This window comes from Colius striatus, chromosome 10 (assembly GCF_028858725.1).
Source record: "Colius striatus isolate bColStr4 chromosome 10, bColStr4.1.hap1, whole genome shotgun sequence".
NCBI lineage: Eukaryota > Metazoa > Chordata > Aves > Coliiformes > Coliidae > Colius > Colius striatus.
The window spans coordinates 17,362,217-17,488,316 of NC_084768.1; the positions used below are offsets into that span (position 1 = coordinate 17,362,217).

The following is a 126,100-nucleotide window of genomic DNA, read 5'->3' on the forward strand; positions in this document are numbered from 1 at the left end:
CTGTCACTGAGCTTGTGTGGCTCCTGTAAGAAAACAGGTGTCTGACCTGTGGTGTTACCTACAGGAGGTGACTTCCGCCTGTCACTCCCTTTGGGGATTACAGCACCTTTTACTCCCCTCCAAAGAACTGACTCCTTCTCCTCTAGTGCCCCCAGACCACTGCTGCTGTCCCCACTGCAGGGCTGGCTGCAGCACCTTCTGCTGCAGGGAAGGCTGCAGAACTCCCAGAGCCACCCTGACACCCCCATGGGCTTTCCTTTGTTTGTATCCCTCGGAGGTGCAATACCAGCCAGCACTTCCTCCAAAACCAGAGGTTGCTTCCCAGACCAAACATGAGGTTTCTGGTGCTTATGTAACCAAGTTCCCTGTGGTAGCTGACAGGTTCCTGCCTCTTCATCATCCCTCAGGGAGCCAGGGATGCCTTTACCCCCCAACTAAGCGGCCAGAGGACACCTGTCCCTTTGTTCTGCCTCGTGTTGAAGGGTGTGAATCAGTACCTGTGATGTGAACATGTGAGGGTGTTGCTTGGAGCAAGCTGGGGAGGGAGCAGGAGAGAAGGAAGCCTCCTTTGTCCATGGGAAGGCTCACAGCGAGGCTCACTCCTCCACATCCCTGAACAGCCCGGTGCTGCCGGGACCTGCAGTCACCCACCGGCTACAAGGAGAGTAAGCAGGTGGGTCCATCAGGGTCTCCTCCTCCTCTGGGCAGCTGAGCACGAGCCTCTGCAGATGGAGCATCTGGTGAGGGGGCAAGCAGTGGGGTCCTCCTGGAGCTGATGGAAGCCACGTCCTGCGACACTTTCTCTGGAGAACAAGAACAAAACTGGTGGGGGAAACAAAAACAAGCTGCTTCCCACCTTCTTTTTTCCCTTTCTAAGTTCGTTTGCCCGAGCTGCCCGAGGCCCTGCTCACATGCCGTGCGGGTGCTCTCGCTCTCCTCTGCAGCGCTGCACTAATCACCAGATCACCCGGGTTGCTTTATTTAGAGAATACTTTATTAGTTTCTGTAATCAAACCCATGTAAATAAGACCGTACATATTTCATACAGTGCCTTACCCCTGTACAAATGGAAAAAAAAATCAAGTTTAACATTTCTAGACCAATATGGCTGTTAATTTCTGTACAATGCCAACTCACACTACAAGTGGGATACTTTTATGGTTTGTTTTTTGTTGTTTTCCAAAGTTGACATCACAGCTAAAGTTTCCAAAAATTCAAATTATATATATATTTATATAAAAAGATAACCAATAGCGATCCACTAGGCATCAATAGCAGCAACAGCCTGTCCAGCTTCTGCAGTCATTTGAACAAAATTATACACATTAGACTTTCAACTCACTCTTCCTTCCAAAAAAAGGTAAAAAAAACCAACACTCCCAGAAAAAAACAGCAAATTCTGCTACTGATGTGGTACCTGGTGCTTTTTATTAGCTTTTGTTTTCTTTTTTTTTTTTCTTTCAATCATTGTCTGGAAAAAAAAAAAATCTCTAGAATAACATTATTAAAAACAGCTCCAGTATAGCACAGTCACTACTACATATCATAAGCAGGTACAGGATATCTTACATTCACAGAAGTATCATACAGTACTGTCCTACAGCTAGAATACTAGAGGATACAAGTAAAAAGGCATTTATTTGACTTAATTCTACTTTCCAGCACACTGTGGGCAAGAAGGTGGTGCGACGCAGCTCTGAGATTATAAAGAATGCTCCTGTTTGTAAAACTCTCTGTAACCTGGTAAGGTTTTCTTTTATTCTCGTGGCACAGCTGTTAAGTGCTCGCTGCTGGATACAGATAGAAGCTGGCAACCGTTTAAAGATCACTCACATCATATAAAGACAGCTGTAAAGAGGTGAACAGAACAAATCTGACTATTGATGCAACAAACCTTTGAACTCCAGAGGTGAACGACTCAGGGAGGGGGGAAGGGGGAGCAGGTGTAGAGAGCGCAGGAGGCCAAGGAGCATTTTCATATGGTGATTTAAATACAGGATATTGTCATCCAAGAAGCAGCAGCCAGCAAAGCACTGCCCTCAGAGGGAAATGTAACATCTTCAGAGTTACTCTGTCACATTTGGTGTCACACGGAGGCTGCGGTTCTGCCAGCCGTGTGAATCCCTCTGGTTATCACAAGATGCTTCTGAAGCTGCTAAAAAACTGAACACACATTACTTGGCCCAGCACCATCTTTGTAGTTGTGTGTTCTCATACTTGTGGGTTTATAAAAAGATCAATAGCAGCCAAATATCAGAGCCTGAAGAAGAGTATTTCATCTTGTCAGCTAGGAACATGCCTCCCTGACCACCTTCTGCCCCTGCCATTGCTATTTCTCAATGATTTCACTTTGGGAAGCATACAGGTGTGCAAGCCAAAACACGCGCACACACCAAAAGCAGCCTTCATGCTGTTAAGAGAAGATACAAGCCCAAAGAGCCCAGCAGCTCAGCTGGATGCACAGCAGTTTGCACCCCGAGCTGCTGACAGCTTCTGTGACCCTTTACGCTGTTCAGAGCCCCGCAGGGAGAGGAGACTCATCTCACCCTTTGGGCTGCAAATTCATGCTGCTGTCGTCTCACTCGCCCTCCCCCACCTCCAGGGAACACAGCCTCTAAGATTTAGTTTCTTCGGTTTTGATTGCCTGAGGTTTGATTGGTCCAGTTCTAACGGGTTTCGTTGCGGCAGCAGGCGCCGGGGAAGGCTTCTCCTCGGGTTTGTCCTGGCACACTCCTGCAGAGTCAGCAATGGCCTCACTGGGTTTGCCCCCGTTCTCCTCCACCTTCTGCGCTTTGCCTCCCACGGGTTTGCTCTGCTGCTGCTGCTGCTCAGAAAAGAATCTCTGGGTGGACTGAAGTACCTCTGCTCTCTGCTTTGCCTTAAGAAAGGGAGATAATATGTTTAACTGAAGAGAGGGCATTAGAATGAGAGTGACTTCACAACAGTATGCCCTAAATGAAAGAGGAAGGGCTGACTGCAGTGGGCAGACTTTCCTAGAATGGCACGGTCCATCCAAGTTGCTTCCCAGGTGTCACCACATCTGGGCACTCATCTCATTAGTAGCATAATGTCACATGCAGGCTCCCCTCGCTCTCCCTAATCCTCAACCCAGGAAAGAGGATCAAGGACAGCAGTTTGAAGCATTATCTAATATCTTGTTATGGGCGCTTTAAAAGGATAAAAACCATCTACAGTAGGCTCAAACTGGAGCTTCCCTCAGTACAAATCAGACATGCCCAGGAGGCACATGAGTGCCTGGGTGCTGCCCCAGCACTGACACTACCCTCAGCACCGAGGGTCATGCCAGTCATCACTTCTCCTGCCCCATGGTCTGGACTTGAGTGCAGGGGCTGTATCTAGGCTGAGCATCCAAATTTTTCCACCCCATGGTGTTCCGGACACAGACTTCAGCATCTGCAGTGGGGATGCAGATGAAAGAGCTTCACTGCTGCGCTCTATGGAAGCTGCAGCCTTACTTGCTTCCCATTCCAGGAAGCACAAAACTACTGCCTGGCTTCCTTCAAAGCTCTCTCTGAACCCTACCCGTGGCCTGACTCGCACCCGTGAAATCCAGCCCTCGTGATGCCACGTTTCAGTGGCAGTTTCAGGCTGTCAGCAAAGCTTCAGCCCAAGCAGCCGACCTTCCTGCCCAGACTTGGGCACAGCAGGAGGTGCAGTCAGAGTTCAATCTTGCAGAAGTTGCATAGTTAAGCCCAAAGCAGTCTAATGTCTTCTTAAAAATGGCATATCTAATACAGGAACTCCGACTACAACGCAGACACTGAGCCTCCGTGCACCTCTCAAGTATTATATGCATTTCTGGAGAAAAAGGGGGGAGGGGAGAGGGTAGAAGGGAAGGGGATGAGGGATAACACACAACAGGGGGAACAAAACAGCAAAAGCCTGGAACAAGAGTTCTTGGCTTTAATACTGTGTAGTTTCTCTAAGTAATTCAACCAGCAACAGAAAACAAACCTGTGCTCTGATGTGCAGGACTGTAGCAACAGTCCTATTTTCCTGGAGCCAGATGGACATCTGAAATCTTTTGCATAGATTTCAGCCATCCCCTGAGATTAAGGCTAGAAGGCTGGATCACAAGTAACTAAGTGTGACAGAGGAACTCACATTCTTCTCAACAGTGTTTGCAGGGAGATTAGGAAAACCAGGGCTAGTACTTGCTGTGACAGGCTAGATTCAATCCGTGATACAGAGTCATGACAATGAACTAAGCATCACCTGGCAACAGTCAGCACAGTCTACAGTCAGCACAGACTGACGGCAGAAAACCAAATACCTCAAATTAAGGGGTAATCAATTCTACAACCAGACATAACCAGGAAAACCAGACTCTTCTGTGTTTACACTTCAGTACATGAGGTTACAACAAATGCAGCAGACGAAGGTGTTCCTTAGTATCACCTAATTCATACAAGCTCCTTTTTCTGCAGACAACAGGCTCAGTGTACAATGGTGTCCCTACACAGATGCCTCATACTGCAGCCCTGCCTTGGTAAGAAGAGTTTACATCAACCTGAAGGGTCCCAAAGTGCTTCAACAAGTTAGGTGACTCTCATCACCTGCTACTGAAACACAGCTATCTCTTCTGTGGCATATACCCTGTTACTGCATTCTACCTCAGAGAATTAATCACAAGCATCTGAAACCACTAAGGAAATTAATCCCCAGCATCACCAAGGAGCAAGGCTGCTGGAACAGGAGGGCTTGTACTGCTGCTCAGAGCTGGGGAGACAGATGTGAAACAACAGCTAACAGCCAGATCTCTAAAGCTTCACCACTCACTTGAAAAAACATCCAGGCTCTTAAAACCTAGTTGTCAGGTTGCCTTTGACAGTAGCAGCAGCTTCACAACTGGTGACCACAAGACCACTTGACAGGAACCTTTCTAATAAGAACAACTTTATACTAAATGATTTGTAAAATAAACCAGAGAAGGCTCAGAGAAGGTCCGTGCTCAGCTGTTAAAGGCCCAGCTACCAGCTTGGGGTCCAGAGGCATTTTATTTAAGACATGATCTGCAGATACACTCCTGCCCTACGAGCTGTCAAGACTGAACTGGTGTTAACAGCGCTGCTGTTCAAATACTAACCTTCACGTCTCGTTCAGCCTTCATCGCAGCCTGGGCCTGATTGCCTCTGGCTCCAGATACTGATCCACAGAGACCTCTGGCCACATGCGGTAAACGAGGGTGGCTCATAAGGCCTGTGGTCATCTGAGACGGCATCTGACTATGCAGTACTATTGGCAGCCTCTGAACAGGCGCTGGGAAGGTGTTAGTATATGGGGCTCTTACCAATGGAGGGAGCAGGTTAGGCTGAGAGAGGATCTAAGGGGGGGAAAAACAACAACAAAAAAGAGACATTTTGCAATTAGAAAATTGCCAACCAGACTGCATGTTGGCGTCAGCTTCAAGGGGGAAAAGTTGCTGCTCTGCTCTGAAACTGATGTCGAGAAAACAGGCTTTTATGTTGAGAGAGGCCATGCTTGAACTACAGAAAAAAACGAGCCCTGTAGTGCTGCTGTGCCTGGAAGTAGTAGCAACAACTTTAAAAGCAGCACGTAGTAAGGGAGAAGAGCCACGCAAGGCTGTGGAGGAGCCACTAGTGAAAGGCAGCCCTGGAGAGGCTGGATGGTTTCTGCTAGTGGCAATCCAAAAATACAATCTGAAGTCCTGCAATCACAAACACTCCAAATGCTAAAAGACAGACAGAAACATCCTTCATTTTTATACAGGCTCTATCTCCCTAGCAGCCTGGCTACTACTGTGCTCCCTGGATTGCCAGAGGCAAATCAACCCCTTTGCCATCAGCCCTGCTTTGTACGGGCTGTATGACCCCCAGAGATCTTTTCCAACCTCAACTGCTCTTCCAATACTCCAGAGCTGCATCTCAGACAAACCGCCGTAAATCTGATTTGTTTTAAACAGGTAAAATATGCACTGGGACCCTTCTGAGACATGAAGCTTCTCTCCTTCCCCAAACAAATGACCTGGATTTGCAGGATGAGGTGCATTACAGCTGCATGAGGAAGCCAGCAGAACAACCATCTGTCCTCCATCATTCACAACTTGTATTAAAACTCCTCAGCATGCACAGAACTCAAAATTGAGCACACCACAGAATCTGCACTGCTGGTTAGCAAGATCAGAGAGCGGTTTGGTTCTGATCTCGAAACCAGTTTTCTCACGCCATTTCATTTTAAGGATTCCAATTTTCGTCTCCCCATGACCAACCCTGAGGAAACACAGCTAAGTTAGCCTCAAAGTGACACAGAGAAACAGATTTGTTTGTAGGAAGCCACCAGTCACCTACCTGTGGAGCAAACTGTGCAGGAAAGGGCTGCGTCATTCTCACAGCGGCAGCTGCTGACTGAAACTGCTTCTGGTAGACAATGCTGTTCATTTTATTGGACTGATTGTTAGGACTTGTAGAACTGGCCCTAAAGAAAAGAGCAGCAGTTAGAATCACACTGCTCTCATTCAGAAGATGTTTCTGCCTTGTTACAACTTGACTAAAAAAATCAGCATTGCAGAGCAAAAAAGTAACATTATTTTAGAGAAGCTGGTACCAGACACTCCTTTGTATCTACCATCAGCTGAAAACAAACCAACTCAGAACTGAAGAATACAAAGAGAAACCATAATCAGAAATATTCAGGATATGGAAAGATTTCAGGGTGAAGTATGCATGAAAGATCTTTCTCAAAAATACTAGTAACAAATACAAATGTTACAAGTATGTTCCCCTTCTCATCCCTGCTATCCTACATGCAGTCCTACTCTTTACGCTGTTTGCTCCATCATGTCAAGCCCTGAGCCTGTTACAACAGGCATTAAGCACACACAGCAGAAGCTGCCATGTGCAGCTGCTTCCACTCTGTCATGTGCTTCAAAATGCACTTGAACAGTTTTCAAGAATTCACAGAAAATGCTCTCACCCTGTTTTATTTGGCTAAGAACATGACCCTCCACTAAAATTTAAGAGGTGTTGAATCACCATGAATTAAATGAAGCCTGAAAGATTATATGGAGGAAGGGTACCAAACAGCCCTCAGAGAAAAAGAGTCACCAGCCTTTTTTAGAGAACAGGGCTTGATTTACAGAGTTCTCCCGCAGAGTGCGTGGGTGATACACAATGTAAAACGAGCAGCAGGGCACCAGTGACAAAGAAGCCAGCTAAACTCAATACAAACCAACATTTTGTAAGCTTAAACAATTCTGTTTAGTTTTCACTTTGAACTCTTCAGATCTATTATGCCTCTGTTCATCTTCCCAGTATCTCTACACTTCAGAACAAAAGCTTATAAGCCCTACTTTGGTTGCTAGAGAAGACAGCTCATGTCAAATCTCTAAGACATATATGCATTGAGCATGAGCTAGATTTTACTGACTCTGTCAACCAAGCAAATGGTTACTGTTTTCACTTGCACAAAGCTTACAGATATTGCAACAATTCTTAGCTCTCCAACAGAAATGCTGTCACAACTGTGGTGCAAGCCTTCCAGTTCTTTCACTTTGAGCACCTCAATTAAGATCAACTGTCTTAATTTGAGTTTTATCCCAAAGTACATCTTTCCTGGCACTTCTGTGCTTTCCTGGTACAGCCCCAGGTCACTTTAGGTGACTTGAAGTTTTGTTTAATCAGAAAGAAAACTTTACATGTTTTACTTCAGAGCTACATGCTTGCAGCCAAGGCCAGCACATCTGATGACCTACTGGAATGCTGCTTTTAAGCTAAGATTTAAGCATTGTATTTTATATCGGTAGCTTCTCACCTCACACCTTTCAGAACTGGCTGCTCATGAGTAACTAGGTACAATTTCTAACTTGGATCTCAAGGAATTTTGAGCTTAAGAGATTTACCGGAAGGGACTGGAGGTTGGAGTAGTACTTCTACCAGTAACTGGTGGCGTCCCAGGTTTAACATCAATGCCACCTCCAAAAGCCTTCAGATCCATTTCTGATATCTGAAAAAATACAATTGCTGTGTTAATTCTAATTAAAAGGAAAAAATGGAAATTTATGAAGTAACTGTTAGCTTACCTCATCCTTTTCTCAATGAAAATAGTCACGTAAGAGGAGGTGAAAGCCAGACTGCAAAACGGCTTCTTAAGGACAATCCCAGCACCACAGTGTACAATTTTCCTGCACTATTTGGCACTTCCAACAATGGTACTGGCTTTCTAACTTATCTCCCTGCATAATGAAAGGGGATTTGGGACATTCCACATATTTAGCCCTTAAAAAAAATGTTTCAGGGTTGAAATTCCCTTTGCCATCTCAGGTAGCAGGTGAACATATTCAAATCCTGAAAAATGCTGAAGTGAAAAATGCCACAGAATAATCCAGTTCTACAAAAATCTCCAAAAGCACAGCAAAAAATGGAGCTGTCATTCACACTAAAAAAATCTCAACCACAATCTAATTGGAGCAATGAATCTTGCATGTTACTTTGCAGATATACTCCATACATGAATTAGCCTTTGGAACTATCTTTCCACACGCTGCCATGAAGCATAACAGCAACAACAAATGAGTTCAAAAGTGTGTGGATGTTTTATGCTGACTTTTGTTAGCAGGAACAGGATAGAACCCTTCAAATGAGGCTGAAAGTCACCTAATGCCACAAACCCATTGCTGCTCTTCCTCATTTCTTGTAGAAATAAGCGATTGTTTTCCAGTGTCTCTCTAGTGTGGCAAGAAACAGTTGCTGCTTGGAAGATGGGCTCATAAAAACTGCCAAGGTGAAAAGGTTTGGCCAGATCCTATGAAGCTAGAAAACTGTATGGTGCAAAAATGACCATATACTTTGTTGAGCGACTCAAACTTGATCTTTCCCTCCCTACCTTTTGAAGTCAAAGCAGGGTTTTAGATGCAAGAGTTAACATGTCTTGCCATGCTGCCTCCAGAGAAAAGCATACATCTGTGCTTGGGGATAATATTTGTACTGTAGATCTACCAATATGGTTACCTTTCCAGTTGCAGCTATCATGCTGTGTTGAGTTCCTGCTGGGATTAATCCTCTGAAAGTCTGGGTTACTTGTGCAGGCCTGCTTAGATTCTGAGCCTGTGCTTGTGGTGGCGTGTGCTGTAGTGGCGGTTGTAAAGATTGGGGTAGGGCAATTAGTGGCTGTGCTGTGGATCCAAAGTTGGGCAAAGAAATCTGTGATCCTGGCAAAGGTACTGTCACCTGGAAAATGTCAACAAGAACACCAGTAACACACAAGAGCTGTTATTTGGCTTTCTTTACTAGCTCTATGATTTTTCACCTATATTCAAAGCAGATGGCTTAATAAGTTCATACATTTACCCACAGCGCTGCCAGCAAGTAATTGACTTTATCTTTTAGCCTGCCCTTATAAGCAGTTCTAATGGCATTTGGGTCCCACGTGTCAGCATTTCTGAGCTTCCAATTCCCCTTAGTTGTGACTTGTCTTTTGTTTGGATTAAGAGGGAGTGCTGTGGGCTGAAAGCACCACAGAGTGGTAGTGCTAAATGTGAAAATACCACAGGAGTGACCTGACTGCTGCACTTCCTACTTTCACCATCGATCGACAACCTGCAAAATCATATTCTCAATGTGACGAGAAGAACAATCTGCTCTCTAGATGTGAGACTCACTGTGGTTCTGCTCTGAAGGGTTAACAGATTAAAAGTACTGAGGCAGCCAAGCTTGAATGCATTATAAACACTAACCCTTCCTTAAAACTTTATACTAGATTCTCAATAGATAGGATCCAATTTTTAAAGACTCTTCTAGCTATTAGTCTTGGTAACTTTCCATGTTTATGAACGAGTCTATTATAATAAACTAGACTACCACAAGCTTTTTTTTTAAAGACACTTAAAAAGAATTAAAAAATGTAACCAGAAGATGAAAACAAGCTAGAGAGCATCCTGTAAATATGACAGAATGCTCACACATAGCAAATACATACATCTTTCACAAAAGAACTCAAAACCCTTAACGTTTCTGCAGTTAATTTACAAACTCCTGACAAAGGTTACTGACTTAGTTTCTTCTTTGTATGTCTGATCATCTATCTGCTGACTTCTCACTTGTTTTCTACATATTTGATTCACTGACATTTGTAGCAGCTCTGAGGTTTTACCTCAGTGAGACTTGGTGCTAAGAATCAGGCTGCACCAAGCAGCTGGAGTTTGTCTCTCCACCATCACTAACTGATAATTGCTCCCACAAAGGCACCACATGCTGCAGTCCATGAGCAACATCACCGTGCCAACTAAATGTTTGCCTATCACTGGAAAATGAACTATTTAAGAGAAGGATACCAGACACAAATGATCAGCATGAGCCTGTAAGCCATCCAACTCCTCTGTAACCCAGTTTTTTTCATTAGCTCTCCTTTGCTATTGATTTTTAATTCCTGCCTTTCACGGTAATTAAAGATTTTCTCGGCTCTCACTCCACACAGAAAACCAACATCAACAACAACATGCTTTTGAAGAAAAATGCAATTTAGGAAATTTACCATGCCATAGTTTACCTGCTGGAGAGCACTGGGAGACTGTGCAGTGTTGTAGAAATTGCTCTGGCCAGGCTGTTGAACTTGACCAGAGTACAGATTTGAAGCCTGGGTGAGCGTAGCTCTGGCCTAGGAGGTGTGAAAGACATGATTACATGAAGAACACTTAGAGGAGAGCAGTTCAGAGACAGCATGGCACATCATTCTGTACTTTAACTAGCACAGTTAAGAAGCTGACAACTTGAAAGTTTCAGCTTGTGATGAAGCTCTGCAAGCAGCAGAGCAGCCCTCTATCACCTATCACAACAGAAATTAAACCTGAAACTCCAATTAGTGATAGAAGAGCCAGGAACCCTGTACTTTGGGAAATAATCTTCAGTTCACAGATTACACTAATCTATCTTTACAAAATCAAAATAACATTCTCTTCCAAGAGTCTTTAGTTTCCATACACCTTAACTATCATGTGATTATCCCTGAGGTGGGCTTATCCGAAGCTAAGCATTACTTGACCTATAACTGAATTCTCTGTATCAAACCTGTACAGAAGTTTCGCATTTTGGAGCACTTCCTACCTGGAGGATGTGTGTATCAATAAGCTGAGAGCCTCCCAGTCCTGAAGCTTGGCTAAGCTGATGTTCATACAAGATAGGAATAGGTTGTGTATTAGAAGTCTGCTGAAATGCCAGGCTTGACTGTGCCTTAGCAAGCTCCTGGTGTTGCACTGCTGGGAAGTTGTGTAAGGCTGTACCAGACAGAACGACTGGTGATGGCTGAGACAAACCACTTTGCATAAAAGCTTGCTGGGATCTGCAAGAGATTGAAGCATTATAAACATGCAGATAAAGCTCAATCAGGAGATACTACAAATTAAGAGCACAGGTTATATTCCTTAAATGGAAATAGAATCCTTAGCTCTGCTGAACAGATTTTCACCTCGGAAAGGTTAGATTGTTCTATTTACTCTGCACAGAACAAAATAATAGAGGCTGCTGAAGGTCCCAGAATAACACAACTAGGCATTGTATTCAGAGTACACTTCACTACTCAGAGATCTGTGCTAAAACAGTTTTTGCATAATTTCACATACAGAAGCCACTAGTTTTTAATTCCTGTGCTGTAAGATAGGATGGTGGGGAAGCATATGTACAGTGCCACTTAAGTCATAAAAGTGAACTGCTTTGTTCTCTTGACTTTGCATATCTCCACAGTCTAACTCTTCGTATTACTTGGCTTCAAAACAGTAACACAGAAACCACAGCCTTTAATTTTAACTAGATACTAAATTTCCCTGTTACCAGCACTGGGAGGCTGAAGTTTGCTTAAAAACAAAAGACTAAAACCAGCAAAGCAGCACAGACAGGTTGATGTAATCCACCAGAAGTATTTATCTAAACACTTCCATTAAGAGACTGCTGAAGTGCCACATTCAGGCTGAAGAATCAGAGTTTTTAAATAAATGCCCCTCTCAAAGCTTCTCAGCTCAGAGGAGAGTTTTTGATGTAAACACTTTCCATTTTATCATTTGGTCATTATGTACCAGCATAGCACTGGCCCCACTAATCTGTTAGCATAGTGGCCACCTATGTGCCTGACAGAACATCCAGGTTAACTGGTTAAGTCTGTATTGTACCTTTCCTTGACTGTAAAACATCCTTATAGCTGCACTCCGGGCACTGGAGAAACTTTTCCAGAACGTATGCAGAGGACTGTCTTCAGTGCAGCCAAAGACATTTTCATGAGCTATTTTGATGTGGGGATTTTTTTTAAGCAGTAAACTGTATATCTCAAAGCTTGTCCTCCTCTGCACCTCTTAAGACATGGGAAAGCCTTCATACTCTTACAAAAAGCACAGTCCAAAAGTCCATTAATACTGGGTTTGTGCATGATCAAATTAGCCAGAAGCACTTATTTAATCTGGACCACATGCCATTCTGATTGTGTTTCTGCAACTAGCCAACTGTTCGCAACAATTTTTGTCAACTGTGGCAGGACAAGCAATATTTAGTCCAAAGTCAGCCAAGCACAAAGTCAGGATACACATGCAGTCAGTTAAACCTTCTGTGGCTTCAGCCTTCTGTATTGCAACAAATAGGTTTTTCTACAGCATATGCAAACCCCTCTAATTAAATTTCCAAAGAAACTTTCTCAAAGTGAAACTATCAAATTTTGGCTGAATTATACCACTGTGAATCAGTCTTGACTAGAACTGATAGCAAGGAAGCTTTGCAAAGGCTAACGGGAAATTTGTTTAGCTGTCAATGCCACGAGACATACTAGTCTTCCTATTATCTTTTGCAGTCAACAGAAAACATTTGTTCCAAATCATAGTCTGCTATCCCCTATCACCTGTGGGGTTCAAAATAGTATTTAAGTGTTTCAAGACTCCTAATGTTGGTTTGATTAGCAAATAACAAGCACAAGTTACTGAATTAAAAGGGACAGACTTCTCTTTTTCTGTTTTCTTACTACAAAAGACTGATGTTTTCAGCCTGGTTTTCTGAAGACATCATACATAATTTTTGAACCCAAAATTTTGCAGCTACATCTGTGCATGCAGACTGGCCAGACAATCTGCAGAGACTTCTCAGCCAGCCAGACAGATGAAAGACATTTTGGGGAAGACAGAAAGATGAGGTAGCTATTGAGCACAGAACTTGTCTGAAGGCAAACAAGTTCTACACATTCTGCCACTCAAAACCCAAAGAAATTTGCATGTGCTACCTACCTATAAGGTTGTAAGGAGGAGTTGAACAACTCCTGGGCTTGTGAAACAGCTGGTGCTGCTCCTAAACTCAGCTGAGCTTGATGTTGTCCTTGCAGAGGTGCATAGATGGGGATGGGGATTTGCTGAACTGAAGCAGGCTGCATAAAAAAAGAAATCATTAAATATCCAAGGATAAAAGTCACATAGGAAAGTTAGTTAAACATGTCCCAAGATTTGTGTAACATAAAAGTAACCAAGAAATGTCAACTCCTAAGGCTGCATGCAGAGCTGGTATTGCGCTCATTCAGAAAATTATTCTCTACTTGAATTTTACATTTTTCCTTGCAAATAACCCAGCAGAAACTAAGTGAATCAGTTACATTTCCATACAAAATTACTGCACAAAATTTTGGATTACTAAAGTTGAATAAGCCTGCACCAAAAAGGTCACGTAAACACCTGCTGTGAATACGTACTTTTACATGAAGTATCTTTGTGAGTGAAAGCCTATTCTCTCAACTTTCATGACAAACAATTCTCAGGAACAACAGAGATCAAACATCATCTGCATGCACCTGAATGAAATGGCAAGGGCATGCATGACCTCATCTTTGCAGAGCCTTTAGTCCCACTCTCTCCTTCCCTCATTAGCTCATTAGTAGAATTTTAAAGGCAATATGGACAGGAAGGGAAAAAAAAAAAACCAAAACCAAGCCCCAAATACCTGAGAAAGGCCTGGCTGAAAGCCTTGCTGCTGAGCCAGAGAAGGTGGTGCCAACCGCGCATGTTGGGTGTTGAATAGATGACTTGTATCCATATAAAACGCTGGGATTTGAGCTGCAGTACCTCAGGAAGAGCAATACAGTTAGTACCCGATTCCAAACATCCCCCTGCTAGAAAAGTTTTCATCATGAGTTATAGATACTGTCACTGTTAGTGCTTCTCAGTGTGACAACTAGCAGAGAGACTGGGAGAAGAAACAGAACTGCAAAGCTGGGTGCCTAACCAGCTTTCAGACCTTTTCCAATTCACCCCCAGCAACCCCCAACTTTGCATATGCATCTTCAGTCCCATCCAAATCTGGGGGGACCACAGATTCTGGCCAAAAGAGGTGCTTGGGTAAAGGAATGGGAAGAACATGCCATACTGTCAAGTAATTTAGGTTAACTACATGTGGGGTTTTCTTTAAAGGAAATGCAGTGGTGCTAAACCTTTGCAGCACTTTAAGAAAGAAGCTGAGACTAAGTCATTCTTGTCTTAAGTACTCATGTACAATCCTGTGGCAGAAAAGCAGTATATCAGAACATACAAACTTATTCTCCTCAACAAGCTAACAATACAGCATCAGTTTTACACTGCCAGAAACTTGCATATTTAGAGTAAGACACAATTAGTGAATATTTGCTTACAGAATGCTCTCCATCATTCTGTCTTTACTTCAGATAAATCCAGAACTGAATTCAACTCTCCAGCTTCAGAACTACAAAAAAGTAGACATGTGACTTCTCAACCACAAACACTATTACCTGCTGCAGATTGAGACACATAGACCTGGGGACTTTGCTGTTGCTGGGCAATGAGGGATGGCATGCAGCTCAGCTGGGAAAAGTGACTGGCAGATGCTAGGCTGCTTGTCTGCAACTGCTGTGGCTTCACTTTACATATATTAGGAGGGTCTGAGGTGCTCGCAGTCTTCGTACTCAGTGAAGAGGTTGTGTATGTTCCAGCTCCTAGGAGAAGAGCAAGTGATATAAACAAGCTGAAGATATTTCGAAGCTTCATCTTTCAGTGGTGAAAGTTTTAGGACTGCTATCCAAGCACAACTACAACCAGTAAAGAACACTGAAACCTAATGCAGCTGTTTCAATCAACCTAAGATGGACAGGGAGGATAATCCTGTCAAGTTCACTACACAAAGCACTGCAACCATAATAAATCTCCCTTCAGGTACAGGAGTATGTAAAAACACTGAAGTAGACATCTTGGTTAGTTTTGCAAGAAAATACTGCAACATCTAGTGCCTCTGATAGTTGAGAGCCAGACTCCAAAGAAAGGTAATTTTCAAGCACTGAGATTTAGGCATGCCTTCTAATATTACAAGGTGGGACAATTTAGCTAGATACATATTTTATTTGCTGCTAAGAACCAAGGTGGAAATCAGCATTGCTTGTAAAGAGCAGCTGGACATTTGCTCTGTCTACTGCTAAGGGGTTTTGCTATGAGCTCTCAAAGCTTTGATTCCAAAAGCAAGAGCACAAATGAAAAGTAAGACTGCAATTAGCTGGACATCAGAAGTACCACCTACTCAAAAATCTACTTGCTTGCCTTCCTTTCTCTGAACAAAATGCAACCAAGAAGCAGCCAAGAGTAGTTTAGCTTTTATCTTAATTCCATATAAATAGCATAGGTAGAGATATGATGTCTTAATATTATTTTCAGTTGACTGAAGTAAAACAAATGAAGTATCTTTTTCATTAAAAAAATATTTGGGAAGCTGCTGTTCAGATCCAACATTTCATACTTGCATGAAACTTCTGTTAGCTTTGCACTAAACAACTCCAAAGGGAATCTGAAGTCTTGAAAAGCATAACCCAGGATCAGTACAAGAGGATGCTACAATCTTGACATCTGGTACCTGATAGTGAAGTTGTTGGTGTAACTGAGGCCACAGGAATAGGAGGCATTGATGCACTAGAGAAAGAGCTGTAAGTACCAGTGCTTGGCCCAGCGCTGCTGCTGCTGCTGCTACCGCCGCTGCCACCAGTGATGGGAGATGCTGCCGAGGTCACGGGTGAACTCTTCTCCCCCATGTTTGGGGAATTCTCCCATGCTTTGCGTGCAGACTCCATCTATTTAAAAGAAAACAAATTTCCTTATCTATTAGGAAGCTTCAACTGGTCAAATAGTCTTCCTCTTTTTAACAGTTCTTTTTAATTTAAAAGGCAATTCAGGCTTCATGCGAGCCTCTTTCATAATAGAAGTCGCCATAATCGTGCAACTCTGCTCATGCAAAAAGCATACAGCCTTAAGTTGGAGCTTGGTATGTGTTCCAACTGCACACGTGCACAGTTCATCACCTTAACATTCAATGCTCAAAAGAGAATTCGCTCACACTAATTTGGCTTAGCTTTGTCTCACATGAAGAGCAAAAGAAAAACACCCTCTAAATATTTCTGTGAAGTCCTTTACTTACAAATTGTTTGGACCACTTAAATGAAATAGCCCCTTGCTTTCTTGGTGAATCATCCACTTTGAGTGATCACCAAAAATATCTAATGCACACTTCAGCAAACAGGAGAGCAGTCAAGTTTAGACTTCCAAAGTAAGCACTGCTCAAGAAGGAATGAGCTGATACAACTTGTGCACACTCCTTGTGTGCATATTAACGCTAAAAATGCTTCATGCTCCTCTATTTCTATAATAATAATGTGTTTAAGTCTTGCTCAGCAAGGAAGAGGAAACTTAAGTATTTCATACACAATCATCTTCCAAAAGTGGAAAGAACGATTGTTTTAGTGCAGCCAATGACAACTGAATTATTGCTACCTTAGACACACAATGCCAAATCTGAACTGAGACATGAGGGAGTACTGAAAAATAAATACTAATGTTCAGACTATACTCACTAATTTAAAGGTTTAAACACAGTCCACATACTTCTCTACAACCTTCAGCTGTCCCCAGTTGAAAGAAAGATTTTTCTAGCAGAGTTGGATGTCACAGGCTGAAATTGCTCATGTGGTGGACTGCAAATTCTCAAGACCAAGTGTAAAGGGGCAAAAATATACACACAAACAAATCTGACCTCACTGTCTGGATCAGCAGAGCCCCCTAACTGGGACTTGCAGTTTCTGGAAGTCATACTTTGCCTAAATTGCATAAAACATAATAGGTTTAGAGACTGAACAGACCAAACATGACTAGGTTATTTGTCTAGACGCTTCAGAAGCGATAAAAAAAGCAAAGCAACACTGAAAGAAGTGGGTAACTGGTGATCAACAACATCCATGGGAAAAGTGGACTTCTGTATTCCTCAAGAGAATAAAGGGTGAGGAGGTGAAACCTTATTACGCAGTAGATTGTATGGAGGAAAGTCATCTATTCTCATTTTTGAGACCATCTTCCTCAGCAATCAGTTTCTCCTCTACAACACTTTCCTCCACATTAGTTCTGATTCTTGCAGAAACAACAAACTTCAAAATTAATTGTTCCTCTGCTGGAAAAGATATTTCTTAAGGTAGAGTACAGGTAAGTCTGAACATCAAAGGCTCTAGTAAGACAGGGTAATGGCCTTGTACTGCATTGGTATTAAGAGAAAGTGAATGTGTGAATAGGGAAGGTATAGACGTTTCTACTACACTCAATGAGTTTCACAACATCCTGGAGAAACATGATAGCAAAAACTAGAGCCTACATATTGCATTTTGTCTTCCATTTTCCAGTTTGCAATAATGAGTATAAAACAGTGTCCTAGACTCTCTAACAGCTTTGCTTTCAGACAGGTCCTCGACAATCTCTAGTTTCGTAAGGCAGAAAAAAGATGCAGAAGAGATTTGGTACTCTAAGCGTGCCGATGCAGCACCATCTACAGACCACATATGAAAGAGTAAGAGGCTTTACATTAAGTAAGGCTAGGAAAAGCACTGTAATTTCCCTGCTTGCTTAGTTATGGGAAAAGTAAAGCACAAGTTGGAGATCATTGTTGCTTGAGGCTTCTTTTCATCCTTGACCCACTGGTGCCTTCGCATTGCTATAATGTTCCCATAAGTATTACACAAAAACTTAAGTGAGGATGAATACCAGTGTGTATGTCCTTAACTACGTCAAACTAGTTAACTGTACTATTCAGTGTCCAGAAAAAGTTGAAACAAGTCAGATTCTAGACACAATGCCTATACAGGAATTTTAGATACAACTTTGGAACACTGAAGAGGGCCAGGCAGCTCAGCTTACGATTGCTTTGGACCTTCCTCTGCTCAGCTCCTTACCGCCAAGTCCCCAAGAGAATGTGTGTCTTAGTAAAGGTGTCTTTAGCAAATTTACTCCAAGGAAAGAAGAGACTCAACAAGCCTTCCCATACGAGCACCTTATACCCACACTCTGGCAGAATGAGGTCAAGTTGTGGGAGGAATTGTGGCTGAGCTTCCCTGATGAGTTTCCTCACAGACAGCTTTCTGTGACAGGGGATAAGGACAGAGGAGATGCATGGATTGTTTTCTTTTTTTATGGAGGTAGTGCCTGGAGATTCTGTTATTTGAAGACAAGGATGGAAACAATTTCCTTTCTGCTGCTGCAAAAGCATGCTTTAAACGAAGCAAGCAAGGATTATACTGAAGAGGATGATGAAGAGCAGCTCTGCTCTGTCTGGACCAGAAGGCCTTTTGTGAAAGTGATAGTCTCAGCGAGTGCTTCAAAACAAGCTTGTTGCCTTCCAGGGGCTGGAATAAGAAATCAGGGACAAAGCTGCCCCAAAATGCTTTTCCAATAAGATTTTGGTCAACATTCTTCAACATAGCCTCAAAACACAGATCTTTGACATAATCTGTTAGCACGCATCCAAGATCTATCATTCACTGAGAAAGCAATCAAATACTAGCATCAGAAAGCAGGAAAAGAAACTGCAGGATGAATGATACAAACCCTGCAATTTGCTTTGAAAGTGAGCAGTGTCACATTCTATGCAGCATCATGCTACAGCAACATTCCTACCTATGTTATATATAAATCAGATATCCTACTGCTAAACAGAATGCTATTTTAGAAGAACGCTTTCAGGCACCAGAAATTTGTATTATGGTAACTTATCCCATAAAAAATGCAAAAGAAAACCAGACTTCAGTTCAATTACTTGTCCCTCTCCAGCCCTTTCCCCATTTTTGCTTGTCTACTGTTTTAAAGTGATATTACTTTTTTTGGGTGGGAGGAAATAAAGTGTTAAAAGAAAAGCAAAGATTCAACAAAAGATCATGAATAACTATCATCTGTACAAAACATGAACAAGCAGTTGTCAAACCATGCCAGTGAGACCCAAGTCTCACTGGGATTGAGAAAGAAATTTCTCCAAATGTTAGTTCTGCATCCAATCCCTAGTTTCATTCATTCTTTCAAAAAAATTAGAGAAACTGAATTAAAACACCACTTTTCCCTAATAACAAAAGCAGCAACAATATTTCTACTGGTTCAGTCACCTACAATAACAAAGCAGGTCTAGGACACCAAAAAAAGAAAAGACCAAAAAATTCTGAAGATGCAGTAGCAAAGCTAGAGCCCAACTCCATGTTAGTAAGTTATATAATGCACACAGTCAAAACCCCAACAATATGGGAAAACACAATTAAAAATATTCAACAGACTTGCTCTACACTGGAGAGCAGAAAACAACAGAACGTTTGTAACACAACCAAACACTAGCTGGCCAAACTGCCTTTCCTAGAAACCAACACTCCACCTATGTTTTCATTATTTAGAACTTTAGCCATCCAACTCAAAACCACATTATCACTGCACCAAAATCCTACAGCTAAGAAATCAAGCTCAGCTTACCAAGCAACTCCTTACAGCCTTTAATACCAGACCAGGCAACTCACTTGAAGCTAAACTCTCAAAAAACCTCAGCTTCTGATGGTTGGTCATGAATGCTATGGTACAATGCTAAAATGCTAGGTTTTTTTTTTTCAGGGCAATGGGAGCCAAGATTGGTTGAGATGCCAAGTGTTAATGCAAAACGGGGTTAGAGACTTGTAATTTCAATGCATCCTTTGATAGAGTCTTGTGTTTCAGCCATCCGTTTATATGCAAAAGCAGTTCAGCAGAGGAAACAAAGGAAGGCTCTAAAAAAAAGGTTCACCAGCAAGTTCTCCATTAACTTTTTCCCCTGCATGCAAGAAAACGACCCTTAGAGGGATGTGGTACATACCTTGAGGGTGAGGTCGACGGTAGCGGGAGAAACTGGAGTTAGGCTGGAGCTCTGTTGTAGAGTCTCCCTCCTAGGGAGGGGAAGGGTGTGGGGCAGGGGCACCTGAAAGGCAGGCAACACACATCACATTCTAACTATGTCTACTACAAAAGCCCCAGAAAAGCAAAGCTCAAGCTTTATTAAGTGAGCTACAATTTCTTCAAGGCTTGAGCATCTGGCAGGGAGTTTTTGATAAAGTAAGGTGAAAATTTGGTAGGTGGGGAAAGGTCATTCAGTAGGTGCTGAGATGCTTCTCATCCTCTCTTTAAGAGGTTGAAGACTAAGGTTCTAATATGTCCATGTCTTCCGCATAAACAAATACCAATTTTCTGCTTTGGGATTTACTTTCAAGTACCATTTCAGTTTACTGACAGGCAAAATTTCTTCCCAAGCCAAGTTTCTCCCCTTTTTTTGTACCAATATAGTACATGGGGCTTCATAACCTTTAGTTCTGAGATGCACTTACTGAAAAGAGGAAGCTATAAACCTCCACAGTCACAGCATCGTGAACCAAACCAAAACAGATTTGTCATCCAATAATTGAATTCTCTTATCTTCTCTTTCAAAGGATGACAGATGTGAAACGTAAGGAAATAAAGTTGATATAATGCTACTGCTATCTTTACCTAAGAAAACACTGATGGATTTCCTAGAAGTTTTAAATAAAATGTATCAAAAATACTGCAGTGGCCAAGTCTCTTATTTCTAGTCCTTTCCTTCTCCATTCAGAGCACAGCTATCAGTCTTCCACTGGATGAGATAAGGCTAATCCAAAAGACACAGATACTGAAGCTTTGAAGCAGGTGATAGCACAAACCCTTTGTGACAAGAAGCCCTTAATTCCTGTGTTGGAAATCCAACTCCAGCACACCACAAGGGAGCATACACTAACAATTCAGTCTTCAGTAGTAACCACCAAAGGAACAAGCCACAACACCACCAGAAAATACAGAACAGTAAGTTTGACCAGTATTGCTTCAGAACTGCATTAAAGGATGCTGCAATAAGCCAGAAAGTGTTTCTTAGATAGAATTCACAAGTCATCGTCATGAAAAACTGGAATCCTGCAGTATGATTCTTCCCCCAATCAACAAGTGGCTCAACTCTGAGCTATTTCTGCTACTCAAACAACAAAAATCACAAGGTCCAAGTTCCCCGACATCCCAACACACTCAAGACAAACTTGATTTCACAATTCACAACCCAGCTGGTCCTCTCAATCCCTACTCCAAGCACATAGTCAGGATGAGTACTGCAAACATCTCAGTAGCAACTGAACAACTGAAAGTCTGCCATCTGATTTCAGAAACCATTAAGCTGCTCTCTTTACATGCAGTTGCTGTGATCTTAGGCTCTTTTAAAATTGCTTTGTTTGTAAAAGTCCTTCTTCAAACTCAACTACAGAGCTTTGCTACTGGTATCAAGTTCAAGTCCTAACTGCTGCTAAGAGCACACTCCCTCGTTAGGTCTATCTTTGATGTTTTAGAATGTCCCTAGAATATCTGCTCCACTTTCTGTGCTCTTTAGCTCATTGTGGTTGTTCAAAAGAGGAGAAAACACCTGAAGAATTCCAGAAGAGATACTAATCCTTCAGAGTAAGATTACCGAATAAAGCACAGCTAGTTAACATGAAAGAAACTCTAGTGACTTGTTTACTGAAGGCGCTATTTTGTGCTTTAAAGAAGGGTGAAAATATTTTCTTGTCTTCAAAGTCAAGATCATCACTGCAATAGACTTACGTTCGTCACCAAAGTCTCCTCCATTTTTGTACTGCTAGTAGCCACTGTGTTAGGATGAGAAGAAGGTGTAGTGTAGTCTGTTACAGACTCCTGTGAAGAAAAATAATTGCATTAAAATATCTCCCTTACCTAAATTAGTTTGAAATTTCTTGGACAGATGTCCAGCCTGTCTATGGGAGGAGAGGTCACCAAGCAACAAAAGATCCCAATTTCACACCAGTTTTTTTCTAAGGTGGCGTGTCCAGCAATCCTTATTGCTGAATTGCTACTGAGGTCAGAAGAATTCTTGGGAAAGTTACAGTTTGTCTCATGACCTCATAACATACATCTGGAGACAAGTCAAAATACAGTCTGTAAAGCAAGAATATACAGAGCAGTGTACTGCCTGAGTGCCAGATGTACTGAAATGCCGTGCCGTAACCAACTCTTATTTGCCAACCAAATGCTTTATCCATCTGCAGGCACTTTTAGTCTATTTAAGAAGTAAAGCATATTAACTGAAAACTTTCAGCAGCTAAATAATTTCTTGGGTAAACCTATGACAAGTAAAGCTCTCCAGATTAAAAAAGTACCCATAGGGATGGCTGTAATTTGCAAAATAATTTTGTTTCCTTTAAGTCTTATCTCTGCAAGCCCCAAGACTCAAGTTTCTCTAGATGATGAAGTCTACATTTCCTGACAACTGCACTGGGCAGTAATTTCAAGGTAAAAAAGGACTGAGGTTTCCAGGCTACCCAGAGGCATTCCACGACACTTATTTGCAACTGTTAAGTAGACCTTAACGCCCTCAATGAACAAGGTCCATTTTGATGGACTTAGCTGTAGCCAGTGACCATTGCAGTCACAGATATAAACTGCAGATTCAAGTTGTCTCTGATAACCCTGTCAGCTCTCTAGGGAGTGACCTACGATGAACAAAGGTGGCGTTGGTACTTCTGTGAAAACATCTTTAGCACTGCTTTTTCAGCTCTTGTCACTGGATAGCTACTGAGTATATTCTGGACATGCAAACAGGTGTTATTAGAGCATGTCTCAGACTTTCCCAGACATACACCGTGACCTCGAATTAGCCAAGATCCATGCTCTAGCAAGCACTGCAAAAAGTTTTACATGTCTGACGCCCAGAAAAGGCTCTATTATGTTTACAGCACCAAACATCCAGAAGGAACTAAAGGACAAATTAACAGCAGAACTACTGATGAGTACCTGGACTCCTCAATACATGATTTTAAAGCCACACATCACACAATGCTCGTGAATTGCATTCAACCAGTATAATGATAAGCTATTAAAAAAAAGTGCACATTCATTTTACTCCAAGCATGGTCTGCTAAAAGAGCAATTAAAGCATTAAGAGACTAACTAGCAAATAAAGGTTCTTCCTTAAAAAGATGAGTTCATTTTGGTAAAAGACTAGGCTGCTAAACACAACCATAATGGGGCAAGAGAGGCCACAATGTGCACACAGACTTATTCTTCTATTTACAAAAGAAATAGAATTATAGTCTCAATTAGTTATTTCCTTTACATGGGAAGCTGGTGAAATATGAGATACATGACGCTTCCCACAATCCAAATGACCAAACAGAAAGTCTCCCATTTACATTTGATCCCAATACGCAACCTTAATTTGCACAGAACAAGACAAACACGGGAGGCTGCTTTAATCACAATGTCCTTCGAATGAAGCAATTATCAGGCTACTTGTTTTTTTAAGATGATGCTTTATTGTATGAAAAGGAAGAAGCTTTTCATACATTACTAAAAATCCTTGAAGGCCTGAATAAAAATTTTACAGGGTCTCAGCACTAAAATTTCTTACAAAAAATCAAGATTGTTCTTAGCTTTCTCACTTTGGAACCTTCCAGGATAGAAATCCTTTTCCACTCAAACTAAAACCAAACCACTGCAGTGCCCTTGAAGTATATGTGCAATGCTGAACATAAAGATGCTTTAGCCACAAGAACACAATGCTTCAGTCATACACAATGCTTTAGCCTTAAGAACATCACTCCATACACCACAGATTTACCACCATCCTTCATTTACTGGCACACTAAGCCCAGGAATCTGTTAGATTGTAGGTTATTACCATAAGTTTTTGTAATCCAAATAGATTCCCTGTACAACTGTTTTATGGGAGATACCAAGGAGATTACTTTATAATTAACTAGTAATAGCAAGAACAAAAAGTTGTACATGCCTTTTCTGAGTTCTCTACAAGTTATTTGTACCTGAAGAAAGAGAAGACAAACTTTTCACAACTACCTACTTTGCCCAAAAAGAACATATCACAAAATCTGAAGCGAATTTATGAACAAAAGGACAAGACAGACCTCAGAGCTGGCATTGCTGTAAGACCAGAGTATGTATGGGATTAATTAGCTATTTGATTTGTCCTTGATTTACGTAAAAGAAACAAGAGGGCTTGTCAGATACTAAAAACCTATTCTCAAACACATTCCATGTCTTTTCAGACATCGTCTCTGTAACACACAGACATTATGAACTACCTGTGCAAACATTCCATCGCCATGAACACAACCAGGTATTGATTGCCTCTGTGATTTGAATGCTTCAAAATTTTAGACATGGTAAGGTGTGGAAACGTCAAGGAGTAAAGCGACTTAGGCAATTCAAGTACTCACATCTTCAGATTGCCTTCAGTCCAAAAATACTGCAAAACCCTAGAGGAACAGCTGCAGCTGTTCTAGAGCATCTAGAGCATCATAGTCTAGTGCTTATGTTCCAAATTGAAACATTTGACCAGTAAAAGTTGATTTATATCCCTACAGTTTTTGAGGCAAAACAGTCTTGTGCAATTCAGTGCACATGCTCTTCTTCAGATGTTTGTTTTGGGAGTACTTTTACAAAGCTTCTGAAGGAGGACAGCTGACTTAACCTTTACATTTAAATCACTAAACATATTAAAGAAAGCATGCCTTTCTGTAAGATGAGCAATAATCTCTGGGAAGGACATTGAAGAGTGTTAAAAGACAAATCACTTAGGTTTGCCTAAGCTTCAACAGATTAGAGATGTCATCACTTCTTCCCTCACTGAAGAGCAAAGCAAGTGCACAAAGACAGGAAGAACGCAGTTGCAATATGAATCAGTACAGGAACTCCAGGGATGGAGCAATATTTGAAACCATTGTAAAAGTCACTTTTAGAAGTAGCAAGACTGGTTTATTCCTGCAAAATTTTTATGAAGCTCATCTCCTCCAATAAATCTGCACATTTTTGGTTCAGAGAACTAAATACAAAATATGGTCATGTCTTTCCTAGGAAGCTTACTGACACCTTGGGAACTACTCATGACAAAGGAATTCAAAAGCAGCCTGGAACTGTTGACACAGCAATACTTAGGCCTATTATGAAATGCTTCTACTAGCAACCACTTGATGATGAAACTATTGAGAATTTTCATATCCAGCACAAACAGAAAGTCTTTCTTTCACTCTGGTTTTTCCTCCAGAGGACAGAAGTTTGGTGCTTTAATACTGTGGTATGTCAAAAGAGCTGTGGAAACTCACACTTGACTAAGGCCAGAAAGGCACAAAATCCAGACTTCTCTTTCAAAGATACAATTATAGTGAAGAAATGATGCTGAAGAAGGCAAGTTTATCCATTTCTGGTATCAATGTAAACCATTCACATCTACTTACAAGACTGAAACTGACAGGAAGGATGAGAACTTTCAGCACTGGATTTTCTTACATATTTGCTATTCCACTGACAAAAAAAAAAACCAACCAAAAAAACCGAGTTTGCAGCTACTGTGTCTGACACAACCATCTTTCCCTTAACATTTGCTCCATAAGAAAACTTCACTGAGATAGCATCTTCTGCTTCCATGACAAAATTGTCTTCCCCCCTCCCCTTATTCCAACTGCGGGTGACAAAGATAAATTGCGAGTGATCTGCATTCTTGAACTATTAAAGTAACTTTTGCATAGGATTGGTTTCCGTAAATGGCATCAGAAAATTTCTCCTTAAGGCTAGGAAAAGGCAGACTGAGACAATATGCAACAAACACAAGTCTAAACTAAAAAAGCTGCTTAACAAACACGCAAGTAGTTTTCCTTCAATATTAACTAGTAGTTACTCAAATTGCATGGTTTCTTTACATTTCAGAGGTGACAACCACAATTCTTGCTCTAGACAATGCTGCAGTATAGCAGCTGTTTTTCAACCAGTACTATCAGTACACCACAAGTAAGAACAATGACTCCTGACAGCAAGTGACTATCTCATTGTTGAGTAGTTACAGAGAAGTCATGGGAGTTCAACACATAAAACTCTGATGAGTCCTCAACATCCTGAAAGAGTTCTGCAAGGGGGATCTTGATAATACCCAAGCCAACAGGAGATGACATACAGACCTCTTAGGTAAAAAGAATGAGTCTTATCCAATGCTTTAGCATTATGCCTAATTTAGAGATTTCTTTTTTCACAGAACAGCACTTAACTCACAGCTCCAGGTCATCCATGCACTCAACCAATGATAAAACACACTACTTCAGTTCTCTGCTGGAAGTCAAGCACTCATCTTGCATATGTCACATAGATCCAAGTTCACAGAACCTGCATACACCAGGCTCCAGTGTCACTCACTACAGCATGACTCAGGACACAGTTTTCACATTAAAAAGGCAGCAAAAGAAGCTTAAAACTGTCCAAGCTGGTCTCTGTATACGAGTATGACAAATTTCTGGACAACTGGTTAATTCAAGCAGTAACAATATCTTTAATATCTGATATTTGGTGGGCTCTGCTGTCCAGGTAACTACCACCAGCTGGCAATCAAGTGTCAATTAGATCATTGTAATAACATTTTACATACAGTGCTCAGTAATTTATCAAGATTTTCCTTACCTTTGTGTTTGTTCCAAATTCTGGAGCAGACACAGATATCATCGTTCCTATTTCGGTGCTCATTTCGCTTGCTGCTTTGGTTTCCTTTGTGCTGACAGGTTCTGGACTTCTGACAGAGGTGGGAGACGGCTTCTCCTGTCCCTCAGGCTCTCCCTGTTGGGCATCCTTCACCTTCCTGTTCTTTAAAGAACGCTCTTTCCCAATAGGACCAGGTTTATACTCTTTGTTTTCTACTGGACTCAAGTCTGGAAGCTAAGTTAGTGTTAACTTGTCAGTTATGTCTTCCTCTCTGTGTCCTATCCCACAAGAATACTCTAACACGCTTAAAATAGTTTTGTTTAAACCTAAGAACGCTTCCCTGAGGGGTAAGCATTTTCTAACAGAGAAATCATTTGACATTAAGTTAGCAATACACACATGAAATGCACTCATCTTGAACATTTAGAATCTAAACCACTGTTTTCAAGCAATACATGTTTTATGTGACTAGAGTAAAATCTAATTAAAACCTACAGAACAAAGCCAGCTTGACTCCTCTCACAAGGAAAGCACAAAAGTATGGAAGCCACAAGATTTCACATACATACAGGTTACTTTAATTTTCAGAGAATCAGGAATTTACAGGGTCTGAGAAAACTGTAACAAGAGACTCTACCTTCATCTGAAGGTATCTTCATGTATGGATGTTAGCAACATTTTTCCCTAGGAATTAAGTAATAAGGGGATATCCAGAAGAAAAAACACCACCTATACACAAGTGTTGCCTTCTGGAGTAACTGCTGCAATTCAGTAGTTTCTTTTTGTGCAGATGAATTCAAGCAGAATGAAGGGCCTCAGGGAACCTGAATACTCTGCTGTTTAAATAGCGATAGCCTTTCTGGCTGAGACTAGTCATCCCATTTCACTACACAGCAGCACAAAAATTCCTTCAAGGCAGTCATTAAAACCTTATTCCTTTAGCTTTGACAGTGAAAGACAGAAGCTGCTGGTATTGTCTCTATAAATACAAACCAGCTGTTTTGGGAATAGATGAAGACTCTCTACAATACAATGCCTTTGGGCTTTGGGGAGGGTGGAGTTTCCCAAAGGTATGTGGTACCCTCAGGAGGCCAGTAAAGACTTGCTTTCAGAGAGAAGAAAACAGCAGAAGCATCACATGCCTGAGCACTGCAATGCAGCAAGTCAGGAACATCAACCACATCAAGCACTTCACCACAAATATTTTTTGCTCTAACAGTTTATAGAGAGGAGAATTCTTCTAGGCGCTTGAAGATCACACTTAGGTAAATTGCTTTGTTTCAAGTAGTGTCCTCTTACACTGCCCTTATTAGTTCAATGATAGTAACCTCAGATCCTGAATAGAAGATTGCATTTAGGCTTCACAGCAAACAGTATCACCATGGGGATGGTGGGTGTGTACAAACTGTTTCTTGGGGTTTTTTTGTCATCAAGACAGTTAAAGGATGACAGCCTTCTCATTCAGAAGAGAGCACAAAACCGGTAGTCTTCAGTGAATTTACTATTTGGTCACGCAGAAAAAGGGACCTTTCCACACAGATAAAGTAGACTTTCTCTCTATTTAGCTTTCAAGTTCAGTAGCTTTAAGTGATTTCATGGAAGCAGTTTCAGGCATGCTGCTAGTATACCTGAGATACAGGTCTTGAACATGCTGGGTTACTACAATTTGCCAGCAGTATTAACTGTGGCATACCATTAACTGTGGAAACCATGAACTGCAGCATACCTACCGAGTGTCTCATGCAGAAGTTCATTCTACATGTGACTAAACTTTCAGATTTCAACTTTTCAACCCCCCCCTCTTTTTTTTAAAGCCCAAATACAACCAACACAAAGAAACACCCCATCTTCTAGAAAGATAAAAGGGCTTTAATTACATCAGGACCTCTGCCAAATCTCAGACATCAAGAGGGACTGAAACAGCTGGTTCTGTAAATCATCAGCCAAGTTTATCTGCTATAATTGTCTCTTTCTGGGAATAATAAGCTGATGATGAGTGCTAGCAATACTAAGTATACATGTAAGTATACACGAAGTAGAAATAACAGGAAACAGTCCTGGTTTCATTTGAGGCAGTTAATTTTCTCCCTCATAGCTGGTACAGGGCTGTGTTTTGAATTTAGCATGGGAATCATGTTGATAATACATCGATGTTGCAGTTGTTGCTAAGCAGTGCTTATCCTAAGTCCAGGATTTTTCTGTTTCCCACTCTCTGCCAGCAAACAGGTGCACAAGAAATTGGGAGGGACTGTAGCCAGGACAGCTGACTTGAACTAGCCAAAGGGCTGCTCATACCACAGGATACCATACCCAGTATATGAACTGAGGGCAGTTGGGTGAAAGAGTCAGATCACTTCTCAGGGTAGTGAGCAACTGCATTGTGCATCACTTTTCTTGGCTTTTACATATTCCTGGGCTTTGTTATATTCCTTTTCACATCCATTATTACATATTATTTTATTTAACTATTTTATTTAAGTTTAGTTCTTAAACTCTTCTTATCTCAAGCTATTAGTTTTACTTTTTTTCCCTCACATAATTCTTTTCCTCACTCCACTGGGGCAGGGGAGTAAGTGAGCAGATGCATGGTGTCTAGTTGCTGACTGGAGTTAAACCCTGACAGTAGTCTAAATGACAGTAAGAGAAAGTATTACTCCTTATGAGCGGAAACAGGAAATACAAGATGATGATGATGAACAAACATAGTGCCTAAATCTCTGGAGGGCAATCAATACACACTTTTTTCCCAAACTGATATTGTCTGGTTACCTGTCTAGTATTCACAGATCAGTTGCAAAAAGATTAATTATCCAGACATATGTGCATTTGAATCTGAGACTTCATACCAGTAGCTCTAACATTCCTTCATTTCCTCAAAACACTAGTTTCTTGCAACTTGATATATTACTCATCTTTGTAATATGGCTAGAAAACTAAGTAGAGCACCATGCATCATTTAGAGGGGGGAAAAGGCAGGCATGGTGGCAGGTACTAAAAGCAGAGATACAGCCAGAGCATAAAGAGAACAGCTCTTAAAGCCTGAGTAAAGTAAGCTCAAGAGATAACCAAGAAGTCCCAAACCAGAAAACAAAACCAAAACTCTGTAACATATCCACAGTCTCCCAACAAAGATATCACAAATCTGTAATTCTACCCGTGCTCTAGCCTTGGCCCTTGTTCTAAACACAGCATCGGTGGACTAGGACGCTGTTCATTTATACTTGCTTCTTGAACTGAATCCCACCCCCCCCCCCCCAAAATCCCCCCTTCCTCTCTCCAAAAACCAGCTTGATTGTTTTAGGAAATACAAAAGAGGAATGCGATTGGTATAGGTCTAGTCCTAACTAACTATTCTATTCCACTATTTGCAATCTCCTTTTACTCAGCTTCAAGTTTCAAAGTTAGTACTGAAGACATGACCTTTTACCTTTTGTGCTTTGATGGGTCCAGCCCGTGGCTGTTTCTGTCTTTGCTCTTTCGGTTCTGGTAGCTTGTCAGTGGACTTCTCAGAAAGTACAGGGCCAACTTCATTGTCACTGCTACTGGAAGCTGGGGCTCCAAACTGTATGGTTTCTATACCAAGATCTACTCCACCTTCTTGCCCAGGCTTTGCCCCCTAGTTAAAAGGTAAATATTTAATGCATTTCAGAACATTTCTACATCAGTCCACTGGTACAGAAAAGAGCACAAAACACCTAATCTGGAAACCACTACAAGGGCACATTTGCCTCCTGTGAGGAAAAGCATTAGTTGTGACTGCCAACAGATTTGCAGGAGTAAACAATGTATGAATGTACACTTCCTCCGCCCCCTCATGTTCCTACTGTTTATACAAGCTCAAGAGTAAAAAAAAAAAAAAAGCAGTCAAGAAATAAGTAAACAACATCAAGATGATGAACTGGTAAAGAAGGGGGAGAGGAATAAATACCAAAGTGCCCAGATTCAGGTTCACAACCTCCTCCTGAAAGTTCAAAAACTAATTTTCAATTCAAGAGGAACAGTAAGAGATTTTAAAAGATTTCCAGATCTCCTGATGTAGTGAGTCTCTTAAGACAGTTATGTCACATTCTTACAGTTTAAAACAATGAAGTCAAGATCAAAAAAGCCCAAGGAAGTAAAATCACAGGACTTGAAACATAAAATTTATGGCTGTGCAAATTCCATGGGAAAAGTACAGCTAAAATAGCCAGAAAGCATCTACTGCTTTCTGACTTACGAGATACAAAACCCACTTAGTTCCTTGGAGACAATGTGTTTCTGTCTACGTTACTGAACTGTACACAAGCGTTCACATGCAAACTAGGCAGTATTTTACTTCAAAATGCACTGAGTAACTTTCAATACAATCTGTGAATGAAGAAGTTTTTATTAAGAGAACAGTTTTTCCACACTGCAATCACAAAAGCATCAGCCTGTATCCTGTGTTTATGTGCTATCTCCTGACTTCACGGAATTCTACACATACTAGTTGATGTATGTGCTTGCCTGAATAGTAAGTGATAATCTGTATCCAACCCCAATGAGATATAATTTGGGCAAGTTTCACATACAGCTAACTCTTCTCTTCATTCTTACCTCTGGAGATGTAGCTGAACCAAAAGATGTCAAAGGCTTGTTCCAAGCACTGACTGAAGGTGGCTGAGGTGGGCTAATGGGTCCCACTGACAATTAAGAAGAGAAAGTTAGAATTCCTCCCAATGTTGATAAATACATTCAACTAAAGTTATCATCTGACTAAGAATCATAACTTCGGTTAAGAAACTGTTAACCTATTAAGCAGCAAATTAACCTATTAAGCAGCAAACAATATGCTACCTAGTTAGCTACTTTCAAGTGGGGCAATTATTGTGTATGGAAGAAGGATCAAGCCAAACAACATGTAAATTCTTGAAGGGAGCAACGGTTGCTCATTAATAGCGAGTGAAGAACATGACAACAACATAAAATATTAACAGGACACTGTAAAAATATTTTCAGAGGTATTCATAGGCTACAATGAATCCTACATCCATAGGAACGCTGCCACCCTCTATTCCCTGTGATATCTACATTCACAGGTAGAAATCACCATTCTCTAAGTACAATGCCTGCCCTCTACCCCAAATGCAAAAGATACCACTTACATTTTTTGGAGATGTCATTTAAAACTGCTGTAGGGGGCACCTTGTTTTCCCATAATTCAGTCCCCAGACCATTGTGAGCCTGGGTGTTTTGCAGAACTTTGCCTGACACCATGTATTCTGTGCTAGCTGTCCCTCCTGCAGCCTGGTTTTGCATTGGAACAGAGGCCTGTGGCTGACCTGGAGCCTGGGTTGTACATGGAGGCTGAACCTGAGCTTGTGCTTGAGCTTGTGCCTGCTGAGCAGCTGCAGCTGCTGCCTGTTGCTGTTGCTTTTTGGCAAATCTGGGTGGGAGCTTGGAATTCTGACCTCGGCCTTTTTCGCTTGATCCTTTCTTGGTCCAAACCTGTAAGCAAAAGCCAGTTTTATTCTTACAGTATGGACACCAACTGTACACTGTGTAGCAGCAAAAAGCAAACTGATCAAACTCTGTCTTAATCTATTTTTTTAGGGGGCTATTCAACCACAGGAACAATTATTTCTCATCTAGTTCCCTCTTGGAATTGACAGATCTACAAACAATAGGATAAATCTTTAACACTATGAAAAAACGGTCTTTTCAGACTGCCAGTTCCATCTGTCTGACAGTGAGTGCCCCATCACAAAGTGGAGAATCCTAAGATAAGTGAATATTAATTTACTTTACTAATTCTGACCAATTTTAATATTAATACAACAATCTAGTTATAGTCCTAAGGTGAAAATATAGCTTCTTTGGAAGAAAGATTTTGCACACTTCATTACATTCCCAAGTACTGCAAGGAGCTTTTTTCCACTATAAATGCTGGTCTTGTACCTGCACTGTTTGTTCTTCCTTCTTTCTGCGTTCTTCATCTTGCAAGCGTTTTTGTTGCTTCTTAGACACCACTTCTGTGAAACCATCATCATTCAAGTTAGATTGGGAGTCTTCAACTACTGTCACTTCAGGGTGATCATCAATGATCACAACACCTATAGAAAAAGTAAAGGTACAGATGCTGCTGTTTTAACAGCTTCAGATGCAGCACACCAAGCCAAAGTCTGCTTTGGAGTGGAAGCTATTTCTCCACAGACATAAATGGTGGCGGCTCTGGTTTGCTGTTGAAGACAAGGAGTTAATCTTTAGGAACTGAAAAACTGGAGGTTCCTGTACCAGACTCTCCAGGAAAAAAGAATTAAAACATAATCACGAACAACAAACAGCCTTCCTGGATGCTAACTGTAAGCTTAGCAGTGATATCCACTGCCTTTGCTTATAAGGTTAAGGAAATTATTAGAATGTAGCAGAAAATGGTACTAATAACAGAGTTAAGATTAGATGATAGAAAAAATGTTTATTTATAAACAGACATAATGAGATTTGTCACCTTTTAGAGGCACATGTATTGTTAACTAGATATGAAAAAGGTCGCAACATTCAAGTACACAATTATCCCGGTCTTTAAAAAAAAATAGATCACCTCTCCTTTCCAAACATTTAGCGCTCTACCCAAAGCTAGCAGGATTACAAATTCTTGTTAGCATACTATCAATACATACTCGCATAATTATTCAGGTCAAACTGAGACAAGGCATCCACTTTTTCTTTAGGCTTCTTTGGCCCAGCCTTAGGTTCTTCTCTCTTTTTGCCACTTGCATCCTTGGTGTTCTTTTGTCCTGCAGCAGTAACTCCTCCATCTTCCTGATGTAAAGAGTTGCTGTTGGTGGGATCAATGCCAGGCACAGCTGCTGTTGGCTCTTCAAGTGGCCTAAATAGAAAAAAACCCAAAATTAATGACCAGTCACAAGGAACACTCAGGAAGGAGCCAGCAATTTATTGCAGATGCCATTAGAGCGGTGTAAGTGTCTACTGTAGGCTCCAGGCTTTTACTTTCAGCTCTTCAATGAGAAGTAGCTTAACAGCAGAAGCTGTTTTGGGGACATAGCAAATGACTTTCTGCAAAAAAGAAATCAGATCAAAGAAGGACTAATCTTAAGGTCACCTCTAGCTTGGTCTATGTATTTAGAGATAATGTTCAGTACATTTCAACTATAGTGAAGGCATCCGTGGAAAAAAAAAACAAACCCAAACCAAAGCTTACAGTATGTGAGAAAATACAAATAAGGTAAAACATACTTGCTCCATGGGTTTACTTGCCATAAAGCTCTCTAAAGCTGTAAGAGTAAGATTTGCAGCATTCTGACTGCTCTGGAACCTGAAATACCTAATTTTTGCTTCCATGTCACTTTTATGTGACTAGCCAAAGGAACTCTAGATATTTTTACATCAGAGGTTTTTAAGCTCAGACAAAATCTGAACTTAAAATACAGCACCCTACAAACACAAGAGTCCTAAAGTACAAGGCAGGAAGTCAATGAAGAAACGTCTTGTCCTGCTTCTCATTTGCCAGACTACTGTGTGCATCATGCCTATGAAACAGTGGGCAAATACTAACACTAAATAACGATCAAGTATCCACCAAAATTAGCCTAGACAAAGTTTAGTCTCAATGTGCTTTTATAAGGTGATGCAATGCAGCGATTTATGTATCAACTGCAAAAACCCTCACGTTAACACTTCCCAGCTTGCAGCCAAACCCTGAGCAGAGCCACTCAGAAATGGCACTGCAAGTCTTTTTTTTTAATTAAGCATTTTTAACTGTGCATAAAAAATACTCTGCACTTAGCAACGATTCAAGTGTCTGCATACAAACTGAAGAGGAGTACTCACTCCCAGGTCCACGTGTTTGTTTTACTCTCTTTCCTACCATTCTAAAAATCTAAAATAACTAGTTATGATTTTAAACCCTAAGAGGATGACAGGAGACCATGACCACGTGTGCTTCCTGACAGAAGTTGCTACTCACCCTCTTTTTCCACTTCTGGGTGGAGGACCACTCCGCCTTTCACTCCTAGGTCCTGAGAAATTCCTCCCTGGTTTAGCTGGCCCGTTGTTGCCACGTCGGTTCTGACGGTCTATTCCGGGCCGTTGACTAGAGAAACTTCTCTTGGCTATTTCCCTTTTTGGAGCTCCAGCATTTTCTCCTGCCTTTGCAGCCACCTGTGCTGCTACATCCGCTGTTTTCTTCTCATCCCTTTCCCGTCTCTCATTGAAGTCGCTGCTTTCTGAGGCTGTTTCCCACTCCTCGTTTGCCTGGTCTGAAGAGTTCTGGTTGGACAAGTCTGGTGTTTTACTTCCTGACACATCCACAGCAGTGTTGGAGGGTTCAGTAACTGCATTACTAACAGGGGCACTTGTTGATGAGCTGGTTACAGCCTCATTTATCTTTGATGCAGCTTCTCTTTCTTTTAGGCGCCTGAAGCGTGGTGGCTTATCTTGTCTTGGGGGCCGAGCAGGCCTTTGCCTCCGTGGCCTCTCTCTATTTGGATCGAACTTCCTCTCGAATTTTGGAGGTCTTTTATCAACTGGTATAGGACCATAATGTTCATTTCTTCTTGGAGGCTCTCCATCTTCTGGTTTAATTATCTCTGTTTGCCTAGGGTTCCACTGATTGTCTCTGTAGGCTGGTCTCCTTATTGTGGATGGACGTGGAGGACGCCCGCCAGGATCTCTGCCACCACGTCGATACATTCCCCCTCTGCCTCGTCTAGAAGGCTCTCCTTTGGGAAGAAATCCTGGTTTGGGTTTGTTCTCATCATCTCTTATGTACGTTTTCTCTAGAGACCTGTTTTCTATTCTGATACTGTTTTCAGGTTTGAAGGACAGGGGCTTTGGAGGCTTCTTGCCATCAGCTCTCTCTTCTCTCTTTGGGTGCTTGCCCTTGATTAGACTGTCTTTGTCTGAAAGCAGTGTGTCGCTTGCGCTTTCATGAACTTCGCTGTCAGAATCCGTCTCTGAACCGTGCTGTCGTCGACGTTTTGGGATTACCTCAAAGTCAGAACTCTCACTACGAGTTTCACTCTCTTCTCTTTGCCTAGCAGGCCCTGAAGGCACGTGGTCTGATCGAGGCTTAGGATCTCTGTAGTGTGGGTACTCTCTATTATGGCCTCTACTGCCTCGACCACGTCCTCCATAAGAGCCCCTGTAGCTACGACCTCTAGAATAATACTCCCCACGACCTCTGCCTCTGTACCCCTGATCGGGGAACCAGTCTCTATCCCTAGCCTCTTTCCAGTACGTCCTTGGTGGTAAACCAGGCTCTCTCTTCACTGGTCTGGTTTCTAAGCGTGGTTTCTCCACAGTCTCCTTGCTAACTACTTTCTCAGTCTGCTTTTCTTCCTTTACTGCAGTAGCTGGCTGCTGAACATGTGGCTGCTGCTGTGCTGCAGGCTGAGCAGGTGGCTGCAGCTGTACTGCAGGGGGGAGCTGTGGAGCAGCAGGCTGGGCAGCCGGGACCTGCTGCTGGACTGGAGGTGTGGGGAGCTGAACAGAAGCTTTAGCTGCAGGTTCGGTTTGACTGCTCTCCTGGCTTGCTGGTGTTGGAGCAGCATCCTGGATTATCTTCTTAACTAGAGGAGTACTGCTGGAGGTGGATGTCTCTGGCTCAGCTTGAGGCAGTGGCACTTGAGCTGCTTCCTTTTTGTCACTTTTTTCAGACTTGCTGGGTTTTTCATTAGCTGCCTTCTCCCCTTCTTTCTCCTTCCTTTGCTCACGCTCTTCTCTCTGTTCACGCTCTTCCTTCATATCTCTAAGCACAGGTTTTTTAATAGGACCTGATCTTCTTACTGGTCTATCACCACCTTCATCTCTCCTGCCATAACCTGGCCTAGGACCCCATCTTGTTTCAGACTTAGATTTGAAAGTTTTTTCAGGTTTTGGTCCTTCTAGTGTTCTATTATTGATCAAAATTTCTTTTTTTGGCTTAATCTCAAGTCTCTCAATTGTCTCCTTTGTCTCAGTAAGTCTGTTATTTAATTTTGGGATATTTGCTGCTGTCTCATTTCTCTGATCTTCTGATTTTACAGAGTGACTTGAACCATGGGAAATGCTTCTTTTTAGGGAAGAATTACTTTCCCCCACAGGCATCAATTCTTCTGGAGAGCTATGTGTAACTTTCTCATTCACCACTTCAAAATTAACTGCTGTGCTAGATGTGTCAGTTTGGAGAGGCTGTACGTCTTCCAAAGGCCTGCTTGGGAACTTTTGTACCTCCACCTCCCCTGATTCTCTGGAAAAGTCTGTCTTTGGATGAGAGTCCAACTGGTTGTGTTCTACAGGGTAAGCAGTGGCCGGGACAGCAACTCTTTCTGGCTCCAAATGTGCATCAGACCTAAGCAGAAAGCAATTAAGAATGTTAGAGCGGGGGAAAATATTTTACTCAGTTTTCTATTTCTATGAAGGATTAATGTGAGCTGTAGGAAATAACACATGTGAATTGTAGTCAATTTTACTCTATCCTGATTAAGAATCTGGTGTTAAATGTACAATTAGCTACAGAAATTCATTATTGTAAATGAGTGTACATGCAAATTTAAATGGAGTCTCCAAGTTACCCGGCTACCACACGTATCACCCACAGAGCAATACAGCAAAAAGAATTTATAGGTGAAGATACAGGGGAAGCATCTGACCTTTCATTGTGTAAAGGTCAAAAGCAACTGTCTTGGTTTATACTACTTGTATGTATCACACTGGTTTTGAAACTAATATACATTAGGCAGAACTTCTGATACTGGGAGAATGAAGAGGAGTACAACACTGTAGGAGTGTCCTACAAAACACAGATTTCAAAATATTACAGCAATCACCATTCGTCAAGTTAGGTCAAGAGTCCTAAAGAAGTGGTAAAATGTCTTTCTACAACCCTTACTACTGAGCATGTGTGTCTTTTGTTTTATACAACAGCATCAAGCACACTGTATCCCCTAATCGTAACTTCTTCGAAAGTTTTGTGTCAAGACAAGCTATATATAACTCAGTTTAAACTGTGTTTTACAATGTAAGTTACACAGTCAAGTTATGTACTGTGGATGGCTGGGAGAAGTGACATGCAGGAGTGCTAAGTCAGGCTTACCTCAAATCATCAGGCTCTTCTAACACTTTGGGAGGGGAACTAGACTGCTGAGGTTCTGCATGAGGGTACGGATCTGACCCCCACATCATGCGAGGCTCTGGCAAAGGAACAGTGTGCTCTCTTGCTGAGCGAGCTATATGTTCGAATGAATCTGAACTAGTTGCTGATCCCTCTATCTGGTCTCTTCTCATCAGTGGTTTGGGAGGCATAATTCCTGTAACAGATTTAAGTTCAACAACTGAAACCAGTTTAACTCTAGCAAATAAATCCATCTCAAGACTAGCAAAGTATGTCAAGAGGTACAGAAGAATGCCATTCTCTCTCCTCTGATCTCCTTTCCTCCAAATGTTCACTTAGTGCCAACTGGTCCCAGAATGACCAAATCTTATTCACCACTAGTACCCTTTGTACTAACAAAGGAAAAAACTGTCTGCTTCCACTATAATGGGAAGAACCAGGTCTGTACACTTGTAAACTTGTGGATGAAGTTTCTGCCATAAGGACGGAATGGCAAAAGGCCAGGAGTGTACACACGTGGTTTTTTGTACTTCATGAAGGATTCTGGGTTTTTTTTGTTTGGTTTTTTTTTTTTTTGCTAACATTTAAAAGAAGTTGTACAGGTTTTACTGTCTTTGCTTAGCCTGCCGTTTTCTTTGTTCATTCCTTGTCCATTCACTGGATCCCCATTACATTACATGCCAGATTCGTATTATTTATGCACAATAGCTTTCCTAACTGCAAGTCAGATGACCATTCTACAAACTAAGAGACTTTTCAGTGCCAAGAATCTGCAAATGCAAATTTCCTAAGACTCCAGAGGTGCTAATACATACTATAAAAATAACCACATTTCATGGGGTTTCTTAGTAAGCAGTGAAGTATTAAGTACTAGCATGTAACAAAACACAAAGGTTAAATACACATTTTTCTCAGTCCAATCCAACTCACACTAGTTTTAGTATCTGTTACAAAGCAAGACTCATGCTGACACTCTGAATACCTTCTTAACTGTCACTAACACACCTGCAAAGTGATTTTACTTTATAGTAAAAGTCATACATTGGCATGTGACCATAATTTTTCCAGTGTTAATAAAATCTATTTTGTCTCAATCATTGAAATAATGTAGTTTTCTTTTTAAAAATCCCATCCATTTGCTGTTACTATACATAGTGTGGTTAGGGAAAGATTAACAGTCTCAAAACACTGTTAAGATTTTACCTGGATGAATAGGAGGCATGTCCATTGCAGGTCTTCCTGACATCATTCGTGGGTCCATGTAAGACTGCATCATAAGCCATCGTGGATCAAAGCCCATTGAAGCTAAATGCTGAGGATGTGGCTGCATGGGCTGGTAAAGGGGTCGATGCTGGGGAGGTGGAACAGGGCCACTAGAAGGCTGTGAGGGAGCAGACTGTGGAAGGACACCTTGCTGTTGTTGCTGCCACTGCTGTTGTTTCATTTGCTCCTGTATAACAAAAAACAGTATTAAAAGATTTTGTATTATGTTGAAGAATTGTGGAGAATTCAAATACTCCCTGGAAACAACCAGCAGAGTTATCACCAGGACAGTAAGCATTTGGAAAGTCCATCACAAATATGCACCAGAATGAACTAGAAGGGAGAAAGCCAGACTGGAGAACTTAAGAGTACCTGCAGTTTTGCTGGTGTTCAGTTGAGACAGAACAATCTATGCTTCATGCATGTCATTAATGTGCAAAGTGCTCTTCAGACTACAGGACCTAAGTCCAAATTACATTCGTGAGTGTTACATTCTTTAAAGGAAAGTTGCACAAAAAGACCATCAGACCCCAGGTTCCACAGGCAACAACAGGGCAATGCTCTGCTGCCAGCAACTGATGCAAGAATGGCCAGTTTTAAAAGCACCTCTTGCCTTCTGCTCACTTACCTACTTTGTAAGCAACAAAGTGCTTTGGGCAGAGTAATTCCTGCCAATACCACACGTTATAGAAGGAAGCTGGAAATCAACAATTTAGGCTTTTTGAAAGTCACATGGGCACATTCTTATTCAGAATGAGGTGGAAGATATCATCTTTTTAATAAGCTCCCTTCTTTTAATGAACTGGTCAGTTACCTGCTGCCTCTGAAATCTTGGTGGCAATGATTTCTGGAACTGTTTAGAATAGCCTGAGGAAACAGCAGGACGAGGCTGAGATCCCGAGTCTGGCTCACTTTCATGAGACACATGTGAAACCTCTTTTTCATTCCGGCCGCTATCTTGCCGGGTAAGGACTGCTTGCTCTTCTGAAAAAAAACACAAAACAAGTGGGAGACAAGAGTCAATCTCAAAACTATGAGAATTTCACCAGAATATCAGATAAAAGATGCTGTTTTAAATGAAAACTGTCTGTCTTCTCTAACCTCAGTGTCTCAGCTTCCGAAAACAATAAAAGGCAAAAAACATTAAGAACAACACCTCAAAACAGAACAATTGCTGCTAAAACATCACTCAGTGTCTCTTGAAACTCAAATACACTGGGTAATCCACCCCTGGCATTTACATTGTAACTATTATGGCATTTTAGAAGTGCTGCATCAATGCCACTGTATTGCATATGAATAATTTTTTTTTTAATGAATGGTTTGGTTTTACAGTCACTTTCAGCCATTTAAAGGATAACACAACCGTATTAAGCATAGTCTAACAGTTCTCTTGTGGCACTCAAGCTCTACTACAAAAGATGCAAGTTTAAATACATGCTCTTTGTGTCTATTTCTCTAGACTTGGTGAAAGAACAGAATAGTTGAGAATTTACACTGCTTCTTTTTCCTGCTGACTGTCCTTCAGGAAGAAGAGAGCCTGCTTTCCTTTCTGTATTCTTCAAAGTCCAGCCCAAATCACAGAACCCAATTTTTCCTTTAACATTTTGATGAGTCGGGTCTAGCTTATAGGACAGTTAACAGCTGTAGTGTGCAAAGAAAATAAATGGTCTAGATGGACTAGGTTAATTAGGTATGCAAATTAGACTCTTAGATTACAATTATGCTCTGTGCCTTAGCTTCAAGATGGACAACTGCCACTTGCATGCAAGCATACCTTTTTCTTCCTTGTTATTCTTGGTTTCACTTTCTTGTTTTTCTACTACAGGTGTTGCCACGGGTTCTACAGGTTCAGGAACCTCATGTACTGGTTTCTCCTCTTCCTTCTCTTTTTCACTGTCCTTCTCTTCTTTCTCCATCTCCTTTTCTTTCTCTTTTTCTCTTTCTTGCTCTTTTGCCTTCTCCAGTTTTTCTTTTTCTTCTTTTTCCTTTTCTTTCTCCTTTTCCCTTTCCCTCTCTTTTTCCTTCTCCTTCTCTCTCTCTTTTTCTCTTTCCCGCTCCCTCTCCTTCTCCCTCTCCCTTTCTCTTTCCCGCTCCCTTTCTCTTTCTCTCTCTCTCTCCCTTTCCCTTTCCCTCTCTCTCTCTTTCAGAGGGTCTTCCCGGGAGGGCTTTGTTACGCAGCCAAATTTCTCATTTAACCGTTTTAGCTTTTCAGCACAAGCTGCTTTTCGTTGCTCTTCCATTCTTCTTTCCTCCTCTTCTCGCCGCTTACGGGCTCGCTCAACTGCAGCCGATATCTCTGTCTGCTGTCTTCTCCTCTGCTTCCAGATTTCATCTTCATCTGGTACTGGCTTAGGGGGAAAGGGTCCCTGCCTTCCAGGTCCTACCTGGCGATCAGGGGGAGGAGGGTGCTGAAATATTAAAATTAGTTAAATCAAGTTGAACACGTTATTAGAAAACCAGTCCGTTGAACATATTAAATTTTAACTACTTGTTGACACATATATTCAATTGGGCTCATGTCACTCTTCCACCTCATCACTAAGGCAAACTGACAGCAAATACGACAAACATCCTTCAGATTTGGTTACAGGTTGCTCTAAATTACAGAGACTTGTGACAGATCTCAAACAGAGGTTGCCCCAAAGAGCCAATGAAATTCAAGGTAGCTCAGGATAACAGAGATTTTAGTAAGGATTGATGAAAAATGGTAAGAAGCTTCTACACCTATGTTTCACTTTGGACTGTTCCCATGCCTCTGTCCTCTTTAGTTCCCAACTGATGTCAGACAACTGAAAGCCCTTGAAGTTCTCATATACTTCATACACTACTTACAAGATGGCTGCTTTACACTATTAGCAACACAGCTGTTTTAGGGTCCCATTGTCACTGATCCCAGGCACTACAATCATTTTACTTGATAAAGAAAAGGCTTATCCCTATGTGAAGCACATTTTTCCTCTTCTTAGCCTAAACCTCTCCACCACAGCATTAAAGAATTTAACTCGGGGAAATAAGGACAACTCTAATCTTTCTTACCGGTGGTAGAATAGATTTTGGGTGAAGAGCGGGACCACCTCTTTCATGTATAGAAGGCTGTGGGGGACCTCGATCCTATTGGATCAAACACAGTGATCTGGGTTAAACAAGCTCATAGCAAAAGTCAAGTTGACAAATATTACATTTACTGTTTTCTACTGCATTAAGAAAGTACATGTAGAGAACCATCTGCATGTGCTACAAACCTGCCTGCAGAGCAAGAACATTTTCACTTTCTGAATTGAGCCAAACAATTGCTTAAAAAATTCACGCATCCAAATTTCAGAGTTTGTTACTGCACTGCTTTTCTTCAGAGCCAATGTAGCATCAAACCTTGAGAGACAACGTGGTCTTTATATATACAGAATGTGCAAGTAAAATACATTCAAGACCCCCTGTCTTAACTATTACTGGTATCAAGACAAAATGTTTTGGGGAATTTTTCAGGCAAAGCCAACAGCATCTTTTCCTGGGAAAATCGACCAACCAACAAAACCCAGGCCTGAAGCAGTCATAAGCTGAGGTGACTGCCAATCTTCCTCTACAAAAAGATAAAACAAAAACCAAAATGGCTGAGCTGATGAATTTTACGTAATCAATATAAATTCTGCCTGAGATGTCAGAAGTGAGATGACATTACTGCTAAGTTCCACTGAAGAAAGTTGGTCATTAAACCACAACACTCCCTTGCACTCAGGAAAAATGTGTGGGCCACCTGAACACTATATACTCTTTGCCACTATAAAACAAGATGGACATCAGAACAACTTCACTCAGTTACAGAGGTGGACTGACAAGAGTTAAACCTTGTCAACTGAGTCGCAATAACTGACACGAGTTCTCATCCCCTCACAATTAGAACACACTGAAGACATGCTATTTTGATTTTGTGACCAGAAGCAGCTAAGTTGGCTAAGCAGGATCTGATCAGTTACTACAGCTCAGATAATGCTTGCAGTAGCTAAGGCTTTAACTCATGTTCATAACTTTTAGTTGACCTGACAGTTTGGAAAGATCCCCGAGTTGGACCTTTCCTGACAAGGCTGTTCCCAGAAGAGCTGAAGAACACACAAACCTGATCGAGCTGAGAACTTTTGCTATAAGACCCTTTAGTTGCTGCTGTGGAAACCTGGGCAGAAGACTTAGCACTCGTCTGTTCTTCTGCTTCCTTCTGGCCATCAGGACTTTGAGAATCTTTTGATGGTGTTTGTTCATCACTACAGACAAAGAAAAAAGAAAAATAGAAAGTATATTCCATACAAGTATTTGGTGATTTATCTTCTATCCTCAATATTTCTTAGCAAGGATGACTTCTACCACACTGAGGTGACTGGAGTCACCAGTTATGCTATTTAATACAGTATTAAATTACTGAAAGAAGTGTTACTGGAATGAGTGCTTGCACTGAATTCATTCAACTTTCCCAAAAGCTAAACTGGTTAAGTGGTATTCACATCCAACTGCCAACACCAAACTCACCCACTTTCCTTCTCTTTTTGACTACTTCCTTGTTCATCATCATCACTGAAGTTCAGCTGCTCAGTGTAATCCACTTCACTTTGAGCACCTATGCATAAGGAAATATTCAATTAATCTTTTACAAAGGTTCCACGTGCAAATAACAGAAATCACTAATCTGATGTTCTTACCTGCCCAGCCTTCATCAGCCTCGGCATCTAGATTATCAAATTTATCAAGTTCTTTAAGCTCACTGGCACTAAGAATGGATGGGCGCTCAATAGGCTCTGAACACCACGAAGGTGGTCCTCTTCCCCTTGGCCCTCTAAAAAAAAAAAAGAAGAAAAATAAAGGCCACTGTCACTTCTGATCCACAAAATAACTAGATAAAAGGTTAATTTGTATGATAGGTATTTGAAGTACATGGTACTGCTCTCTCAAACACAATACAAATGTGAACTATCACCCACATGTGTGACTACTGTAGTTTAAATAATTACTGCTACATCATCAGATGGTTCTTCACAGAAGATTAGATGCTATCTCCTTGCTTGCACACTTGACAAACAAGCCAAGCATCAGTTGACAGAAGGAAACTATAGGCATAGTAGTTTCCAAACAAAAATACTGCATAGATCTGGTATCCTTAACATCAATTTATCTACATTGAAGATATTTCTTTATACTTATCAAGCCTTCCCAATGTCAAAGGTTCTGTAACTTCCCCCTACTCCTATACTCAACTTCTCTGCCACTTTTCTCAACCTTTTTGTCCTCTTCCTGGTCTCAACAACAGATGATCTGTCAAAGTTTGTATTCTACTCCCTATACTATCCCCTACTTCCTCATATATGTGCACAGCCATCCTCAACTAAAGAGAAATATACAGAAAGGAGAAAAACTAATTTTATAATGCATGACAGTTCTACTTTAATTGGAATTAACCAGGAATTCACCGCTTTCATTATAAAAATGAAGTCAAAATACCGGTTGAAGATTCAAAGGTATCCCCAAATGACTCCTTCCCAATCAAGACCCCTGTAATACACAGAACTCCCTCAAGTTTTGCAGCTGAGCTGTCAAACATGAGCCACTCCATGGCACTGCTCCACACAAGACAAAACTTGTGAGACTAACCAGTGGCAATTCTAACACTGTATAACCATAATCAAGACACCCAGAGCAATTTCCCCTTTTTTTTTTTCTCCATTGAGTCCCAGAGCTCATACCCACACAACAGTAACACTCGTAAGGTTTCTTACCTGCTAAGCTCAGAATTGGGAAACCTTGTTGGACCTTGTATGGAAGGAGGATATGCCATTCTAGGATACTGATTAAACATCTACGAAAGGTTTAAAAACAGGAGTCAGTTGTCAAAATAACACCACTGCATTAAGCATAGTGAGATAAAGAAATAACAATGGAAGTATAGCAAGACTCTTTGCGCAAGATAGTTTCCTTAATATCAAAAGCCTGTGACAGAGCCACAGAGTGGAGTGACTGCAAGTGTTAATCAACCTCTGACAAGTTCAAACTCAGTGTGGCAGGAGCGGCAACAGGAAGCTACATCCTTTGAGGTTGCAATCCCACCCTTCTGGCACAACTGCTAAGTCTGCCATGGAAGCAGAAGAAAGGAGCATAAGGAAATCACAATAGTGAATAACCTCTGCTGCTTAAAAACTTCTCATGTAACCATCACTTACATAAGGTGGCATCATTGCTCTGTACTGAGATGAGATAGGTGGTTGCTGCTGGCCGTTCATCTTGGGCTGAGGGACCTGTGGTAACCGCACATCCCTCTTCTCTGTTGCCTTCTGGCTATCATTTTGTTCTGTTGGTGTAGCATTACCATCTTCTTGTCCAAGAGCCTTAGATTCTTGATCAGTCGGAGAATTGGGTGAGTTGCTCTTATTACCATCTCTCCAACTAGTAGCATCTGCATGGACAGAATCAGTAGGAGAGAAAACAAGAAAAGACTTTAATATAAAGACTTTAAATTACAGATTTACAGATAGGCATGATGAAAAACACATTCTTCCTAACCAGTTCTCAGTGACAGTGATGTGTGCAGACACATGTTCATATTTATTCCTGAAATAAGCAATGGCCACTTGAGAAAACAGAGGCTGTTTTCTAATCGTCCTCAATCCTACATCCAGCTGTGTTCTTGAAGGGTAAGTTACATTTAAAGACTCTTCCAGTTGTCCTACTCTACCTTTCAAAACATATGCAATTTAGGAAAAACACTGATAACAGCACAGGAGAGAAAACAAATTTAGCTGTTCTAAGTGGGCCACTGTTGACTCAGTGTGAAGATGCTGTCAAGGGAAAGATCATGCTTCTTAAGCAGCAAAGGCTTACCATGAAACTCTCAAAACTACATTTACCTGCAAATTATCTAAGTGAAGTCAGATATCTAGCGTGGCTTGTACCTGTCATAAGGATGGAATAGAAGTGATGAGGGCTGTACTTCTGGGTGTGAATGTCTAGCCGAAAGTAAGGAAAAGTAATGGATCTTAATGATCTATTACTTGTGCCAGGCAGTCCACTCATGTATGAGCTTCTGCCTGGGTTAAGAATTAGTCAGGACACAAAAAAAAAAAAAGAGCAAACTTAGCAGCAGTGCTCACATCCACGGGGAACAACAAAAATTCACAGATGCATATAACATAATGTTCTTTTAAGAGCACAAACCCTTTGAGTATTAAACTACACTCCCAAGTATCTATTACAGTTCTTTCACTTATCTTTGCTTGGGAACACAGCTGCTGAAGGGGCAGTACTCGCCAAGTTTGCTTAGCTTTCTGCTCTCAGACCTGAAAGAAGGGCTTAATATAGCACATCCAGTGCTGATCAAACCTATAACTGCCTGCAGAAGGCTGGAACAGACACGCATAGCTATTTTTGTAATTTGGTGTCGGAGATCTCTCAGATTTCTTGACAACTTATTCTTTACACCAAAATCAAGTGAGGAACTGAACAAGCACATAGCCCCTGTCTGCAGGATCTGACAAACAAATCAAAGAAAATGGGGGCCTATAAAACAGAAAAGAGTTAAGGAATTCTGTGCCTAGCACAAGCATGTGGTAGTGCCACCCACAGAGTGGGAAAGGATCCCTAGTCCATCAAACCTGATTAAAATCAAACTTTTAAGGAAAAAAGGAATCCTGCTTTCCACCAAAAACAAACACAATTACAAATGCTTCCATATTAAAAGGGTCCGGGACAGCAATACACACTTCTTGGCTGAGATATGGAAATCCAGATCTGTTATAGTTTTTTCACCACTTCTAACTCCCCACAGCTAAAACAGATCCAGCGAGTCAGAGTAACCCAGTCATGAGCCAAAGATGTCTTTCAAACTGCAGTCCTATTTCAGTGTCCTGCAGATTGAACTTCCTATTCAGGATTTTTCAGGTTATTTTCTTACGAGTATTAACCATTTGGGGACAAACCAAATTACGATTTTAGTTAATCTTAGGAGAGTTCTTTAAATACATACTTTAGCCATTGTGACTTTTAGTAGCTCTAAGAAAATCAGAATCACAGAATGGTAGGGGTTGGAAGGGACCTTTAGAGATCATCTAGTCCAACCCACCTGAAGAAGCAAGTTCACCTAGATCAGGTAGCATAGGAACACGTCCAGGCGGGTCTTGAAGACCTCCAAGGAAGGAGCCTCCACAACCCCTCTTGACAGCCTGTGCCAGGGCTCCCTCACCCTCATAGTAAAATAATTTCTTCTTATGTTTAAGTGGAACTTTTTGTGTTCCAGCTTCATCCCAACACCCCTTGTCCTGTTGCTAGCTACAACAGAAAAAAGGGATGTCCCAACCTCCTGACACCCACCCTTCAGATAATTGTAAATGTTAATAAGATCTCCCCTCATCCTTCTCTTCTCCAGACTAAACAGTCCCAGTTCCTGCAGTCTTTCCTTGTGTGAAAGATGTTCCAGTTCCCCGATCATCTTGCTGGCCCTGCACTGGACTCTCTCCAGCAGTTCTCTGTCCCTCTTGAGCTGAAGGGCCCAGAACTGGACACAGGACTCCAGATGAGGCAAGGGCAGAGTAGAGGGGGAGCAGAACCTCCCTTGACCTGCTGGCCACATTCTTCTTGATGTCAGTATTGTGCAACATACAAGTGTTCCTTGAAGCACAGACTAGGTTTGGAAAATAGAAAATAAACTGCAGGATAGGACTGAATACCCCGTTTTCCACACATTGGAAATACAGTGAAGCAGAAGAAAATTCCAAAATTTGTTTTGTACTGGGTACAAGTAATCTGATAATAAACAAGGTCCACACAAATCCATACAATTTCACCAAAAAGCGCAGTATATACTTACTTTGTGGTCGCAAGTTTGGTCCTGATCCATGGAGCTCTTCAGGACCATCTTTCTCTTTGCCTGATTTTTCCTGATCCCCAGCTGCCGGCAGACTGGGAAACTCTTGCTGGAAATAACTATTTACTTGAATAGCTGGACCTACACAGCAAGATATCCACAAAGTCACAACAGTTCAGGAAGTGATAAGGATGAGTGATCATCCTTCAAAAGTCACATTAATTTACTGGCAACATAATTCACACAAACAGTGAAATCTTTGTAAAGCATCCACATCTGCCATTGAAGTTGTGAAATTTACTAAACCAACCATTACAAGCATCAGAGAGCAATAATGGACAGTGGAAGATGATTTAACATAAGGAGTACCTAGTCTGCTCTGTTAACATCTTTTTTCTCCTCTCCTTCCAGACAAATATTTCCTTCCTTTTACTGTACAACTATAGTCACCTCAAGAACAGGTAACTATGTTATTACAAAAGCCCTTCAGTTTAATTACTGTTCTAGTACCAATTCTTCAGGGCTTCAAAAGGCCAGTTTTTACACTATCAATTTCTTCCCCTCATAAAGGATTTGACCTCTTAGGTCAATAGCATTTTGGTACCAAATCACTGATCATCTTACTGAAAGATTATTTCTGTTCCAACAACCTGAATAATGTCTTTTTCCTATACCTGTGTTTACTACTGGCTACTGTAAGAAACATTACATCAGGCCATACAGACTATAGGGCAAACTCACAAAATGAAATCTAAACATACACAGTTTTTTTAAATCTAGAAAAAGCTAGAAGCTGGAAAAGCTTCTTTTCTCTCTGATCTGTGAAAGAATCCTTCATAACAATAAAAGAGAAGGATCCTGATATGTTTTTTTTCAAGATTCAGAGTCAAGTACAGGATAAACTCTTTATTCTTTCTTTCTTTGTAAAGAAAACCATGACAATAAGTGTGATTATTTATCCCTATGCCTACAAATTACCTTCAAATATTTCAATCTTAATTCCAACTTCAAGTGTAACAGGTTGACTTCCTTTTTATTAGTGGACATTGAACTCTTGACGTTCCCCAACAGCTACATTCAATGTCTTGCTTCACAGGCTTGAAAAACAGAGTCACGCTAACTAGATGGCCTGCCAGGCAAGGGAGCCTCTTCAGAGGTCCTGTGGCACACAATATTCCTGAGTTTTATGAATCTTGAAAAATGTTGTCTGCTCAAATTGTCAGTTACAGCAACAATGTTTTAATTGTAAAGTAACAACACCCTCAGCAATCAGCTTGACAGTGCTTAAGCTATCATGCTGAAATAGCCAGGCTGTCAGACAACAGTTCAGAAAAGTTAAAGGAATTCAAAGATATTATGGTAGCAACTAACCTCAACTTTTAGCCAATGTCTAAGCTGAAAAAACAATCCATGCTGCTATTACATTTTAGAAGTCTTTCTTTTCTACATGGCCACCAACCACATCAGAGAATGACTTTGTCTTGCCTCACTCAACTGTAGTCTTAGAAGAGCAAGAGGCAGCTGGCTGAAATACTGCAGGAACATTTATAAGCCATCCAGAAAAACTACCAAGTTCCACTAGCCAACTGCAGATCAGGAAAATATGAGCACAACAGGTGTATCTCCAGTTTCAAAATGAGGAGCACAGCAAGCAGCTGATGCCATTCACATTCTATATTTCTTCTTGAAACAGCAAACCCACTACTGCATTAATTGAATTAAATGAGGGTGCCATCTGGGCTTGGCACACAAGCTGCCACAGTAGCTACAAAATAATTAGCTAAATGCATTTTGAAGCCACTGAGCCGAATCACTATTTCCAGTGTCACAGAGATGATATTACCAGCTTCTGTAGAAAGGCTGGTATGCAGATCAGTTTGCATCAATGTTAATTCCTTTTTTCATTCTACAAAATTTGTGCAGAAACTTAAAGGGGTTCCTATATTTGACAACAAAGGAAACACTGAACATGAAAGGAGAGCAAGAAGCAGAGAATCTGGAGCTGTTATTTTTAATGCTTACTGAAAAAATGCAAAATTATTAGATATGAGACATTAGCAAACTCCACATAATGTTTTGTTACCTCCACACATCTCAGATTTTACTACTCTAAAACCTCTATCCAGAAGAAAGCTCACTTCAGCTTCAAAGCCAAAACTATTTTATAGCCATACAAAGCTTGCAAGTCTCAAATTTAAGGAATAAAACATGCTGTAGATTATTTTTTGTAAGACAGATAACCTCTCACTCTACAAGAAATATTAAAAATCTGCTAGAGATGTCACTCTTATCTTACAAGTGTAATGAAAACACTCAAGCTAAGAGACATGCCGCTAATGGAAATAGCTCTCCATACTTTCATACAATTATGTTAAAAACACCCAAAACACACCTTTAATGCTTTTCACCAAAAACCCTACCTCAACACTACCATTCTAAAAATAAAATAACTAGGTCTGGCTATTGCTGTAGCTGACATTGAAACATAAACAAGACTAAATGTATTTTTCAGGAAATGATCCAAAAATCACGATCCGAATGACCACTAACCACTTACAGTTCTACTTCCCATACTGAAATCATATGCATTATAATTACTGACTGAGAGCTTCCCTCCTAACCACAGTCACGTTCAACATCTGATAATGTCAACAGCATTTCCCTGTCAATTCAAAAGAAGCCAGCCCTTTACAAGGCAGTCAGATCTGCTAATTCAAGCTGGAGCCTACCTGAGTGACAGGGGCCTGGCTCATCTTCCAGTAAAGAAAGTTGCTTACACAATAATCATAGCCTCAACTGGTCTGGTCAAGACTCAAGTAGTTACTGAACCTGTGGGTCTCTGAGCAGCAGCATTCATTGATAGACCAGTAAAATCACCTCTACCTTGAACATCACTTACCATCTTGTCCACCTGGTTTGGTGTTGGCCCAAGATTTGACAACAGGAGCTGCTTCTGGAGGAGCAGGAACAGCAGGTTTTGGCTGTGCCTGCGGCACGTCTGGCTGTCTGGAATGAGAGGAAAAGCACTTGTGAGTGAGTGCAGATCATCAGGATTACTACCGCAAAACAAATGAATGATGAGGTAGCTATGCAGCTCGAGAATCTCTTAACTATTTTGCTGCAGAAAAAGCATTTTCTTTTATAAAAGGAGCTGTTATAGTAACAGATAAAATTGGATTCAATTAGCTAATTCTTTCAAGAGTAGATTTCCTAAAGTGTAGAGGAATAAATGAAAATGATTAAGAGATGTAGTCAGGCATGATTAGTTACTACTTTTGAAGTAGCATATTCGACAATCAACAAAAAGGCTACAACCATGGGAGGGAATAGTGTTCTCTCATCTCAGAAGCTAGTGGAGAAAAGAATTTAAAGACCACCATGAACTGAGAGAAAGAAGGTAAATACATGTCAGAAATTATGAAGTAAAAGGAAGCGATACGGAAAGATGAAGATATTAAAAATTTATGGGTACCGTGAACTAAAGCCTAGAAGTCTACTAAGTCTCAATTTCCCTGTCCTAGCAATGTAGAGGCAGACATAAGCACTCATTTTATCCAATGCAAAAAACAGGGATGTTCTAGAACATCTTTCTAGTCCACAGATTCAGTGGTGCTGTTTAATTTCTTTCAAGAACAGCTATTTCTGAAATCTGCATATTCTGATAACTTAAGATTCCAAAGCATTACCATCTACAAGTCAAGACCTCTAGCTCATTAGTAGCAACTGTTGATTAAACAGGAATTACAGGGCAAATTCCATAGTCTAGAATCACTTTATTGTAGCAATAAAGAGGTAACTAGTGCATTATCATACCAGTTAACTAGCAATAAACATTTGGAAATACTTTAAATGGATCTAAAGTAGTCCTACATTTCTGGAGACTGGTACAGAGAGGTCAGTTTCATTTGGATTCTGTGGCAATCAGGACAAAGCACTACCTGATAGTCTCGGAAATGATGCAGAAGTAAACATCACACAGAAAAAAACCTTCTGTTTCCACTTAGCTGTTTTTTCTTACAGCTGCACATTTTCTAAACAGACTGGGAAAGCTGGAACTTACACAGCTGAACTTTGTCACACAAAAGTGAAATAAAGAACAAGCTCCTTCAAAGTTTATTTCTTGCAGTTCTACTCTTTGAAAGCTGAGTCCATTTGCAATTTGAGTTATCTAAACACTGTACCTATAGATGTATCATTTAAAAAAGCAAAGAACTCAGTTTGGTTACAGCCAAGCCAATACATAACAGGCTGTACTATCAAGGAAAAAAAAGAGACTGAGGAGATATCCGTAAGAAACGGTGACAACTTGGGAAAATAGTAGAAGAAAAACTCATTATCACAGCAGCAACCAACTCATGGAAACTCCAAAATGATACAACAGAAAAAGAATTAAACTAAAGCAAGCTGATACCAAGATGCTGTCTTTATCCACAACATTTGCAAGAGCAATACCAAAACACTTTACATGTAAACTGCAGCATTTATAAGTATGTTGAAATATTGGAGAAATATGGAGCAGTAGTTACAAGAATCATCTTAATTCAGGAGAATTTACTTGTGACCTCAGCATACTTGCTCCTGGGAACTAGTCTCTCGTCCAACTAGTTTTATTTGTATGAGGCCTTTGAGGCTTTTATCAGGATAATGCACATGAAAACAAAAATGCAAACATCTTCCAGTTGCAGATAAGAGATAGCTATTAATCTCTTTCTAAACACAACATCAGCTACCGGAATATACACAGCAGACTATGGAAAGGCAGACAAAGTTGAAGATAAAAGTTTTAGACAAGCTACTGGCCCAACACAGATTTACCTAGACAAGGTCTAAGTGACCCTTAAGTACAGAAAGATGCTGTTAAAGTCCCATACTGGGACTGGACAGAAATTTGTAAATCTGTAGGTTTGTATGTTTAAAATACAAAACTAAATACAACGCACATTTCTGAAGTCTAACAGCTTTTCAGACAGATGTCAAAAATGCAAATGCAGGAAAGTATAGAGAGAGACAAGGGGACAGCAAGAAGAAAACCTTTAATCATCTTTTGCTTTCACAAGTGTTAGAAACATAGTATCAATATCCCTATCTTCGAGTGTGTTTCAGAACATTATGTCAAAGAATAAACATATAAAACCTTCTTCTAGTCTTCTACCTTTGTAGTGAGAATCACGTCCTATCTTAAGTTTACAAGGAAAAACATTGCTTCAAAATACTTCCTAATCAGATTGCTGAAAAGTTTAAGCATCTATTTTCTTATCTGATCTCAACTACAAATGTGAAAGAAATTTAGCAGATGAAACTGTGCTGAGCAAGGGAAACAGTACTATATACAGTATAGAGCAGTGCTTCTCCATCACTTTTGTCTTGTTTATATCATGCATGGGGGAGTGTGAAACAATAGTGTCAACTTTAACATAAAACATCTAAGTCCATGGAATGTACAACATACTAAACAAATAAAGTGCAAATTAAACAAGGTTTTTGCATACTCTCAGGAATCCTAAAGTTATTAATTTAGTTGCTGTGTACCTAAAGGTCTAGACCTTCAAGAGAATTCTAAGATTAAATTGATCTTGGAAAAACGTGCTACAGTACTTCCTTTAAGCAGTCATCAAAACTTACACAAAGGTAGCCATTTCAGGTGGCTAAAGGAAACACTCCCTCCTCACATGGAATTTATAAGCACACTGCTTTTAAGAGTATATGTGTGTGGATTTTTTTTTGTGGTTTCAATTAAAATCAGATTTTCAAATTACAAAAACTAACAGCAGTGCTACTTCCTCTCTGGTAGCTATCGAGGACAGCCAAGTCTAGTCAATTTCTTCCTAAGTCTTGCCTGGCCTAGTTTTTTTAAAACTTGAGGGAAATGGCACAGCAAAACAAACCTCATTTCACTAGTCACTTACTTTTCTTCTTCATGCTGTTCTTGTTTTGAAGCCCATCCTGTGCCATCTTTAGGCACAATGTTCACATTAGGGTCATTGCCTTTGTTTTCTGCTTTGAGACTAGGGAGGTTAGCTGGGGGAGGCATCCTCCTTGAAACAGCAACTTTTCCAAGGCTTTGTAATCCATGGCGTGCAGCAACTGTGTGCCAAAATGAAGTGCAAGTTAACAATGCTGTTTAGCAGATAGTGTTCAAGCACAGCTACATAAATCAAGAAGAATCTTCTTCAAGAAACTCACAAAACATAAGAATGTTAAACTTCTTTATAATTTAGTTTAAAAATTGAGGACTACAAATAACTGGTTTGGTGGAACTTGTGTACTTTTTGAATAGTGTGTCAGTATGGTTAACCTATTACTGAGACTGTAAAGGATATACAGCCCCACCTTTATACGCAATGCTCAGTGACAGAAAATTAGATAGAAAGTTAACCTTTATTGGTTATTAAGCATCCTTTTGAGGTTTAATGTACCTTGACGGGAATACCCATCTGGCTCCGGTCCATTTCTTTTATGCCACCAGTTTCAGTTGGCAAATGCTACTCTTGCAAAAACATTCCTACAAATGGCATTTACTCTAGACCACAAGTATTGAAAAAGCAGTATGAAGCTAATGCAACATTGGATCTGCCACCCAACCAACTAAGGTCAACAAGTGCAAGTTACTACCCTAGGCATGTTGTATCATTACAAGCATCTTAGTTTCAACTTCCAAAAACAATATTGCAGTAAACTTTAACAAAGTTTAAATGTACTTCCCCTCTTTCACTTTTCACACTTTAGGCAAGTATATAAACTCAAATTAAGGATTTGAGTGCCACTCCCCCTCCCAGTTCTCAATCCAATCAAGCATGAAAAAGCAGGTCCACAGTGGTCTTACTTGAAACTTCAGTATAAGTTTCACCCAGTGTTTGTCTGCAAAACAGACAAAACATCTGAACTGAAAGTGAGCATTGCTTTTTTGTTAATGAAACATCACCAGTACAGCAACTATTTTCTGAATCTGAATCTGCTGATAACAAATGGAGACTACAGCTGTAATATTTACCTACATTCTGCTTTCTACTAGACTCCAAATGCCATCTCCCTGAACCGATACCCCAGTTTACAGCTAACCCGAAACTGATAGAGACTTCTGTCCACAATTCTTCCACTTAACTGCTGTACCAAGCAGTTAAAAAAAACCCTTGCTGGGATTAACTGCTCATATACTTTGCACTCTTAATTAGTACTACAATAATGATGCAAAACTAAAGTCAGTTCACCTACCTGTGGTTTTTTGAGTTTCCAGTGACTTTCCCTTGTAAGTGTTAAACAGACTGAGTGTTGCATACTTCGTTTTTCCATCCTTTGCTTTTGTACTCTGGCCTGACTTTTCCGACATTTCGATGGAAAATCATCGAGTCTGGTACCTCCCGCTCACCCCTCAAAATTCGCCTGAAAATGAAAACACCACAAAAGTAAAGTAATTTGGATATACCCAAGACAGAGCTCACAGGACAAAAGCATACAGCATAATGAACACTATTAGCGCTGTTTCATTTCAGCATGCAATCAGTCCCAGAAATCTGTAGCCTTATATAACACTGTGTAATCTAAAATTATTTCCATCTCAACAATTTAATATCACACCATCAGGAGGGTCAGCATTTAATTACTATCAAATCCTGCAGAAGTGGTAAATATTGGTCTCACACACACACAAAAAAATCATGCAAAGCTTCCACCAGCAGCTAGTTCCTACCAGGAAAGCTCAATAACTTCACCCACTCCTGAAGCCAAGTGCTGAGATACTATTAACTGGAATACAGTACTTATGGAATTTCTCTTCCCAATTAAAATAATAATGAACTCGGCAGCTATAAAAATGAAATAATACTGAGTCAGAAGTTTTCTTTATAAAAACTACAGTATGTTCAGACATGGAGGATGAAGCATTCCTTAAACCAAGACCTGCACTATCCTTCTTGCAGCAGTAAATTACATGACTGTTAGGGCAGACCATCCCTCTCCTCCCTCCTTCCCCCAGAACAGGAGGTCTTGAGAAAAATAACCCAGTAATTATCACTGACATTTCACTAGAAATTCTTTGAAAGAACTTTAGTTGCTGCTTATCATCACACAACATCTTCCTTAAGAGAACATTATTATATGGTCCATTTACCTTAACATCATCCGAAAATCCCCACTACTCCATTCAATATTTAAAAAATATGTTTCTATGTAAGCTGTACATCCTCCTGCGACCTTTCAGTGATCAACAAATCCCAGATCAAACTCAAGAGCCTCAGAAGACCTTCAGAAGGAACTTGATTGACGTGCAAGACACTCATGTATTAAAGAGTCTGCATGGACAAGTAGTCCAAACAGTAATGCACACACTTGGTCACGACAGACATTAACCAATGTCAAAAGATCAGGGAAGTTTTCATTTATACAAGAACAATAACATTCCCCTAATCCTCTGCCTTCTACCTGAATTTACAACCCACAACTGACAAGACTAAGAAATGAAGATGGCAAATAACCTTGGAATAGTCCAGCCTCAGTAGGAGTTGGGCCAGATACAATACCATTACAAACCATACAGACTGTTGCAAAGGGCACAGTCTTCAGCTTCACACAGGATTTCACACATGGCTGAGAAGTATATTCTCTCCTCTCTCAAGGAAAATACATCCCCTAGCATCTTTTTTTTGCCAAAGTAGTCAGCCTTTGGACATTTCAAATGCACATGTGACACAAACAGCCATGCCTTGCATAATTCAAAACATGGAATACAGGATGGAAGGAGGCTGAACTCAGCTCACCAACTGGACCACGTAACCATAAGAGATTTCAGATATGGCCATTAGGTCATTCATTATCTGTCCAAAAAACTACATATTGAGGTTCCAATTTCACTGGAAGCCACAGCTCACTATTCAAACATCATTATAGGCACAGGGGAGAAAAAAGTCTGCCTAATACAGGAATTTAGAGTCAAGTGGATTTCAAGCAACAATTCACTGTTCACAGCAGCCCAAATACTTATTTGCAATTCAAAAACATGTCAAGCTTTGCCCATTATTATTCATAGCAACACAACTGCTTTCAGCTAGTCTAGAAACCTGGATCCAGGCAGACTAGTTTATCAAGCAGGAGTCTAAATCGGGCACTAGGCCCTGCATTAGCCTCCTCTTCAATGAGGAAACTCAGTTTATCACAAGGTCTTCAGTAAAATGTCTATGAATGCTCTTCAATTCTCCTGTTGCTCTCTGCTCCCAGACTTGTATTTACGATAAAGAGTCCACCACATTCATCCTGGATCACCAATCAGAGGAGTAAGTATTGGGCTGATAATTACCAGGAATGCATAGGTGGCAACCAAGCTTTCAGGTGTGCATATAACCCTATCAAGTAACACACTGTAATTACTTAATTCTTAGCTACACTTGCACAGCACTTTCAAGTGAGAACACATACACAGTTTTAATTCTCAGCCCAAGATTCATCCCAGCCCCAGATTTTGTAAACATGTAGTTTCACAAAGGTGAATAATCTAGAACTTGAGAAAAAAGAACAACAAAAAAGGATAACTTGGGTAATTTATTGCCTCCCCAATTCAGAGAAGGCGTGAAACCATAACAGATGCAGGCAGTGCAGAAGGCAGTTTAAGGATAGTTTAAGATAATGTTGAGTTTCTGTCATACTTTCCAAAGTCTGTACCTCTGGTAGATATCAAATATAGAGGATATTAATCATAACTCTTCTTTGCAGAATAAGACAGAATTCATACTTGGACTGATCTTAATGATAACAATTGTTTTTTCTAGAACATTTGGTAGCTTAAAGAACAGAAGACAGTGATCCAGTTCCTCAATAATGCTTTTTAATGTATAATTTTTTAATGTCAAATTTACAAAACTTGGCTTGCTCACTACAGCTGAGCTTTATGCCTTTAAAAAAGTTAAAATTCATACTGTTCAACAAGTTTTTTATAAAGTTACACTACAAAGAAAAAGAAACAGAACACTTTAAACTGAACAATACTGCACATTCCTCAGTAATCTGAATTGCAGAAAATAAATCAAGCACCACAGTGCAGGTTTAAGTAAGACCAGTCAGCAATTGTATTTAACTCAGTTTAGACCTGATACTGGTTATCAAAGAAGATATACTTGCTAAATTAAGACTTTAGACCAGGTACTCAAGCCAGGGATGACACATGCTCCTGCTGAAGAGCCCATCTGGCCCTCTACAAAGAAACCTGCCAGGTCCCACATTAAATAAGCACCCAATGCCATCTGACAGTTATAAAAGAGATAATTGCGTGGTTTCAAGCCATATGAAATAAAATGTTGAGCTGTATCCAGTTCCAAGACCTTTGCCTTTTCACTCAAACTTCTACTTGTAGATGCTACATTCTTACACAGAAATATTGAAATCAATCCCTCCAAAGTACTGTGTGAAGGTATTTTATCATGGGACATACTTCATTTGTGTATACAATAGGTTGGCAAGTACTATACTCACCAAGTGATTCCCAATTTGCCCTGATATTTTTATCATTTGTTGTTACCAGTAAGGTAGCTTTTAGTCTCAATTCTATTAGACAAATCCTTAAAAGCCAAGTGCTGCTGTTCACTAGGTTTACTCACTGTCACATGAGTAAGAACATGAGACAGCTATATACCTCTGAACAGTAGCAACATATAAAAAAATGTCAGAATTACTTAGTAGAATGAAATAACCACCATGACAGTGAACAGAAGGACAGGCAACAGTACAAGTATTTAACAGCAGTTGGCAGAGTTCAATGCACTACTAAGAAATTTAAGCAAGTCGGTGGTTCATTTTGAATGACTACAGTTGCTATTATGCATAATTACAGAAGACATAATGCTCCCAGAATTCTGGAGCAAAGTTTACCTTTCAGCTGCTCTCTAGTGTTATATAATAAGTTAACTGACCTTCACTGTGGCCTTAAGAGTTCAAGGTTAAATTTATCACTGTAATTTCTGTACCAGACTATTTTTCCAGACTGCAGCTGGTTTGGTCATTTAGATCCTGCAATCAACTCAGAAGCATGTGTACAGAAATTTGCCACAAATTCTAGATATCCCAGTCTCTGTTGAGGAATATTTACTTCCATCCTCTTAGATACTTATAGTTGGTAGATGAGCAAACATAATGCAGTACTTAGACCGTAGAATCATATTTTTAGCACCATAATAAAACCCCAAACAAATCCACCTATTTGCATACAGACTTTTTCCACTATCTTGGCTCCTCTATTTCAGGATTCCCCAAGATTACATGCTTAGAACACAGTGATACTAGTTAATATGTCTGCAAACTTTGCACCGTGCTTCATTAGGATTAACTACAGACTAGAAAAAATCTTGTCTCCTCTTTGGAAAAAAGTTCTTATGTGATTAAATAAGGAAGAAATTATTACATTTTTTGAGGTTACTTGTGAGGGCTGGAACAGTAAGAAGTTCTAGACTCAATGATCTTAAAGGTCTTGTCCAGTCAAAATGATTCTAAGTTTATCTAACAACTTAACTTCACAATTCTTGACTGATTTTGTTCCTTCACTCCCATCATGTCCATTTCAGTACTTAGTAGTTTTATTATACAGATGAAAAAACATTTACATACACACAAGAAAGGAAAAAAATTCCTTGTAATCTATGACAGCTTGTTGCCCCAGTGAAAAACTACAGAAAGGCATGGAAAAGAGAAGAGAGGTTTATAAATGTTCAGGTAGCAACGTAGGTGCTTTACCTACAGTTTTTGGCAGAGACAGACCAACTCTTGCTACTGTCATCGGAAATAACTGTATTCTCTATATTACAGTCTTCCCATCAATGTCCTCACCTCTGGGAGAAAGATTATTCCCTGTGTTTTTCAGATGTCCCATCCAAGCTGATCTAAGTCAAGATGACTACTTGAAAAATTCTCAGGCTGTATTTTAAAAGCTCTAGACAAAAGAGGTTATTTAGCCCACAAGCACACAATCGGTTATCACAGGTAACCTGTATATTAGCTACCCAGGATTTCTGAAGTCTTAAAACTATTAAGTAAATACTAGAGTAATTCCCACATTCCCTATTCAACACAGCTAAGATACCTGATCCCTGACATCTTCACTCCAAGGGATATATTGACTAAATTTGAAGAAGGATGAGCTGCAATGACGCAAGACACAGCATTCCAGACTCAAATCTGCTACAATCTTCAACTCTCAATGCCTCAAATGTCCATCTGAGAACTGGGAAACATCATACAAAATACTAAATGAGAATTTATTCCAGATTGAGACACACTAGCATCTCTCTCAAAACAGAAAATAAGAAACAAATCCAGAAAGACTTTTCATATTCTATTTTAAGCACACGACAGAAAACGATTAAGGAGCAAAAATACATCATCTACAGATTCGTCATTTGTATCCAGCCGTAACTCCACTTAGAATAGCTTTGTTTCTGGCACAATGAAGAATGTGGTTCTGGTAAGTTTTGGAATTAAATAGATTTGAAAAAAAATTAAGCTTTTTTGCCCCATGCTTGACTGATGTTAAAAGTCAAACATTCTCAAATTCAGTGTTATTAATTTCAAAAGTGAATTCTCCATCACTTCACAAGCCTTGTGCTCAAAACTTGATAAATAACATGCATTAAAACAATCAGATAGAAAGGTTCAACTGTAAGTCTGGCATCTTTAGATTCCAGAACTTCACTGAAGAGGTCTCCTAATCATAAAACCTAACCATAATCTCCAGCTAGATACTAAATTCTCACAAAAACCCCACCCCAAACCTATCTGATCTTCAGAAGAGACTAATTTACACTATTTACAGAAAAACAAAGCAAATTTAAAACAATGAAACATGGGATATGGGATTCAATGTACTCAGAATCCCCAAAAGCCTTCTTCATGCTTTATTGGTAAACCATTATCAAAGAACCCTGTTATTTAAATATTCAAAAATGTATTGCAATCATTGAATACATGGCTATATACAGAGAAGGCTGCACAAAATTAACAAATATATTAGAAATATATTAACATATTATATTAACAAATATATTAGAAATAAATATATTGACTTTACTTGTCTGATATGGATCTGTTTATAACCATTACACAATAACTAACACTCTCGTTTATGACATCTAATTTACAACTTTCTAGTGTCCAAAGAGTCATTCTGAGACTGAGGTTTTCAGGTCTGATTTTTATTTTAAAAACTCCATATTTTAGACATTTATCCCACCATTAAGAATTCTTAATAGCTTCAGCACTAGACAAGCTAATACGACATGAAAACAAGTTTCAAAAACCTCCAGCAATACTAAACAGCAAAAACCTCTGTCAAATCAAACTAGCTAATAAAAAAAGGTCATGATTTACCTCTACCCCCAAGAGCAATTTGAAGCAGCGTTCATTGTCAAGTACATTCTTGCTAGGAAGGCTGAAAATGGCAGGAAATATTTTGGGGGCTTTTGAACTTGTTTCATGTACATCAGTCATGGCTCTACAACCTACAAGAATAGAAGCTTTCCAGATCTTCAAAGAGTTCTGGGTAGATCTCACTGCAACTCATTCTTGAAAAAGACCTACACTAAATTTTATTTCCTTAAAAGTCAGGCTAATTCACATTTCCCTTCCCATTTTTCTTCTCCATCTCTAGGATTTTGGGCTCTCATGATCTCAGCAGAACTTGAAAGAGTGTATGCAATGCAAAGTTTGCACTGATTCTATAAATTCTGTGAAGGTAGGTGGTTGAGTATGAGAAGAAAAATCTTTTAATCACCATCTCTTCTGCACCTATCACCTCACAAAAAAACACTGTAGTACAAGCTGATCCCTGAGGCACTAGACAATCTGTAGAGGAGCATTGTTATCGCCACTAAACAAAAAATTAAAATGAGTTTTGCTCCTTGACACCAAAGGTCTTTGTCATGAAACAAAGCTGTAGCAAAGCAGGTTTTGGTAGTTCCATCATTCCTCAAATCCCTCAACTTTAAAGCCTAAGAAGTCTTTCCAAAACACTACTAGATATGTCAGGTGAAGAAGATGACAGAAGGATGACAGAAGAAAGCCATTTTAGAACATCTCACAGACGCATCTTATAAAAATACAGTCTGTGGATGCCAGAAATGAGCATCTACAAACATGTCTGCATCAGTTCTAAGAGACATCTAATGATGGTCTAAATAGAGCTACTAAGCTAAGCAAAGAAAAAGAACCAAGATTTGCCACCCACAGAAGCTCTACATAGAAACTAACTTTACCACAAAGCATATGTTAATTTAAACCAGCAATCTCTAAAGCAAGCAAATGTTTTGCTGCCTTAGAAAGACTGGAAGGCAAGTTTGTTGAATTGTCTTCTGTGTGAAATTCTAGTCACCTAGCATGTCCTACTAGCCACCTATATAGTGGGAGTCTCTCAAATCTAACATGGCACTAATGGCAGCAAATAACACTTTTTAAAGAATCTATTTTTAAGATACATCCCACAGCAGAAAAATATTAGCATGGATTAAAATAATCTACTCATTTTTTTCCAGTGCATTTTTGAGAACAAAAGAAAAATGAGTTAAGAGCAGGTGGCTGGAGTAAAAAGTCTCAGATAAAGGGATAAAAAACATGTAAACTTCCAATTTGTCTCTATCTACAGATTTTAAGGTATATATAAGTATATGTGTATTAATATTCTACTTAATATGCACAGAAATCATATTCCCATGGAACAGACATGCAAAAGAAGCTTGATCCTTAGAATCAGTCACAACCAGCATGTCTTTTGAAAGTCCCCATATAAAAAGAGATGAAAAAGCCACAGATAGGATAAACTCAGACTGACAATAAAACTGTTAAAATGCGTCATGTAGCTTCTTTCTCTTAGCGAAGACTGTTTCTTATACCTGTGTTGTTTATGAAATCCTCTCCTCCTGAAGTGACCTCAGGGAACAGATAGGTTATGGTCCCCTTACGGCACAGGCAGAATGATGCCAGTACAGCTAGTTAAAAGCTCTGGGATAAGAAAGGACAAAAGAGATTAATTCACTGCTTCCCATTGGAAGCAGGTGTTCAGCCATCTCCAGGAAGCAGGGCTCCATCAAGCCTAATGGTTACTTGAGAAGACAAAGGTCGTAACTCCAAACTTTCCTCTCCTTCCCCCAGTTTCATATACTGAGCATGGTATCATATGGTCTGAAATATCCCTTTGCTCAGATGGGGTCACTGTCCTGTCTTGTGTCCCCTCTCAAGTTCCTGTGTACCCTCAGCCTACTCACTGGTGGAGTGGTGTGAAAGGCAGAAAAGGCTTTGACTCTGTGTAAGCCTTCCTCAGCAATAATGAAAACATCCCTGTTATCCACTCTCTCCAGCACCAATCCAAAACACAGACCCATACTAGTTACTGTACAGAAAAGTAACCCTATGCCAGTCAAAACCAGCACAGAAGATAATGTAAAGAGGCATTCAAGCATAAACACAGCTATTCTTATGATCAAAAAGCTGAAATTACTAAGCATCTCCCCCAAAATTTTATTCAGTAATCAATTACTGTATACACAGAAGATACCTCTGTCTACTTGAACTTTATCATTACGCTTCTCCTGACTGTAGACACTTCCACATTAGAGACATAAATCCAGTTTTACAGAGGAGATTCAAATCTAAAACATACAAAGTGCTATCAAAGAAACATCTAAAATAAATACTACGAGTGGCTGCAGAAGGTACATTACAAATCAAAGAACACAAAGCCACATTTGAAATGTACAAAGGCAGCAGGTTTTAAAGGTTGATAGGTACAAAGAGATGACCAAACAGTGACTACCGAACTTTATTTTAAAATTGCTTTGTTGTTCATTGTAATGAGGCAGCCACATACAAAATAAAACAAATTTTCTTGAAATTTGAAGGTTCTGTCCAAAGCCCTGCACGGAATTCCTTTGGCTGTGATACCATCCAATGCAGTTCTTTACACCATCATCACACCAAGTAGAGTGAAAACAGTAAAGAAACAGTTCAAATGAGAAAAAAAAACCCAAAAACTGCTTTTCCAAGAAAAAGAGCTGGAAGAACAAAGCACCAGCACCAGCTCTCTCATGGAAAGAGGTTGATCAACTGATATTAAGTTTCAGTTTAAATTTCAGACTAAAACCACAATGCTTTCAATCTATTCAGGCATCTATTCACTGCTAGTCAATGGGAATTAAGTTCCTACAGGGTACGTTTTGAGGTGAAGTTCCCACTCTGTAACTCAATTAGCAGAGTGGCTAGTTACCTTTTATGGGTAGTTTTACTGTTACCCTTCAGAAGCTCATCCAGACCAGCAAGTTACTTAACTTTTACTTTGGAAATACTGATAGACAGACTCCTTGGGGCTTCCCAGGCATCAAACACAATTTGTTAAGCAGGCAGCACATCACCACAGAAAATGAGACCTAAGAAACCAACAGATGCTGCCAAGCAACATGCAGTGAAGGAGGACTGGAGTGCATACACCCACTAACCAGCAGCAGAGGAACAGGTGACTGAAAGGGAGCTCAGGATCAGCACCAACCAATAGCCAGCTCTTCCTCCCAGCAGGGAAAACATTTATTCCGGCTTTCACTCCTATGGCTTTACATTAAGGTTTTCACTTTCTAGCCAGTTTTCTGGTAAACGTACACCCTCTGCACCTCCATGTTCCACCCTCACACCTGAAATACAGTTAAGTGAATTCAAGAGTAGCTTCACTGCTTATACAAGTTCTCTAAAAATATATTCTACTTAAAATATCTACAGTTCTGCACTGAAAATGCAACACAAGGCACACAAGTCTCCTGACCGAAATCTCCCATCCTTACTCAAGTACCTTCAAGAAGAAAAATATGCAGTGTCCAGATTTAGACTTAAGTCTCTAATCTTCTGTGTAGTCAAAAAAAAAAAAGATGACTGGCTTGAAAGACTGAAACAGAAGTAACTTTTATTCTGCATCTGAGTTAAAAAAATTTATGTTGCTAATTTTTTCAAACTTCTTTGCAACATCAGGGACAGTTCTTTAGGTTAATGAACGGATGAAATTTGCATACAAACAAATAATAAAAGCGAATGGACTTAAAGGTTGAAGTTGTATACTACAGCTGCAAGCACCACAGACACCATAACATCACATGAATTGGAAATCCTGTATATGCCACTAGACAAAATGCATGTTGGGCTTGTCACTCACCTCTACTCGAACAGACCAGTATGTATAAACACACCAACCTCAACACCGACCTAGCACATCTTGCTTCTTTCTTTAGTCATGGTTTGGAAGACTGCATTTGTCCCAGATAGCTTCCCATTGATGACTGAAGTAAATGTAAATGAATGAAGTAAATGCTTCACAATTCTCCGTATACCTGCTGGCAAACTCAGATATGATGAGCGACAGGCTAGTCGAATGACTATGCAAGTCTTTTCTGAGCAATTCCCAGTTTAGGTTGAGGCACAGCAAAGCAGAATGCAAACCAAATCTTGTTACTCACTTATACATGAATAAAAAACTTCCAGAGTCTGAAACGACTGCAATTTACATTATACGAAAACAGAGTTACTAGAGTGAAATTTCACCAGTGGGGTACAGTAACCACATAAAATGTACTACAGCTTTCACTGATACCATAAGCATCTGGCTCGTTTACTCCTTTGCTCTACATAAACTAAACTAGTGGAAAGAAACTTAATACCACCACAGCTCAAGAAAAAATAGCAAAGATTAATAACTACTAATAGCTGTACTGTACTAAAAGTATTCCTTCAAGTACATTTAAACAGCTTCTTCGCTAGAAAGGCTTTTTCAAGAGATTCCAGTAAAGAGACTGACAGTGCATGCCACACCTAAGTCAGAACTAGCACACCATAAAGCTAATGCACTAACACCACACAGCTATTCTTGCCGTGTTCCAATAATCCTCAAACATAAATTAGAATAATTTAGATGTTTTGCAAGTTTACTGAATAAATTTCAACTAAATATGCATTCTATTCTGAAAATACAAGACACAACTTCTTTGCAGCTCACTTTTAAGGCAGACTATTTGATTTCTTCTTAGCCTGGCAATTTCTTTAGAACTCTTATTTTTTTGTCACTAAGCATTAGAACAAATTTTCTTTTTTTCAAGAGAGACTTTTTCCCATTTCATGCAGTTGGGTAAGAAACTTTTAAAAATTATAAATTTTTAGTAGTGGCAGGAGTTTTGAAAAAAGTCAGGACCAGGAAAAAAAAAAGAGAGAACAGTTTATATACAATTAAAGATAGCATCATAACGACATGCATTCTCATTACTTCCAGGAACAGAATAATGTGAGTGCTTTCACCCAATTAGCTTTTCAAATTGTACAAGCCAAATGAGATTTTTATTTTCAAGATTTGCAAAAGGATTTATAAAGAAATTTCTATTACTTAGAAGAATAAGGAAGCTTCAAAGCTTTAAAAAGTGAATCGTCGCCTATTTGAGAAAGATAAGAGAATAAATTAAAGCAAATTCTGGCAGAAACAAGCCACACACATGCTATCAAAGTACTGTATTTAACTATAGGTTGGTAGGCTGGGCTTTTCTCTGTACACAGAAAATGCAACCTGTCTTACTTAGTTCTTTTTTTAACAAAAAATGTTACAACTATTCACTAGGCTTCTTACAAACTAATTGAGGTCAGTTTATCCTGACCACAGTCACTCTCTGTAAAGGCATCTGTTAATATTTAAGATCACAAACAGTCCCTTAAAAGAAATTACCAATGCATTTAGCATTCTATCACAAATATCACTCTGTTTCTTGCTCAACTGCATCCCACCATCCAGCAGAAGCCTAGAAAGGCTGAAATACTAGTATATCCATTGTCTCCACTCGCATAGAAAGCGACATGGGGAGTCTTCTCCTTAGTGGCGTCCTGAGTAGCGGTTCCTCTGTCAGTCTGAGACGAGCAGAGTGAAAGGAAAGACGACAGTGGGGCTGCAAAAGAAGCTACATGACTGATGACATACAGAATTTCCCACATCCATACAAATGAGTGATGAAAATATTCCTATGGTCAGCACTTCTCTGCACTTGCTACATTTGGATTTAACAGCAAGGAAAGAATAATCAGAACTGGTGACATGATGATGGTGGGTTTGAGGATCCATTTGCAAAAAAAAAAAAAGGAAACAGGACTGATTGTACTCTGTAGCAAAAAAAACCACGAGAGCAAGAGGCCTTCACTGATTACTGGATTTTCTCTTATTTCTAAACATACATAATACCAGCAAGCTGTGCTTCTCTTCCAGCTGCACTCCAGCAGATCTGACTTCACCTGCTAGGCAGTGCTCAGGATCTGTTCTTCTGCAGGCAGGTGTCTGCGATATCCTACCAGAAGCAATAATCTGGCTGAACAAGTTGAAGCTGATCACAGAATAGTTTGAGTTGGAAGGACCTTAAAGATCCCTTAGTTACAAACCTCTTGTCACCAGCAAGGACACCTTCTACCAGATCAGGTTGCTCAAAGCCCCATCCAACCTGGACTTGATGAAAGATAATCAATAGGCAAAAATCAGTCAGAAGTTGCAGCCGTTTAGAATTTCTCATCTTTCCACTGTTTCAGTTTTCCCTTTTGTTTTAATACTCTCAATATAAAAGCCCTTGCACTTTATTATCAACTCTAAAAGATCGTAATTTCAACTGGTGACCTATTTCCAACCCTCCTCACCTACCCCATGTTGAACTGGACAATGGAAAAGGGCAGGACAGAGTAAGAGACAAATGTAAAGCCACTCCTTGCTGTGAATAACTGGAAGAACCTTTTTCAAGACTTCACATTTCCTGCTCCTTTACCATGATTTCCATGCCCCACTGTTATAATGAATATTTCTTGACAGAGGAAGCGATGCTTTCAGCGGTCTTCCACAACTCACTTTGAGCAGTAGATTCTGCACCACATCATACTCTTCTACACCTTTAAAATATTCCCAACCTCAGCAGTAAGTTTTTATACAAAACTTGTTTTTTCCAAAGCTCATATTCATAGATCAGTCCTTAAGGAATACAGTTAGATCTAAGGTTTTTGACTTTTTAAAATCAGATGTTGCTTTGAAATACTGCTCAGACAAGCTCTTCCACTCATGAGCTCTTTCAGAAAATTCTGTTAGAGCACAAGGAACACTCTAGGGCTACATCCTTGAAGATTTCCTCTTTAGAATAGACGTGCCAAAATGAATTCCGTCTTCTCTAGCTATTTTTTCCAAAATTGCTTCTTATTCACCTTCAAGTCACTTTCACTATTCAAAGGTCCAGTATGAATACAAAAGTACATTCATCAACAGTAGGAATCTACAGAATAAAAAATTTAATAGAGTTCTGTACCATCTTAGCACGATGAAAAAAAACCCAATGTTCAAAACAGTTACTCTAATCAATTACATAATGATGTAAGCTACTCGACACCACCTTTGAAATGTCTCACCCTGCTCAATACCCATATTCTGCATCACCTGTAGTTCCTATCATACACCTCATTCACATACACCAAAAATAATCATTTCTCGTCTGTGTTAAGAGATGTTACAACATATTTGGTTTTAAAGCTTTTAACATTCCCTCACTGTGACAATGAGAGCCAAAGTTGCCAAATCACCACCTAACACCGCTGACAGCATCAGTTAAAAAAAAAAATTTAAAAAAAATCTTTACTCCAGTGCATATGAAGATGGTAGAATTTGTACCTTGATCTGGTCCAGCTTGGAGAGAGCTCACAGCCGCTGACAAATTGTGTTATGGTGTCTTTTACCTGCTGCCTGTTATCCTCCAGATCCCTGGTTACCTGTTTTTTTTTTCCCTTGTGACGCACTAGTTTCTTGGAACAGACACCACCTCGCTCTTCACTGAAAGGATGCTCACCATGCAAGGGTTGCAGCTGTGAAAACCACATTGACAACAGTTCTGGACAACACTGGTTAATTACACTAAGGGTCAACTTCATCCCTCTGCATTCAATGGTGCTTTGTCACAAAAAAAAAAAAAAAAAAAAAAAAAAAGATGAGGAATTAAATTGGAAAAACCTAATCAGCATATCCAGCTTTACGTATCTGCCTTTCAGCATTACAGAACTCATTTTCCATGGAAGTTAACTTGCATCTGCCATTTAGCTACAGATGAAGTTTAACATCTTAAAATTGATCTGTTTATTCTGTTTTGAAAAAAACAAATCACCAACCCACATGTCCCTTGATACTCTGCTTTCAAGATGCACTAGGTAAGTATTTTGATAATGTATCGAGCCTTAATTATTTATTGAGAAACTCTGCATCATCCAAAGTTAAGTGCACACTATGAAGCTCTATCCATGCCAAAAGCTTGATTTTTGGCATGAAAAACATCTCCTAAGTAAGGTGACTTCAGTAAATTAACGAAGTAGCTATGTCACATGCTAAAGGCAAGTTCTCCTTACTTAGAATGCATCTTCCTACAGACTATTTACACACTTTGGCAAAAGGAAATGTTCGTGTTCCCCCTCACTAGAACACTTCGGCTATGCACCTACACGTACACCTAGCTACACTTACACTTGCATGTGAAGCACAAACTATCCTGAACACTATTATAAAACAAGCCCTACAAATATAATATTGGCTTGGGCTTATTTTGCAAAATGAAAGCATGAATTCATTGATCCAAGGACAGTGAGGTCCTCAGCAAAATACATGGTTACTTTAAAACAGAATAAATACATGAATTCCTAACACATATCAAGTCTTAAATTAGGAGAAAACCATTGCTTTCTCAAACAAAATTAAGACGTTCCTGCACTTCCACCTTAGCTGAAGATTCAAATCAGTTAAATAACATTTCTTTTGCCAACAATAACTTAAACTATTACTCCTGCAAATAAAATATAAGTTTACAGTCATAATTTTAAAGTGCAAGTTTAAATTTGCAAACATGAAACCCTAGTAATATTAAGGTCACATGATTACAAAATAGTGATTTTTAAATGAGTTGTAGGTGTTTACATGCTTTAATGAGCAGAGCCCGGAAAAGTTTGCTTTTCTAAGAAGGGAAAGTTTGATTTATAAGCTTTGGCAAGCAGAGCAACAAAAAATTGGCAACCTATCCATTGCTGGTTTTACCATGAAAAAACATTTGGTACCTCTGAGCATGATGAATTACATCTTATATCCTAACTAACTGAAAATTACATCTTATATCCCAACTAACTGAAAATTGAGTGAAATTGCCATTCCACTTTGGAATCAGCTGTACACTGATTTAGGGAGATATTTAACAGACTCTCCTCTCAGTAACCCATCACCCACAGTTCTTCAGGCACTACTATCGCATTTGATGTACCTGAATATAAACTGCAGTAATTCCTGTCTCTGATGCTGTAAGCCCCTGAAAGTGTAGCTCACATCATTTTCAAATTCACTATCAGTTAAAATTTATCACCATCATACTTTGGATTGAAGATGTATAATGCGGATTCTGCACTATGATTTTACTGTTAATCAAACCAGTGTCAGGTACGTAAAACCACGAACAATGTGAACAATACAGAGCTTCTCCCTTTAATACTTGTTTGCAATCTATAACAGACTCGTTTGTTACCATTTAGTTAGAATGTTACGTAATGGTTGAGGTATTTGTAATAAAAACAGTCTATTTCTGCTAGCCTCTTCTTCGTAGACATAAAAGCTGTCTTCATCTGATTTTTATTAGGACTTCATCTTCCTTTGCTCTTTATGCATTTTTAAGACTTCTGTGCACTCTGTTTTCATTTCACCCAACACAGACAGAACATTATTTCCTCCCTCCTCCTCACACAAATCTCAGCTTTTATTTTTACGCCTGCTTTCATCCATGAGAAGTTTCTATGTGGTTTTGTGAAACCCATACCTGAAAAAAAAATGAAGGCATGAAGCTGAGCAAAGAAAAAAATTTCCTACAGAAGATGAACAACTGGTTCTACCAGTAAAGCACCACCGGCAGTCATTACTAGCCTAACATCCATCCCCAACTAGTGAAAAGGTGGTGTATTTTCAGGGCAGAGTTTCCTCCCCCAAAAACTCTCCATTACTGTACATAGCCTATGAAGATATCTCACTCTTCCTGCAATAGAAGGAAGAGGAATGTTTTTCTTTGCTCACGTCTCCCATACACTACACAAGAGTTTATTCCTCTGCAAAAACACACTATGGAAGGATTTCAGCTTTCCACAAGAACTACCTTTTTCTTCTTATCTCCACATCTAAGCCTCTTATCCATGCCACCCTTATATGGTATTTAGACTACATTTTCTACTCTCTCTCCACTTTCAAGTCACTCCCGTTAGTTAGCCTGGAAAATATTCTGGAATAAAAGGCTTGCATTTTCAGTAACTTGGGACACTTGGCCAGAGACAACCCCCTATAACATACCCACTGCTTTGAGTGACTTTTTCTCTTTATTGACATACAGCATTCATTCAAACAGAAAAAAAACGTACACGACAGCTCCCTTTGGAATTGCATCATCTTCTCCTTGCTCTTGTGGCCTGATTCACTTTCCCTGGTAGACTTTAGGATGTGTGGAAACAGGGCCAACGGAAGAATGCAGACCATAAAACTGTACCATCAAACAAGGACTCCAGCAACCAAGTTAGAACTGCAGACTGATACAAGTATTTTGCTCTACAAACAGATAAAGTTCCTGTTATGAAGTCTAAATGAAAGTAAAGAAACCAATTGCTCCTAAACTGTAAAGAGACAGAATATTTCTATTAGCAAGACTCACTGAAGTGACTGTGTATTGACTCATATCTATTTTACATGCTATTATTCACCAAAGCAATAAACTTCATACAGGAAGCATACATACACTAAGGCAGAGTTCCAGGTGACAGACACACACACAAGCACTGGTCTGTGAGAGAACCAAGTTCTCACTCCAAACAGCCACCTTCACCAAAGCAGTCATGCTCATCATCCACTGAACACAATCTGAGGGACAAATTCCCCAAATTAAAAACCTGGAGATTCCTTAGCCCTAAAGAAACTACCATAGCTGAACTAAAACACTGCAAATTCAGGTTGAAGAAAAATTCTCTAGACTATGTAATCCGAAGAAAACTGACAGACATTCAGTGCCTGGTAGTTGGTATTAAGTCGTAATCCTTTTGTTTCTCACTGATGGACAAATGAGATCATGTCCTGCTTCCTCCCACCTCCAAAAGCAGTTTCTTGCCTGAGCAGAGCCCTTAAGACTAGGCAATGGGTAGGCCTGATGCCTCGCTGCAGAAGAAACAAAGCCATTAGAAATTAGAGCCCTGCTTCTTCCGTTAGAAATAACATTGATTTCTATGAATGTACCCATCTGACACCAGTAATCAAAGAGCAACAAGGAAATAGAGTCCTTCCTCAATGATACAGAGTTCAAGACCTTTCATAAAGGAACAAGCTCATAGAACACAGGTGAGAAACCAAACAGGGAAAGAAACAGAAAAAGCAAAATATTCTGTTGAAAACTTAGCACAGCACCGCACTCTCATGCATTCTCCCCTTCCCTACGGGCTCCCCTTTCCTAGGCTCTTTAAAGCCTAGACACTATCTAGGCAATCTTTAGGCCCAAGATTTTCAATCCCTGCATCCATTGGTGATGGCTCCCATTACATGCACTGCATTATGCCCACTGCAGACCAGCTGCCTAAATTTTAGCCATATCACCTAACCATGCCCTCACCATCCTTTGAGAACTACTGCTGAGAACACCTCCGAATCTGCCTATTCCAGCAAATCTTGCCCCTAGGAGCAGAAACAACACCTTCCTGAACGATATTTCCTCAGTCCTACATCAAACAACACAGGAACAGCCTTTTACTGTGTATCTCAAGAACCCTGAATGAGTATTTCAGAGTCAGAAAACCAAAGTGTCGTGCCCTACATGTGCCTTCACGATCCCGTAAGAAAAGGCTCCCCTCCCACACGTCTGTGGAAGACGAACCGCACTCACAAAGTGAGAGCAAAAGCCTGAAAGAGACGGCACGTTTCTCGAGTAATCTGCTTCGAGAAGAACAGAAAGGAATATCCGGAGCCGTTTAAAAAAGAAGGAAGGGTGTGGGACGGGGGACAGGAGGGAGGGCGGGAGAAGAAAGCAGCACACCCACAAAAGGGACCCTCAGCCGCCCCCACCACAGTAGCCCCTTCCCGCCACCCCCGGGCGAGGCCCGGCGCGGTGCCCGGCGCGGGGTGCGGCCGGCCCCAGGCGGCGATGCGCTGCGGCGCGGCCCAGCAGCGCGGGGCAGCCCGGCCTGCCCGCCCGCCGCGGGCCCAGCGCCGCGCCACCTCCCTCCGCCCGACAGCGGCGGGTAGCGGGGGCTCGCTTCCCGGAGGCACCCCCTTCTCTGCCGGCCGCGGGCCCGCCACCGCCGCTAGGCCCGGCGGAAGCCGCCCCCGCCCGGGGCCATGCGGCGCAGGCCGCTCTCCCGCTCCTCCCGGCCGCCGGTTTCGCGCCGCAGATCCGCGAAGCGCTGTGGAAGGCGGGAGCGCCGCCGCCCTACCTGGCACGCAGCGCGGCGAGCCGGCGCTCCGGCCTCCCCGGAGGCTCCCGGATACGGCGAAGCCGCTGCCGCTCCCGGCGCCGCGACGCCGCTCCTCAGCCGCTTCCACACAGGAGCCAAGATGGCGGGCGGCCAAGCCGGCGCCAACGACGTCTGACCTCACCGCGCCGCGCGCGCGCGCACCCGCCAGCCGGCCCCGCCCCCGCGCCGCCGCTCACGTGATCGCTTCATGCCGCAGTCGGGCGGGCGGGCGCGCGGCCGCAGGCGCGCCCCCTGGCGGCGCGGGGTGATGGCTGCCCCGTACAACCCGTGCTGCCCGCCCCCTGCCCCGCCATGTCACCCTGTCCCGCTGTTCCCTGCAGGCCTGAGGCGGCTCGAGCAAGGGCAGGGGACAGTCCTCAGTCATCTCCCATACTCTCTCATAGCAGGGCACTCTGCCACAGTAGGGGGTACTGGGGCCACTTCCCCCCTCCCCAATAATATACCATTAATAAAACCATCAGAGAAAACCAAATGTGTGAGGTTTATTTGTGGCTCCCTGCTTCACGCCCCAAAAGTTACCAGACAAATATAAAGAACTCTATAGTTCAGCGTTTCAGAAAATCTCCAGGTGTTGAGGTTCTTGATGAACTTTAAAGGAGGAAGCTTTGGGCGAGCAGTGGGAGGAGGAAGGCTAGCTCCATGAACACCAGATTGTTCCCAAATGGCTCTTCCCAGAAGCCCTCTAGAGACCTGTCCTGGTACTGGCGCAACGCGGGCACAGACTTCAGCAGGTTTGGGGTAAAGTGTCCATACAGCCCTTTGTGGGTGTGAAACATTGGCGGAGGTCTGGGCACCAGGTCCAGGTTCCTGCTTGTGTTGGGACAGCTCCAGCCCCAGTGACAGCAGCCAGCAGTGGCACAGCTTCACATTGTCCCCAACTCACCCACATCTGGGTCTCACCAGGTTTCTTCTACAGCTGGGGACCTGTCTGGAGGCTCCATCCTGGCTGGTGGTATTTAGAAAGGAGGAAACCTGCCATGAGAGCTGCTGGCAGGACCAAGAGGCACATCCAACACCAGCCAGAGGAGCTGTCAGAGAAGTCATCCACCATCCGAGTTCTCAAGGGCTTCAGTGTCCGCTGCCACTGAGTCAAGATAGCATCTCTGGCCCCGCTCCACTTTCCCCGTCCCATCAGTCGATACTGGTAGGGGGTGCAGGGGCCGAAGAAGACAGCCAGGGCCAGACGGGGGTCTGTTAGGAGCAACCTCAACATGCTTGGCTTTACACCAGCACATGAAGCAATTTCACTGGTGTAGCTGATAAAACTCATCTTCAAGTTCTCCCTCTCAGGTGGATTCCTTTATTGGGACATAAAAGAAATAAAATCAAATAGCATCATCCCATTTCAGTTCCCAGCTCCAGAAAAAGCAAAAGCCCTGGGCTCAGGCGTTAGCTGAACCTTGGTCTCTGAAGTCGAGCTCCCTCAGCCCTAAATAAATCTAAAGGCATCAAGAGGGCCTCTGTGGGGTTGAGTCCTGCAGTCAGCTATGGCAAGTATCCTGGCTTCAGCTGGGACAGAGTTAGTTTTCTCCCTAGTAGTTGGTGCAGTGCTGTATTTTGGATTTAGTGAGAGTATAATGTTGATAACACACTGATGTTGCAGTGGTTGCTAAGTAGTGCTTACCTTAAGGATTTTTCAGTTTTCCATGCTCTGCCAGTGAGGAGGTACACAAGAAGCTGGGAAGAAGCATGGGCAGACCTGATCTCGCCAAAGTGCTACTCCATACCACAGAATGTCATTCCCAGTATAGAAACTGGAGGAGGTTGGCTGGGAGAGGCTGATCACTGCTTGGGGACACTGTGAGCATCAGTCAGAGCTTGGTGAGCAATTGCATTGTGCATTGCTTGTCTTTCTTTGGGTTTATTTCTCTCTCTTTTTTGTTGTTTTCCTCATAATCACAATTATTATTATTATTATTATTATTATATTGTATTTCAGTTATTAATATGCTTTTATCTCAACCCATGAGTTTTAATTTTTTCCTTCCTGATTCTCCTCCCTATTCCACTGGGAGGGAGGGGAGGAGAGCAAGCTGCTGTGTGTTGCTTAGTTTCCAGATGGGGTTAAACCATGACAGCAGGGAATAGGCAGAAGCTTGTTTAGTCTCTGCAACCTAGTTGAGGCCTTAAAACTGTTTCTAGCATAGTAGTGCCATCCTTAAATACCACAAATACCCATGCAATATGCTTCCCTGAGGTTCACCTGTGTGGACTGGGCCAGTTTTGAGAGGTAGAGTAGTAGATATTCACAGATATGACTGCTAAGGGGACTGGGAAAAAATAGGAGATGCAGAAAGCTTCCCATTCTGGGAAGTACCTCCAACATTTTTCTGTTTGAAGCCTTGTCTCCCTTGAAGGAGAGGAGATGTGTGCTGAATCTCCTAAGCAAACTTAGAACAGCCTTGAGTTTGCCTGTGTTGCATCTTAGACCTGTGTATTTCTGCATAACAGCATTTTGCCATCGCTGGGGCTTCTGGTGACAATCCTTGTGGCTGTGTTTTGTCTCAGATTTTCATCAGTGTCCTATGACCCAGCTCTCCCTGGCTGACATACCTAATGCAGCCTTCACCTTGCCTGGCCTGAGGATCCCAAAAGTTGCTGCAAGGCAGTATGTCCAGCATCACCTTGCCTTGAGGACACAACTTGACCTCCTGTAAAATCCCAGTGCCAACAATGCAGGACGTTAGCTCCCACATACACAACGGATGAGTTCCAGCCCTGTCTAATACTCATCTTGACCTGTCAAGAACAGCCAAAAAACTGTCTTTCATCCACCCTTATCGTCTGGCTCAAGCTGGGTTTCTGGATTGGTCTTGGCCCTGACTCTCCCCTGCCTGGATTTGGGAAGGAGAAGCCACGAGATGGCACCCTTAGTCTAGAGGAAACCAAACCTTCATCTTGACATGCTGGAAATGAAGACATGGCTTAGAGGCTTGGCAGAGGAGCTCTAGTCATAAGTTGCTCCAGAGTACCATGCCCTTGGTGTCTTGGTCTGTCATCCATAAAAGAGCCACAACAGCATTTCTCCACCTTGCCATGGGTGGTGAGGGAAGAGATGCATCCAAGAAGAGGTGAGTGTCCTAAGTGGGTCCTTCTCACCACTACCACAAGTCCCCCTTTCCCTGGAGTTATCTTGGCACATGCCCATTGCACCCCAAGTGCAGGAGCATCACACACCTTTTGACTGGTGGCTTCCTCTTCAAAACATCAGCCATCATCCTGCTGGTGGGAGGGAGCTTGTTCCAGCCTGTGAACAACAGAGAAACCAGACACCTCTAGCAGCACTGTAAGCTGAGAAGTTCCCTCTCTTCTCATGCTCCTAGCCCCTTTGCTGAGAGCACTCATGCTTAATAGTTAGAACATGTGTAGAGCAGCAGGGATATGGGGATGCAGTTGAGGGGCAAAAGCTATAGTGCTGCTAATGTCTGTGGCCACCATGGGCACTGTGGCAGACCCTGAAATATGCCCTAGACTCTGTGGACAGCAGGTTGGGTTGCCCCAAACCTCCCAGTCCACTAGATCCCACCATCCCTGCACCCCATCTCCCACCTGCAAAGATTCCTGCCACCCAGCGAGCCTGCATTTCTGTTCCCACCATCACAGAGCCTGTCAGCTGGATTAAGCCGATGATGGCCAGCGTTGGCTTTTCCAGCTGGGGAGGGAAGATGCATTTATAGAGCCAACGGTTGTCCTTGAAGAGGCTGCGAACTGACTCTTCAAGGAAGGGAAACGAGGAGATATAGCCTGTGGCAAACAGCACCACGTCGATGTTTTCAATCGTCCCGTCTTCGAAAACAGCAGAGTTTTCGGTGAACTCCTTCACTTTTGGCTTCAACACAATGGCTCCAGAGAGAAGGCAAAATGGCAGCTCTTCGTTGACAATTACCTTGAAGTTGGAGCTTGCAGGTGTAAAAGAGGACAGCAGTGTTAGCATCTGGGAGGGACTTGGATCGTCTCTTGTGGCCAGAGTTCCCCTCTAATGATTTCCCATTCCCCAAGTATCTCCTGACATTTGAAATTGAGCATTTTACACCATTAAAACCCCCTGATCAACCAACAAAATAGTCAGAAAAAACCCAACTTTTTAGTGGAAGCCAAGCCATAGTTTGTGTGGTTAAACCATGAATTGAACTTCCGAAACTTGATCCTGTTCATGATGGCTGATGGGAGAAGCCAGTCAAGAAAGCTGTTGAAGCGGGTGGTATTGACCATGTCCATGGGGAAGCCATGGTCCGAGACCCGGCTTAACACCCACGTGCTGCTCCTGGAGCTGAGGAACACCTGGGGGAGAAGGCAGGTCTCAGACAGTTTTGCCCTGAATGGCAAATCCCATCTCCTGCACCTGGGAGCCAAAAGAGTTATCCCAAGGGAAAGAGATGGCATCCAGATGAACCGAACAGTTCATGGAGGCTTCTGCAAAGATTCTCCAGGAATTGCAGAGCTTCTTCAATTGCCCTCCATTTGAAGTAGTATTTATTGAGAACCCTGATGGGCAAAGCTTCCTGCACATAGCCAGAGCCCCCAGCTTTCCTGGTCCCTGGCCAGGCTCAGGTCACTGTACCTTTGCAGCCACGTGGCTCAGCTCCACGGAGAGGTCACCACCAGTGTTGCCAATGCCGATCACAAGGACACGCTTTCCCCGGAAAGCCTCCGCGTCTTTGTATGCCTGGCTGTGGAGGTACTGGCCTTTGAAGTGAGTATTGATACCTAGGCAGAGAGCAGGGGGCATCTACTACGGCCAAATACATTAGCTTGCCCCAGCCTCATGCCAGGAGCCTCTGCAGCCCCTGACTCTCTGCCTCCAACCTCTGCTTGTAGCTGAGAAGCCCCTGAAGGTTTTCCACCCTCCTGTACCTCCTTGTCTCAGTCCTGCTCTGGAAATTCTCATACAAGAGCCTGGCTGCACCTTTACAAGGTGTTTTCCTGTTCCCAGTAATGGCCTTCACCATTCCCAAAGGGTGAGGATCCCACCTGCCCCAGCACTAGGGGCTTCATGGAGCTGGGAGGCTCACAAAGGAAAATGCAACCAAGGGACCTGAGGATGCTGGGTGAAAAAACTACAGCCTACTCCATTGCTGAGACAGGGCTTACCTGGGAAAGAAGCCAATGGTAAGTACATCTCCTGGTAATGGCCGGTGCAAACCATGACAGCGTCGAAGATGTGAGACTCTTGGATGCCATCAGTCTCAGTGACCACCTCCCACTGACCTGAGGTGGCAAAGTCTGGGCGTTTCCTCACACTGAGAGCTGTTGTCTTGCACCAAAGTCCAATAAAACAGCAGTCAGGAATTGTGCTACATTTTGGAGAGATCCTGCCTGCAAAGGACTAGGGCTGCTGAAGGCGGGCTGTGTCCCTGGGGAGCTGTATGTCACTTTGAAGTTGTTAGATCCCACTTTGCACCTTTCCCCTGGTGATGTCATTGAGGGGGAAGATGCACCAGGCAGCCCTTATTTGAGCAACTTCATTTAAAACATGGAGCCAAAAAGGCTGTATTCAGGGTGTTGGCCCATCCCACCCGGGCAGTGCCCTGGTATTTGCAGCCACCGATTGCTGTTCTCCCCATGGCATTTGTGGTCCCTGCTCACCTTGAATCGTATGTGTTGCAGGAGGCCGAAGTGCTGGGCATACATCCTAAAGTACCTCAGGACTAGGTTATGGGGTAGGTAACTGGGAAAATCCTCTGGGTAAGGGAAGTCGCTGAAGCAGGACATCTCCTTGGAGGTGTTGGTGATGACTGAGCGGTACACACTGATCCTCTCACCATCTGTAGAGTCCTGTGTGAAGCCAGCAGTGCCATTTTCAAGTGTGCAGGGAAGGACTTTCTTTCCCCAAAGCGAGAGTTTTTCCTCTTTGTATTTGGGTACAAGGAGTAAACCAGGTCAAGGAGTAAACCAGGTCAAGGAGTAAACCAGGTCAACCAGGTGATCGTGGCTTCTAATCCCTCCATTTCCTTTTCCTCCTTGGAGTCAGGTGGAGCCCTGTACCTTGAACAAGGATGGTCCTGGAGGGCATGGCCACCCTTTCCTCTTTGCTGCAGGCAAAGGACACCCAAGGGAGGGAGCAAACCCAGGGACAATCCTCCCCGCATAGTCAGAGCCCACTGACCGTGTAGCACCAGAGCCCCCCGATGTCCTCGTTCCTCTCAAAGCAGGTGGGCTCCAGCCCCTCATCCAGACAGCACTTGACAGATACCAACCCGCCGACCCCAGCCCCAATAACAGCCACGCGCCGCACCATGCTGTCCTGCAGCAGGCAACACGCCAGCGAGCGAGCAACTGAAAATAAAACAGCCTAGGAATTAGCGGAGAAACCAGTCCCTTCTGCCCATCCCCAGCAAAATACCCTGGTCTTCCCTGGCTGAAGGTATCCACAGAGGAAAATAGTCCTCGGAGAAAGTCATTACCAGCTCTTGACTGAGTGCTATGGATAGATGCTGCTCATTACCCTTCCCACCATAGCAATCCCACACCAAGAACCCAGACATTCCCCTCCAGCGAGTGAGGGAAAAGGAGGCACTTTTAAACCTCGCTGCTGTGCTAAGCTGGCTTGTTTTCACGCTTCCCTTTTTAATTTCCCATTAAAGGGCATTCTCTTGAAAACAAAAAAAGCTTGGAAAAAAGGGGGGGGGGGATGCCTGACTGAGCAGGAGCAAGGCAAAGCAATTCAAAAGACAGAAAGCACCATGGAAGAGCAGCTGGGATTACAGAATACACAAAAGGTTAGAAACCCAGGAAACTCAGGGTATAAATGAAAGGAACTCAAAGCTCAGGGTGTGTAAACTGATCTACCCAGTAAACTGATTTGTCCAGCAAAGAAACCAGGAAACAAATGAACTCACATGAACTTTGATTAGATAGCAAACACTCCAGAGTCTCAAGAAAGAGTAATTTATAACTTTTTTTTACAATCTGTTTTGTGTCAAAAAGTAACTTAGCAGAAGCAGGAACTGGAGGAAATTGCAGAAAGCCAGGGAAAAATTAGAGGTGCAAAAAAATGCCTCTGTATCCAAAAGCCCAGGCTGAGCCACTCCTTGATCTGCAAGAACAAGGCAGGACATACCAACACTCGCCCACCCTCTGTTTCCAGAGCCTCCCTTGGCTTTAGGAAGGGGTAGCAACGTGATCAGGGTGCTAGTCACTCCTCTTTTCTAGCGCTGCCTACACACAGCTCTGCTCTGGAGGATCCTCACAACACTCCCCTCTCCCCCCACCAGCAGTGAGGCAAAGCCAGTGGACAACCCCAAAACCCCAGAGAGCCATCTGCTCACTTTTAAAGCCTGCAAACCCCAGAGAGAGAGAAATGAGGAGCAAACCTTTTGGGACAGTGCTGTGCCTTCGCTGCTCAGACTTCAGCTGAACTTTGCTTCAAGTTTCTCTAGCTGCAGATTTAAAAGGAAGGCTGAGGTCCGGGCAGCTTGCCACAGCTCTTGCACCACCGACCTTTACACTCGCATTTCTCCACTCTGCTGTGCTTCAATGTGCTGGCAAAAAGTTCTCAATCTCCCTGCAGCAGTGTTGGGTGGAAATCTAGACCGTAATCCTAAGAAGGCAACTCTTGCCCTGGCAGTAGCTTGGGCTTGTCCTTACCTGTTACCCCAATGTGCTGCTTGCCCCGGGCAGGCATTTGTTTGGCATTGCCTGCATGCCAATGGATGGCATAGATTTGGGCATAGATGTGGAACATGGTGCAAAGTACAGCTTAGTTTTTGGTGATCAATGAAAGTCCTTGAAGCCCTGGGCTTATGGCTTGCCCATGGCACTTGCTAGCATTGCCCCAGCCCAGGCACAAGACTCCCTGCTTTTCCCACGTACACAGGGAGAAAACGAGGCAGCAGCATGCAGCACCCTCCTGCCACAGCTGATGGAATTCTATCGATTGAATGTCTCTCCATCCACAGAGCACAGCCCTAGGATTGTCTAGCAGTGGGGAATGCAGGGAAGGAAAGCCAGGAACACTCAGCCCTGGTCTCAGAGGTGACAAACCCCAACAGCCAGAGCTCTTTCACTGGAAAGATGCATCAATCCAACCCACAGTTAGATTTTCTCATCACACAGTTTAAGGTAGGAAGAAGGGATAGCCTGACCTACATACTCCCAGATAACCCCTTGCTGGACTAAAGACCCCAGTTCCTGGGTGGTTTGGGGCAGGGCTGGGCACCTGTGCTTCTTTCCATCTGTGCCACCCAACACCATTTTTTCTAAGCATGTCTTCTCTGCATCCTGGCCAGCATGGTCCAGGCATGCTCCTGTGTTGTGGTTTTGGCTCAGTTGGGAACAAAGAACCACGAGCAGCTGCTTACTCATTCCTCTCCCTTCTAATGTTACTGGAAAAGTAACCAAGGGCCTCATGGAACTCCCTAAGGACAAGGAGAGCTCACTTGACACTTACAGTCACAGGCAAAGACAGAACTACTCGACTTGGGGAAGAAAACAAAATTAATTTAATCTGCCACCAACCAAAAACATAACAAGCAGAAAACAGCACAAAGTAGGACTGTGATGAAGAGCACAACCAGCCCCTTTCAGACCACTGTTCCCCCAGCCTTCCCCTCTTTGTGGGCTCAGGCATCTGATCCCAATATCTTTACTTCCTCCACCACTGAGCAGCTCAGGGGGACAGGGAATAGGGGTACAGTCAGTCCCTTTCCTGTGACTCCTGCCCCTTGTCTCACCTCAGGGCAGGAGGACTCCTGGGCATTCCACAGCTCCTGCCTGTCCAGGTGCAACCGCTCCCCCTGGCACAGGGTCCCTGGCCATTGCTCCCTTTGGCATGGGGTCCTCACTAGGCTCAGTTGTTTCTCCTGGCATGGGGTCCTCCCAGAGCTGCTGGTAACTAACAGTCCCCCGTTGCCCTCCATGGGTTGCAGGGTGACCTCCTGCCCCCTCACTATGGGTTGCGAGGGAGTCTCTGGTCCTGTGCTTCTCCCTTCCTCCTTCACTGACTGGGTGGTTGCCTCCAGCTTGTCCTACTCTTCCATCTCTTCCTACCCACTGCAGATTCCTCTTCTTAAATAATGATGGCAGAGATGCCAGAGTGGCCCAGCCAGGCCAAAGCTGGGGCCAACTCAGAGACTGGGGAAGTTTTGAAAACTCCATTTTGGGGCCAGCACTGCAGCCCTCTCTCCCTGTTACCAGGCAAAAAGCAGCTGCACGTGAATCTATCACACCATACCACACAAGTGTCCTCTGCTTATGGCAGCAGGAAGGAGAGCAGCTGAGGGACAATAAATGCTGTGGGAGAAGCTGCTATTCCCAGCTAATCAGGTCTGCAAAGCTGTGCTTGGGGTGAGCTAGAACAGGGAGAGCTTTATGTTGCTGGTTAAAGTTCTACATTTGATGCAATGTGCTGAAATCCCTTTCCTCCTGTTCTGTGGCACCCTGTGGAATTGTTTGACCTGAGATAATATACCCAAGGCCAAGAAAAAAACTTAGACTATAAAATCTACAGGAAACCCAAAACCAGGGCAGCCAGGAGCAGGAGCAGCCCCACCACAGTCAGGAGAGAAGGGCAGGAGCTGGATTTGCTAGTGGGCACACGCGTTCTTGTGGGCTTTAGGGTCCGGTCCCACTGGGTGAGGATGGCCCGGCGCGCCCCCTCCCAGCGCCCAGGGCCCCCCAGACGATACTGGTAGGGGCTACAGGGGCCAAAGAAAATGGTGAAGGCCAGCTGAGGGTCTCTGCAGAACAGCCCCAGCACACTGGGCTTGGCACCAATGAAGGAGGCGAGCTCATCCATGTAGACCAGGCAATCAGTTTTGAGGACTTCATCAAAGGACAGACCAAACCTTAATGAATTGGAGAAGAAAAAGAGATGGGAGAATGGTTTGTGTCAGTGAAGGTGAGAGGAATTAGATGTCAGATCCCCTGCATCCCTGTTGTTATTGCATCTGAATGCAACTATATCCTCTTAGGAAAGGACTGTGTCTAATTGCATTGGGAACCAGGATCTGTCTGAGCCTGAATCCCGCCTGAGACATCCACGTGTAAAATGATGCTGGCTCAGGTATACACCTTTCTCATGTACTTCAGTTAGTCCTTCACATCATCACCCATAAGTTGCATCTGGACCCTCTCTCTTGATTTTGGTGGACCTTTTCTAAAAGACTTTGCTAGACCAGTGTTGTTTGGGAATTTCCATATTTGTTTTTTAAGGTAGTTTCCCATTGCTCTCTGCTGAGGAGTCACAGGCAGCATAAGAAAGGCAATACCCCTTAGTTTCCCTCATTCCACCAAGGATTGATATACATTCATTTCCACTAAGTATTGCAAAAATGCATGGTGAATTGGACAATTGCTTCCAGTTCACCACCTCTGCAGAATTCACGGCTTCATCCCCTCAGCGGACTAAAAAAATCCACGTGTTTCACCTTGTATTGTACAGCAGTAGTTCTGTGCTATCCTGTATTTCACTCTCCTATACCTTTTCTACTATAGTGATCTAGGTGAACCATGGGTTAATATCTCACCCAGTTTCCTGGGTTTCTCTCATTTGTTCATATTTCTTAACCTTTGATGTGATCTTTTGCCTGCCTATGAACCATATGCCAGTGTGCTTAGACACCTACCCGTGGTAAGTCAAGATATCCATGCAGAGAGGTCAGATAATTTCTATGTACACCTCAGGCTGGCTTCTCCCTACCGACTGAATTATTTTGCATTTATTACCATTAATTTCTCTGCCATTTTATCTCTCAATCCCTGGAGACCCTGGAACTCTTTCCCAGCTCCCAGGCAAGCTTTAGTCTCAACTACTCTAAGTTAATTTCTTCCCATCATCAACAGGAAAAATATCAGTGTCAAATCAAAGGTTACATCGGCTTAGCACAAGTGAATAAGGGATGGTTCTGCCTTGCCTCTGCTGTATGTGCAGGGAGCAGCTGCAGAGTGAGGGCTGTGTCACTGCCTCTCAAACTCCAGGGGCTTTACAATCCACCAAAATACATTTGGGATTCGCTTACCTTCTCACTTGGTTTTTCTTCTCATTTACCTCCTTCTCCATGACAGACTGAGGTGGCAGCTGACACAAGCCTATAAAAGAGGGGAGCGTCCCACAGAGTTTAACTCCAGGGGGAGTTAACTCATTTAGTGATGCAAAACGTGGGAAGCCCACGTTTTTTCCCAGGAGGACAGGAAAGCATCATTACTGGATTTAGCTCAGCAGTGGCTGCATACTGTCCCTCCACAGTGGTACAAGTTCACCTGCGTTTTTTCCTGCTCTTGCAAACTTATGCTATCAGGGCACAGACAGATGGTGCGGAGTGAGATAGGCTGTGCAACACCCCAGAGCTTCCCCTGCCTCTATAGAGAAGTCTTGAGGCAGCCCTCCACACCAGACCAGTGGGACATTATTATTATTGTAATTATTGTAATTATTTTTATTACAGAACAAAAGACAACTAAGACAACTCAGTAAATTTCTTTCCTCTTCATTACTTGTGATTCATCTTGTGGGGCAATGGGACTCTTTTTCTCTGCTGGTCACGGTGGAAAAGCCACTCTTAAAGAGCAGCAAATTCTGCCAGGATGGATCCACCAGAGTATCTTAAAGACAACTCTTATCTGTGCATCCAGGTGTGCATATCCACCTCTGTGCTCTGATATCTGAAATATTTTAGAGAGATTATACTGTCTTGAACAACCTATTTTAGACTGTAGTTTGCAGGCTCAGGTGTGGGACTGCACATCAGCTGCGTAAGGAACAAAGTGCATGCTCTTGGCTTGCAGCAGGCAGGGCAAAAAGCATCAGCTTAAAAGGCAAAAAAAAGTGATTTAAGGTAGATATGATGAACTTAGTTGGACCAAGCATGGACTCAAGTTGCTGTGCCTGAGCTGAAGTGAAATAACTTGGGGACTCTGAGCCCTAGAAATGCCCCCTTGGCCACTTTGAAGTGAGTTTCTTAGCTTTGGGGTTTCCAAGGACAGAAATTCCTCTAAATGCATAGAGGGGACAAGATGAGTCCAGTCTGAACTGTGTTTTTGTACAGAGGAGAGCTCACATTTGCTCTCTTTACCTTTGAAGACACGAGTCACCCAGCGTGCTTGCATCTCGATCACAGGCATGATGGCTCCTAATGGCTTGATCAGCCCAAGGACAGCCAGCGTGGGCCTCTCAAGGTGGGTTGGGAACACGTATTTGTAGAGGGATGCGTGCTTGTTTTCCACCTTCACAACTGCTTCTTCTAGGAATGGGAAGGAGACATTGTAGCCTGTACAGAAGACAATGATATCAATGGGCTCTTCCTCAGGGCAATTGTGGAAAACAACTGAGTTTTGCTTGAACTCCTTCACGCCCGGCTTGATGGTGATTCTCCCCGTCAGGATATAGCTTGGAAGGTCATCGTTCAGCACGGGCTCACGTACCAGGCAGCTGTGGAGAGTCAAGAGTCTCTGAGAACTAGAGACCATGAACAAGTCCCTGCTCTCACTCCAGGCCTTCCAGCTATATGACCTTCCTGGTGTCATTTGCTGTGAGCAAACAGCCCTGCCTCCACCCCTCCAAACACTGACATGTTTCACTTTGGCACCAACATCACTCTGGTCCCACAGACTGAGTGACTCATGGACACTTCTGTGCCTTCTTCCTCTGTTCACCTCTTACTCTTTGAACTGTCTCTTTTCAGAGGTGATTCATGCTTCAAGCTCTCTTTTCCCAGTGAGCTTCATAAGGAAAACTCCTCTGGTCCTTCCTGGGCTTTTCCAGCATGCTCCACCTTGCATCACTTAAGTAGGCTACACTTTATCTTCTCCCATTAGGCTACAAACTCCTGCTGGAGATCACCCCAGTCTGGATGTTGGTTACCACCTTGGTTGATATTGGTTGCTGAAGACCTGCTCCTTGTCCACAGCACAAGCCCTGTGACACCACACAGGTTGGGAATCGCCAAGAAGTACCTGTTCTCTGGTTGAAGACCATAGTTTTCATGATTGAACCACTGGTTCACACTGTGGTTAATCAGCCTCCAGGAAAGCGGCCCAGGGAGGCTGTTTCTGATCAGGCTCTTAAGACGAGTGTTGAAAACCATGTCCCATGGGTAGCCATGGTGAAACACGCGGCTCAGCAGCCAGGAGCCTCGGCTAGTGGAAATAGTTACCTGGGAGACAGTGAAGAATCATTGATTTGGGTGACGAATTTACTGCTTTTCTTTTATAAAGAAGTAACACAGATGGGCATGGCACAGATGGCTATGCAGTGAAAAAGCATCAACAGCACATTTAAGATCTCCTGATAGCTGGAGGTGGAGCTGAATTGGGAGAGTACAATTCGGTAGGTTTCGGATCAAGAAATACAGGTTTGGAAAAACTGCTTGGACATTACACAGGGTGATCCCAGCTCACTCTCCCTATGATGATGGCAAACTGAGCTGCTGCCCCTAGCATCACCCTCCCTGCACCCCTGGGGTGGCTGGGCAGCAATACCTTTGCAGCTACCCGGCTGGCCTCCACGGCGATGTCCACTCCTGAGTTGCCCATGCCAACTATGAGGACACGCTTCCCCTGAAACACATCGGGATGCTTGTACTGCCGGCTGTGAAAGTGCTTGCCTTGAAACCTCTCGATGCCTTGGGGAAGAAGAAACAAAGCTTTTAATTACTTGAGCACTTGTGGTGGGTTTTTTTTTGGGGGGGAGGGGAGAATTGTCGCAGAAACAATCCAGATAGCAAGAGCAAGGAAGTGCAATTGGTAGCTCTCCATTCCACGCACACAGGCTTGATGCTTCATCTCCAAAACAGGCCTGCATGGCAGTGAGCAAGGACACATGCTGGGTGGGACTTGGAAGACAGTTATGTGCAAAAGCTGTGCTGGTGCAGTCATTGGGATTCAGCCTTTATAAGATAGGGATGAGAAGGTTCAGCAAAGCCAGTAAACCTCTTTTCCTGTCCTACAAGCAGCTTCAGAAGTGCTTGATAAGGCAACCCTCTCTATGCTGACAACTGAGGAGATTCATCACAGCAATGAGGAATACAACCCTGCCAAAGGTGATGGACCTTTGCTGAAGAGGACCTTGTTCCATCTCGTATACTTGTGCAGACAGTCTCTCCAAGGCTAAACCATCCAGCCTTGGAAGTTTGCTCTGAAGCAAACAGTGCCTGCAAAGACAAAGCTGCTGAAGCACGAAGATGTATTGCTGTTCATGCCAGGAGGTTTGAAAAGCAGAAGCAAGGAAAGGAAGGAAGCATACTTGAGGAGCTGCTAACCCTTCTCCTCCCAAACCCTTCAGGTTAATACACCGTACCAGGAAAACAGTGCAGGGGGAGGCATGGCTCGTAGAAATTGCCACTGCACACCATAACAGCATCAAAGATGTGTGATGTCTGCTTCCCGTCCACCTCTGTGACCACGTCCCATTGTCCCGTGGTGGCAAAGTCAGGGCATTTCCTGATGCTGACAACAGTGGTCTGAAACATGGAAGCCAAGTGGAGTCACCACCAGCAACCAACACACAAGGAGACCAGGGCAGCACCGGGTCACTCATCACTCACCCCAAACTGGATGTGTTCCTGGAGGCCGAAGTGCTCAGCGTAGCGCCGGAGGTAGTCCAGGAGCCGGGCATTGGGCAGGAACACTGGGAAGTCCTCAGGGTAGGGGAAGTCAGAGAAAGCCGACATCTCCTTCGAGGTGTTGCTGATGACTGATGGATAGAGGCTTGCCCGGCCAGCCTCGACATGCTCCTGGGAAGGCACACCAGGGTGCATCAGCCCAGTGCCCCAGCGTGGGGACTGTCCCCATGCTCCCCTTCCATTGATCATGGGGAGAGTGGCTGGGAGAGGTCAGTACCCAGCAAGCTCTTGCACCCCTTCCCCACCCATTGGAGCCCAGTTCAACCTGCTCTGCAGCTGCGGCTCCTGCAGAAAGAGGGGGGAAGGCTGCTGCCAGCTCACCGTGTAGCGCCAGACGCCTCCGATGTCCTGGCTCTGCTCAAAGCACGTGGGCTCCAGCCCTTCATCCAGGCAGCACTTGGTGGCTGTCAGTCCACCGACGCCTGCACCCACCACTGCCACTCTCATCCTCACCTCAGGCTGCAAACAGTTTAACTTGGGAGAAACCCCACAGCCAGTCACCACCCTCTCAGGGAGCAGCTGCCAACATCACCTTTACAGAAAGGATTTCTCTAATAGGCCACCCCAAACCTTGCATTCCCTTTTGTCATCATTCTAGACTCTTAATTGGCAAATTGGATCAAATCTTCATTTTCTCCATTTTTAATTAATTAATTAGTTTAATAAATCAATCTACATGGATAAATCCATCCATCCACTTCTACAGTGTGCTTACCAGGCTGCTCCAAACCCCTGCAGTTGCTCTGGAAACTCCTTTTGAAAGAATGCAGTTGAGCCAAAACTCCCTGCCAATTTTTATTTACGAGCTGTGTTTAAACTACTCCTCCTTATCAGCCTGGTAAATATTTGTATTTGACCTTTGGAGATTTGCCTCTGCCTTTCTTAGAAAGGAAAACAAAATGCACACTGGGACTATTCAGTTTCTGCAATGACTTCCCAGGGAAAGAAGCTGCTGGCTTTGACACACCCACTGAGGGCAGTGGAGGGGCTGCAGGTGTAGCACACCTTGGATTTAAGCCTTGGGGCTTGGGTTGGACATTGCCAGAGCCAGGATCACCCCACAGGTGACCTGGGGGCGCTGCTGCTGCAGCCCCTGCTTTAACCCCAGCGCCAGTGGGGTTAGATTATCAGCTTGGCTGAATTATTAACCCAGTGTACCAGGAAAACACTACAGCTGAGCAGCACTGGCTTCTCTGCCCCCAAAACTGCTTCTAACTTCCACCAGAAGAAAAAAGGAAGAATCTTTGGGAGAAAAAAAGGAAGAATCTTTTGGGTTGGGCACATTTTTTTCCTACCAAACACTGAATTCCCCATGAGCAATTTTAGCTTTCAGTAGGAAGGCAAAACCAATGAATGATATCCAAGGTTGCAATGAAAAGTGGACTTCTTCCTTTTTAAAAGAAGAAAGGACTAGGATAAGCTGCTCCTTGTTGCACTGTTTTGGGTGGGGTGGTTTTTTTGCATGGTAGGAGTTAACTTACATACAAACATCTCCCAGCTACACATGCTATTTAATTCCCTAACTTTTTGCAGAGAAGCTAGAAATAACATCCAGGAACCACTGCCTTAACCACCCTGGGCCTGGTGCTGCCATGCTTTCCAGCCTGTCCCTGCAACTATTTGTGGCAGTTAAGCTTAGAAGACTCAAGCTGTGGGGTTCTTGCATGGGGCAGAGAGGAATGGAAAGGATTTGCAGCTCCCTAAGGACACTTACCTCCCAGTCCTCAGCTGCCTGTGCTCCGTCTTGCTGCTACTGAGGGAAGAGCCCCTCCTGCTCTGGATTTATAGGCAAGACAAGGTGCTTTGGCAGAGGCAGAGGAGGGCTGTCGGATCCCCCCCCCGCCCCGGCACAGCCACTCCACTCCCATAGCGGCTGCACAACCTGAGTTTGCAGTGGGAGGAGCAATTGGAGACTTGTGCAGGGTGAGCCAGACAGTTCAGCTGATGAGCCCTAAAGGGGATTGAGGAAGTTGGACAGAGGCCAGAGCAGTCCAGATGTGTCCTGCATTTGTGCAAGGAGGACTTGTGTGTGCAGAGGTAGCTCCAGATGCGGGATATTTTTGCTTTCCTTGTGGCTGCCTTCCAAAAATGACCCAAAGTATCCAAGAGACAGCAGAGTTTTGGCAGGACTTTGTGCTCAAAGAACTTTCCAAAAATGAGAGCTGGTTTTGCAGTCACTCCTCATGAGTCACGGAGGCTGCATCATGCCATCAGCCACATGTACAGCTGCCAGTGGAGGCTCCTCATGCAAACTTGGGAGAGCATCAAGTGGCTACAAATATCAGTACACTACCAGGTAATAGCACATAGAAAGTGCAATTGTTAGGTGAAATACCAATGCAGAACATAGTACCCATACAGGTATCTCCCAAGGGTAAATGATCATGGAAGGAGGACAAGGGTGGCTTCGGATGGGGCTTTGCCCCCAGCTGCTCAACATATTTATGAGTAACTGGTGAGAAAGTATGAAATTTCTGCAAATTAATACAGCTGAACAGGAAGGCTGTGGGAAGGCAGATAGAGGACTGCAACTTTAGGAAAACCAGTGCTTAGAAAAAGTCACAGTGATATTTGTGTCATGGCCGTGACAGCTGATGGCTCACTGGGGTTCTGCAGTGCGAACCCATCACAGGCATCAGCTTGCCACTGCCAAAAGCAATGGGTCTAAATTTGATACTAGCTCTTTAAGCAGTTTGAATAACCAAGGAGACTGCAAGAGAGGAGTGGGGAAAAACCCATCTGAGGTCTGCAGAACAGAGGGTGGTAATTAAAGCAGCTCCATCCAGCAGACACATCTGCTTGGGGCCTGCATTCAGATCTGCAGAGGCAAGAGATGAGCCTGTAGCTGGGAGTTGAAACTAGAAGCAGAAAGAAGATGCACATTGGTAGTAAGGAAGGTAATGAGCCTTAGCAAAAAGTCTGCTGAGCTTTGAGGCAGACCCAGGCACTTGAACAGAACGTGCTTGGCTCCTGGAGGGACAGGGTCACTGCCAGGAGTGCAGCAGCCTGAGCTGCCACCCATTTGCAGCACCCACAGAGACACCAGTCCTCTCGGGCTTCCCTACCCCAGGATCTCCCACTGTTTCTGCCCAATTCCTGGCTCCTGGATCTGCCTCTGGGAGCATGTTGGGTTTGGAGCACATGCCCAATCTCGGGCTGGCTGTGCCAGCCACACTCCAGCACAGCTTGGCAAGTTGGGAGCCATGTATGTGCTTGCAGACGGTGGAGCTTGTGAAATCAAACTTTGGGTTCAGGTTTCAGACCACTGTCAGTACCATGAAGGAACATCCAGATTTTGCTCTCCCAGAACAATGGGACACAGTTATCAAGGCAAATGGGCAACAAAGCATGCAAATCTTTGACTCTTTTGGGGTTTACACAGGCTCCATCTAGCTGTTCCTCCCACTGGGCTTTTCTCCAGAGGCACAAAATCTTGCACCTACATAGATGCCTGCCAGCACTCAGCAAAAAACAGTAGGGAATCCACAAAGGCAAACATTTTTCTCTTTGTATGCTCCTGCATTTCTGAGTTTCCCAGCAGACATCCAAGTGACTTGCAGCAAGACAGACACTGTGGCAGCTTCCAGGGAGTGATGTTAGTGCTTTTGGAAGGACAGTTCAGGGAAGTTCTAAAAGAATTAGTTGTGTTTTCACATAGATGAGGTACTGGCATGGAGATGGGGCCAGATGCCTTTGTTGTGGCTGCCTACTGCAGTGGTGTGTCTGGCCATCCCTGATGCGAGTCCTGCCTGAAGGTGCAGAATGGGGTGCAGTGAGTGGTACTGCATGAATCTAGGAGAGAAACACTTCCACTCCCTCAGTGCTCTGGGGTTAAAACTCACTTTCCTGTCATCTGCCTCAGCTCTATGGCATTTCCCTCCATTAATGCCCCTGCAGTGGTCTGGATGAGGTATGCAGAACAAAGTGTTAAGGGAGATGGACAATGTGATAGCAGGGAGGCAATTGCTGTAATTATTCACACGCATACCCAGGGCACTGAAAAGCCCTTGGAAACCAGGGGAAATTCTGATTGTCTTACTCACCTCTGCTGCTGGTATGGAAGGGCATTGCATCCTGGGATAACCAGGACCCACCTCTTTCTCTCCAAGGGCAGTCTTTACAGAGCAGATAATAGATTAGAAAACACATCAATGGGTTTTCACGTGCTCTGAGGGGGGCAAATCTAGTACAAACAAGTCTGAGCACAGCCCACTTTGCTGTTTCCTAGGCTTGTGTCAGCAGGCTTTGGTATGTGTCATGGTGATGGGGGAAAGAAAAAGAACAGTGGAGTTTCTCTTTAAGCCAGTCTCTAAGCAAAGCCAGGTGCTCACCATCAAGCGGTTGTTGCTACCACGCACACTCAGGACCTGATGGGATATGGCATCTGGGCCCATCAGTGAAACGATTTTCCCCTCTTACTGACCAAAAGGCTTTAACCACCATTTCTTTCCTGCATGTGGAGGTGAGGCTGCCCCCAAAGGCAGCTGTTGTCTCCCACTGCTTCCCATGAGGCAGCAATCCATGAGATGAAGAGAGGTTACAAGCAGCTGCTGGGGAAGAAGGTATTTATCTCCCCATTTTTTAAAGCTTGGATTTTGGCCCTGAAAAAAATTGCTTATGCTTTGTCTCCAAGGTAAAAAAAAAATTCTCCTTAAAAAGAAAGAAAATAAATAGACAACTGCTCTTCCCCATGCAGCAGGGGCTGCTTTCCCATTTACTGTTCCCAGCACATAGAGGACACTGACAGGGTACTTACACACAAACACTGGCAAGATACTTATATTTCTTCACAATCAGAGCTAGGTGCATTCATAATCTTGAGCTCCTCCTGAAACCTCTCAAAAGGCATCACTGTTAAGGAGACCTAAAGGATGTGCTGGAGCAGACATGGCCTGTGGCAGCTGCCAGGGGAGGGGAATTTGCTTGCTAAGCAAGGCAGTCTCTGTGTGGAAGGGACAAGTGTTCTGCTCCAATGTACCTGGCAAAGTTTAACCTGATTTAATAATAAGTCACTGTGTTTTCCAGGCATGTAACCTGTAGGATTTGTCAAGAGAAAGCTGCTGCCCTACTGTATTAGTAGAGCCTCAAGAAGGGCAGTTTTTAACGTCTTGGGTTTGGAGGTTTTAAAATCTACATTTAAGAGCTTCCCCAGACAAAAATCTGGTCCAAAAGTCTTCACGAGAACAACTCTGATGGACACATGTGTTTTCTGTTGCTTACTATGTTTTATAGCAGGATACAAAGTGGATAAACACATACACCCCCCAAGTGCTGTAGGAGATACACCCAAATAACACGCAGCACCTAGAGACCCTCTTCAGCTCTTCTGAGCCAGACCTCAGCGTTAAGGAGTTTGTCATTTCACAGGTAACATAACTAGTGAAGAGACTGTCACCTGCCACCACCATGGCCAAGTGAAGTCATCCATCAGCCTTCAAGTGTTTTCAGAAATTCAAGCAGTTCAGCTGACCCCTTTCTGTAAAAATGGATCATACTCCCAGGCTGAGCAGTTTGAGTGCTTTCAATTCCTGCAATTCCTGCCACGTGTCTGACAGCATCTCCAGTGGAGGTGTGCCCATGGCTGATATTTCTGCCCCTTCAGTGCATGGATACAGCAGCACTACTAACTGAGGCAGAGACTTGCTCTTGTACCACCCCAGCCTCCCACCCAGGAACACTTCTGTGCATTTATTCCCCAAAACTGGGGGGTTTAAAGTGATGAAACTCCCAACACTAAGCAAGGCACTAATCTCAGGAGGTACCTGTCTGAGGAGCCTGCATAGGCACTGCAGGGTTCCATTAGCTCACCTCATCTGGGGGATCTTCTTTGACAGCTTCACCAGATCCTAGGAGACAGGATGAGAAGGGACTTCAGGAACATCTAACCCATCTTCTGCTCCAAAAGCAGCTCTAACTGACTTTTAGCACCTCATTTCCTTTACCTGTTCTAAAAACCTCTGGTGGTGGAGACTCCAGCACCTCCCACACAACCTCATACTTACTTTGGAATGACCTCAAGTTTTCTCTTATCTCCACAGCAGAGACAAGCTGTTAGCTGACATTTGGAGATAACTGAGAAGTTTTTGCAGCACCACCTCTTCATCAGTTTAAATGGGAACTTTCCAGATTACATTGATAGAGGAGCTCTGACTGGTGATGCCTTGGAATGCTAATTGGTCTGAGAAACTGCTGAGAACTCACAGATGGTCCTGGGGCCCTGGGGCTGCTCAGCACCACTGAAGATTATTCCCACTGGCTAGTGTTTCCTATTTATATTCTAGAAATAATTTCTTGTGAGGAAATTGTTCTGCAGTGGTCAGAAGATTAGATTACTTCTCTGAGAGCTTCACCCAGATGATGAGATCAGGATCGGAAGAGGCTGAACCACTGTGCCCAAGGCAGTCAGGCTGCAAATAAACAAATGGACTGGTGGCATGAGAGAGTGAGTGGCAAGAGGAGAAATAGAAGCATGGAGAGGTGCAGCAAGATGAGAGGCAGCTGGGGAAGCTTGTGAGCCAGGTGCTGCCCCTTCTGTTCCCTCTGATGGGAAGGAGAAGAGACACAATGACCTCAGGAGGTAAAAAGGAAAGAACCTGGGACCTGCAGTTTAATCCATACAACATGGATCTGGGAACAGAAGCGGTGACATGTGGAATAACACAACAATAACCATTCCTAGTGGATATCTGGATGTGAGTCAGACCTGGGTGAGGCAATCCTGAGACCAGCCACATCATATCTGCATTTTCTAAAGCAATACCAACTCTCCAGTGCTTCCTCCTGACAGCCCAGCTCTCACCCTTGCTGAGAGTCCCATGGTTTTGTTCACGTTGTAAATTAACTCCACAATACAACACCACCACCTTTTTTTATCTGCAAGGGCTAGTGTCCAGAGGTTAAATGATGGGTTGGTCAGGACTGGAGATGAGATTTCTCTCCTGTCTTGTCTTCCCAGGGATCAACTGCTCTGTCTCTTGCATTCAGAAATACCTGCATTGTAGGACAAGGCCATAGTCCTCATGGTGAAACCACCTGCTGGTTACACACATTGATCACAAAACACAACCAAATTCATGACAGAAAATGCATTTTTCCTCTTACCTAAAGAGAAAGTGTGGCCTGAAGCAGTGCTGGTCTGGAGGACACAAACCCCATCGTTTTGAGGCTCTGTGTTTCACAATAATTCTGATAATCACTGCTGTACCTGCTTTTTCCAAGATATTTGGAAAGAGAGTAGCATTGCAAAACAGTGAAACAGCTCCAGTGTACATGGAAAGGAACTACTGGGACTGACTGTCTGGCAAGGACTATCCCCTCTGCTCTGGAGAGATCCATCTTCTCCCTGGCCTTTGGAGAGAGCCTCACAGCCATGTCCAACCCCAGATTCCCCAGACTAAATGCCAAAATGGTTTTCCCTTCACATCCCTCAAGGGTCTTGGGGAAATACTGACCCTTGGACTTCTTATTATCTGCAAGGGGAAGAGACAGGAGGAGTGTCCAGAGCTTCAGGAGCCTTGAACTGCAATATTCAACACAACTTTGGTACATCCTGAAATCTCTGGGCTCTGAAACCCAGACTTTGGTGATGGTGACATGGCAGCCTATAGATATGGGGTGTGAGAAAACAGAGGAAAAGTGTGTGAAACCAGGGTTGAGCTCAGGGATTTGTTTTCTTGCTTGCCTGAGGACCACTGCCTTACAGAGTAGCGTTTGCCTGAGCTCAGATGGTTCATGAGAAACACATCCATCCTTGAAAGAATAAAAAAAAAGAGATGTGATGTTGCTTTGGTAAACAAAGTGAATAAATGCAGTAAATGTCTCGCTGCTGCTGAGACAGCAGAAATGGGAGCCACTGCTTGCCAAATGTTGCGAAAGAGCCACATTACTTTTTGGCAGATGTTTAGAGATGGCTAGAGGAGATGAGCTGGGAAAAAGTGCTCCTCTCTGACCACTCTCCTGCAAAATGTAGTGTCACACAGCAATGGGACCAATTCAGAAACACATCACTGCCCACTGCCCTCCTGTCCCCTTGGTAAAGATCCCAAGCACAGAAACCATCTCCTAAGGCCCTATTTCCCAACACCACACACAGGACTTACACAGCAGTGGTGCTGCAAAATGGCAGGGGTGTACATGGAGAAAAGATGGGATTACAAACAGTCTTTCTACAGTAAACCTGTGCTCTGCTCACCAGGTGGGATTTTGTCAGCAACTCCAACAACAGACTGTGGCAGTGATTTAGCTGGTTAGATAGTGGGCAAGCAGCAGCTACAAGCAAGCAGCAGGTCTCTTTTTCACAGCCACCTCTTCAAGACAGGGGGATTTTTCTGGAGAAGTGTGTGAGCAGTGTAGTAACTCATCTGAGCACCATGGATCTGCATCTTCTGCCTCCTGCTCTGGCTCCCAGTGACAGCCACATGATCAGGAATATTGCCAGTTCTGGGCTTTACCAAGGAGATACAAGCACAAACAGCTGTGAAACATTTTCAAAGGTCCAAGTCTCATTTTGTGAAGCATAAGGGAAGAGTAATCCAATAGTGGTGAATCATCTCCATCTTATGTCATGCTGCATTTGTGTCAACGGCCAAGCAGAGCTGCCATGGCCTGGCTGTACCCCTGTGGCATTGGATGCAGCACCAAAGCATTGGAAGGGAATGGTGCTGGCTGGCTGAGCTCATGGCTGCTCCCATGCAGGATGGTGTCTGTCCAGCTTCATAGCAAACCTCTGTTTGCTTCCAGCCAAGGACAAGCTGAAGGATTTGGGTTTAGCCCCTCCAGCAGAGTGTAGGTTGTGTCCCAGGCACCAACAGCTCTGACTTGCTGCAGATAATGGGTCAGCCATCTCCCCAGCTTCTCATCATACAGCTGCTTGGACAGTATTATTCTGCAAATACCTTTCCCATCTGGTAGCTTGGTAACCCTGCTCCTAGACATGTGCCCTTAGGAGCACTCTACAAAGAGCTTTTACCTTGGATGGACTCCAGCAGGACATATGGATGGTATATGGTAACCAACACCTACCATCAAAGCATCAAACCAGGCTGCTCTTCCTTTCCATTAGCTTCAGTAACAACAATCCTCTGGCAGCTGGTTGAGAAGTCCTGGCATTTTTTAATCCTGATGACTGTAGTATGAAAGGAAACCAAAGCAAATGCATCAATACCTGCATCCCCACATTATACCAGTGAGAAACAAGCAGAGCTCAGCACTCATTTCCTCTTCCCACCCTCACTTGCCTTAAAACAGCCAAACCAACTGTGAGCAACGGGTCAGTTCGTGGCCTCCTGCATTCTCCTCCTTGAAGTGTTGGGAGATTCCTGGAAAACAAGCATTTGCTGACCCACAAAGGGGCAGAGAGCCCAGCTGTGGTGGCATGGTGTATGGGGTCCCCTGCACTGCTTCTGTTGCCTCTCACCATCTCAGCAAGCTCTGGGCTATGGGAGGCAGGCTGGGCTGGCAAACTGGTCCTTGCCAGGTGGAACACTTGCTCCACCAAAACGAAATTAATGGTTGTGGTATTTTGGTCTGCAGAACATTGTGCAGGTTCACTTGAATCTTCACCCAGCAGCTGGCCTCAGTGTTGGCATCCCCAGGGTGTCCAGCAGTAACAATGTCATGAAACACTTGCTAAAATTCTGGCTTTTTAGAGCAAATTGGTAATGAGTTAACATATCATGGGTGATTACTGCTTCTGCACATGGAAAGTAACTGTTCAAATAGCAGAGGAAGGAGGAAGTAGGTGTAGAAAGAAATATGGGACATGTCTCTGTTCTGCAGAGCTCTGTACCTTCCTGAGAGGTGCCACTATCCCATTTGAAGAGATACTGTTGGGTTTGGTGGTTTGGCCCCAGGATGGATTTGCACACATGAGAACAGCTGCAGAAGAATTCAAAACCAGTAGCCAGGTATAACTTCTCCATGATCCTCTGGCCAGCAGTAACACCCTGGAACCTGCCTGGGGATGAGCAGTGCAGCCAGCTTGCCCTCAGCAGAGCAGACAGACTATGACCTCATGTCTGATAACGAGGAGGTCATCAGCCTGTTTTGCAGACGTCAGCCAGCCTGGCTCAGGTCCATTTATTGACCACATCTGCGAAAGGGGGACTGCCCTGTCAGCATCCCACAAACCCTCTTCATTTTTTCCCACAAATCCTCTTCATTTTTTCCCTGACATCATCTCTGCTTGCCCTCTTGGCACCCTGATGCCTCCACAGTGCATCACACAGCTCTCAGTATCAGCACTTGCTGCTTCTCCTCACTATCCTTTCTTCCACATAGCCTGGTACTTATGCTTCCAAAGGTAAAGTTTTCCTGGGCAGCACCATGAGTTCATTCCATCCTTGGCAGTTAGATGCAAAGAAAAAGTCCACAGGATCCAGCCACATCAACCTGGCAGCTTGCCTGGATCAGTCCAGCTCCTCCTCACATGTTCAGGTGAGAGAGATCTCTCTGAGGATGCTCTCACCCTGGCCCTAGCAGCCACAGTGCTGAGTTACATAGCCCCTGATGAGCTGGGCATTTTGACTGACAGACACGGTTCATCTCAGCTTTCAAATGCTCACACCATCCAGCAAAGTCCAGATGTTGTTCTGGGAGCTGGTGGGCTGGTGGTATACCAGAGAATTCCTCTAGATACTTTAATCTGATTTTTTTCCTCTTTTGGGCATCCTCCCTCATTGAGAAAAACACAGATATTTTTCTTGTTATGAAAACTATTTTTTGAAAGGGCCAATTTGGGCAAGCTCATTTTAGGCAGAGCACAAGCTCTACACCAAAAAGTAGCTCAGCAAACCAAAGACATCAATTCTAGTTTTCCACTAGAAAAACAGAGAGTAGTTAAGGAGATTTAAAGACATGTAGCAATGCACCACTACTCCAACATATTTAGAGAGGTAAAATAATCAGTATTGCTTACTGGGGTTGGTATTTACACTCTTGCATAACCCCAACTGAGAAACCTTCCAAATTTATCAGGTATGGAGATCACACCCCAATTATTGATGCCATTTTTAAAGGAATTCCTGGATTGTTTTCAGGGTAATCAGCAAGGCAGCATCACATATTGCCTACTGGGATGAAGCATCACACACACGCACACTGGTACTCCTGCATCCCTCCACAGCCTCACCATATCCCTCTGGGGTCCCCTATCAAAAAAAGGCAGCAAGGAGGAGGAGGAGGAAGAAGAGCATCCCAAGCATGGCCAGGCAGGTGAAGGCAGTGGGGTTGGCAGGGGTGATGTGCATCCATGTGACATGCAATGTTTGGTCCCATGAGGTGAAGATGGCCTTTCTGACCCCAGTCCTCTTCCCTGGACCTAGCAGCTGAAACTGACAGAAGACCAGCTCCAGGGCCAGCCATAAGTCCATCAGGAGCAGCTTCAACACGTTGAGCTTCACACCAGCGGCTGAGGCCAGCTCATCAACATAGGTGATACAATCCACCTGCAGTGTGCTACTGTTCCCCCACCTTCAGGGGTGAGAGGAAAAGTTTGGATTGCAGAAGTTTTTCCCTTTGTTTTCTTTGCTCCTCCAAAGCTGAGGAGCAGAACTGGCTGTAGGCCATGGCTCCAGGGGACACGCATCATTGCTGTTGTTAGCAGAGGAATCTGGCTCAAGCAGACGTCGCCTTTTCAAACTTCCTACAAGGCAACAGTTCCTAAAAACAAAAGAAAACATTGCTTGGGCCAGGTCCAGCTTTCACTGGTTATATTTGTATTTTTCAAGTACTGCTTCACTATAACATCAGATACACTCAGAGAAGGGGAAAGCAAGGCACTTCCCTGGACCTTATGAAACAGAAAAGTGTCACTTTGAAGAATAACTGTGGAAGTGTTCTATTCCTGCTGGGGCCTCACCCTGATTGTGTGTGAATGAGAAATGCTTTTTCAGCCTGATAGTGCTCAGGGATGGCAAACCAGCATTTGTAGACAGGAAATCTTCCCATCATGAATTTTCCACCCAAGCTTGCCTGATTCAGGCCTCCACAGTGCCTATATCCAGCCCACTTGGGGCTGAGACAATGGCAGGGCTCTTCTGCCAGCACAGGGAGACTCGTGGGCTGCATTTAGCACTTGAGCTTCTTTCACCTCTTCTCGATGTCATTGACATCATCTCACTGACCTGGGGGAACATGCACTGTCTTGAAAAGAGCAGGAAGAGCATGGGCAAAGCGAAATGATGCCCAGCAGATCCCTAGTGCAGCAGATGGGGTTTACAGGGATCATCTGAGCCTTTAGGTGCCTCTCTTCTCTGGTGTCAAGAACCAGGCTTGGGTCAAGTTTGAATGTTAGAGATGTGACAGCACTGACTCTCCTGTCCTTAAAGGTGTGTGGTGATGCCCAAGAGGTTATCCAGCCCCATCACAGGGATGATCAGCATGTCCCAGAGGTAGCCATTCTCCTAGAACCTGCTTCAGGAGCTGAGGGAAATCAGTGGGGATGGCCAGGGACGAGCCACCTCCACAATAGCTCTGTGAGACCCCAAGGCTGTAGCACATGCTAAAGCAGATGGGACCCCCTGCACCCGATGTCTCTGCTGCAGATCCCTGTACCTGGGACACCACTGTGCTGAGCTCCACAGCATCATCAGTCACAGTTGTCCAAGCACCTTCCTCCCTCTGAACTTGCACTCTTTGCCTCTGCAGCTTTATGCTGACAGCTCTAGGGAGTGCACAGCGAGGAGAGCTGATGGGACTTGCTTTAACAAAGCCAGGAGCTTTATTAGGATCACTATGCATGCAGTGGAGCCCATGGTAGCCTGGCCTCTTTCTGCCCAAAATGTCCAGCCCCACACAGCATTCTGTCCCCATCAGTGGGGCACCTGCTGTGTCTACCCTGACACTTGACCCTTAATATTGCAAAACCCAGGTAACGCATTTCCCTTCCCTGATGGCTTTGATGCCATGACAGAGCTGGGAAAAACACAGTAGATTTTTGCATTGGAAAAGCCATATCTGAAGTGGTCAAAAGATTACCAACTTCCAATAAAAGAAAAAAACCCCAAACCAGATAAGGAGCTGAAATGTTTCTGACTTTTCCCCCTCAAAGGGTGGCATTCTTTTGTTCTTTTTAATATTAATAAGGGAGAAGATCAGAAAAGTATTGCCAAAATTTCTGAAGGAATTTGCTGGAGCCTTCCCCAGAAAAGACAGAAAACATGTGGTGTGGTCCATGTTTCGAGATGAATCAAACACTTCACAGTACACAGAACAAGCTTTCTGCCCTCCTTCTCTGCCTTGGGGTTTTACTTGATGCAGCCCAAGGAGATCTGCAGTCCCTGGCAGTGCCTCACAGGATCAGGGCATCTCCTCCCCAGCACAACTCCCCCAGCTCTTTAAATATCCTGGCAGATCTTGGGGAAGAACCATTCAGTGGTGAGCATGTCCACTTGAAAGGTGCTGGAGCCTCTAAAGCTGTCTGAGCTGAGCTGTTAATTCATGATAAAATGATTTGAAATAAGATAAAGCAGAGAATGCCAGAAAAGTGATTGAACAACCAAAGTGAAAAAGAATGAAGTCACGATTTTTGTTCCAGTATCTGCCAAATTGGTTGGGCTTTCCAAGGGAACAGCTCTGGAGTCATGGTTAATCTGACTTCATACAGACAAGCTGCCAAGCAGGCTTTATGGATTTCCAGACTGGATGAGGTGTAGATCTTCTCCTGCAGGACACAACCAGGGCAAGGAGGCCTTCTCTGGCAAAACCCCTTGTCAGAAAATGACACCCAAGAGCAATGCAGAGCAAGAGAGCATGCTTGACCCTGGCATGGAGATAGGAAAGGTCAGCCCAAGGTAAAGGAAGAAAACAAAGGGCAGGAAGGATCAATCATTTACCTGCAGTGACACAGCTGGCAAACATCTGAAAGAGGAAAAGGTCATGGACCTCTTGACTCATTTCCCAGCTGCTATTTTCCTAAGGAAAAAAAAAAGCATTTTGAATTTTTTCACCTCTCTGCAATGGGAAAACAAAAGGAAGAACTCAGGTATGGGAGGGCAAAGAGAAGGAGAAAAGTTAGTGTGCTTTTCCCTACGGTAAATAAGAGCTTCAACATTTCCAGAGCCACTAGAAGTAGTTTTGTTCAACATCTGGACATTTTTAATAATATGCTACAGGAAAGCAAGAGCAAAACAGGGCTCCTAACCTCCAAAAGAGCAAGAACAGTTGGGAAAGAAGCAGTCTCACCTACAAAAACTTGGAGGTGATTTCCTGTGATGCTCAGAGTGGGTCACAGCACAGCAACAGGAATCCTAACAGTGACTGCCTGTGGTGACAGGAGCCATGAGAGGCAGTTGGCACTGTGTGATCCCAGCCCCATGCACACAGCTCATGTGATTGCAGCTCGGTTTACCCTGGCCACCATCAGGGCTGCTGCTACACATGTATTCATTAACCAAAGGCTGGTGTGGATGCCAACACAGCCACTCCCAGAACTCCTGTTGGTAGCAGTGGCAAAGCAAAGAGTGAAAAAATCTCCAATTTTGATCTTTTTGCTGCCTGCAAAGGCTCTGAGTCAGCAGGAGCCAGAGGGATGCTCAGCACATGCCTGCCCACAGGCCATGCCACTCATGCTTTGGCTGGACCAGCCTCTGCAGCACTGGATGCAACACAACACCCACAGCAAGAGTCAGATGCTTCCCCAATGAGTGTTTCAGTCAAAACAGCTGAGAAGAGGAAGATCCTGCACTGTACCAAGATAAATAAACCCCAGTGCCACACCTTGACTGCAGCAATGGGCCTGGGGCCAGCTGGGTATCACACCAGCCAGGAGCAGCAAATCACTGGGGACTCCTCTGATCTCAGGGCAACCACAGAGCCACAGCTGGGCTCCCAACTCCACTGCCAGCCAAAGATGAGCCAAATTTGCCAGAGGCACCACTGGCCTAGCTGGGGAGTGGTGGGGCTCCATGAGTCCCGTGAGGCCAGCAATCCTCCTCTCCTCCCGCATCCCTTGGGCTCCACTCAGGCCTTTGATGTGCAGCTACATTGTTCCACCATCTTTTGAAGTGTGAAATGAAAAACAGTGGGTAAAGGCGAGAGGCTCCGGGGGGCAGGCGGCAGAGCTGGGGCAGCCACAGCTGCCAGGGGACAATAAATCTGCAGCTGGAGCTATACAAAGCGAGGCAGTAAACAACAATGCTCATCTTGCATTTGCTCTGCACTGATTGCATGGGAGAACTTCCTTGGCCAGCTCTTGTTTTTCTTGAGCACTGCTAAAGACATGTTTTTCTTTTGCTGTTCCACATCCTTCTTCCCAGTGTTTTGTTTGTGAGCAAAATCCTTCCAGAAGAGGGCTGTTCCCGTGAGGTTTGGGGCTGATAGATCAGCCTCCCCTGAGGTGTCTCATGACTTGCAATAGGAAAACAAGTCTAATAGCATCTCTTTCCTCTCCTAAACCTCCTTGTCAGCCCTGGTAGTTGGTTTTGCCCATCCCTCAGGGGCTGTTCTGTGGGAACTCTGAGGGCATCACTCACCCTCAGCTTCACAGCTCACCAGTTACCTTCCCGGCTCACCAGTCACCTTCCTGGCTCACCAGTCACCTTCCCTGACAAGGACAAATCAAGCAAAAAAAAAAAATCTCACCATGTCCCCCAGGAAATATTTTTTAGGTACTGCATTTGCAACAGGATAACACATCTCCCCTTTAAATCCTCTCCCTCTCCACTACCCAGCCTTGGAGCCTGATGTCCTGCAGGTCTCCAGGGAATCCCTCTCTGGGGTTCGTCCTTAGGTAGAGCCTCTCTCCTCCCACATTTTTTATCCTGCCTATGGACTATTTTCTAGAGGCACCATTTGGATGGAAACAAGATCCTTGGAGCACTCAAACAGCTGAATGCATCAGGTGAAATCTTACAGCAAACCATGGACTCCTCATCACAACATAAGGTGCTCTGAAAGATCTGGCTCTCAGGATACCTCACAGGATCATGTCCTCTCCATGGGCAATCATGACAGCATCCAAGTGTTTACCTGGCTTCTGTTCTATTCTGAGTCTGACAAAGCCCATGAGGGAGAAGCAGAGGCCCACAAGGACATGTATGTCAAATGCATTCCCTACAACACAGGTGACACAGCTTTTGACATGCAGAGGGCTGCTGCCATGCTCTTGTCATTGCTGCATCTCACCTAGAGCCAGAGATGCTACAGCCAACCATGGGATCTGCTCTGTAACATGGAAACCATCCCAAGAGTTACTCTTTCCCCTCGAGAAAACACCTTCCTCCTGGCTGCTTCTCCTGCTCCTGCCCTACCAGTATCTTGGCAGGGCCCTCCCTAGGGAAAGGGCTGTCCTCCATCACAAACTTGCAAGCCTTACAATCCCAAGACTGGAACTGCAATGCTGCAGCTGCTTTTCTACACATCCCCACCAGAGAAGGAACAAACATGGCCTTTGTTTATAGGAAAGGGGACACCAGCAGCTCAAGTCTTATCACAAAACTTCCTTGCTCCAGAGTGCTTTGCGACCAAACCTGCCTGGAACAGGTTTTGGGGACTTAACATTCACATAATTCCTGCTAATTAACCATGCTCTCCCCCTTTTGTCCTCAGCAGAAAGATAGCCAGAAGAAGTCACCTGGCTTAACCATCCTGGAGCAGAGAGATAGTGACTACTCCCAGAACAAACCTCTATGCTTGTCCTCACCTTGTGCCTTCCAGCCCTGGTGCCACAGACAAGTTGAGCTGCAGGTTGCCATCCATGGCTGAACCACTGCATATGATGGTTTTAGGGCTGCTCATTGCCAGTTGCAAGAAACCCACTTGAAGACAATATGCCTTCTCGTCTCTGAAGGGCAGCTCCAGCCTGAAAGACATGCTCAGGGGATGGTCTGAGTGCAGCAGCCCAACTTCACAGCACCTACCCAAGCTGCAGGTGAGGGATTTTTACTGATTTCCCCTCCCTGTGCACAGATTGGTTGTACACACAGTCATTTGCAAGGGATGCCGAGGGAGAAGTCATATAAAGCCTCCTCAAAGCATTCAGCTTGCAGCAGCCCATCTGTGGGGCAGAAGGAGAGCAGAAGGGTGGAAATGGGGTTGCATCTCAGTTCCCCCCAGCCTGGGCACAGACCAAATGACAAGGTCCCTGCCTGCTGCCAGGAAGGCTATAGGGATGGTCCTCACACTGAAATCTCCTGATACAGCCATGAAAAGGCTTTGCAGCCTGCAGAGCTGCTTGGAGGGGGAACCAGAGAAAGCAGGCTCCCTTAAAACCCAACCCATGAGTCTTGGTCTCAGCCAGACAGGTACTTAGAGCTTTGTTTGCAGTTGATTTTGAACTAGAAGGAGGGGAAAAGTTCCAAACTATGGAAAACAGCTTTGGGGAGAGATGGTACTGCTGCCTCGAGGCTGGTCAAGTCCCAGCTTCGGGGTGGGGGTGAGCTGTTCAAGAGGAACATCAGCGTTCTTTGCAATGAAGAATTCTAGCCTTTATGCCTGTTGTGAAGGGGGGGGGCGGGGGGAATGGACCCTCCTACATATTAAAGACAAGCCTAAAGTTCATCTCTAGCTCCCTCTTGTGACTCCTCTACAGAGGCTGCTTTAGGCCTGGCTTGGATAAGCTTTATCAAGTGGTCTCCTACTGTCACGATGGGAATATTTGTAGTTCCCAGTCTGCAATTACCTAACACATTTAAAGCAAAAAGTGTCAAGATCTTAAATAGGTGTTAGCACTGCACACACGACCTGGTTTGTCTTGTGTCTGTGCCAGGCAGCCTGGGAGAATCTCAGAATCAGCAGGTGAGATCCTGTTGTCTTTTCCATTCAAAGTCCAGATCTATCACATAAAAACTCACCTTGCATCTCAGTTTTCATATGCACATTTGCATTTTAGCTGGCTCTGCCCCTTTTGGGACCCTAAATCACTGCTGCCCCAGGGAGAGCAGCCCAAAGGAGCTGCCCCAGCCTGAACTCTAGCTTACCTTTTATTTGCCCTGTAGGTTGCTTTCTCTAGATTGTATTTGTTTGTGTACACCATGACTCTCTGAGCTGCTTTATCTATTTATATGTTTTATAATGTCCTCATATCACATGTTCAAAAGCAATATCACACCACCTCCCTGAGCAGCCTGTGCCAGTGTCTGAAAATCTTCTCAGTGAAAGAAATGAATCCTGATCTCCTATGTAAATCTCCCCTGACACAACTGAGCCCATTTCCTCTTGTCCTATCACTTTCTACCTGGGAGAAGAGACTGACCCTCTCCCTCACGACAGCGCCTGTTCAGGTAGTTGTAGAGAGTGATAATGTCTTCCCTCAGCCTCCTCTTCCCTAGACTAAACACTCCCCCAGGACCTTCAGCTGCTTCTCTTGAGATTTGTTCTCAGAAATCCTGGAGACCTGATTAGTTTAGAAAAAAAAGCACCAAGTTCCTCAGTACTAAGCAAAAAGCTTTGACCAGCAATGGTTGGAACATAGACCTTCATGTTGTAGCAGCACTTCAATACAGCTACAATACTTTTGCCTTCTTCATGACACACTTCCAGAGTCAGAGCTGGCAGCCTTTAGGCTGGGGGGGACTCATGGCTGTCGCTTCTCCCTATGTGCCTTCCTGCAAGTAGATCTGTGCTGCAATCAATCATAAGCCCCCTGCAGCTTAGGAAGCTGGAGAAAAGCACCTTTGCATAGCAAACCATCACTGGATCTATTCACCTGTAGTTTGCTGCCCCAAGGGCATCTCTGTGCCCAGATGGGCAGTAATTCTGTTAGCTAAGCCCATCCCAAGCCCTGGATCAGTAAGGCAAGTTTCCTTCTGTACCAATGCCCTTTCCCATTGTCTTCTTGTCATTGCCCTGCAAGTTGTGCAAAGCTTGCAGAAATAACCTCAGAAGAGTTTCTGGCCTTTTTGCTGTAGGGCTGTTGCTAAACCATATTATTCTTGTTGTCATGCTAGAAAAAAAATTACCCACTTCAGTACAACCATTAACCGTAATTAGTGCTCAGTTGCACAGACAATCTGGAACAAGGGGATCTGATCTTCTGCTACCAGTCAATAAATCTCTCCAAGTGCACAGGGAGCAGACAGCAAAGTAGGCAATCACTCATTTCTGCTCCTGTAACTACTATTAAATGCCCCAGCAAACAAGCTTGCAAAGAATATTTCCCTGTTTTTTCTGCACCATCAGCTTTTGTTCACAGCTAATGTCTCTTGCCCTTGGATTTCCTGGATCACCAACCTAGGAGCATGAGAGACAGGCACTTAGGATGCCTTGATAGATGCAGGCCCAAATATTTGGTGCAGAACCCCCTCCCCAGTAACTTAGCAGGCTGCTCCTGGCCAAAACTCTGCTTACTGGGCAGGTCTAGCACCATGTCTGGGCCCTAGTTTATGCTGGGACTCACTGGACTGCTGCAGAATCTTCCTCTCCTGAGGTTCCTCCCTTCGTAGCAGACCCTTATCATCTCCAGCTTCTCAGCATGCAGACAAAAAAAAGGATATAAAAAAATCCCCTTTCAAAGCCTTTCATGATAAACCATTGCCCTGAGTGCTCAGCTTTCCCATAGAGCCTGCTGCTCCCAGCCCTGCAAGCAGCACCACGCAGGTTGGCTACACGCCACCACTATCTCCTCCTGCCAGGCAGAGAGCCCATCCTCTGCAGGGCTTTTAAGGAGCTGAGGGAGGACGTTGCCTCTAAAGTTGAGTTCATTAGCATTAAGCTATCAACTTACCTGCTAATTTTTTATGTCTGCTTCTGGACTCTAAAAGAACCTGGAGCCCTAAACAAGCAGCACAGAAGTTGCTCTTCACGGGTTGCTTTTCTCACATTGCCTCTGCGTGGGACAGTCCAGGGACAGGTAATGGGACAGTAGAGTCTGCTGGCTGCTTTCCAGGTTAGTACAGCTCTTTGCTGTGTCTGCAGGCACTCAGGCTCAGCACAGTGCTGAGAGCCCATAGCCCACCCCTAGCAAGAATCTTTAAGATGCCATCCAGCCTGGGTCTAGTCACAATGCGAGCTCACTTTCCTTGGCTTGTGAAAGCATCCTAACCTCTGGGAAACTAAAAACCCAAACTCAGTAGGAAGGGTGTCAAAAGAGGACTCTATTCAAAATTCAGTATAGACAAAGGCTTGAGAAAACACTCAGGAAGTGTCTAAGCCTGAGCTTAAATGGGGCTCCAGGAGCCCTGGCAGTGAATGGAAGTGGGTCCCAGGTGAGGCTACTTGTGGCAATTTAAGCCCATTAATGCTCTCAGGGCCTCAGCATGCAGGCTGTTGAGGTCAGTTCCTTCCTTAGGTTTGGTTATGGGGCAGGTTAAACAGCAGATGAGAAGTATTTTGACAAAATTAATCCATCTCCTGTCCCAAATGGCCCAGCTGCAGCAGGTGATGCTTATGACAGGAAGAGTCAACAACCCCAGACTGGGTTCAGTGTGGATGTGGTCCTCCCTCTGCTCTCAGCTCCAGGCTCCACAGTGCCCACAGCTGTGATGCCTCAGACTGTGGGGAGCCCGGGAACTCCATGCCATGCACAGCCTGGGCACCAAACATGACTGGGTGGAAAATTCTTGGACCATCCACCTGCCTTTCCCTTCCTTCCTTCCACTGCAGGCACTGAGCACGCAGCTCCATGGTCCTGTTAGTGGCTCCTCCAGCAGTACCTGCAACCAGAACACCACCAGCACACCACAACTCCCTGCAACACACATGGGGGGATTTGGTGGTACCCAATTTGACCAGTTTGTTCTTCAGCCTACCCCTTGCCCTGGGCTGTCCCAGGGCTGAGCCCCACGGGTGACTGGGCTGGAACTGTGGGTATCTGGATGGCACTGCCACTGCCATGATGGGGTTTTTGGTGAAGCTGCCCATGGTCCAGCACAGAGCTGCTGGCCCTGGGCTTGTGCTGAGGCAGGAGGACCATGATGAATTCCCATGCTGGCTGGGCACCTGAACCCACCACCCTATAAACTGGAAGACAACCTCACATCCCTCTGGGTGACAGCATCTCTTTGATACCACTGCCTTCATGGAAAGAGAGTGAAAGCACTAAGATTCAAGGACAATGATGCCCTTTGTAAGTAATTACTGATGCTGCAGCAGCGGTGGGGCTCTGCTTTTGCTTCTGTTGTTAGAAACAGCCTGTGCAAAACCACGCAGTCCTGGCTTGGAGCAGCCCTCCAGCTCACATGCTACCCTGCATGTAAAGATACCACCAGCTTTTACCTGCTCACCTCTCACAGCCTGGGCCTTCAGACACCAACCCACTAGCACTGGCAATGCTCCAACTTGTGTATCGTGCTGCTCTGCTGCACATCACTGGCTTCTCACTCAGAAAACTCCCTCTCTCAAGGGTCAGATCCTCATTTCTGAAAGCTGATGGTGGCTCTGGCCATTGGCTCATTGCTCCCATTTAAAATGATCAATGCAGGTTTGTAAAGACACTCATTCCAACCTCAGGTCCTTCTACAGTAGCTCCATCCTGCCCCAGGAAAAAAACACCAACTCATCAGCTCAAACTGCTTGTAGAATTCTGAGTTGGCTCTCCAGAAGAGGGTTTCTCCTCCTCTGGATTCAGGCTGTGATTTTGCCCATCACCTGGGCCTGAGGGGACAAAGGGATGGCAGTGCTCCTCCAGCCCGCACCCTCAGGGCTGCTTGGATGCGCCTCAGCTCCAAGATGTGGGGGGGGAAGAAACCTCAAAGAGAGGTTTCTGGGCTGATTAAAGTGAATTAGCTCAAATGATGCCTCTGAAGGGAAATATTTCTTATTTGGGGTTCAGGCCAACTTGGGCCCAAGCCTGGTTCTCATAAGACTGGTAAGTGCAAACAGATAGGGCCTTTCATTGGAAACAGGCAGCGCAGGAGATAATTAAAGAAGTATGCACTGGCATCTCAAAGAACTGTTTTCAATTACTGCTGTTTCAAGAGGATTAAGGGTAAATACTTTAAACAAGACCACTGCAAAAATAGATTTTGTTTGTCATTAGCTTTGAAATAATATTTGACTTAAGGGCTGAAATTTCCATCTGCCAGGTCTGCCTCTGGTGACACTTTCCCCAAGGGCCAGGCAGAGGGTGATTCATGGGAGCTGGGAGCAGAACTCCCTATGTACTGCTATATATCCATATGGGAAATGCTCTCCTTTTTTCCTGGTGAGTTTTCTCTCTGTCAGCCTGAAAGTGATGCATTGGGTGGCCTCAGATACCAGGAACACGCTGCAAGGGACTCATTTGCTTACCATACTGCTCTGGAAACACATTGCCACTGCCTTTGGTTGGGAAAGCCTTCCCATGGAAGGAGTGATGGCCCATGTGCTTTCTTTGGTCAGGCCAAAGCAAGTACCTCTGTACCTCTGACCCTTGCAATTTGCTGCTGTATCTCTGCACAGCATGAGCCCATGGGTGAGAATTCAGACTGATCTCTTCTGCCAGTGGCCACACAGGTGCCCTGGAAGATGCTGTTTTGCCATAGTTAATCCAACAGCAAAAAGATGCTGCATCCAGCCTCCCTATGTCTCTACCTCTCCTGGCTCAGGCTGTACCTTCAGAAAGGTGAAGAAACTGGAGCTAATCACAGGAGTGGAAGATAGCATCTGTAACCCTCAGCCTGGGAGCCCTTCTCTGAGCTGCAGGTGTAGAGTTTCACACAAAACTAGAAATGGAGCCAGAAAGAATAAGACAAGTTTGCTCTACTTTCCCTCCAAACCTGTGGACAGGACACATGCCTGGGGTGTATGAAACCCATGGTGACATGGGGCAAAAGTGAGTTGCGGTCACAGTGAAAGCCTTGTCAGGTTCCCAGGTAGGATGGGTCCACCTCACCCAACCACAGACATCTCCGTGCCCTCGTTTATTGAACACCTTCTGAGATAACTCTCATGGGATAGACAAGCAGGAGAAGTTGGTTGCTACCCATATGAAAGGATCCCAGGGCTCACATCTCTTTTTCAGGCAACATGAGGGTCTCCAGGCTTCATTTGTCATGTGCAAAGTGAGCACATTCATCCTCTCCCTGCAGGGCTTTTCCCAAAGGAATGGGCTGTTTCTCACAGCACCTGAGAAAAACAGGCTCCTGATCCCCTAAGGGTTTCTAAAAGCCTGTGTGAAGTCAACAGCATGGGAAGGGCCTGGCCACAGAGCAGTGAGGCAGGCTCTCCACTGACATTTGCCCAGGGAGCTTATGAGGTTCAAGCAGCAGAAACAGTGGTCCTAGCAGGATCATGAGAAACCATTTCCCTGCGCTATTTACAGCAACAAAGGACAAATGTTTTCCTTCCAGAAACACCGCAAAGAGGCTGTTTCTCATGGCTGCTGAGGAAGAGGAGTCCACCTTGGGGAATAGCATGGCTTGGGCTGTGTAAGCTTGGGGCAGCAAGGAAACACATCAAAGAGAGCCAATGACACCAAAACCCAGAGTTTGGCCACTTCCGTGTCAAAGTGCAGGGCTGTTGGCACCAGCTCAGACTCTTGGAAGCAAGAGAAGCATCAACAGGCAGCAGAGATGTCTAATGAGCACCAAAAGACATCTCCTCTCCACATGCATGGGCCAGAGGCACTTCCACATGCATGGTCCAAGGCACATATGACATGGCTATGAGAGGTGAGCTTCCTACTGTGGCCATGGAGTTACATAACCCAAGGGGTTAATCAAAATGCTGCAGGCTTCAGGCAGCATGAGAGGTTCAGAAAACCCTATCTCATCCACAGAACCTCCAAACACATCACAAGAACTAGTGGAAGATAAAAACTTGCAAACCAAACCAGACTGGGTCAAATAAGCCTTAGAGCTGTGGAGATTTCACACAGTTAGCAGAACTTTGGTGACTGTTGGGCTAAAAGCACCTGGGAGGAAACCTGCACGTTCTGAAGTGAGCTTAGACTGAAAGCAGAGCTGCAAAGACCTGCAAAAACATCACCCAGATCATTCTATAAGCCAGATAGCAGGGAGAGGAGAGCATATGTAGGAGGAAGTACATCTGCAAAGATAGGGAAAGAAAATGGATAGTTCAAGCCAAGAGCAGCATGGGCAGAAGGCTGAAGAAAAGCCTCATTTCCATGTGAAATATTCCTGCAAAATCCAAGTGCATTTTGTTATTAGTGCAATTGATTCTCCTGTAGATAATCCAGCATCTTCTAATAGAGCTTCCAATGCCATTGCCAGTGATCTCAGGTCAGCCTGGTGCAGAGCAGAGCAGCTCTGAGAAGGGCACACAGCAGGATGGCAGCCAGCACCTTCCCCTTACATCCCCTATGCTACTGGGTGCCACCCACACCATCAGTCCCTCCTGACTGCTGGTTTCAAGCACAGCAAGAAGCTCACGCTGGTGCTCTGTGGTTTCCCCTCTGCTGCCCCCTCTCAGACATGCAGAGGCATGGCCTCATCCCTGTCCCAATTTCCCCATCTCCATCCGTGTCCTCAGCTCCATCTTCAACCCATTCTCCATCTCCAAAGAGCTGTTATTTGACGTTTCTCCTTCCAGCTCTCCCATGCATCTCCAGCCAGTCCCACTGCCCTTGTCTGGCCTGTCACCATCCTTCCTGGGACGAGGCAGAGCAGAGGCTGCAGGACCAGCCTCAAGCACCAGGTCTACACACAGGCACTCCCCTAGATTCTGAATCAAATCCCAGGGATCACTCACTGGCAAAAGAAGGGAGGACCCAGCCAGGCAGGAGATGCCTTGTCCTCCCTTACCTCTGCCCACCTTCCTCTCCTCTCACACCACAGCCCTCTGGCCTCTCTGCATCACTGCCAGACTTCCATGATTGTACCATCTGTTATCTCTGCCATGGGCCCAAGTCACTCCTGGTGCTTCCCAACCATGTCTAAGACCACAAAGCACCATCCCGACTGGCTGCCCAGCTGGGTGGCCTCTCTCAAGGCTCCTATTGAGCCCTCCAGGAAATATCCCGTAGAGAACAAAATTAGATGTCAAAGAGCAGAAGGATTTCAGCTCTGGCTGAGCTCTGGCAGGTCCCCAAAGCTGGGAAGGAGAAAAGTGTTATGAAAGCACTCATCAGTAGGCGGTGAGAAATCAGACGTAGGTCACTTGAACTCCAGCCCTGAAGAAAGGGGTCAATCCCCCAGGGTAAAGCCCAGCTGGATGGGAAAAAGCCAGCAGAGTTGTTTTTTTGGAGGAGGAACATTTTGGTTTGTTAATTTGCTGACATCTCCTAAGCTGAGTTTTTTTCCTCCAGTTGAGGATACAGATCTGGACCCACATGCTCGCGCCTCCTCTCTGGAGACTACTGAGCACCTCGTGCTGGCGTGTGATGCTCAGATTTTGGGCACAGGCCATGCAGTTGGCAGCACTTTGGGTGATTTAACTAGATGAAGCACAAGAGGTACTTGCCCATAGGGTGCAAACAGGTTGAGTTTTAATGACATGGTCCAGCCCGGGGGACTGAGACTGTAGGTCTGGTCCAAGCAAGTGACATGATTCTCCTTTTAACTTGTTTTGGGGATTGTGGAATGAGTTTCTGACCAGTATTTAATAGCAGATGTCAAACTTCCACTTTGAAAAGCAATTGATTTTTGAGCATGTTGTCTTGAAGGGTCTTTGTCTCCCAAGAGAACCTTCCTTTTGAAAACCATCTCCTAAAGCAATTGCAAGATGTTTTGCTTTTACATTGCCACTTTTGAAGTGCCTTCAGAGGAGGATGTGAAGCAATGGATGAGACCCTGTGAGCAAATCATATCAGCAATCCTTGTGTTTATTTTCTCTGTGGGAAAAAAAAATCTCCTATTTAATTTTCCAGCATTTAGAATGGCTGCATGCACCAACAAAGCTCACCAGCTCAGCTACCTGTCCTGCCTATTTTGGACATGCTACTGAGCAGATTAACTGATGTGTTGACCTCCTGAGCTTTTCCAATGATGTTACAGATGGGTTTTTTTTTCAATAGAATCACAGAATCTCCAGGGCTGGAAGGACTGGAGATGAGAGAGAAGTATTTGTTGGGTTTGATGTTTTTGCATGTGTGAGTGTTGACTTTGAAATCATGGCCTTTTGGGGATGGGATAGATTGACTCCTAATAGAATACTGCTTTCTACTCCAAGGAATCCCAAGGGAGTATTTGGACTGATCCTGAACACACACAGCCCCGGAGACTCTCCAAAGAGACCATCTCCTCTCACACCCCCCAGGAGGTCACTCCATTCATTTTAGCCTGAAGAAGAGGGGGCTGAGGGAAGATATGAGCACTCTCTATATCTACCTGAAAGGAGGTTGTAGCAAGTTGGAGATCAGTCTCTTCTAAGTAATGAATGATAGGACAACAGGAAACAGCCTCAAGTCTCCCCAGGGGAGGTTTAGATTGGAGATCAGGAAGAATTTTTTCCCTGAGAGGGATGTCAGACGCTGTCCCAGGCTGCTGGTGGAGTCCCCATCACTGGGTGGAAACTTGTAGATGAGGTGCTGAGGGATGTGGACCTAGTGGTGGTCTTGGCAGTGTGAGGTGAGGGGTTGGACTCAGTGATCTTAAAGGTCTTTTCCAACTGAAATTATTCTATAGCATCCAGGTTCACACAGTGCTGATCAGCAGGCAAGTTTATTCTCCCTCTACTTCCAACTTCAGCTTATCCTGGAAAGATCAGCATCTTTGTGAGCTATTTCTTGGGTGATTTATAGCTGGGCTGGGCAGCCATGCGCAGTTCAGGGTTTACATAAACACTGGGCATGGTCCCAGCACTGGATGCTGACTCAGGCGCCTGCCCTGTGATGCTCCCACGTCACCGGTTCAAACAAGCCTTGCAGAGCATCCACACTGACATTTCACACTGTCACGTACTGTAACAGTCACTGCAGAGGCCAAATCATGGGGATTCTGGAGAGAAGGAGTTTTAAATCTTCCCCTCCCCAGCCCCTGACCTCAAGCAAACACAACGTAATTGGGTTGTTCCAGTTGACGACGGGTTTGATTCATTTTCCTACAGAGATCTCTCTCCGGCCAGTTGCACAAAGAGGCTCCGTGGTCCCAGCTCGGTTTCCAGTGCCTGCAGAGGGGCTGGCTCCTGGGACCCCCCACACTAGCCCACGAGCACCTACCAGGCACCACCAGCCTCCAGGACAACATCACAGGCAACGGAGGATCAAAAGGCTGATGAAGAATAATGGTGTCACTCGCTCTTCAGGAGGCGAAAATATTCTCTACTGCAAGAAAAAGCAAAGTGTGAGAAGAAAGGGAGACTCCCAAGGTGAGGGAGAAGGGCACTCTTACTGCAGCTGCTGAAGGAGTGGGTAAGAGGAACAAGATGCTGTAAATCCTCCCTGTTACAGAGGCTCTTGCTGCAGCTCCTGGGACAGAGTCACAGCTTCCAGCCTGGGTACTGCTGGTATGGACTATGCTCCATCTCAAGATGGGGATTCAGTTGCAGCCTGGAATGCTAAAATATGCCACAGGAGGGCTTTTAAAAATTATTATTTTCTTTACCCAAGCTGTCAAAAAGCTCCATTCTTTCTTATTTAATTTTGTGGGTTTTTGGACTTACCTGCTTCTCACAAACCTCCCTCACCCTGGGCAGCTGTAACTCCGGTCCCAGAGGCAAGTCCTCCTCTCCTCCCTCAGAAGTGGAAGCTGCAAATGCCACAGCACCATCTGGCTGCAGTAGAGAACCGGTTCTTTCTGCAGCAGTTAAGCTGACATCCCAACTCAACCTGCAGCTGAACAGACCCTCCTGTTTCTGCTCTTCCCAACTGTATGGCCATTCCTGGAAATTCAAGGCAAAGCCAAAAGCTGTAGACCTGTTTATGACTTGTATAAATGTGATAAATGACTGCTTAGAAACCATCTCCTCTGGGCTGCTCCTCACATGCTCCTTGCCTGCATTTGAATAAGCTAATGTTTGGGAATAGTTAAGTAGCTGCCTTGACTTGTTTAACTCGATAGCCACAGATATTTCACTAAGCTGGCGTGGGATTTATGTCTCAATAAGGCAATAATGTTCATTAAGCATCGTGGGTTCGGTGAGATTTATGTCTCATGGGCAATCTGAGAAGGATTTATGGGGCCAGTCAGAGGTAGGGTTACAGGAGGTGCCGTCTGAGAGACATCGAGTGGGCTGTGCCTTATTGCTCAAGGGCAATTCCTTGGAGAGACCAACTCCTGGGGCATTGTAACCCATTGACATATTGCCCTGCTAATGTTTGTCATTAACAAAAATAAACATGAGGGCTAAGAGAACTGCCTGGTGATGGAAAGCATTTTGTAAGTGCTTCTAGCTCTGTAAGGGCAAGGAAGGGTGGTGGGGAACCCACTGCAACCCAGCCTTCAGTAGAGGCCATTCCCACCTAACCCATGTGCTCTCTGGGAAGATGCTAGTGGTGACTGCACTGCTGCGCCTCAAAGGCTCCCAGCCAGCCCTCAGCATGAGCCTGGAGGCAGCAGCAGGATGCCTGGAGCAGGGATGAAGCCCAGGAGGCAGCACTGGGGCTACAGGACACGGACTTCCAAGAAACAGAGAAGGACCACATCTTCTGGTTTCACTCCAAATCAAACATTTCACAACACTGCCGTTCTAAGTGCACTGTGTATCAGTTAGGGAAAAGCTGCATGACAAACAGTCATATATTCAGCGTTGCAGGTGGCTTTTCAGAGCAGCCCTGGCATGACAGAGCCCCTGTGTCTGGGCTTTCCCAGGGGACACTGGCTAGGAAATAAACCCTCATCTCCAGAATGTTCTTTCTCTTTACTGGGACAGACTACTTACTGGGGTTATTTTTGACTGCAAGAGATTTGACCAGTATCTTTGCAATTTCCTTTAGAGAAATGAAGCTACAGAAGTCCTTGAAAGTATTAGGGGGACTTTTTTCCCCCCCTAGGAGAGCTGGCAAAGCCTGTGTAAACTTCTCTGAGTATGATAGATCTGTGAGAGGCTCAGTGCACCCCACAAGGTGAGCTCTGCAGCATCCCTTCTCCTTGAGTCCCAACAATGTGCTTCCCAAGACAAGTTTCTTTGAGTTGAAATTGTTCCTTTTGGGTCTCAGCATAGACATACATCATCAGCAAGAGACAGATGATTAAAATAACTGTAATGAAGTGACAGACTTTGCAAGAAGCAAGTCCTGGAGGGAGAAACAAAGCTCCAGCACAGAGCATTGGAGCTGCTGAGCTGAGGACCACAATGGTGGGAGCTGCATCATCTTTGCTTTCCAGCTCTTGGGGTGACAGAATAAAAGAGATGAGGTTTGAAAAGAACAAAATTAGCTTTAGGTTGTTTCACTCCTGGCAGTTACTGGGACAAGTCTTTACTTCTGCAGACAATGGCACTGAATTTCCTACAACAAAGCCATGTCTGGCAGCACCGCGACTTGTTCAGTCTCATCAAGAGGAGACTTGGACACACTTTGACTGCTCCATTCAGCAGCATTTTCAGTTAGAGGTAACATTTATTAATTGCATAAGTGTCCAGATACCAAGCCTCCATCAACTAGACCCTCCTCTGAGCTGCAAGAGCTCAGCTGGAAGGAAAGGAACTTGTACAGTTGGATACACACAACCTTGAGACTCTGAGAGGTGGAGTAGAGCAACTTACAGCTTTGAGGAATGACCAAAAAACCCACCAAACAAGTAAAAGGTTATGAGAAAGTTAAAAACCTCCTTCCTCACTGACCAGCTTTGATGAACTGCCCCAAGCAGGCTCTGGCATCAGGAGGAGCAGGCATGCCACACTTTGAAACCCAGCTCTTTCCTGCTCATCATTACCATGGGAATTGCCATCAATCACCAAGTGCATGTTTCCCCATGACTCATTCCCAACAAGACACAGATGACCCCGTTGCCATCCTGGCCAGCACCTTCAAGCTTTGTTTTTGTAATGACCCATACCTTGAAGACATCCCAGGAAAAACAAGCGTAGGCAGAGTCAGCCAGTGTCAAATAAACTGTAAGAATTCATTGAAATAGTGATGTTTGAGTACATAAGAGTTGTGGAGGGGATTTTTACATTTGCAGTCTTCTCTTGAAAGACTTTGGATTTGTTTGTTCAGTGTATTTTTTGGCCAAGGAAATAATATTTTTTTTTCCCTTTTCTAAACAATTCCCTACAACTTTTCTTTTTAACTAGGAAAGGTGAATGAAAACATTGAGAGAAATTAACCCTTCAGCCACACTAACACAAGCTCACCCTTCCTTCCAGAAAATAAACACTTGGAACAAAAGGCCCCATTGCACCAGTCAGATGCAGGGACAGCAGGGCTCTCCCACGGAGTGCCACAGTCCCCTTCAGCACACGCTGCTCCCTGTTGGTTTCAATAAACCCAATGCATGCAATAAAATTAGCTTGAGGTTACACATGGGCAGCAATTACATTTCCTCGCAGGCAAAGCTGGTGAAGGGAACACTCACCTTTGCATGCATAGCTTCATTGAGTTGTGTGTATGTGTGCTGCGTGGGCACACTCACGCTTGCACCCTCCCCGTGCCACCCCAGTCCCCTGGACTGGGACACCTGAGGCTGAAGACTGACCACAGTGTGAAAGCACTGCCAGGGCTCCCATCTAGCAGAAGGAAAGTAAATATACTGGCACTATTAGTGGTCTGTGAGGTGTTTTTCTCAATTAGGAAAATCACTTTGCTGACTTTTCTATTCTAATCCCGTCCCATTCCCTGTAACGGCTCTTGTTGTAACAAACAGCATTGTGGTCCAGACTCAAGGGCTAATGACTGTTGATGGGAAATATTTTGTTTCATAACAGCGGCTGCAGCCAGCACAGCACATGAGAACATTTTTTCAGGAACATGGAAGATGCTATTTTTAACTGTTCTCCCCCTTAGTTATGGTGCTTGGAGGAAAGATGGGCCAGCTTAAACACGTTGCAGCAATATACACCGTTTAACTCCCTCTGTGCCATGGAGAGAAGTCCCAGTCTAGTAGCTGGGTGGTTAGACAACCATCCTCATTGGAGGCTGGTTTCCCCACTGTCCATCCATCCACAGCTGTACAACACCAAGACTATCAGGGCAAAGGCTAATGGACACAAGCTGGAACCCAAAAAAGTTCCACTCGAACGTGGGGAGAAACTTCTCTGCTGTGAGGGTGAGGAAGCCCTGGCACAGGCTGCCCAGGGTGTGGAGTCTCCTTCTCTGGAGGTTTCCAAATGCACTTGGATGCGTTCCTATGTGAGCTGATCGAAGGGGGTTGGACTGGATAATCTCCAGAGATCCCTTCCAAGCCCTGCTATTATGTGATTACCCTCAGAACATGACATGTCACCATTTACTGACACCCACACCCAAAATAAACCTTTTTTGCGGTGGCTCTGGGCCATTAGCAGGGTGAGAGCAGGGTCTGGTTGTGTTAACACTGCAGACATCCAGAGGAATATGAAAGTCTGGACAAAGCAAGAGGTCACTGGTGAGACAGTCACCAGGTAGGTACAAATTGCCTAGGAGTCACCCAATGCATTCACCTCTTTGTTGCTATCTTTCTGTCCCTCCTGGGAAGGTCTCCCTCCCCTTGAGCAGGGAGCAGACCCAATGCCCATCTTTCCCTACCTTGCCTCCCTTGGGATTAGAAAGCTCCATTCAGCATCATGGCTTCCATTCCTTAGCACAGCACAGATCCACCAAATACCAGAGCTGCCAAGGCTGGAGAGGCTCTGACTTGAGGCTCCAGGTGTGTCCCAACTGAGGCACCAGAGGCATCACAAACTCCGCAGCATTAGCGCAGACAGAAGCAGCATTTAAGCACAGAGTCAGTTGAAAATACATACCCCCATGTCCAACAAAAATACATTCTTAATAGTTGTGGAGCTAAGTGGAGTCACCCAGAGTTATGATTTCTTTTCAGCAGATATTTCATCTTCAAGCTGTCACTTTCACTCAGGCTATGATTAAAACAATAAACCCTGGAGACGCCACCCTGCACCCTGTCAACAGCTGCTTCTCCTCCACAGGCTTCAGTGGGAGCTATTCATCACCAAAAAAAGAGGGAGGGGAAATTAAAGACAGATTATGATGATTATTTATTATTCAAAGCTGCCACATTTGGTCAGCAAGCTCTCCCTGGTAAAGTGAGGATGGCCACAGCTCACCTCCTGCAGATGTTGATCAAGGAAGGAGAAGTCACCCTACTGTTTAAGGGATGTGTTACTGCTGCACATGCTCAATGCCTTTAGGACCTTCATCTCTGGTCTCACATGAGTGGCAAGTCATTGTATTGGAAAGATTTCCCCTGTTTACCTCTGAAAACCTTCCTGCACAAATGCATTCCAAGAGTGAAACCCCACTTCTACAAACAGCTTGCAAAGGGGAAGAAATGCAAACATAAAGCATCACCAAAATAACCACTAAGTACCAAAAGCACCACTAAGTACTAAGTTACATTACCAAAACCCCCAGCCCTGATCCCTGTGATCTTGGGCAGCCTGGGTTTCTGATCTTCCCATCCTGTGTCTCAATCTGGATGGCAACATGAGGTCCTCATGGCCTTGAAAGAGCCGGCTGATGGGGAAGCAGCAGGCACACAGAGGCTGCCCTCTGAAACTGCAACACAGTTTTCTCTGTGCATGCAATTACTGTAGAGATGACAGGCAAGACCCAGTCACCCGGGCTGACCACAGGGCTCACTGCAGGCAGAGGAGACACCTAGAACTAGCCCACAGAAGAAATGCTAGACAAAACAACCTCCATTCTGCCAAGCTCAGGACATGAAGTATCCTGCTTGGACATTTCACTTGGGCCACAAAGACAGCCACTGCAGAAATGCAATGGTTTTCTTGGAGTCTGGTTTTCAAAGGCTCAACAGTTCCACTTCAGTAGGGCTGGAAAATCCATGGTGTCGCTGCTCCTGCCATGCCTGCACATATTTGCATTTTCCTCACAGTATTTGTAGAGATTTCCACTCCTCAGCCTGATTTGGGATGGATTCAAATATGTGAAATCTTGGAACCTGCCACAGGAAAAGAAACTCCATTTTTCAACCAGGTTTAGATACAGCCTTTGGCCACGGTGATACGACTTCTGCCAGCCCAGAGGGCTGCACTCGCCTCCCAGATAAGGGCCTAACGTGGTCCAGAAAGTCTTTATTCCCCAGCCAGCCCAGGGAGGTGCTGCTCTCCCACCCCTCTGAGTCTGGGCTAAAGCTTTCCAAATGAAGTTGCTTCTCTGATGGGAGATAACAGCAAGAGAGGCAACATGGCAAAGCTCCCTGGCTCCTTGTCCCATCCAGCCCTCCTGAGGCAGATGACCGGAGAGCTCAGCTACCTCCCCATGCCTCATCGGCTCTCCTCCAACATAGCCCCATTTCCCGAGGGCCCCACATCTACAAGACTCACATGTTGTTGCTGTGGAGGGGAGGAAGCGATGGGGCTGGCTTAGAAGAACCTCAGTTCCTGGCTCTACAGAAGAATCAGCCTCAGCTCAGCCGTGACAGCCCACACATTCGCTGAAGGCTGCCCAGCACAGCTCCTCCAGAAACCATTTCCACACGCTGCTACAAGAGCCAGGCAGTTTGGTGGGGTGCAGGCCCTCAGGAAAAGCCCTTGCTGTGGGAGCCACCCCCTTCCACCATGGGATGGACTTCATGTGCTCCCCTGCTTGAATATCCACCTTTCTAGCAGCACTTTCAGGCAGGATGGCTCTCACCTGAGCTTACCCTCCTGTGAAGAAAGAGGACACCCTTGGTTGTCTTTACATCCCTTGTAAGGGGGACACCAGTGTACTCTGGAGCTGGATTAGTCCTGCCTTTGCTTCTAAGCTTGATCACTGTCTGTAGGTACATTTGCTGGAGAGAAAGCCACCAGGTTAGCTCAGCAGTATCACCAGGATCCACCTCAGAGGCACGGTGTGACCTTTCCTCTCTGGGCTTTACTGGGAGCACTCACAGTGGGAAACACACATTGAACCTCCAGGAAATCTCACCACCCCCCTGCCCATTGGGGTTGGCTGTAGATGAGAGCTTATCTCCCTCACACCCAGCTGGTCTCACTGCCCAGCCTCAGGGCAGCCTGACCATGGAAACAGGGTGCTTTGTGGTGTCCTAAGATATGTTTATAGGGTGGCTAATTTGATCACCTCCCATCTGGAAGGAGAGCTCCACCTCTGGGCCTGAAAAGAGCAGCTGTGAGACAACATCTGGCACGGCTCGGCCAGGCACAGGCAGGAAGGGAAGGAAAACAGCGTCTGTCCGAGGCTGCTGAGGGACTCCAGCTAGACAGAGAGCTCTGGCCAAGACACTGGAAAGAGTAACTCTCATCTTGAAAAAAATAAGAAGTTATTAAAAAAATAAAAGGATGAGACATTGTAGGATGCTGGTTGCTGTTTGGCATCCTTCAGCCTGCTGTTAACTCCCACTGCAACGTGGAGACGTTGATCCCTCTGCCTCACCAAAGTCATCTGAGCTTCATCTCTGCAGCTGGAGGCCTTGGGGCCTCATCCCAGCATCACCCTGTACATGGGCTGAGAGGGTGCAAGCAGGGCACAGGGTCCAACCTGTCCTTGGAAAAGGAGAATGTTTTTCCAACGTCGCTTCAAAAGCAACACCTGGCTCTTGGATGATGCAACAACCTTGCCAGAGTTCCCCTACTCAGGGCACCCTGATCCCAGAAGCTCCACAGATACCCTTCTTGCCCCACAGCAGACACCAGAGGTGTGGAAGAAAGTTTAGACACAGCATATGATCTTTTCCAGCCCGCCAAAAAGTGATTGTTGGCCAGCCTTCCTTCCCAGAGACTTTTTTTTTGGCAAGACCTGACTTCTGAGCAGCCTTGTGTGCACACCACAGCTGTTAACTGCCTGCTGCTAGGAAAGGCAGGTGGCTACAGGCTTGCAAAAGGAGCCAGGGTTTCCCTACTCCCTCTGTTCTTCTGAATTTTGCTGCTTCATGTGATTTCATCACATTTGTTAAACACACAGAACAACCCACTTAAGCCACACTTGGCTTAAAGGCATCAAAAGAGGAGCAGAAAAAGATCTGGTGGAGAAGCTGCAAGAGGAGACAAAGCCTCAGGTGTATGGAGCTTACAAATTCAAGTGCAGGTGGGGATTATTTAGAGATGACATGCCCATTCTGTTAATTAATTGCCAGCAAGAGACAGAAGAGACTCCAAGGAGCACTGTCCTGGTGCCAGGGTGCCCAGCCCTGGCCACAGGCTCTGAATTTCTCCTCTTCCTTCCCAGAGCAGATGAAGGGCCAGGCAGCCTCCTGGGCACACAGCATCAGCCAAAAACTATTTGGCACATTTATTGTTTTCCTGCAATGACAAAGCTCTACAGCTATTCAGCTTTTCTTCATCTTACTGATGTTTTGAGCATCTTCCCCTTTGTCACCAAGACACTGGAGTAGGACGACAGGACTGTGGGCCAGCCTCTGCCTTAGATAAAGCAACAACCTCCCCAAAACCACAGGGTCAGCTCCAGCTCTCTGTTGGGCTGGAAAAGTTACACTCCACTTTCCCCAGCTCTTCAATCTCTCTGCACTTCCAGCCTCCCAGTCCCAGCATCCCATCCAATCCTACTGCAGGGGGGAAGTTTAGGCAATGTAGGTTTTCCAGTGGGTCAGGAAGCCCTCATCCAAGTTCAGGGTCATCTTTGGGTAGTGATGTTTTTGTTAGTACACAGAGCAGCTGGGCACAGCTTTGTCTGCTTTGCAAGTCTCAGTAATCTCTGAGCCATGACCAGCCTCCCCTCTACCAGGGTCAAGAGGAAATCACTCCATGGGAATAGCCAGGATGTCTCTCCAGGACAGATGAGGAGTCTGGCAGGCAGCAGCAGCTATGAGCTGCATCACTTTGAAATATTCCTGGTAGCAGCAAGAGGTGATGCAGAGAAAGCCAAGAGGGTGAAGGGCCCCCCTGGTTTCACCTGGCAGCCCCAGACCCTCCCAGCACACAGCAGAGAACAAAGCTTACAGCTATGGCAGCGTCTGGGGGAAGATGCAATCCAGGGACCCCTGTTGCTCAGGGCTGAGACAGGATCTGTGCTGGGCATGGCCAGAGGAACAGTGCTGGAAGGACTTCGGCTCCTGGCTTTCTAGGAGAGCCCATCCAGTTGAGTGCAAGCAGTAGCCACCAGTCAAGAGCTGGACCTAAAAGAGACTAGCCATGCCACCAAAAAGGGGAGTTTCCAGGGCCATGGTGTGATTGGAGAGCAGCACCTCTCCTTCAGCACCACCCCAGCTCCCTAAGCAGAGAGAAAACTTCCCAGAAAAGGATCAAGGACTTGTCCTAATGCAAGTCTCTTTCAGCATTCTTATAGCTCTTGGGTTCTCACTGGAAGAAAATCTTAACCAAGAAGCCTCTTGTTTAGCTCCTGCATCCACATGTTTGTCATCAAGGATTTCCAGCTGAAAATTAATCCTACAATGAGTAAGAGGGGCTGGATCTACTCCTCCTGATCCCAAAGAGAGGTTGAGATGAAGATAAGCAGCATCACTCCCTGTCAGCAAGTGATAATCAGGAGACAGGACTTTCTTAGAGAGACAAAGCCCAAGTGAATTATATATCTACTCCCACGTGGGGGTTATGTCCTACATGTGTGTGGATATTCGGGAGATACCTGCAGAAACAGCCTGTGGCAACTACACTGCAGGTGAGGAGGCTGCCACAGGCTGCTTCTGCCATAGCTTTTATCAATCCTGCTGGGAGATTCAGGCCAACGTGGGAGCTGGAGCACATTGGTGACTGGCAGCCATCAGCTGATGAGCCACAGTACAGCAGTTCCAGGTGAGGAGATGGACACCTGCCCAAAAGGCACTCAGAGGAGCCAGCTGCAGGTCTCATGGAGCCTTGCTTCTACTCAGTCCAAATCACTCCAGTCTCAAAATCAGCTTGGAAGCTGTACTATTTGCAAGTTTCTCTTTTGGCAACTAAGAAACAACAAGTAAGAGGCTGATTATGATTTCAGCTTCAGAGAGGTGAATAATCAGCTTTGCAAGGAATGTAAGCTTGGCTGAGTGCTTTGCAGAGATACCCATCTCCCCTTCAGAGGGTCTCTCTGTAGGCTGAGCTGATGAAACGTAACTGCCCCTTGCACACAGCCTGGTTAACAACCTCACAGAGCCAGGGCAGCAGGGAAACAGGAGGCCAACCCAGACACACTCCAGATTCCCAACATTTGGCTCAAATCTGAATGAATTACTTCCAAGACCGAGAAGGGAAGTCACAGAAACTCACCAAGCCCAGAGCCTCAATGTCTCCCCTGCCACCACAGAGCTGCTTTCTGAAATACAACTCACCAGCCCAGCTCAGTGTCTAACAAAAGCTCTTCCTCATCATCTCCCTCACTCCTGTTTTAACAGCCTGCACTAATTGCCCTCGTTAGCCTCTGAGCTTCTTCTGACCATCTGCCCTGCTTTGCAGGGCAGCATTTTCCCTATTAAACCCATCTCTTTTTCTCTCTGTACAAGTGGGGGGACTTAAACCTTCTGTCCTACCTTGTGCTTTTCCTTTCTCCCAGCCTTCCCTGCTTGACACCCATCCCTAGCACCCACACAGGGATGCTCAGCTCTTCTCTGAAGGAAAAATCCCCCTACATCCCCCCTCCACCACTTTCAGCTCCACACTGGTGTCTGCCAACCCAGAGAGGTGTAGGGAGCTGGTGGTTTTTCCTGAAACTCATCTCTTTTAGGTGAAATCTTTGTGGATGCTTCCTGCCTTGTGCTTGTTTGCAGATGCCTACGTTGACAGAAGGATCCTGTGGACACAGCATCTGTGGCTGGCTTGCAGAGCATATGGTGCAGAGAGGCGCCCATCTTTGCTGGGATCTCTCTGCAATTCCCCATCAGCTCCATGGGAGCCCCCAGCCCTCCTTCACTGGCCTCAGTCCCCCTGCCTGCCCCCCTCCAAGGCTCTAGCCTGTTCCCAGCCCCAGCCAATGCTGTAGGACACCTCATGGCAGCAACACCAGACACAAGTGGTAGCTTATAGAAAGGACTGGGGAGTCTTTTCCCCCTTTTATTGAAAATGATCAGCTCTATTCTAGTGCAAACACTGTACATTTTACATTACAAAGCAGGAGGTAATTTACATGATACACTTCCATCTGGGAATCCCTCCCAGGGCTTCAGGCTTTGAGCTCCACCAGCTTCATCAATCATCCACCCCTGTGAGGCTCAAAAAATTCCCACTTAGAGGGAATCAGAGCTTAATTCTGTGTGGAGAAAGGCAAGGAGCTGAGAAAGCATCATTCCTAC

At 44.1% G+C, this 126,100-nt stretch overlaps 3 protein-coding genes across 16 annotated transcripts; all 3 read right to left on the bottom strand.

Moving 5' to 3' along the window:
• Window positions 1-374: 374 nt before the first annotated feature.
• On the bottom strand, window positions 375-73,583 carry PRRC2C (proline rich coiled-coil 2C). 13 transcript variants are annotated; one of them, XM_062003770.1, is made up of 35 exons: window positions 73,447-73,583; window positions 55,180-55,347; window positions 53,874-54,051; window positions 50,867-50,973; window positions 47,971-48,108; window positions 45,332-45,564; window positions 44,891-44,970; window positions 43,820-43,953; window positions 43,650-43,737; window positions 43,246-43,387; window positions 42,171-42,245; window positions 40,909-41,542; window positions 39,946-40,115; window positions 39,072-39,318; window positions 37,851-38,064; window positions 34,743-37,106; window positions 33,436-33,644; window positions 32,714-32,868; window positions 31,921-32,263; window positions 31,373-31,458; window positions 30,225-30,413; window positions 26,780-27,031; window positions 21,905-21,994; window positions 20,127-20,228; window positions 15,846-16,059; window positions 14,737-14,940; window positions 13,935-14,047; window positions 13,232-13,368; window positions 11,079-11,313; window positions 10,525-10,632; window positions 8,988-9,206; window positions 7,880-7,983; window positions 6,330-6,456; window positions 5,108-5,344; window positions 977-2,878 (listed from the first exon to the last, which is right to left on the bottom strand). In XM_062003770.1, exons 2-35 carry the CDS (start codon window positions 55,292-55,294, stop codon window positions 2,615-2,617), a joined length of 8,307 nt encoding a protein of 2,768 aa, XP_061859754.1. In that variant the 5' UTR covers window positions 55,295-55,347; window positions 73,447-73,583; the 3' UTR covers window positions 977-2,614. The 13 variants fall into 13 exon arrangements, with proteins under 13 accessions (XP_061859746.1, XP_061859754.1, XP_061859742.1 ...); XM_062003762.1 differs by lacking the exons at window positions 977-2,878; window positions 5,108-5,344 and adding an exon at window positions 375-803 and having other exon boundaries at window positions 10,510-10,632; window positions 13,935-14,056; XM_062003758.1 differs by lacking the exon at window positions 5,108-5,344 and having other exon boundaries at window positions 10,510-10,632; window positions 13,935-14,056; window positions 39,946-40,112.
• Window positions 73,584-73,950: 367 nt separating this feature from the next.
• LOC104553503 (dimethylaniline monooxygenase [N-oxide-forming] 4) lies at window positions 73,951-80,838 on the bottom strand. The gene is made up of 9 exons (XM_010196191.2): window positions 80,802-80,838; window positions 79,595-79,764; window positions 79,075-79,263; window positions 78,580-78,742; window positions 78,050-78,195; window positions 77,570-77,769; window positions 77,038-77,387; window positions 76,666-76,735; window positions 73,951-74,786 (listed from the first exon to the last, which is right to left on the bottom strand). Exons 2-9 carry the CDS (start codon window positions 79,724-79,726, stop codon window positions 74,399-74,401), a joined length of 1,638 nt encoding a protein of 545 aa, XP_010194493.2. The 5' UTR covers window positions 79,727-79,764; window positions 80,802-80,838; the 3' UTR covers window positions 73,951-74,398.
• Window positions 80,839-81,941: 1,103 nt separating this feature from the next.
• Window positions 81,942-89,877, bottom strand: LOC104553502 (flavin containing dimethylaniline monoxygenase 1). Of its 2 annotated transcripts, none has more exons than XM_010196190.2 (9): window positions 89,761-89,877; window positions 88,368-88,505; window positions 87,969-88,157; window positions 87,722-87,884; window positions 86,905-87,047; window positions 86,380-86,579; window positions 85,500-85,855; window positions 84,447-84,516; window positions 81,942-83,273 (listed from the first exon to the last, which is right to left on the bottom strand). In XM_010196190.2, exons 2-9 carry the CDS (start codon window positions 88,491-88,493, stop codon window positions 82,931-82,933), a joined length of 1,590 nt encoding a protein of 529 aa, XP_010194492.2. In that variant the 5' UTR covers window positions 88,494-88,505; window positions 89,761-89,877; the 3' UTR covers window positions 81,942-82,930. The 2 variants fall into 2 exon arrangements, with proteins under 2 accessions (XP_010194492.2, XP_061859231.1); XM_062003247.1 differs by having other exon boundaries at window positions 88,368-88,520.
• Between the last annotated feature and the right edge of the window lie 36,223 nt (window positions 89,878-126,100).

Bases quoted from the DNA above. Each gene is read 5' to 3' on its own strand.
- PRRC2C (XM_062003770.1), bottom strand. From the start codon at position 55,294: ATGTCGGAAAAGTCAGGCCAGAGTACAAAAGCAAAGGATGGAAAAACG. The intron at 50,974-53,873 runs GTAAGTGACTAG...CTCTCATTCCAG, and splicing joins GAACAGCATGAAGAAGAAAA to ACAGCCAGACGTGCCGCAGG. The intron at 38,065-39,071 runs GTAAAATCTTAA...AATCTGTTACAG, and splicing joins CATGCCTCCTATTCATCCAG to GAATTATGCCTCCCAAACCA.
- LOC104553503 (XM_010196191.2), bottom strand. From the start codon at position 79,726: ATGGTGCGGCGCGTGGCTGTTATTGGGGCTGGGGTCGGCGGGTTGGTA. The intron at 77,770-78,049 runs GTACAGTGACCT...CTTCTCCCCCAG, and splicing joins TGAGCCACGTGGCTGCAAAG to GTGTTCCTCAGCTCCAGGAG. The intron at 76,736-77,037 runs GTGGGAGATGGG...TGTTGTTCACAG, and splicing joins GGTGGCAGGAATCTTTGCAG to GCTGGAACAAGCTCCCTCCC.
- LOC104553502 (XM_010196190.2), bottom strand. From the start codon at position 88,493: ATGAGAGTGGCAGTGGTGGGTGCAGGCGTCGGTGGACTGACAGCCACC. The intron at 87,048-87,721 runs GTACGGTGTATT...TTCTTCCCCAAG, and splicing joins CCCCCTGCACTGTTTTCCTG to GCATCGAGAGGTTTCAAGGC. The intron at 83,274-84,446 runs GTAAGCGAATCC...CAATTCATTAAG, and splicing joins AAGAAAAACCAAGTGAGAAG to GTTTGGTCTGTCCTTTGATG.